Genomic DNA, 111,513 nt, shown 5'->3' with positions numbered 1-111,513 from the left:
GCTGCTGGTGGTTTCTGCCCTGCCCACTCTTCATTAATATGGCATTACCTCAGAGGCATTAGGAGCCACTAGCCTTTTTATGTGCACACTGCTCCAGATTTATATTTTATTAATGCTCGTACATCAAGAAGAGGAAAGAGCACCAGTGACACATTTTCTTGAATGGTGAAATGGCTGACGTGCCAGCTTCAATATGGACCAAAAATAAAAAAAGCAAAAACTGACAAATCCATTTCTCTTCAACAGAACAATCACTCCAGCTGCACATATTTCAAACCCATGATCCTAAAAGAATCAGAAAGGCATCACGTCAAACCTATGATGTTTTTTTTAAAGCCCTGTCCCTGAATTATCTCTCAAATTAAATCATATTTATTCCCTGCATTGTGTGTATGTGGTATTATGTGTATTCTCAGCTCAGGAGGTCCCTTTTCCCCTCCTCCAACAATGTGCTGTCTCAGTGGGACTGTCGGTATAGATGAGATATGGCCTGAGCATCGTGGAAATGAGAAATCTGCCTGTTATGGGGCTGTTATGGTTTACAGCACATTGGGATGCATGTCCCAAGGGTCTACTCTCCTCCTGGCCAAATAGTCTCCTCCATATCTCTGTCCATCCCCCTCCTCTAGCTTCACTCGTTATTCTCAAGCAATGGAATCCTTCAAACTCCTTCCTTTTTTCATCGAAAGGAAAAAATGACAATGATCAGTATAGAAGGGCACAGCAGAGCAAAAAAGAGAAGAGAAGTGCAAAAGGAAAGCAGCTTATTTGACAGAGATCTAAATTTGCCCTTGCATACAAAACTACACCAAAAACACATCAGTCAATCACACAAAAGCAATGTTTGCACATTCTCATTTACTCATTCATGCACAACTCACTGCCATAAATTCAGTTATGCCCATATAACACATTAGTCAATCAGATGAAAATACTGTTTTCAGATACACATTTACTCATTCATGCACATCTCTCAACCATAAATTCAGTAATACATTTTATCTGTGCACTACATGTATGCATGAGTACAAGCATCCATAAGAGCCTTGCCATAGTTATATGCGTTCTTTACCTCAACTGCATACAAGCACTGTATGGTCCCCATTTCAATAATTTAAGAAATCAATTCAAGGTCAGTTTAACAGCAGATGTGCTTTCAAGCAAAGTGTTTGGCCAGTGTGACACGTCTGAAACTGTGAGCTGGGAAAAAAAATAAGCTTGTGAGAAGAAAAGCTCCTGAGAAACTTTCAGTTTGTTTCATTTTGGCAGCCAGTGTGGCCAGAAATGTACAAATCTTCTTATCTCTTATCACTTCATTTCAACAGTGAAAAGTATCCTTCATTGTGAATATAACTGTTTGTTCAGTTAGAGGCACCATTTAGTCTATTCCTCATCCAGATAAAAACGCCTTACAGTGGCTTTGAGATGTGTAAAACTACAGTCCACCTGAGTTATCACCGGTGAAACCCATTTGAACTGGATGATGTTAATGCTTAAGGCCATTGCACAATGAGTCTGTTTTCTACATCCAAAATTGAGGCACGTAAAAAAAAAAAAAAAATGTCAGTTATGTTTGCATACTGATTACCGAACTCCTGGACGTCATTTTTTTTTCATCCAGCCCTGTGTGTGTGTGTGTGTGTGTGTGTGTGTGTGTGTGTGCGTGTGTGTGTGCGTGTGTGTGTGTGTGTGTGTGTGTGTGTGTGTGTGTGTGTGTGTGTGTGTGTGTGTGTGTGTGTGTGTGTGTGTGTGTGTGTGTCTTTAACGTCCCTACCATACTGCCAGATGCTGTTCAGGATCAGTAGGTTAGTGGTAATGCTGGTGGTAATTCTTATTAGTATGTGATGATTCCAGAGCAGTGCATTAAAACTGGACCACTGACATCCTGAAATACACCTGGAAGCGATCGGGAGGATTCTGCAGCTCCTAATCAAAAGGAAAAACTGTCATTTAGTGACAGGTGAAACTTTCCTCGCTCTTGTTTTTTTTTTCATGAGGACAGACCCCCCACAAAATCATCTTCATTTCTTGAGCACTCTGCATGAGGAGTACGAGACATTTTGTCTCACATTATATACAACACATGCATGGCTTTACGTCAAGCATGCTTCGTTTATAAGACAGACGGACTCTGAAAAAAGTCAGGTCTGCGTCAGCACATCAGAGAACACAGTTATTTTACGACTTTGAAGCTTATTTTGAGTCAATGTAGTCAGACACAGCCAGAGCACTCCATAATGAAGGCTGTCAATGTTGCATGCATGAACTGTACCGTGCCTAAGCACACCTCTTCGAAGCGTGCCAGGGCAAAGGAAGTGTGCCGTGCTTGAGCACGGATCAGAGCATTCACACTAGTCAAACAAACTAGACTTTATGGGTGAAGCGTGCTTGGGCACGGTATGGATTGCTAGTGTGAGTGCACCCTCAGTAAAAAATGAAAAGCATCGGGGGATAAAGGACTCAGTGTGCCTACAATTTTATTTTTCTGGGTTAAGGATCCAAAAAACGCATCTGAAAAAACATACTCAGTGTGCAAAAGCCTTGACTCTGTTAGGTTAGTTTGTTCATGTAAGCATTTTTACCACATTACTTTTAAGAAACTGTTAAATACCTTGAACAAACTATTTGTACAATTTATATTATGCATTTTCTTTTGTTCCCCTTCAGCTTTATTTCAACTGTTTATTACTTAATGTATCATAGCTACATATTTCAACAGTTTCTGCATTACTTTCTTCACTTATAACAGTGCTCTGCTAAGTTGCCAACTATTTTCTATGCTCACCCAATTTGGAAACATGTTTTAGTTTTCCATCACCAGAACCCAAACAAAATAATGTGCTCTCTTACCAAAGATTAAATAGAATGTGTCTGTATGCTAAAACTAGAGTGAATGCTTTTTAAAGACACATTGTACTTAATTTGTTCAATCAATGCATTCATTATAAATTACAACAAACGCAGCTTGTAGATGAGCATTACCTTTTAATCAGGGGCAGACAGGCTTTCTCACTTTTTTGCAGTCTTAATGCTCGGCCATGAAAAGTTGCAACTGTAGCTTCATATTGTCTGTAAAGACATGAGTATTTCATCAATCTTTTCATCTCACTGAGAGAATATGTGTATTTCTCTTCAGGCAGAACTAAGAAAATTGTCCTGATCCATACACAACATTTACCATCCAAACAGTCCAGAGAGCAGGAAACACAATGGGGCACATAAGCATCCAACCTAATAACCAATTTCAAACATATTAACACACCTTACGTAGATACACACATTCCCCCCTTATTACCAACACACAATTCCTGCACAAACCCTACCCCCCACCAGCAAACATACACACTCATATGCCCCTGTATCATTAAGCTGTAAGCTCCAGCTGTGGTCTACAAGGACAAATCATTAATCAGCTCGACAACAAAGGAGCACATACCTACACTATCCTTTCTTCTTTGTCTACAACCAGCTTGATCTCAGGCTTTGTCTTACAGTTAAACACACGATGAATCTCATTTTTAAATATTTTAAAACCAGATCTGTCCAATAACGTCATGTCTTTCAGTAGTAATACTTAATGTCAGCTATTAACACAGTCAAACAATAAATAGTTGACAGATCCTGTCACAAAACTCTATATCATAAACCTAAATTACACATAAAATGTAACTGGACATTCATCAATAAAATCTGACTGATTTTACAAAGTGCAATGCTTCCAATAAAATATAATTCTCCTTGAGTCTAAATTACTCATGCCAACTGTGTCTTTTCAGATTTTTTTTCCAAAGCATTGTCCCCTGTCCTAGAGCTCTGCTGTATCAGGAATGTCTTGGTAAAATGCCATTACTGAGAGACCATAACAAAGCAGCGAGAGGGCAGGGTTCTGAAAATATCAAGGGGGGTCTACTGCAGGTGTTCTCTTCATTCATGGTAATTGGAAAATAAATTCCATCTCATGTGGTTTGATTTCTGAGCTGCAGTTGGTTAGTATCACCCCCACCCATTTACACAGGATCAGTGGAGTGGTCCCTTGGTCGTGTAGGCTAGCTATAAACCCCTCGGGCACTGAGGGAAATGATGCATGTCATTGTGAACACACCAGATGGGGTCCTGAAGCAGGGGGCAAGGAGGTAGAATTGCAATGTTTTTATAATGAGATGTAAATGGTAACAACTCCAGGCTGTGGAAGGTTACAGGCAGGCTCATTTCAATAGAGGAAAGTGCAAAGTAATGTTAGTGACAGGTAGCAAACCTGCATGACAATGACAATGACATTACGTTTGTCAAATTATTAAAGACACTTTCCTTCTTACACTTGGGCCTATAATTAGAAGCAAATATCCAAGTGTCTAAAAGTAAATCAATACTTTTACAATTACAATAAATTAAATGAAGGTGGGTCGTTCATATTGACAAACGACAGATAACCACATGACTTAGTTGTCATTCAGACCTTTATAGTGTCTTCATTTGACTTCATTTAAACTCGTTTTGACTTTTCGACCACTTTACTGTATTCAATTGCACCTCAGCATCATCTGTGAAAGTAGTTGGCTGCAGATTTTAAAGAACACGCTTTTAAAACTTAGTACCGAGGAGGAAAACACAGTGGATGAAAGATTTATTTATTTAAGGGGTTTGTAAGAGGGCCATTTGCTGAAATCTTATGCCACTTTTGGCTCCACTATAGGTAATAAATCTGTGTTTAACTCCAACATGACATGCCAGTAAGGTACTTTCAGGTTAAGATTTTACAAAAAAAAAAAAAGAGATGAGCTCATAAAATCTGATGCATTTAGATTTAACTGCCATAGAATGAGATCACCATCTCAATCAGCAGTTCAGTTATATCAGCAGTTTTATAGATAATGGTGCTTTTGTTATTCTGAAAATACATTTATATTTTAAAAGTAGGATTTTTTGTTGCAATGTTGTTGCATTTTTTTTTTTTTTCCAGATGTGGTCAATTATTTGCAGACTCTGTTAAAATAAAGGTACATTGACACTTAATTTCAGTTAAGATTAAGTAATTATTGTCAGGAAAAAAAGGACTGAGCCTAACCTTTACACATTTATGAATGACAAAAAATAGATTTTGAATGGACTTAGATTTGAAAGATATCTTTTTTTTAATCAGCTTCAATATTTGCAAAAATGTTAAAGATCATATTGTAGAAATTTTAATTAATGCTCCATTATCATATTTGATTTGCTCTTTGTTTAAATCGCAAAAACTTAAAAAGTTTAAATGCCTTTCAGTTAATTGTAATTAGAAAAATTACAATATTTTATTTGTTGTAGACCAGTCCATTTTTTGTTCGTAACCGGCACACACTCAATCTGCAGCTGCGTGACAACAGTGCAACACAAATTTGTCTAACCACATCTCATTTTGAGACCTCAACACACATTGGTGCACACATTGGCACATTACACAGCAAATCTAGTGACAACTATAGGGACACAGTGTGCAGGGTGTAAGAAAAGGCTGATTGTCAAGATGTGTTTGGTCCACAGTTTATGGAGATTGAATAGTAAATACTTCAACATGGGCAACTAAGGCACACAGTTCTATACTGTTAGCTAACTGCTAATAGCCCAGCAACAGAACATCAGGAAAGAAGCAACATTATGACAATGTCACCCTGCAGTATTGTGCTGTTTAATGTAAACATTGTCATAAAAATCTATCTACATATTGTAAGCTTAAGTCTTTAATGACTACACAAAGAAAATGTTAGTCAAAAGTTATGATTTAAAGTACTTAAAAAATAAAAAATGCTTTCACACTGTCTAACTCACAAAAATACAGGTATTGGAAACGTTACTGAAAAACTCTGGACACGGCTCTCTCTTCACATTGTGAAAAGCCTGATTATTTATTAACTACATACTGGTTTACCAGTCAGCTTCCAAATAGGTGTTTTTAAATGCAGTTCAGACAACGCAGAGACCTATCATTCATGAGACTAACTTACAATGTATCCATCCCAGCAGTCACCTCACACACAACTGTGGCAGCAGATAGAGTTAATATGATAGATCTGTTAGGGAGACAGATTGCTTTCTGTTGTTCAACTGCTCTCTCGCATGATGCAGAGATCCCTGAGCAGAGAAAGGTAGAGGAGTTATGCGGTAAAGATACTCAAACTTCCTGATATTGTCACTTTGTGCTTGAACTCTTCAGTTTTTCACATCAAATAGTTTATATATGTATGTCAAACTGACAGCAGTGATTGGCACTGGTTTCAAAAGATTTGTCTGCAGTGTTGTTTTTTTTCAGGACTAACCATGAGTTTGTTAGAAATGCAAAGTCAGATTTGCTCCGCTCTCGGACCGGAGGAGGCCAGCCAGCCCCCACCTGAAATACTCCCAGATCTAGCCCTAACCCACAAACGGGCTCCCTGCTTGCCTTTAATGCGACTTTGAAAGAGATTAATGAAAACCTGAACCATCAAATTAATGAAGTGTTTGACCAAGTGTTGTGTAATGTGTATTTGTCATCTGAATAGCCTAAACATAAGAATTTAACACTGATATACAAGAAGGTCCTCACTCTGTCTTACAGTCCCCAGATTTCTTTATTTGTTATCATGTCACTTGTCGTCTGGCCTAAATGTGTCTGCTGCTAACACGTGACACATCAGCGTATTATTGATTATTTAAATCTCCGGACATACCGATTAGTTTAGATCTAATGTTGATGTTCTGTATTCTTAAATATTTCATATTTCAGAGGCTAAAAGTTGTATTTAGTTTCCTCGGGAGTTTTTCCTTGTCCTTTTGATGTAACTGTTTTTAGTTTTTCTGTTTTAATTTCTCTCAATATTTTCTGCAGTGATATTCCTGGGCGCATGAATGTTAAACATATAGGCCTTACAGAATGCAGCCTCTCTAATCTTTAAAGTAAATCGATTAAAAAACATTAATTCATCAAATATAACACACAATTTAAGAGATCACCTGACGGCTCGCGCTGCTCAACATTATTTAAAAAGCAATGTAGCCTACAGAGATGGTTTGAGATGGAGCGTGATATAAAATACATTTTAGATGCCATATCTTATCTAACAAGTAAATCTGTGAACCTCTATCTGCCTTTCTTAACAGACACTGTTATAGTATGATCTAATGACTCTCAGACAGATTCATTGCACAGCAAGTCCACACTCTTGAACACATGCGTACACGATCTGAGACCTGGCGTGGGATATGAGCGGTACCGATTACGTCTAAATTGATAATTACAGAACTTTGCGTGGAAATTACCGTACACCTATTTTTCTGACGTGCGTACGATTGATAAGTGAGGGCCAATGAGTGCACTGTATAGGGTATGATCATGCTCACTCAGAATTTGGACACCAAATTCACTACTACAGTGAGTCGTGTATGATTTCAGACTTCAGACTCTGTTATTCGTTCGTTACCTTTTAATTGATTCATTACAGTTATATTAAAGTATGTTACTTCAAGACTTTCTTTGAAAAGGCTTCTATGGTTCAAAAGTTACCGATATATACACTAAAGGAAGAACATAAAAGTTTAGAAGATTGATTTTTCACTTAAATTTCAGGATTTTAGGCTCTCATGCATGTATTAGGCGTGTGACAACCCATCCCACACACACAGTCCTTGTTTTGTACAGTTTCGAACATAGAAAATAAATATATGAAATGTTAATACGTTGGGCAGATTTGAGGTGCATGGTGACATTTATTTTTCACCTCAAACAAAGTCAGGTTAGCCTTTAACAATATTTGTGCTTTGCTAAGGTAACTAAGCTGCAGTTATATTATAAGAATCAATTAAAAAAGTTCAAGAGAGTCATTAACTCATTAGAAATACAGCTGCGGTCATACAAAACTATTGATCCATATCACTCGTATGTTGGAACAAATACCTAACTTGTAATTTTATTGTATAATCCTGCAATAATGAATTCATTTACCTCTATCTGTTTATATGTATCTGCCAGCTGGAACTGCAAGCATCTGAGAGAGGGACAGAGTGAAATGTGCAGCACGCTGAGGTTCTGACAGTGTTACAAGCATCCATACTGGTGCTCAAGGCTGCTGAGACTTACTTCAAAACACCCACATGCTGAAGCAGAGCGCCTCATTAGGTAGGATGATGAAGGGAAGCTGGGTGGGAGAGGAAGGGAGATGATGGGAGTATGTCTTTGCGCTCCATCTGGACAGAATCTTAAAAAAATTCTCCTGTGGTGATGTGACATGACACAGGCAGTTCAAAGTGTTTGTGACACAGAGGAAGTGTTGAGGATTGTAGGTCACCATGAAATCCTCTGAAGGGGCTTCTTTCTGAAGGTGAAGTGAGATCTAAGCCATCACACTTGAACTTGCCCTCAGCTCTTTAATGTATAATTGGTTATTTATAGCTGGCCTATAACACACTCATGGGTTGTGGGGACAAAATGTCAGGTACAGTTAGCAGCAGAGTGTTAAAGAGGCTGTTCTAAAAGTGATTTCAGCTAGTGTTGAGTTTTTTTTGATCCGTAATCCGGAAAAAACATTACACATATTTTTTTATTTTGTTGTCAGGGGTTGACATTAAGCTGTCGACATTAAGCTGTCAAGCCCTGATAGCTTAATGGAGCATTTTTTTTTTTTGCATAATTAGGGCAGTGTAACATTTATTATATAATCTGACACTACACAAAAAATAAAAACAAAAATCAATGTTGATGCCAATTTTTAGATAGATAATTTTTATATGGCAGTCTTAATTGGAGTATTTTTGGCGTTGTTAGGGCGAAAGGTGTGACACAAATCCTAGAGCTGTAGGAGGGTTAAAAGGCATAATTAAGTCATGTATAAATGATGAATAAGTTATTTTCTATGTTTTGGATTTTTTTATTTTATGACATCACTGCGTAATTAAAGTTTCAGTTTGGAGTCTGATATTGATGGAAGCTACACAGTTTGTTGACCTACCTGAGACCGTGCGTAAGATCTGTATTTTACTTTGAAGTTTTTACAGTAAACCATTTAAAACGAAGGAAAGTTTTACAGTAAAACTAAGTTTTATTCATTTTAGAAACATGTGCTTTCTTTGACTTTGTTGGTCAGAGAGAGTTCAGCTCAGTGAGGTCCACAACAATATTTTGGCCTAAAATGTAAGATTTACATTTCAATTTTATTACACAATTTTAGTGTAAAACAAACTAATTAACTAATGTAATGCATATCAGATTCATGTTGATTCTAAGGAATTTAAGTAGGCTAGATACATTCTGAAATTTGGATATTTACATCTACTACATGAAAATACTTAAAAATAAACCATGCCATAATTAAGTTATTTCTCAATAAGTTCTAGGATCTAATTTAATTTGAACTTGTTGAAGTGCATATGTGTATATAAATGATGGTACAGTCATCAACCTAATTATCACCTCTCTCTCCAGCCTGCTTTGCTCTGATCAGCTGACATAATTACACTGAGGAGTGTCACATTGAGTGTTTGCCTGTAACACCCTCACTCCAGTTATTTCTGTTCCCTCTCAGTTCAAGGCAGAATCAAGGCAGTATATGTGCTCAAATGGCTTAAAACAGTGCAGGAGGATCCAGGCTGACCATCTGGAAAAATGACCAAACTATTGCAGGGGTCTATAGTAAAAGATGCATTAATCAATGTAAATCATGAATCCAAACTGTGAAATGATGGTTAGGCAAAGCTTGAAAACATGAATCTCTCGTTGTCTTTTTTACGGCTGACATCCTCTGCATAATTTGGGGCTCTCTGGCCCATAGACTCATTGCTATCTCTTCAGGTTACCCAGTTATCAGGGGGACTTCACAGATATGGTTGATGTGGGAGTCATTAATCCAAATGTATGGAAACAATGGGCCAACGGTTTTTAACAGTTCTTAAATACTACTTACACATTTTTTAAGATTCTGGGATTCACCAATCTTTTCTTAAATTGGATTTGTTCTTAGGTAACAACTGATTTTACAAACACTCAAGACCACTCTTAAGCACATTTGAGTGCAGGGCCCTGCAATCAAAAGTCAAAGTCAAAGTCAACTTTATTGTCAATTTCAATATATGCCAGACATACAGTGGAATTGAAATTGCGTTTGTCTCCGTCCCACGGTGCAATGCAACCAAAATAAGGTAAAATAAGATAAGGTAAAATCGATAACGGGAGGGGGTTTCAACGTCCAGTGTTCGTAGGGGCAGAGGGGAGGGAAGGAAGAGAGGGGAGAGAGTTAAGCTTCCTGACAGCTTGGTGGAAGAAGCTGTTTCCCAGTCTGGTGGAACCGGCCCGCAGGCTGCGGTACCATCTCCCCGATGGCAGTAGGCTGAAGAGGCTGTGTGAGGGGTGGGTGGGGTCACACACAATGCTGGTTGCTTTGCGGGTGAGGCGGGTACCGTAGAGGTCCAGAAGAGAGGGGAGTGGGACACCGATAATCCATTCAGCAGCCTTCACTGTGCGCTGCAGAGTCTTGCGGTTGGCAGCTGTGCAGCTCCCAAACCACACAGTGATGCAGCTGGTCAGGATGCTCTCGATTGTGCCTCTGTAGAAGGAGCACATGATGGATGGGGGGGCTCGTGCTCTCTTCAGAGAGAAAGTACGAGAGGAAGTAGAGGCGCTGTTGGGACTTCTTGGCCAGTGATGTGGTGTTGGTTGTCCAGGAGAGATCCTCACTGATGTGAACCCCCATGAACTTGATGCTGCTCACTCTCTCCACAGCAGCACCGTCAATGGTCAGTGGGGGTTTAGGAGTGGGGACTCTCCGGAAGTCGACAACAACCTCCTTGGTCTTGTCGATGTTCAGGAAGAGGTTGTTGTCTCTGCACCACGTGGCCAATTGGCTGACCTCCATCCAGTAGTGCGTCTCATCGTTGTTGGAGATGAGACCAACCACTGTTGTGTCGTCCGCGAAACTTCACAATGTGGTTGCTGCTGAAGGATGGAGCGCAGTCGTGGGTCAGCAGCGTGAAGAGCAGGGGGCTGAGCACACAACCTTGGGGGGCCCCAGTGCTCATGACGATGGTTTTTGATGTGTTGCCGCCGACCCGCACTGCCTGAGGTCTCTCGCTGAGGAAGTCCAGCAGCCAGTTGCACAGGGAAGTGCTGAGCCCCAGCTGGTCCAGTTTGCCGATCAGCTGCTGAGGGATGATGGTGTTGAATGCTGAACTGAAGTCTATGAACAGCATTCTGACGTATGAGTTTTTGGTGTCCAGGTGGGTGAGGGCTGGGTGAAGAGCAGAACAGATGGCATCCTCGGTGGATCTGTTCCCTCGGGATGCAAACTGGTAAGGGTCCAGGGTGGCAGGGAGGGTGGATTTGATGTGGGCCATGACTAACCTTTCAAAGCACTTCATGACGATGGGGGTCAGTGCAACGGGTCGATAGTCATTGAAAGTGGATGGTGAGGGCTTCTTTGGAACGGGTATGATGGTAGTGGCTTTGACGCACGACGGAACAACAGCCTGACTCAGAGAAGTGTTGAAAATGTCTGTGAAGACATCTTTGAGCTCCTCTGCACAGTCCTTCAGCACACGGCCAGGAATGTTGTCTGGACCTGCAGCCTTGCGGGTGTTGATCTTAGAGAAGGTTCTCTTCACGCTGGTTGCAGTCAGGCACAGGGTCTGGTCGTGGGGAGGGGGGAGTGGTTTTCTGTGGGGGCGTGCTGTTGTGTGCTTCAAACCTGGCAAAGAAGCTGTTGAGGTCGTTTAGCAGAGAGGTGTTGCTGTCACAGGTCTGTGGCTTGGGTTTGTAGTCCGTGATGGTCTGGATACCATGCCACAGGCTCCGCGCGTCTCTGCTGTCCTTGAAGTGTCCGGTTTAGTTTAGTGTGTAGCTGCGTTTGGCTTTCCTGATGCCACGGGACAGGTTGGCCCTCGCAGTTCTCAGGCAGGCTGCGTCCCCAGCTCTGAAGGCAGTGTTCCTGGCCCTCAGTAGCCCGCGTACCTCTCCTGTCAGCCATGGCTTCTGGTTAGCCCGGGTGGGGATGGTTCTGGTGGTGGTAACATCAGCAATGCAGTTGCTAATGTAGGAGGTAACAGTGTCAGAATACTCCTCAATGTCTGTGTGGTTGTTGTAGGTGGCTACCTGCTTAAACATCTCCCAGTCTGTGGTATCAAAGCAGTCTTGTAGTGGAGCAGAGGCCCCCTCTGGCCACACACGTACCTGCTTCAGAACTGGTTTGGTGCCTTTAACCCTGGGTCTGTAAGCTGGCATTAGTATTACACTGATATGGTCAGAGTGGCCGATGTGGGGGAGGGGTGAAGCTTTGTAAGCCCCTTTAACTGATGTAGAAATCATATCCAGAATGTTACCTTCTCTTGTGGGAAAGGTCACGTGTTGGTGGAAGTGGGGTAAAACTGTCTTGAGATTTGCATGGTTAAAATCCCCAGCGATGATGAAAAATCTGTCTCGGTGGGCTGTCTGTTGCTCACTGATGGCGTTGTAAAGTTCCCAAAGTGCATCGATTCTATCAGCGTTTTTGGTGGTCGGGGGGAATATACACAGCGACCAGCAGGCTCTCTCATGCCCTTTTATAGGTAATAGTGGGCACTTACCAATGCTAATTAGGAACAATAGCATTCAACTTATGGACACAAGGAGATAAGAACAAGCTGGAAACAATTCAGTCATTTCAGAACACGTTGGTGAATCTGATTTAATTTATACTTTATTGATCCCGCGAGGGGAAATTTGATGGAGAGTCTTCTAAAGAACTTTAGAAAAATCTTAAGAAGATATTGGTGAATGAGGCCCATTGTCCATCCACTCAGGTGTTTAGACAGATTTTGACACCTGAGAGAATGTTACCATGGTTCTTGACAAAATCCGGATCAAGGATAGTGCCTAGATTTCTGGCTTGTGTACGACAGGAAGAAGCATAATGGATTTTTGTTTTGTCGTTGATGCAGAGAAGTTACTGAGCAATCAAATTAATAATGTGTGTGGATAATTTATACATTTAAAATGTGTCGCTATTAAAGGGTGTACGTTTTTGATTAAAATTCATTTTAAAAGTGTTTCTATATTTTGTGGCCTTAAGGTCACATGTGCAAAATGAACAGCTGCTGACCCAGTATTAACCCCTGAAGGCCTCCATTTTTAATGATGTCATAAGATTGACACATAAATGTTATAATATAGGCTATATCTATATGAGTTCCAAATTTATACATTTTAAAGCATTAATGCAATTACAGTAAGTAAAGCAAACATTATTGTGTGTGTGTGTGTGTGTGTGTGTGTGTGTGTGTGCATGTGAGACAGTAACATTCATGCAGCCTGTCATTTTCTTTTAAAGTGTCCTTTAGTTTTCTTTTGTTGTAAAAACAGGGAAACAGCTATTTGATTTATCTCTGAAGGCTAACCCTTTCCATGGTCTGCAGTTTTAAACAAATAAGAACAAATGCTGAGCGAGTGATCAGAGTGATTTGACACAGAAGAGAGAAGTGGAAGGTTTTGTGTTTTGTGTTCCTTCTGCAACTTTAACATTCTTTAAACCAATAGCTTATACCGTAAATAATATACCAGAATATAAATTGCACCGGTATATAAGACGCACCCTGTTTTGAAGGTCTCTTAAAGAGAAAAAAAAGTTTAAACTGTCTTCCTGCGTGACGATTTATATTGTGTTCAGCGATGTCTACAACGTGCAGTTTCTGTACAGCTGTGTCGTTCTTTTAGTTCCATCTTTTTTCACGTTCGGGAGTCTGCACTCCTACTATCTGCAGTACGGTAGTTGAGCGCTCAGCCTGCTGCAGGGAAAGTTGTGAGGCAGAGACTCCTAGCTTGCGAGTCGCGCTGCCCGACTCCACTGGTCACTTTTTAACTTTAATATAGGACTCTTGAAATCAAAAGAACAACACCACAAGGTTTATTTACGAAACAATATAGGCTACTACTGTTTTCTGTGAATGCATGATAATCACCTCGTGAGGGAGAAAAGATGTGGAAAAAGTTGCACAGCCAGCCTGGTCTGTGTCGCCGTCTTTTCCAGCACAACGTGCACTCAGCTTTCAATACACGGGGAATGGGGATGGGTTTTTAATTGCATCAGGTCGCAGTTAGCTGCTGCTGTAATGACGGTGTGTTTCAGTATTTTATATTGGTATACTGGTCTCACTGGTGTATAAAAATTGGTATTAAAAGTGCGTCTTATACACCGGAATTTACGGTAAATCCATTTTTATCCTTCATTTTAACATTTAATTGAGGCACCTTTTTAGATTGTATTTAAAGATCCCATATTATGCCCTTTTTGGGGTTCGTATATTTAATCGATGTACCTATTTTTGTACGTTCACAATAGTTCACAAAGTTCGAAAAAAAGTGTCTGTTTTCATGTACTGCTCCTCCGTGCACCTTCTACACTGAGTCCATCAGCTACACCCTGCTAGAACCGAGCATTACATGCATACAGCTAACAGGAGGATGTAGGAGAAGCCGCGTTTCCGCAGACTTTTAATTTTTGCACATAGATGTGCCTAAACATGCACAGGACACTTGGAAAACACACTAAAGAGCATATAAAACCAGAAAAAGCATAATATGGGACCTTTAAATTCAGTAGATGTTGAAGCATTGTTGTCAAGCTTATGTGGTAGCCTAGTTCAGTTTTACAAAATATTTTCCACCCCTACTTTCTGTCTTACTCCAGTTTTTTCAATTCATACTGATCTCACAATGGCCATGAAGATCATTTCTATTGGAAAGAAAGTACACTATAAAGTCTGTTCTTAGTTTCTACATTGAATTAACCTAATTCAACCTTTAGCTCCATAGCCCCTCTGTAATTCCTTGTGTCTGACTAGATCAGTGTTTAAACTAAGTCTTGATTCAAAAAATGGGTCACAGGCCAGTTTCAGCTATTTGTATGTTTTAATGAGCTCAGAGCCAGGGAGTGAGATGATTTTCTCATATGAATCCCAGGTTTCTTGAGTACTTTGCTTAGACGGAGGGTCTAATGATATGTTCCATGGCAGTTTGTTTTACATATTAAAAAGAGGATGCAAGGCAGATTCAGTGGAGTAGAAATACAAATGAAGTGGAACCAAGAAGCAATCAGAGGAACACAGACACACCAAGCTATTTAAAGAAGGTGCATCAGGAGAGGCCTGAAATATCTGTGCTTTTGCTCAAAATAGTTTTTCTTCTTAAAAATGTAATGCCAGCTGCCACTTGGTAGATAAAGGATCACATTTCTAAAAGATAGAAGGAAAAAACACAAGTTGAGATCCCTGAATTTCAGGGCAAAATGCTTGAAGTAACAGATTAGGTGGATTGGTTTTTTCTTTCAAGGTTGCAATGGGGTTCACCTATTTATTTATCGTATGAAAAGCAAGAGACATTTTCCTTCCATAGGAAACATGCGGTCTCGTCCTTTTTTGCTTAAGATAATTGTGTATCATTGTCCTTGTAATGAAGCATTGAGCTTTAAAAATCCAGCATTAGAAATGTGACAAAAATGCATTCATAATTTCTGGTGTTGAAGAATGGAATCTAAGATGCCATCCACATCCGCCGGCCCGGGCTCCTCGTCCTCACCGCCGCCAACAGGCAGGCCTTATGTCTCGGCTGCTGAGCTGGCAGCTGCCGGCGGCGGGCAGCAATATAGCCGCGAGACGGTTGCTGCCGACAGGCCAGTCTTGTGTTGCGGCGGCCCAGCGGCATAGGCACAAGACCAGCCTATCGGCAGCAGCCTTCTTGCCGCTATAGTCATATTTTTCCGCCATTATCAGCTTTCTCCATAGAGCCTGTTAGCATAGCTTCCGAGCAATATGGCGGACGTTAAGTTTCGATTCTGGGAGTGAGTTCCCACCCACTGATCTGTGATTGGTCTGTAGCTTCAGTGGTCGAAAATACAAGGAGCTAGTGTTGTAGTTTCAACCCGCTAATCGCAACAGCTTGACGCAAAAATCGTCATTTTGCGTCACTGGAAGCTCCATTTCAGACTTAGAAATACAATCTACAGAAATCTCAGGGGAAAATGAGGGCGGGATGCATGACCATTCAAAAATACTACCAGGTTTCTAATGATACAAAGCTTAATGCAAATGGGTGAAGTATCCCTTTAAGTGCATGTTTTTATTGGGGCTGTTAATATTAACACGGTAACTCATGTGGTTAATCTAGAGACCTTAACGCATTAATATAAAGCTTTGTACGCATATTTTCCTTAATTGATGATAACAAACCATAATGCTGACTCAGCTGAAAAAGGGAGACATGGGCTCATATAACCAAGCAACAGGTTCAGTTTATGAAACATCTATTTTTTCACCATGCTGCATTATACTTGAGGGTCAGACAGTGAACAGACTTCGAAACTGTCACTTTAGGAGATAGAGAACAACTAGGCCAGCAGGAAAAATGGCTGAGGGCCATTCATTGTCTTAAATATTCAGGCAGTAACGGTGAGCTATACATTTTGGCAGGGAATTATAAAACGTGTGGCTTCAATATTGCTAAGGACAAATGTAGCTGTCTGAGTGGTCCTGTGTTTGCATCTATAATGTTCAATTGGCTCTTCTACCTAGTACTGTATGCACAATGAGCCGGGTGGTCTCAGGTAATTTTGCATGATTTTATAGGGATTGATCCAGGGAATGACCTTTAGGCCCCACTTCAAGTCTCATTAGCCACCCAATCCTTAATCAGATGTTTGGGCCATGTAGCAATAGGCTGCTAGTAGCTTTCTTTGCATTTCAAATTGGAATATTTCCAGTGTTCTTTTGTGAAGCACTTTGGGCTGCATGTTTTTATGTATGAAACGTGCTATATAAATAAAGTTGAGTTGAGTGTTTTGAATTTGAAGTAAATGAAAGTATTTTAAAAGTGTAATTTAATAGTGGTTATTAATCACAGGCTCTCTTAATTGTTCAATCATTTGACAACACTAGGTTTGAACTGATATTGAAGTAAAGTAGAGAATGAATATATAGTTCTTGTTAAAATCACATGAATGTTATATACAGCATGCTCTATTAATCTCATTTAAATGTAATTAGCAGGATATATTGACCTTCACTAATTGTTAATCCTTATTCATGCAATATGAAACCATTGTACTTAAGGCAACTAAGGGAATTTCACTAATCCCTCCTATCCCATTTCTCACAGGAGAAACGAGATATACAAAGGGCAGAGGAGAAGAGGGGAAGCCTAACAGATATAGTCCTTATGAAACAGAAGAGTGTACTAAAGCTGAAATGTGGATTTAGCTCACAAGGCGCCATTTGTATGGTGCAGTTGTACAACATACAGACATGTTTCTTTACAATCAGATTTCTGTGTCCATTGTTTTTGCATGTGTGTTGCCTCCAGCATCCCATGTCCCATATTGAATCAACAGGAACTAAGCAGTGCTGCCAGAGAGGGGGAGGACGGAGAGACAATGATATATCATTTCATCATATATTTGTCACGTCTGTAAACTCCACTGCAAGCAGCATGTTCTTGCTCCAAACTGGTGCCAACATACCACGTCCTCCTGGATACTTTGTGGGTGGATCAGTTTGTGCTCATCTGGTGAAATCATATGTTTCCCACAGAGAATGAGGGGGATTCTTCTAAATGTTTGATCATAATATGTAGGCTGCAGCAGCTCTTTGATTTTTCTTTAATAGGAGAAAAATATCCCAAAGGGGTTACTGCAGGCTTGTAGCATTTTAGCTCAAAGGTTAGTTTTAATCAGCATAAAGCAAATTGAAGATGGATGATAAAAGGCTAGATGACTTTGAAAGCTCTATTTCCATACAAAGACCCCTTCATCCTGTAACACAAACAAGCTTTGGACTTTATAAACAGTAGTTTTTGTTGTGTACTATTTCTACATGTTGTGATCTTTGCAGGCAGTAAAGGTTAATGATTTAGGGGTTCAGTCACAAAATCAAGTTAATCACAAGATCTTATCTCCAGTTCTCTCTAATGAACTTGTTCTGCACGAGTAAAGCAAGGAAACATTCATGTGCTTTTGCGGAGTGAATATGACTCGGTCAGATCTCGGTTAAGTTCAAGCTTGATCTTACTGGTTTCCACAAAGTTGCCTGAAGACGAAGGCAACAAGAGGTCATAAAATCCAATACGCGTGTCAAAAACTATAGTTAAAAATCAATCAGGGAGGAACTCTTGTACTTAACACTTGTCATGCTGAAACGTTAAAAAGATGCAGAGCAAGCTAAACATGTTACTTGTATCAGCAAGTTGTTTTGGGGCTCATAAGCTCTACACTGAACATTATTTCTTGTTTAATATCAAAACATTGTAGTAACTATAGCTATTGACCCTATTTCATCAGTTGAGGGCCATAGATGAATACTTGGTCTGGTTTTTGTGTGAAAGCCAGCAACTAATAGAGCTGGTCGTCTACTATCTCAGAGGATCATGGCTCGATCCCCAGCTGCCGAGTCCATATGTTGAAGTGTCTTTGGGCAATAAACTGAACCCAAGATGGCTGCTGAAAGAAAGCCTTCAGTGGGTTGGTGTGTGAAAAGTACCACACCAACACACTGAATGTGTATGCTACTAAAGTGCTTTATGGGTTGGAGTGGAAGTGGAGTCCATTTCTGATTAGTAAGTCAGCCTAACCCTGAACTAAGGCCTTCACTGACTTTCACAGGACAGGAAATGCTGTAGCGTTCAATTTGCTTTTAAATAAGTGGTCATTTTCATTGCTGCTATTTACTGTATTGACTAACTTCATCATTGCAAAGAGTTTGCAACAAGTTTTTATGTCTGCCCCCATTTTGCAATCACTATTGTTTTTGTATGAATGATGTGTCATAAAGGTTGTGTTTTAAAATGATTTTGACCTGAGGGGAGAAGCAGTGTGTTTTTTTTTTATTTTTGTTTTTTTTTATCTAGAGAGAGGGAATGCTCTCACAGCTGTGTTTTTCAGCAATGCTGTGTATTTATTTCCAATTTAGGGATCAGTTTGTGTTTAATAGTGTGACAGTAGCATCAGGATGCCAACTTCTCTAAGCTGTATTTGTGCATTATGAAAGTCAGCTATTTCCAAAAAAGAAGGAGCAGTGGGGGCAAAAAGATTAAGAGGCTTGAATATGTGAGGATATGAGACTCTCACAGTCCTGAAGAGGTCAGCTATTTAGAGCCATCGTTATTTTAGGAGACTATTTTGAGAAGCAGAAGAAGTATGTACCCACATTCCCAAACAGTTAACCAGTTTGTGGAAATCATAAAGTCGTTTGTTAAAGACCAGTGAGGCTGCAGCTTTCTTGGTCATGCAGAGGTTTGAGTGTACGTGCAAGAAGACCTGCCAGTAGTCGCAGTGGTCTACAGAGTTCTACAATCCTGGAAATATACACGTCTGCCTCTCTCTGAATACGATAACTGTTTTCATAAAATACATTGCTTTATACAAGTACTTTATTCAACAATGCACATCTTTGAATCCCTCAGTTTTAAATGGATGAGTACATATTCATAATAAACTGCTTTACTTATTGGACCAAGCTTATTTTGCTATATGGTTGGCATGTCACTGCAGAGGAGGCTTGAGAATGAAATGCTTCTGTGGTGACAGTGAAATAATGGCCTGCCGCCTGAGGTGATGCTGAGTGAGGGAGACAACATTGTGAATCCAGCATTTCTTATATCACCACTACTGTAACACACTGCCATGGCATGTTAAGTGTGCAGGCTTTTTTGCCCCACACACACACACACACACACACACACACACACACACACACACACACACACACACACACACACACACACACGTGAGCAGCAGTTTTACAGCAACTGTCGCTGAAACAGCAGCTAATGTCAAATGGTGAGATTTTAGCCAGCATCGTGAAACATCGTCACACAACCTCTTACTGAACTAATATCCTTTGACACACATACACTCATATGGTACCATAAAAACACAAGCACAAGACAGGCGTATGAGTAATGCAAATATTTGTCCTCTGCATTCACAAATTTAACAGGACTATACACTGTTATATTCCAATGCCCTACATTTATTCTTTATTTCAATGCAGAACTGCAGTGACAACACTCATTAATGCGTTGTTCTAAAACCCTACATTTAAAGTCTTGGCCCATTTTTGTTTACGACCAGAAAAAAATGTGTGTTTAATGGCTAAATGTGTTGAGTGGTCATTTGATTTTATTTGATTTGATTATTAACAGGGCATTTGACATTATTCAAGAGATGAAAATGGACCGAAGCACAGCACTAGCAAGTTTTTAATGTTCTTACAGTCATTTTGAAATGTTGTTAAACATTTTAATTAAATTGTGTAGATCATGTTTCTTTGTGTATTTACATATTCACAGTTTTCTTCTTTCCATGCACTTTTCAAATTCTAACAAGGAATGTGCATCAGGTGGTTGCCGTTAGAGCTCGACACACTGAACTGTTGATGCTTTGTTTGCTAGCACATGATATTTACTGACTTGGCTGATAATGTTACACGGTCTCTGATAGCATGTATGCCGGAAAAAAAAAACTGTAAATGTTCCTTTTCTTCATAACTACAGGTATGACCTTTTCAAAAGACAGCTGCATTTTAAATCCATTTACTTATGTCATGATCTTTTTGTTTGATTTTCTATTTCTTAAATTCCTTTTCTAGAAGATGTTTGAAGCATGAATGTGAGTTTTGTTTCATCACAATGAAGTCGATGTTGCTGCTGGTTGGAGAAATAAGGGCTCAAAGGCAACTCTGCCCTTCAGGCAAAACAACAAAGAGTCAGCCTTTCTACATAGAGTGTGATTATCTTGAGTTTTCTTCACTGTTATCGCAATTATTTTGAAGCAGAGACAAAAATGATATCAGGCTGACCAATGTGAATGAATTAGAAAGCTACTTGAACAAGGCCCAGACAGCCCTCTATATACTTAAACATTATGCACTACTCTGTTCTATTCATAGCATCAGTACTATCAATAATTCATCACACCCATATTTACTCCCTCATTGGTAATATCCCAATGACCTGTATAAGATCTGTAGTTCTACAGACAAAGGAGATACATGCCAGTGTCAAATATGTTCGTATAAGGCTACAGCCAACAGCCAGTTAGCTTAGCTTAAAGTGTGGCGCTAAGACTAAAAACAGGCTAACAGCTAGCCTTGCTGCTTCATGACTTATAGCACTCATAGCTACTTGAACTAACACGAAACTTAGACATTTTTGCAAATTGTCTAAAATAACTTAAAAACAGCCAGAGGACTGCAAAAAAGGAAACGAAAAACATGTTTTATAACTTATTCCATACCCTCACACACATTCCTTTTAGGTCCTCCTTGGCTAACCCTTTTAAACTGTGAGTAATCAATAACATCACCAATCCCACGGCTGTTCCCCAGTTCATTGCTGACTGAAGTAGAACACACACGCTCCTTCTGTATTTTCTACTTCTAGCAAAACGAGAAAGATAGCATCAAAGTATCAAGAACACTTGAGCTTTGAGAAAGTGTGAATGTGCACATGGGAGCAATCACAGAGGAAGAAATGTGGTGTGCAACAACGAGCGACATCATCTTTCACCGATCTGTTGTGAGGAGAAAGGAGGGGCGGATTACTGAAGGATTTAAAGGGCAGCATTCAGACTGCAGGGAAGCCCGGGCGTCCCTTTCTTTGTAATTAACGGTCACTTGACAGAACAGCTCAGACAAACAAGCCAACAGAGCACACAGCAGCCATCTGCAGCAAGCCCTGTCTGCCGGGGATTTGATGCTGATTCGAGCCAATGATGACCCAAGTGCCACTGACATCAGGCTGCACACAGGCCTTTCATAGGAGCCGACACAGGCGATTGCCCACGATCTATGACGCAAAACGACAGCTCCACGCTGATAAACCCATCTGACAGAAAAAGAGGACGTTAAAGCTCGGAATGAAAACAGAATATTCACATGAAACAGGATGGAAATAAGTAGTACCTGCATGATGTGATATATAATGTATGAGCCACAAATGTTTGCAGAGACATCCAAACACACAACTTGTTAAGAGGGTGACATTATTTTTGATCAGAATTCACATGTCAATGCAAGGATGTGTTGTGTGTGAGCAGCAGGCTGTGTGTCTGCCACAGAGGAAGTCCCTGACACGGAGCACATTGATCTGAGTCAAAGCCCTCAGGTGCCAGCTGAGAGGAGGCTGCCAGTCCTGACTGTCACCCAGTTTTCCTCTATGACAGCTTGTCACTGTCTGACACCTTCGATCCACCGTGGACATGATATCAAAACTTTGCTTCCAACCCCGCCTCATTGCATAAAAACTGCTATGATCTTTTTTCATGATTGTGTGATGCGTGACTAAGTCAATGACTTTCATTCATCCTTTTCTGAGGGAAAACTTTGATTCTTTAGCGCTGACATTGTTCAACTTGCCTTTTTATTGCTTTCTTTTAAATGTCACAACTAACCCTCGGACATGCGAGGTGGCCCTTGATTACTTATTGAACCACCTTTGTCAATGTTTTTCTATGTTCAATACTAGGATATATTACCAAACCATTCAGGAACCCTCTCTGTCTCCACTAACCGTATGTCTTTTAACGACAAACATTGAAACAGCACACAGATGTTATCATTTTTTGAAATTTGAAAAGTAGCATTAAAGTTTAGCTGATCTGATCATTCTTCTTTCAATGAAAAATGAGTCAAATTATTTTTTGTCATAGGTTAGTTGTAGTGTTTTGTGAGCATATGGGAGATTTTGGTTTTGGTTTTGAAACCATAATTTAGAATATTGATTCACTCTCAAAGCTGAAATGAGAGTCATTTACAGCATGCACATGTTTCTGATCGTGTTATTAAAGCATTCTGATATATCTGCACAGAGCATATCGGGAACATTGAATTTACCATCATGGGCAGACAGAAATAATCATGTTCTGTCCATTCTAGATACATTTATGTTTACACTCCATGTTTGCCAAACGTACTTTATAAGAAGCTTTTATGGCAGTTTAGCGATTATGGCTTCTTAAGCTGCTACCCAGGGATAATTACTTCCAGCTTAACTTTCACACAGCACAGGTTTATCCCATTACTGTATGTTAATCATTGTGGGCTTTAGAATCAGTGTTAGTGTCTTAAGGTGCAGTGTCCTCAGTACATAAGATAGAGGCTAATTAGCAAAATAGCTACTTAGTGAAGATGGCTAGAATTGTATATGACATTTGCCAGTTGTTTCCTCTCACACTGCCACAACAACACCAACAAATGTGTTCATTAATGAGTGTTGAAGCAAAAAACATAAAGTAAAGTTACTTTCTCAAGTAACTATTTACTTTTATAATAAAGTAACTCAGTATTTGCACACCTTAAAAATCAATGCAATAAGTTAGAGTACTTGTTAGATAGTTGGTTTGAAGTCAATCTTAGAACACATTTGGTATCATCTTATGACAATATAGCCTCTTAAAGCTAGAGCCAATGTGGATTCAGGTGTAGACTCCTTTTCTGTGCATTGTCCTTGTTTACAGTAACCTATAACAAGAATAACATGACGTTGTAGTTCAAACATCTAAAATATTGTTGAAGGGTAAAAAACATCATTGTCAGATTTCTCTCCCTAAAAAACTTCAGTGATGTTTAAATATTTAAAGCTTCAAACCTGAGCGTTAACATCAGTCAAACAGACTAAAAAAAAAAAGAAAACATCTTCATAAAACTTCGTTGGGTATGATAGCTGCCATCTCATACGAAGAAGAGATCTCCCTCAGCCAGACTTTTCTCTCATCTGCTATTCTGTCCAAGCTGCTGTACAAGCTGTAAATCTTAATCCCAACAGGGAAAAGCATGTTTATTGAAACTGATTATAAACATTAATTTGAGATGCTTTAACTTGAGACCCTATATACACACATTTTAATGAACATTAGAAACATATAAACACAGAAAACTTAAATGCTAGTCACCTCATCAAACAACTGGAACGTTAGCCAAATGTAAACTATAAAAAACTGTTCGGCAAATTAGCATTCCAAGGACTTTTGCAAATGGCCTGAGAATTTATCCAAGCATAACTTCTAGAAGCAGATTAATACGGTGGCCGTCAGAGGTGCCACCGTAGTTAACACTATATTATACCCTGTGCCAGTTGTAACCTAGGAACTTGTCAATTAATAACATGATCCATGAAGACATAATACTCCTAGACATATTACAGAAATGTCACCTTCAGCAGAATGCACCATGGCAAAAAGGTTTACCTTACTGTTCTGTACATTCATACACTATAAACAAACAAAGGTTTTAAACAGTAACACATGCAGACTTCAATTTGAACAGCCTTTTTTGTTTATAGGTAAGGGAGATTACTCAACAAAAGGTTGTTTTTTTTAAGAATCAACAAAACTCATGTAATAAATAATAATAACTCAATTATTTAGTTAATGATTCCCAAAAGTGAGATTTGAGATAGTCGCTGACCATTAATTGTTTATTTTTCAATCTTTGGAAGCTGGACCGCAGTCGCTCAGTTCGTAGGGACTTGGGCTCAAGGATGCTCTTTCTTGGGCAGCCCCTCACTCTGACCTCTCTCCTTTATAGCGCACGTCCAGAGGATCCTGTTTGTGCATTCCTGCCTAGCATATTTGTGTGTAATATGTCTCAAAAACGGAGGGGAAATGATTTAAATCCCCTTGTGAATTAGTATTTCTTCTTCACAATCATATTTCTTGAGTCCGATTGTTAATGTCAACATCAAAAGCCGCCTGAGCATCAAGACTGAGCTAGAAATGCATTTCTACCTATCTGTGTTCTGCAGTCCTCATTCATTCATGTCCTTATGCTCTGTGTGCACTTTCAATATCAAGCCTCAGCAAAATTTTCACCTTTTCACACACTAGCTTCCTCTAGATGCTGTTTGAAAAGATCAAAACCAGTGGAGACAAGACGGTGAGGGAATTCTGCCAGTATAGCCATCGCATTTTTGATCTTGGTCCATTTTGACTGTGTCTTTTAATAGGATATTTTATTTGTCACCAAAATAGGAAATCGTTGATTGGTGACGGTAATCTCCTTTATTCAGAGATGATTGGTTTATATTATGAAGTTTGGGGAATATTGTCATTGTTTATGAGAATTACAATAATTTGCTGCTTATAACTTAACATGGACATTTGATGCACTGCCATAGCTTCACTCTTTTTTACATTAGCCCAAGTCAAGGCCTCTTCAATTTATTGACCCATTTACAGGTTGGTTGAATAAATGTAACCAAAAAAAGTTTGTTCATGTAAAACTCTTGCAAATAAGTAAAAATAAACCCCCCAAAATGTCAAATTAAAATGTCAACGGTGACGTTGACCTTAATGCTGTCTTGTTAAAAACAAAACACAGATATTTGTCACATAACTCTACCCCAATGTCTATTTCTCCTGTGTTGCTCATGTTCTTACACATAAATACTGTGTCTGCCTCCTGAATGGGTTCAGTTCTTATGTTACTGTGAATCATGTTGTTGTAAAAAGACTTCCTGTCTTTAGTCCATTGGGATTCCGACTGGGTCACGAACCTCAGTGGAATTCAGTCCACATCTGTTTCCTTGAAGTCTTCATCCACTGTTACTCAGCGCCTTAGTGTCATTAGGGTCTTTAGATATTGGGGTGTCTCACTGTGTCTGTGTCCGGAAGAAGTGATTCATATGGCCTCAAACTGCAAGCGTCATAAAAGCTTGTTTCCACAGGGCTGCCATGAGAATAACAGTATCTGTGAAACACTGGCTGCACCGCCATTCCACCCATTTCTCATGTCAATACACTGCAGTGACAAACTCACACACACGCGCACACATGCTATCATTTTCAAATTCAGTCCTTCCCAAGGCAGTGTGTTTGCTGCTGCTTTGTGTTGATGTGTTGATATGTATCGGCAGAGGCTGCTGTCATGAGGAGATTGCAGTTCCCTCAGGGTTGACAGTGACCTTGTGCTTCTCAATGAGTTTCTTTCTCATATTCATACAGAGCAACAATTCCCCAGCAGCAGAGTCACAACTCCTCATTATTCTTCCTTGGTATTTCCCAAAGACGCAGTACACCTCCCACATGTGGTCTTTATAAAGGGCCCCAACTAATTTCAAATCCCTTGCCCTAACAATACACTGTTCTTACATTTGAGCATATGCATCATCATCCTGACCTACACAAAAAAATATCAGCAGCTGTCATTATATAATTTGTATGTTTCCTGTGACTTCTTTTGTGCTATAATCTGTGAATAATTTTGCTTGGCTTTCAGTGTCAATATAACATAAGCTATTGTTCAACTGTCATTACTGTTTCAAATCCTCCTCCTACAGTTTATGTAACTCTGGTTCCTGCTGGATTATTCTCCCTTTTGATTTGGTATTTCTACCTTTTACATTTCCTGTTACAGTCATGTGAATGTCTATAAATTACATGTGGGAACGCTGAGACTCTCATTATAAAATCAAAAAACAGCTTAAGATGTTGCCAACCGTGGGAAAGTGGGCTAGTTCTAAAGAATGTAATATCTTGAGGTTGAGGTAGCACAATAAATGGGGTAATTTATGTTAATTTACAAAATGCCAGGAAACAACAACAAAGTGACTTGTAAAAACTAATAAGTTTTTTGTAAATGGGTGATATATTACAAAAGAATTCACTTAAAACCTCTATAATTTCAAGTCCTTGTTTGTAATATCTAAATATATGCAAAACATGCAGAATATTTGACCAATGGAAGACCAGACTTCTTATTCCCCCCTCTGAAACTTGTTTCTGTTTATTTTGCTATCTAAAAAGTTACCTAAAGTACATTATGTACATCGTTTCAAAATGTATTAGTTTAGTCAAATTAACTGGGAGAAGAAGGTTATGTGCAAGTGGCCCATGCAAACATCCAATATCTTGAATATAATTGCATTACAGCAGATAAACAACAACACATCATAGGCCGAAAAATATCCCAGCTTTCGCTCTTAAAAATCAAGCTATGTCATTTAAGTTTAAAAAAAGTTGACTTTAATGTGCAAAAGAGAAAGCGTTGCTTTATGGAATGGAGAATGCATAAAGTATCAATAATGCAAATTGACAAAATCACCTTAAATACCCAGTTTATCAAGTTTTAACATCTACTAACTGCTGTGAAACACACCTTTTCAACACGATTTTCCAAACAAAAAGCCACAAAATAAAAGTTCATTATATATTGCCTTATTCCAGTAAATATCCCTATTGAAGTATTAATAACAATGTCAATGTTTTTCTGTCTTTATCTTTTTTTAAATTGCAACATTTCCATGAGAAGCCTCATTTGTGTGAATGATCACCTTCCGCCATTTGAAATGTGCTGCATGTACAGAGGTAAGCGCTGGTGCCTCACAGCAAGAAGGTTCCTGGGTCAAATCCCTGTTGGACAGGGCCTTTCTGTGTAGAGTTTGCATATCCTCCCTGTGCATTCATCCCTCCAGATACTCCTTCCACTATCCAGATATGCTTGTTAGTTTAATTAATGACCCGTAGGTGTTAGTGTGAGCGTGGCTGGTTGTCCGTCTCTATATGTCAGCCCTGTGTTTGACTGACAGCCAGTCCAGGGTAAACCCCGCCTCTTGCCCAATGACAGCTGGGATCAGCTTCAGCCCCTCGCGACCCTGAACGGGAAAAGCTGTATAGATAATGGATGGATGTACAAAGGTCCTACAGGGCATGCTTTCTGTCCCCTGGTAGATTATTTGTGCACGGCATGGTTGCATTCATCAGGGTTTTTTTTTTTCTTTTATGAAACAAAATTGAGATCTGAAGTTCACTCTTTCAAGCTCTGCATTTGCACCTCCTCATCAGGCAGTGTGCGGGGGTCTGATGCAGATATTCTTATCTCTGCTGAAGTAACAAACAGTCATTAACGGTGAATTATCACACATCTCAAAGGGGATATAAGCCTGGCAACTTCAAAGAGACGGCCTTTGCAGGGTAAGGCTTTGATGTAAGGTGCGCAGGAAGTCTTTCACAGCATTACCAACCTAAGGAGCATTACTTTTATATAAAGCCTTTGTGAATATTCCAAGTCTATGCAGAAAGTCAAATTGAATAGATAATATCGTGCTTAAGGAATTGCTTAGTTACAGTTCACAGTGGGATCAGCATGTAATATGATGATCTCACATTTAATGCACACCTAAATCTAATTTACATTTTCATATTCTTTAAAAGGTTTTCCTCTAAAATAATTATATTTAATCTTTACATCACAATCAAAGTAACTCACCGCCCACAGCAGGATTTCAACAGCTGGAGCTAAATTACATTTACAGAATGGACTGCATGACAAAGTTCAGAGTGTGAGTTAAATGTGTGAGGAATGTGAAACAAATCTATCTACATCTTCACACTGTGGGCTCCATGCTCCCTCCCACTCCACCTGTCAAAGCTGTAGCTGTGTCAACCTCGTCTTAGCAAAGGCTTGGATATTTGATCCGTGAGTCAGGGTGTGCGCTGATCGATCCTGTCTTTGTAGTACAGTTTATCACTCCTCCTCCTCCTCCTCCTCTCTGTTAAAGTGAGAGAGTCTTATTCCATGGATCGATAGTCCTTTGATTTGCCTCTTTGTGCTCTGAGAGGCTGAATGCTGATAAAAGTCTGAGCCTCTTTTCCTTAATTGAACTCGGTCATGTCATGGTTTACTCTTGTTTAGTTAGTTTCTTCCTTGTTTTGTTACTTAGTTAATTGTTTATCCTAGTGTTGATTGTTTACTATTTAGCGTTTCCTGTCATTTCTGATCCTTTGGTGCATTCAAATTGTTTTTTTTTTGCTTAGGAATGTTCCTCACTGAGTGAAATGACCTGGAAGCATGTAAGTGGCGGCCATGATAAGTGCTGTTCGAATGCTCTAAAAGTTAAGGAAAGGTGCGTCAATGCTTCCTTTATAACCTCCTTTGGCATAGGGTGCGACTCGCGCATCGGACTGTTCACAAAAACTAACGATGACCAAAAAGAGATTTAACATATTTTGTCACATTACACATGCCTGTGTCAGTCAGAGCAACTTCAAAGCCCAATAAAGTCTACATGTCACAGTGTTTACTGATTTGTGTGGTGGTTCTTAAGCTATAATGCAAATGCTGCGAACATTATGTACAGCTTTCATAAATGTAACAATTAATTTCATACAATCATAGCCTACTTATTTTGGATTCATGTCGATTTATGAGTGGACAGGAAGGTGAGCATGAGCAACCATTCTCAATGTGACAACCATTTGGTTTCACTTTTGTTACTCGTATATTCCTTTTAATGTCAATGTCCTCTTTAAAACACCCAACGATGCTACAGTATATGCCTTTCTGTTTCCTTATTTGAGGTCCACACATCTCCTACACTTGTAGTTTAATATAACCGGAGACAGACATGTCTACAGCAGATATCGTTTCAGCAGTGTATGAAGCCCTCGTGTACGTTTTAACATGATGATGTCATGATTGTAAGTAAAAGGATTACCAAATTGACAACATATTATCCATAAAGAGATGTAAATATCAAAACCAAATTTCTTTTTTCAATAAAACTTTTCAATAATTTTCTTGACATTTCAATAAAACCCACAAATGTGCATCTTATGGCAACACAGAAAAATTCAAGGGATCAACAAACTCACAGGGAAGTATAAATCCCTGTACAGAATCGGCAATTCATTATATTTGTTAGGGGATGTTTGAGTCTAGACGGCAGTGGTTAACTGGCCTTCTTTCTGAGCAACAGATCAACATTACTTTCCCTTTCCCTAAAGCCTTGGATTACGCGTCTTTAAAAAACCCCATCAGCAATGATCTCAGAGTTTTAGGAACAGCGGGTTCAAGTTAGAACCCGCTTTGTTGAAAAAAGACCAAATGCCTGGAAAAAAAGTAAATGACTAGATTTCTATCTTTCTGTAAACATGAAGGTGTAAAGAATATTGCGATGTATTTTATAGAACAAGTTTTCATATTTGACAGAAGTGCTATTACCAATGACTCTGATACAATGATATACAGTATATAAGCGTAGGAGAGCACCAGTGACATGTGAAACATTGAAGTTTTCACAGCATCATGGTACTTGGTTAGGTTTTTGTAAAAAAATATATACTGGCCCTTTCTGAAAAGCCACAGTATGCAGTGCAGACTTTCCAGTATGGAGTTTCAGTAGACTGAACCCTCATGGTCATTCAGTATGCATTTTTTTGGGTCCGCCTCTGTAGACTGAACATTTCAGCATGGATACTAACTTCCGGGTTTTGTGCAGTATGGTTTGTATGCATCCGTTCAGGAAATGAATTGTATTTTACCACCCACAATGCTGTGCGAAAATAAACGTAAAACCTCACTTCATGTGCTCCTCCAAATCAAAACAAACGAGGATGAAAAAAAACAAAAACAAAAACAAAAACAAGGACGGTTCGGCTAAAGTGCCTTTAAAATGTTATGTTGTTAAATTGTTAACATGCAATGTGAAGTTTTGTATTATTTACTGAGCCATCGAGCGTATCACATCTGAGTAGGAGTGTCAATAACACGAGACGGGCTAATGACGCCCACTTCCACTCTATACAGCACGGATAGAAGGGACTGTCTACTGTCAGATTGTGTCGGCACTTTGCAATTCGGAAGCACCCACTGTCTGTCTTTCCCTCTACCCCACTTTCTCGGCACAGCCAGTCATGGCAGATAAGGTTTCTTGAGGTGTCTGTTTAAAGATAGATTTGTGATACTGTCGCAACGTGCTAGCTCATTGGTGGATCAGGATATGGAGTGTAGTGAGATAACTTTGGCTCCTATTTGGTGCTTTAAATACAACATGTATTGATCTTTTGAGTGATTTAGTTCAAATAAATAGTTGTCAGTAACTCTTAAAACAACATCTATGATTTCAGGTGTGTTGGCTTATTAGACTTCTTCATTTACATTAATACAAATCAAATACATGGATTAGGATAACACTGTGGTTGACTCAAAATAGGTATGTCAGTTACGCAAGTCAGGTTACAAACTCATACCTCATAATTCATGTTATATAAGAGATAATTATACAAGTTTTTATTTTCTTTCATAACATTACGTCAACTTCTCGTGAAAGTTAAAATGAGTTGATGATAATTGCATACACAGGGGAAATTAATTCTGGTGTGAAGAGAGAAAGGTTTGTGTTTGATCCATCCCTCCTTCCCGCCTGTTCTATTTTTATTCACTAGATCATCTGACACTCCACTTACCCTTTGCAACCATATAATACGTTTTTTGGGGGTCTGATTGTATGCAGTTCTGTAGCTCTGCGTTGAGCTATTCATATTGTATTTGATTCCAAGATTGATGAAAACTAAATATGACATGTCCTACTTTATCATGGGATTAATGTGTTCTGTTTGATTTGTTTAAAGGCTGAGCTGAATCTTTTTATTTCCTGTCCTTTTTCCCTTTTACTGTCCACTCCAGTCTGCCTTAAAACAACATGAACTCTAACCTCGTGTCAAAAATAATCTTACAGCACCAACATTTTCTCATGTCACTTCAGCCAAATGGTCTCATGAGATCCGCACTGCCTCAAGTGAGCGTGCAAAGAACGTTTTCCAGTTAACTTTCTGGCCAATAATCACTGGTCTGTGAAATGAAAGGTTGGAGGGTCTGAGTGGATCCTTCTTGACCTCTTTTGAAAGCAAAATCTGCCCAAATACAAGCGACCCACTTAGCTAGGGAAATGACGGAGGCCTGCAGTGGACCTCAGCATGGCCACAGCTTGCATTAACAGTACAGATAAAGTATCAGCATGCATACAATGTGCTGCGTCACTGAACTATTTCTCTCGGCATTCCTGCACTCCGCCAGCTGTATCTCCCCACTTTAATCTGTCGGTCACGTCCCCTAAAAATACCCTCCCTCTCTCCTTCTCTCTCGCTCTGTCTCTCAGTCCTCTGCTCTCATACAGAAGAATTCCTTGTCTTTAGGGACCATGACTACAGAGGGGTGTTACCAAAGAATTATATTAGAAATAGGGTGTAACCCACCACCATAAGTATAGTGTTCTTGGGTGAAGTTCTGTCTGTTGTTAGAAGAAGTAAAAAGGAAAAACAGCATCTGCAGCTGTAAAAGTTCAAAGAACCTTCTTTTGGAATAACAAAGTGTATTGTGAGACAATCAACAGGGGGCTCTTTAAGCGTGAGTGGTGAGTAGAATCCTTGAAAATGTATAATATTGTCACAATGTTTGTGTATTCAACTACAGAAATGACTTTCAAGCAATGCAAATCCCTCACTAACTGAATGTGTCTAAAGGCAGTGTAAACAGAATTGTCTCTTTCAATACTTGTAACTTTTGTGTGATAGCTGCAGGCAGTACTAAGCCAGCAGGCAACTCAGAGTTGCGATTGAGAAGAGAGAAATTTATGCAGCACGGACTTTCAAACGAGATTTGCGACAATCCAGTTCGGGTATGAGATTTTCTTTCCTAGTGGTGTAACTGTATTAGTGCACTTTAAAAGTCACCAGCACCATGGGAGTGGTTATCCCTTGTCCTCTCTTCAATGACACACTGGAACAATTAAGAAAGAAAATACCCATTTGCCCCCAAAAGTATGAGTTTCTTTTTTCTTCCTCTGAATTTTCTTTTTCTTGCTAGTAGAGGTGTCAACAGAAGGAAGAGAAGAAGAGGCTTCAGGAGGAGTAAGGGGAGGATTGGCTGAGCACGGCCCAGAACAAGGTGATTTAAGCTACACTGTTTTGAGCTTCTCAATGATATAAATCCTCCACATTTGGTATTTAAAACAGTGTAAACAAAAAGTTTTCTTTTTGGAAAACACACTCGTTCACTTCTGTACCAAGAGATGAATCAGAAATGTATAGATCTCTAGAAGGAGGGAATAATTAGTCTTTAAGTAAAAGAGCGGCATACCAAGCACCTGACTAAAGCTCTCTGATTAACCCATTCACTTTTTAACCCTGCAAAAAAAACAATGAGGCATAAAAATGAAAAAATGTTTATTCTGTTTTCAAACATCTTAGAAAGAACAATACTTTCTAATAGTGACGCTGCTCTTTCCAAACATGTTCAGTCTTTATGCTAAGAAAAGCTAAGCTAAAGGGGCGACTGGGGTTTATTTGGTAGTTAGTTGTCTCTCAGTCCGAAGGTTGGGGGTTCAATGTCCAGCTCCTGCAGCCACATGTCCGAAGTGTTCTTGGGCATGCATGACATTTAATCCCAAACTGCTGCCAATGCTTTGTCGGCGGCGTATGAATATATATGAATGGGATTAGTTAATACTGATGGTCACATAGCAGCCTCTTTCTCAAGGTGTAAAAAGGCTTTGAGTAGTCAGAAGGCTAGAAAAGCGCTAAACACGCTCAAGTCCATTTACCATCTAAACAGCATGGTGTCCTCATGTTAAAGCACAGAGTGGTATCAATCCTCTCGTCTTTAAAGCACATCAGAAAATAGCAATTGTGGGGTTTGAATCGACCCATGTTGTTTACATTGTGTTTCCTCATTTCCAGCAGCTTTATTTTGAAAACCGAACAGTTGCGTGTTCCAACCTCATGTAATGTAATGCAATGTCTCATGACTGCTGCCAAGCTGTGTTCGGGGAGGGGTCTCTCTGATTTAGTTTTGCTGATTTACTCCCAGCAACATAAGATGAGGAACCATGGATGTAATACATACGACTACAGGTGTAGAAGTGTTGAAAAGTGTTCGGTGTAAAGTGGGAGAAATTGCAAGGGAAAGTGTTAATGACAAACAGGAGAAAAGGATGTTGAAATGGGTCGGGGATTCATTGCGCTAAGCCGTCATGCATCACATTAACTACCCCAATGCTTCCTGCAGGACATGCTTTTAAAAAATAATCAACAACATAACAACCTACATTATCTATGTAGCCCACTGCTGCTTCATGCATACTGTAACAACCTCCCACACAAACAGAGTGCAACACATATCTGCTTTCTCCAACAACCCGTTGCCTCGGGGCGGGTGCACTGCTGGCGGCAGGGACACATCATCAACCACTGCAGCTGAATAAGTTCAGCCTAAAGATATAACACTGCCTCTTTTTCGTGGCAGCTAAATGTTGGGCAGAATTTGTCACTTACTCAAACTCGAGCCCAAGGGGAATGTCAGTATTCCAAGCATATTTGCTTCAACCACTATTTGTTTTTTTCCTTGTCCCACCTGCCACAGATGTGTGTTGAATTTATCTACAGTCTGGGTTCACATACAATCTCGATTGTCAGGTTGTTACTCCCGCTGACACCACGGCCTCGTCTGAGTGACAGATTGTTTCTGTACTCAAAGAGCTGCATGGCTTTGCCTTTAGGCTCTTTATTGTCATTATCAGACAACAGCAGTCAGCTTGCCTACTAAACACAGGAACAGTGATTGTCCAACAATTGCTTGGAAGCCATTAGAAGAAGTAGGTGAATGCCTTTGCTGTGACATAGGTAACTTCAGCATTAACCCTTGGCTTTTAGCACAATGCATGGTTCCCTTTGTTTTTCTTTGGGGAGGGGAGTACACCACCAAGGTAACTTATAATGCAAACCTTGCCTGCTTTGAATAATTAAATGTTCGAGATAGGAGAACAACCACTATAGAAGCCCAGCCTATATAGTGACCAATCCCTTTTCTTCACTGGTATTGTGAGAGGGGAGAAGGCTTTGGCTCTACCTGAGTATAGAGTAGAAGCATAGCATTACCTCCAATTCCAGGAGTAAGTAGGTTATGGGGTGATGATAGGGTGATGTAAAAGTTGCCCTGTTCACTCCCACTGTGTAGTATTTCCCCACAAAGATGATTGTCCTTAATCTTATTAGTGTTAAAGCTAACATTTCCTTGTCTGCACTTCTCTTTACTGGATTCAGGGGAATTCACGTTCCCTGACACAGCTTCACTCAGGCCACGTTTACACGCGACAAGCTTTTGGAAACAGTCATTTTTCATATTCATTTATAAAAATGTTCTGCGTTCAGACGACAACATTTTGATAATAGCCGACATGTAAACGGCTCAGCTAAAACAACAGAAGCCTTGTAGTATACCAGGACAGTAGTTGGGAGTGTGACTTTTTAACTCTTCCTTCCACATCAGGGTAAGGTGTAATACAGAAATGTTTGAAGCAAAAATGTTTGTGTGGACAGAACATGAGGTGGGGTTGTTACTCCAAGTGACCCTAAGCTCCAAAGAGAGTACATTTCCAGAAAATGTTGACAGGGAGTGAGAAGCACAAACAAAACTCTGGAGTTCACCATTATTGTTGTAGTCCAACTCATGCATGACTATTGACTGAAACCTTAATGCGAATGTGCGTAAGGTCAGTTTTACCGGTTTACATCACAATGGAGATGGTACCATTTCCAAAAGTTTGCACTCTGGGACTCGTTTTCAAAGCCTTCCGTTTTCAGACACCCAAACGACCTGTGTTAACCAACAGTAAAGTAACAAAAGGTTGCTGTTTTTGGATGAAATCGGCCTCAGATAGTGGTAATGGTAGTCAGAAGTGGTAAAATAAATGTGATTGCTCATGTCGGCCTTTTTGAATAATAACTGTCCAGTCTTACGCTTTTCTATATTTATTTCAGATAACAGTAGAACTGGCTTGTACTAAAATAGGGGTTAAAGGGCATTTTATTGTTGATATCACATAAACATAGACATCACATTTACATGTATCTCATGCCTGATCATCTTTTTCTTTCTTGTTTTTTTCTTGATTGAACTCGTGGGGATTTTTTTAGAAGATATTCTTATACAGACAAAGGTCTAGATGGGGCTCAGAGAAACAACATCACTGAGACTTTCCTTCAACAGCTTTAATCATTGACTACTGCCAATAGAAAAAAAGACATCCACACAGCTTTGTGTGCAAAATATAAAGAGACTATCTAGATTCAGTCACAAATGTATACCATCAAAGTGTTTGTTTGATACATTCCTGATGTGGTTGGCACTGAAAAATTCATGGTTTTAAGTTACGCTCTGTAGGCACACAGCTGAAAATATCCAAGGTTCACATGTCTATTTCTCAAGATGCAAATATTTGCCATGAAGCCATGAAGGAGGGATTACAGTATTTTTGTCACAGATACACTCTGAAATTGGCCATGACCAGTTTGGCTAGAAGGCAGCCATGTGACAGTAGATGTGATGGATTCTAGCCAAGGACACAAACACACATCCGAGTCAAAGTGTCGAGTTCTTCTAGGCTACTGCTATGAATCATGTTTAAGAATCCTAATGTTCATCTTTGGTGTTCATTAGGGCTGTCAGCATTAACTAGTTAATCGTGGTTAATTAAGGTCTCTAATTAATGCATGAATTTTTTTTATTGAGATTAATCGCATGCTCTCATTGTCTCTCTGGGCACCCTGGGCACCCTGGGGGTAAGCCTCTTCAGTGTCTCCCTGAAGTCACAGTGATGGAAAAGAACGACATTGCTGCATCTCTCAATGGCTCAGTTCACTTTAAAACATCTCCAAGACAGCTCAGTTGACAAGTGAAAAGTCATATCCACCGTATGACATCAAATATTTCACTTTTTATCATTTCGTTTAGCTGATTTCAATTAATTTTTAATCTGTAAGGAGTTCCTTTATTATTATTTCAAAATAAAAGCAGGTTGAATTCAAACAGCAAGTACTCACACCTTTAGACAGAACAAAGCCTAACAATTTTTATTTTTAAATGCAAGTTAATTGAATTTAATATATTAAAACTGCCCTTGTGCTGATATCTACAGTATGTCTGTGTAATGTGTGTGTAAGGGAACAACCAAAAAGTCAAAACACACCTGATGCCAGAAAAAAGGAGCAACCATCACAAGAACAAAATAAGCAGTGTGTCAGCTGCCCAACCACAGACAATCGAAGCCAACAGGCGAGAAATTCCTAGAAAACCACACAAAGAGACAAAACAGACAGAAGAATATAGCCACTTCACTCTGCATTGCAATTTGATCCTGCAGGATCCAGGTTTTCTTGCAAAGTGATGCTTGAATATTTCAAGACAGAAATAAAAAGCTCCAAGATATTTTAGGATTTGAGATGTGGGGAATGCAGCGGGTGAGTAAACACAAGCAACATGTCACCCTTTAGCTGAACTGCTCCTCAAAGCCTGGAACTTTAAAGTCTTGACTAATTCGGTAGTGAATATGAAATAGGGGTCAGAGCAAACCATGTTAGTCACGTTGGCCTCTGGCCACATGCCAGCGTTAAACAAATAAGTTCTACAGCACACAGAAACTAGCTTAGGAGCCTTTTAAACTGGGTTATGAGTGCTTTGGAATGATGTATCATGGATTAAAACATTTAGGACAGTCCTGCCGGTGATTTAGCTCTGCATGAGTAAATCTCATCTAAACCTTTCCCCTGAATCTATTGAGTAATGATACAGATTTCCTGTTTGTTTTTATGAATTTAAAAAAACTGACAGTTTTGATGTTTTGTCCAGGGTTTAACCTTACTCTTAAGCTTAACCAGGTTTTTTGTAGAAGTACAATAAAAGAGTGCAATTATCATATATTAGAGGATATAGTTTGTAGGCCTCTGCTCATGTAGGTATCCATGGCATGAGGCATGTTTCACAATATCTTTCCCATTCTTCTAATTATTTTTTTATGGATTTGGATTATTTCAATGGTGATAGGACTTTTATGAATTTCAGTGTAAAATACAAGATGTAACACGTTAATTTACTGTACATCTGCAGTCCCCAGGCAGGATGAAAAGATGGAAACATTAAAATGACAACATACAAATACAAAACTATATGAGGCACCACATTCGCCTCTTGTGATGGCCCTCGTATGAAAACCATGCTTTAAATGTTTTGATTAATGAATTCAAAGGAACTTTAAAACTACTGTAGTAAAGTAAAGCCTTAGAATACAATAAGCAAATTTAAAGAAAATATTGAAACTCATAAACAATATCATTAAACAGTGTTACAAAACTGAAATTAGTGATTTGTATCTAAAACTTGTATAAAAGAGAGCAATGCTGTTCATTTCTTGTATGGGACCAGGTTTAAACACAATGCTGTGTGTGAGAAAATCAGGAATGCTGAACTATGCCCAAAACAAGTGTCTGATTTGCTTAAATACTGTAAATACATTTGTCTTATTCTAAAAAGGCACAATTTGCTTATCCTGTGAAAAGACAGTCAGTGAACCTCAATTTAGTAGGGTGCAGAGACGCAGCCTTGATTTTATGTGCAGTCAGTACTTCAGTACCAACTTCTCTGCCACTGTAGATTTCACAGGACATGTGATGTTTGGTAGGTAGTTAGCCATGTCTTATTTGACCCCAGACTTAAAAATCAGGGTAGATTACAAATGTCAAAGCAGATGAACCAACTTTTTGTTTAAATGAGCATTAGCCATATATAGGATTAGACACAGAGTTCTATTTTATTATTTCAGTAAATTGGTGTCAAGCCCATGTGCCTTAGCTTTAGAGTTTTTAGTGCATTCATAGGATTCACGCCTAAAATAGAGACATTTTTCACAAATGTATAACAGAATAAAGCTTTTTGTTTGCACTTAATGAGGTTGTTTCCTCCTTTCTAGAGCCTTGCTTGTGCTGGACTTACTCTCTGATGTAAGTCGCTTTGGATAAAAGTGTCTTCTAAGTGAATTGTAGAGAATCTTAACGTAGAAATTCCTGTGGAAAAATTGTGGGGCAATTTTTCTTATGTTTACCACTTACAATGTCTCCCAAACAAATGAAGAAGTAAATGTGGTGGAAACACTGACTTAGACTGAAAGAAGAGGTCAATATGTGGCAAAGGGTCAAAGTTCAAGGTCATTGTGACTTTGAGTCAATCACATTCTTGTGAATTTGATATCTCATTTTTAACATTTGTTTTTCCTGCTGAAGAGAATGATGATCCCTTCCACGATGAATACACTCTCTCATTGTTCTACCCAACTTATTGGTTCTGCTGTAATTGTGATATCACCTGCTCTGCCTAGAAACTGAGGATACATACAGTACATTCTTTGGTGGTGCTTGTTTCCTAGAAAATAATTTTTTTAGCCCGCCCCTGTTGACCCCTGTTGGCTGTTTCATGTCGTTGTATTGTTTTTAAGGGTAATGTTGTCTTTTAATTTTAAAATAAATATAAGTATCCCCCACCCTTCAAAGCCACAGTTACTATAGTTTTCCGAAGGAAAGACTGATGGATATAAACCGCAACATGACTGGCTGGTGAAGAATTTCAACCGTGTGGCTGTACATTTTTATTACATTAAGCAAATGCATCATAGCATGTGAACTTTAAACTGCACGAAATGCTTGGCTTACTATACACCCCTGATTTAGATCGCTGGCAAGCGACAGCAGGACTGAAATGGCTGTCAGGCCAAATAACCGCAGCCTGTTTTAACTTGATGGGGCTCAGCTCGGTTCAACACCTCTCTGATGAGGACCACTGAAATATTTATGGCGGGGTACAGGTTTGTGAGGGCCCCAGAAAGAGAGAAGACTCTGTGTCTGTTATAAGTGTCTGAAAATGGAGAGCACTTAGAAATGTCTCCTTTCTTCCCCACAGGCTGGCACTGACAAGAAGATCCTGCAGGTAAGAAGTCAGCCGAGCTGTAATCGTCATCAGCTTACCATCCGCAGCTTTCTCTCCCTGTCACCCTCAATACTATATCTGCCTGGACTTTATTCTCTCATGACAGATGAAAATTTAGCATAACTAAGTCTGTGCATGGACAAAAGTCATTTTAATCAGGGTGACAGCTAAGAAACAACTTGGACAGTTCTGTTCTGCCTGCATGTGACTGTTCTGCTGAAACACCATTATCCACTATTATCAACACCTTTGTTTAGAAAATGAAGCGGAAGCTTTTTACAGACATATCTATTGATGTCTGTGGATGTGTGTAGCAGAGCAAATGTTATTACAAGATACTCATTCCCCTCATTTTTACATTTCCACACATCCTGTTATGAACCGTGAGTGATTTTGGACATCCTTTTTTTTTTTTTATTCCATTGCTCAGAAGATAAGCCATGTTTATATTCTGACCAAAAATTCACACCTCTTGAAGAATAATTATGTAGTGGTCTCTGTTGTTAACTTAATTTTCTTTTCTTTTTTAATGTTTTTTTTTTTTTTTTAATAATTGCACATGTAAAAAAAACGGTTAAGGTGTGCCGTATATACTTAAATCAAAGCTGAACTTCATTTTCATCATAGCTTGACTTGAAAACCTATTTTACAACAATCTAATTAATTAATTTTCTTTTTCAGTGAATAGCAACGCTGAGGATCACTTCTCTAATGGCAGAAAGGATGTTTCATGAAAGTGGGCAAGATGGCCGATCAGGTGAGAGATGGGAGGAGGCTTTATTGTAACTTATCATGAATTTATATTATCAGTATTTAGTGTGGTTCCTTTGGTGATTACTAAAGCTAGCTAAAACTGAGAATATTGAGGTCATGAATGAAGAATTTGGTATTTAAATTGATAGTCTCCTACTGATTAGCCAAATGCTGACACTATGAGCTCTAAAGGCCCTTTCTGACTAAAGCCCTCGATGTAGCAGTTCTGAAACTGAGGCTAAATGGATAACCCATATTAATGAATAATATAAAGCCGGAACTAAGGCTGCAGAATAGCATCTATTTTCCTCTTGCAAATGATGACCCCTTCATTTAATGTGGCTCTGCCCCCGGGTTGTGATTTAACAAAGGGACTGAAAAGCACTACTAAAGAACAATGTTATATTTATAGCTCCACTTAATTATTCCTGTTTGTTAATGTTTTATTGAGCTGAGGGCTGTGTGAAGTGAAAAGATGCTGTGTTTGACTTATTGTGTTTCTTTATACTGTCCAGTTTGGCAGCTCACAAGTTCATAAAGCTTTGACCTGGCATTAACCTTTTTATCTCTCAACTTTTATGAACACCCAGACTTTAGAGAAATGTTTGGACAGTTTATTTAAATGACGCAAGAACTTGTCCTGAAGTGAGAGTTTTCAAATTTACATATTTTTCTGTAACTGCGCCTTGAGAGTTGTCTTTCTTCTTGCATTTTAAATTCTCAGTCCTATCAGGCATGTAAATGTAGAAATCAAGTAGAATTTTTAATCACAAATATTTATAGGTATTTTTTCTAGTTTGAGACAAGTAAAAGAAAACATACTTATATACATACAGTATATACTGAGGGAGATTTAAATCTGTCTGCTGTGGACTTCATGTCGCTACATGATGTTTATCTGTATTTGTCTAAAAATAATATTAAATATTGTTTTAAAACTCTTAAAACTCTTAAAATAAACCATATCTGCATCCTTCATTGTAATAGAGAAGCCAGTGTAGGCCCAATAAACAGAAAAAAAATTGTTTCATGGAAGTATAACTCCATGGGAGCAGACAGATGTGTTTTAGTCACAGAAATACATTTACACAAAAGTACTTTTTAAAACTCAATACAAGTATTTTCATTGTTCAAGTTATTTTTTAGGCGCCTGTGCATGACATTTTAAATGTAGGTTGTTTAGGCTGTCCAAAAGTAAAGAGCCATACCAATATAACAAAACTAATGGAAGTGAGTTAAACATGTTTGGGACACCAAGCATGAAAGAGGTCATTTAAATTCCATTCTGTCCTCTCATATTTCAGTCCTGGGAACACTAGCTGTGCAGGTGGAGAGAGACCCTAAGACAGGTGCTACTGTCGTCAGGTCAGTGACCCCTGTGTCCACACCAGCTGGTCCTCCCACGGCCAATACTGTCTTTGACGATGGCAGGAAGAGTATCCACGCTGTGGGAGGGGTGGGAGGTCAACCCTCAACTGAGGAGCTCGGGCAGATCTTGAGCATGATCGATGGGGTTGGCATGAAAGTGTTGTTGGACGAGGTTGAAGTCATGCCAAACAAGACAGGGACAAAGACAGAGAATGAAGATGCCATGAGGACAGCTCCGGAGGGGAAAGTCCTGTCTTTTTCTGCCTGTCATGCCATATCAGAGGAGGAAAATACACAGTTTGACAGTTCTAGAAGCTACGATGTGAAAGCTGAATTGGGGACAGACAACTATGCTGTAAGCATGGAAAATAAGGAGGATAAAAATGAGGACAGAAGCATCACAGCGGTTGGTGACATTGCAGGAGAGGCAGATAATGTGTTCGATGAAAAGCTGGTGGAAGGCCCAGTCACTCTTCTGTTCCTGGGATACGCTGATGATACAGCTGACCAGTGTCAGGATCCAGGCGACCACCAAGGCATGCTCACCGTGGAACGGGTGATGATCACTGAGGAAGGAGAAGAACATGTCTTAGATCCCGAACCATCAACTCTGGAAGGGAAAGAATTCCCTCAAGAAGTGTTTCAGGAAGTTCTTCTGGAAGGAAACGGGGCAGGAGCTAAAGTCCAGGGAGAGGAAGGTGAAAAGGTTCGACATGATTCATCTTCATCTGCTAAAGCAGAGGGAGAGACCACGTCCAAACGCAAGACCTGTCAGTGCTGCTCTGTCATGTAAGAAAAATGATGGAGAGACTCACTCATCAGTCTTTACTTTCTCCTTTGTTATTTTGAGTATGCATTGATGCCTTATTGACTCATATGACAGAATAAACCTTCCCTTGGTTTGTTCTTACAATGGCTGAGATCATCCAGCACTTCCAAATGTATTATTTTTTTAGATCTTGTATAGCAGATGTTGACTGTCAGTCACTCCAAGGGACTACTAAAATCCACTTCCTCCCTCTGGTGGACAAAGCTGAGAATTTCAACATCATGCACTGCTGCAGGAATGCAGATGTCTCAATACCTTAAAATCCCATCCTGTGCCTATAATCAGCCATAAATATTTCATATGTTTAGAATTGTATGCTCTACGAATGAAAAAAACAGAAAAAAATATTTTACAGAATTTTGCCTTTAACAACTATAATTGTGGTAATATTCATTAAGTGTGTGCTTACTTTTTTTTTTACAGAAATGATTGACAGCTGAGCTTTTATACATTAAATACTGTGCTAAACATGACTCAGGGCTGTAGCTACAAGTTAGCACACTAACAATGTTCCTGAATGTTGGGTGTTTTAATCTACTGATAAGGATTTAGGGATGTCACTCCTTGAGTTTCTTCCACAGATGTATTTTAGTTCAAAAATTCTCAAAACAATAGTATGACATTTTAGAAATACACTTATTAGGTTTTATGTTTAGGATTGGACAAGATGAAAGATATATCTCTAATTCTACAGCAAGCAGCTGTTTAGCTTCAGCTCAGCAAAAAGAAAAGACTAGTAGTAAAAGCTCCTTGACAATGCAACATGTTTTGTTTCTAATGAGTGAAATAAACAGGATTAATTAATTAGCAATGTTAGCTGCTTGTCTTGTTTTTGTGCTTTGCTGGTAAACAGTACCTTTTCATTCTTAATATCCCTCATTATTTCATGCTTGTAATGGAATTTTTGTATTTCTTCACATCTTATTCTATTGTTGCAGCTTTGAGACTGCATGTAAGAAATGTGAAATGTTGCACACACAAACATTTTTAATTTAGCACTTTAATCACTAAAGAAACTGTAACGGTATACTAAACATTTTTTTAGGGTTTTATTATTTGTATCACTTTTATTTGCAACTCGTTCATTGCACTGCATGTTCACTAAAAATGTAATGACGATATAACAAAACGGATTCAGTTATGTTATTAACTCATATCTATCATTAGAATTGAACTATAAACACAGAGGCATTCTAAAAAATTAAATGTGTGTTCATACACTTCAATACAGCCAGGGTCCACTGGATCTGTGCATCAAACAAACAACACAGAGTTATTGTTGCACACGTGGTACAGTGGACAGGAGGTTACAGGTGCTAAGTAGATCAGCTGGATCCTCAGCTGGATGATTCATTTTTCCATTGTGGTTGGCTACTACTGCATCACACCTTGGGAGAATTCCAACCCTTACAGGCAGGTAGGTCTCTTCTTTTGAAATATTTGCTTTTTTGTCTACCTGTTTGATATTTAGTAACTACTCTCTCCCTGAGGGCCAGATACTATAAGTACAGTTTTATATGGTTATAGCAAGAAACATCAGTGAAACTGTGAATGATTATGTTAAAATAAACGTTTTCTTTCTTATATATTAAAATAAATATACAATTGAAAGAAAATGAACTACTAGAACAGCAGTCATTTCCATACCATAAGTACTGGAAACCTGAAGCAGCATTTGTGGTATTATTTTAGTTTTTTTGTGAAAGAATATTAATATTTTTAAATATTGTTTAAAACTATTTAAAACTTCACCATAATATCTGTGTAGAGAATATTCTTTGAGGGAGGATGGAATAGACAGGTAAAGCTCTTTAAGGAAGATTAATATGTCCCGTTGCTGAAGCTTTACATATGTTATGTTAATCCTGGTAATCCTGAAATGGAGTTGGCATTAATCCCCTGATTGAAGATGTAAATATAGACTCATAGATATAAAGCTATGTCTCAGGGAATCTGATAATGAAGGACAATGCTGTCAAAGAGAAGACATTTATTTAAATGCACTGCATAGAGCATGCATGTTCTCTAGCAAGCATCAGAGTAAATTTAAAGTCAAAGGCTGGTCACAGAGCACTTTCAGTGAGTCACTGTGGCTCAGTGACAACATCCACTAGCCTGATGAGTAAAGGTCTGTTATACACAACAGAATGGTGTTAAAGCATCTTTCTCAACAGGCAAAATGGTGAGATGATGAGAGCCTTTGTGGCTAGCAAATACTGTACATGGTGCGCATGCCAAAATAGAAAAGGCAAAGCCGATTAAGCTTCCCTTTTGTCAGCAGAATTGGCTTTGCTAGGTCACAGCAGGGGAGAAGAGTCACCAAAACAACACATGCCGAGCTGTAAAAGAATAAGGGATGTAGCTCCTCCTTAATTTGTGCTTTTTAAAACAACGTCCTAAATAGTTGTGGTCAGGTAAGGTAAATGAAAGGCATTAAATCTAATTAACATGTTTTAAAACAGTGAAGCCAAAACAAGGAGCCTTATATTTCATTTTATAAGGTATTAAGGAAAGGCAAGGCAAGGTAAGTTTATTTATATTACACATTTCAGCAACTATTTCACATTTCAGGTAATTCAAAGTGCTTAATATGAACATTAGCAAAAATAAGACGTTAAAGTACAAAATCAATAATAACCTTAAATATGGAGTGCAGTGATGTTATCTGCTCTGCACGCCTTTCAGTGTAATAGTCTTATCATCCCGACAGACACAGATTCTCCTACTGGTCTTGCCAAATCGAAATGGGTTCTGTTTTACTAGAAACATAAGTTACCTCAATGGCAAAGCATATAAATGACTGTAATACGGAATATGCAACTGGGAATGCTTGGGTTGGAACATACCAAATTAAGGCACAACTGACATGGTTAAGTCCTTAAAGATGACTTATTTTGTGAAAGATTAGAAAAAATCTTTATATATTTATAATATTTTACCCAGCATATATACAGTACAGTTCTTCCACAACAAAATGTTAGAATGTATTTGTAATCCAAAGATGTTTGCTCATACTACTTTTTCTTTTCTTAGCACTTAATTTTCGTTTTCAACCTCCTTACACTTTTTTCTGTCTCTTAAAGGGGAATAGATAAGAAACCTTAAAGTGCTCCAAGTCTTGTAACCATGGAAAAAAGTGATCCAAGCCCTAAGCCACAAGGTTCTGTGTCCCAGGATGACGGTGGTTTGTGGATGAAGATGGACTCCAACCATGGAACAGAACACACAGAAAGCCTGCCAGAAACCTGTGGTGAGAGAACCCAGGATGAAACTACTGTCAATCCGTCTGCCCAGGCAGTGGATACCAGTTTCTACAGAGGGATGGATAATGTGGATACAGATGATGATGTTTTAAGCCAGCTACCTACTCCTCCTTCTCCACCCTTCATGGTTCCTCTGCCTCCAGCAGAGGGCAGCACGGATGGAACAGTAAATAATTCCAAGTTGACCTTTGCTAATGGGGCAGCTGACGCCACAAAAGCTGAGGCTAATCCTGATGGCTTAGACTGGCACCATAGTGAGAAGCAGTTAATGGTAGCACACAACGAGCTGGATGAGTTGATGGGAAGTAGAGAGAAGACTTCTAAGGAGTCTGTGGATACAGCGTCTCTATCGGAAAACAAGGAATCCGCTCCATCAAAAAGCCAAGACCAAGACCCATCCTCAATGGAGAGTGTAGGTAATCTGATGGGAATATGTTATGATCCACATGGAGGAAACCATCAGGATAACACAGCAAGGAACATCGATTTAACTGAGGAACCTGAGGACATTGACATTTTGAGTGAAAGACCAGAAAATTGGAGAGAAGTTGAGGTGGAGAGCAAGACATATCCAAAACAGGTACCCCAAAGAATTGAAGAAATTTCAGAAAAAGAGACTTACGTTCACAAAGACAGAAAAAAAACTAAAACAGATGGCATTTCTGTACTGGCTGAGACAAAGTCAAAACTAACAGCAGAAAAGGAAAATTGTGGAGTTAAGAAACATTTCCCCACACGGTCAAGTCTTAGAGTCAAAGATGATGATTTAAAATCCTCGGGGCCACCAGAGCTCTGCAAGCACAAACAAAACAGTGTGGACGAAGCCATGAATCAACCACATGTATCAGAGATTGTAACAGAGGTGATGGACATCGGTGATGACGAGCATGTTGACACCAGATCTTTGAACTACAAGCTTGCAAAATATGACTGGGTCAGGAGAGAGAGCGGGGTTAGTGAAACACTATTACCTGGACTCCCCATCTCTGAGGGCTCTGTGGAGACCATTTCAAAGGCGGAGCAGGGACCAGGAAGCAAGAGAATAGCTTCTAATGTCCAACAAGGCGAGCAGCTGCTTCAACGCCTGCAACTGGTGCAGCTACGACAGGATGTACATGTTCCAGAGAACCCTAATACTTCCCAGCTGACGGATGAAAAACAAGGTGTGATTGCGACCGAAGAAGATTATATAAAAGCAAGAAAGGCTGATCTAAAAGGCATAAATGAGAATCAATTTCACACTATTGAGGATGTTGCAGCAAAAGCAAACATAATGGAAGAGGAAAATGATGAAAGTCAACGTTGTGAAACAAAGGCATGGTCTTCTCTGCCAACAATGTCGGTAAAGCCAGAGCATTGCCCAATTGCTAGACCAGAGTTGGGTGACTCTGATGATGATAAAAGTGAAATCTGGGGAACAGCAGATTGGTCTTCTATCGATGAAACGTCTTCCACCCAAAACCCCCTTTTATCCAACCGCCCAAGACTCTCAGTTGCTGAGACCTTCCTTGAGAAGCAGATCCATGAGGCAGCTCAGAAAAAGCAGAACCTTCAGAGAGCTGGTGGTGTCTTCAATCTAGCAGATGATTTTGATGTGATCGAGATCCCCTTCAAGACCAATTTCCTGCTTGAGCCTCTTCCCACTAAAGTTGGCCAAGGTGAGCACATCACTTGGCAATTCTCTGAGCAGAAGATGCAGAACGAAATTAGTCAGGAACTTCAGAGAGAACTGGTGATGGTTAACCAGGGGAAGATCCCAGGGACTTACAGCAAAGGAGAAGTCCGCCAGTTAAAAGAAACAAAACTTCTCTTTGAGGCTTTCCAGCAGGAAAACATGGAGGGTCCTACAAGTCATCAGAAACTCCCTGCCTCATTGTTGAAAGGTCATGTTTGCCCATCAGTGCTAGAGCGCACTCGAAGCCTAGAAATGTTTTCCCTCAAGAGTCTCGCTCTTTCAAGAACACATTCCTTCTGGATGAATGAATTTCCTCAGATGAAGAAAGGTTCTGAAGAATTTAGAGCAAAAAGCCCAAATGGAGGTTCAAGAGACAAAACACGCTCATCGCCCTACCAAAAACAAGATAAACACGCACGCCAGTACAGAAGCATGGACCTAATAAGCACTGATGATTTAACTATGGAGTCCAGAAGTGCAGCTACAGAGGGGAACTTGTCAGATGAATCCCCTACTCTCAAACATAACCCATTCTTTAAGTTGCGTCGAGCCCTGGTTCTGCAGCCAGAAGTTGAGAAGGACATCCGGGAGGCAAAAGAAAGAGAGGAGGAGCTGCGCAAACAGAGAAGCACCTTGTATGGAGAGAATAAGTGGAAAAGTAAAGACAAAGACATGTCTCGATTCACACCAGCACTCTCTACAGGTTAGTCATCAGTATCTCCTTGATATATTTAACATGAGTATATGAGTAACAACAGATTTAGACCTAACATAATGAACCATATGATCAACTTATAATATAAGAAGTATTAGACAAAAAAACTAATTTGCTGTATACAAATATGCAGTGTCTAACCCCAATGTACAAAAGGGTATTTTACAGAATTTAATGCAAAAGTATCAAACAATTAATGAGTTGCAATTTTTTCTATAGATAGATATGAACTCTTTTTTAAGGTAACTTGTGAAAGCATGAGAGTTTTTAATTACAGACCAAGTTTTTAATTACAGTCAATCAGTGTTGATGGAAAACAGCCCCTGCATGCTTTATTAACCAAGACAGCTCAGCTTTCTGCCTGCAGGACCTGGCCTGCAACTGTCTACACAGTCCAGTATGTATTGTATAGTAGCAGCCACAGCCCGGACCTCTGAATTCTTTGGCCCGTAAAATCAGCCTGAATAAATAATTCTTCATTATAGCAGTCATCTCAAACAAAGTTAAGTGTATCCTCCTACTCCCCTGAATTTATAGTCTGGGGTGCAATTGTCCCTGTTCAAAGATTGCTAACTATTTTTACAATTAAAGTAAATTCAGAAACTACTACTCCTACATTTTTTTCTGGACACCAATCATGTCACCATACACATACAAATAATTTATACTTTATTAATCCCGTGAGGGGCAAATTCTCAAGTTTTACACTTACACTTTTTAATGAACATGAACACACACATGCACAAACAGGATCCTATGGACATGCATTAATGGAGAGGTGTCAGAGTGAGGGGGCTCCAGAGCAGTTTTTGGGGTACGGTGCCTTGCTCAAGGGAACCTCAGCAGTGGACTGGCACCTCTCCAGCTACCAGGCCAATTTCCGAACTTGGTCCGTGCCGGGACTAGAGCCGGCGACCCTCCGGTTCCCAACCCAAGTCCCTACAGACTGAGCTACTGCCGCCCCAAAGAGAAGACCAATAGGTTTCTGCAGCTCCACCAAGCTGCGCCCTGCGTTATGTGTGCAAATGGATACACCATAGAGAGCATTTTTAATAAATGATCGTTGGTAAGCCTACCAACAAACATTTTATTGAAACCTTTAATCATTTAAATGAACATTCGGACAATGTTAAGAAAAGGGTAAGTGTGAAATATAAAAGTTAGATGAATACCAGAACAGGATGTGTAATAGAAGTAGATCTTCATTCATTTCATATCCCTTCCTTCCTTCTGAGGACTTTAATGACTGCCTCTCTACATTAACATCACATAGTGTTATCTAAGAAGTGTTATTGACTCAGTGTCAACTCTGTCAAAGAGGGTTAAGCGCATATCCATCTAAAAGCAGCCTGACCTGAGCTAGCGGCTGCCATCGGGTTGAATGACAACATGAAGGCTTCTATCTGCACTTTAGCATGACCTGGGGGTGGTGCTGGTTTGGTTTTAGCATGTTGTAAATATTAATGGCTTCAGACAGTGGGAAAAAAAATGCAGCACCTGTGTATTTTTGTTGTAAGTGTGTGTGTCCCTTCCAAGATCTGCTGTTGTCTACACACACTGACGGGATAAAACAGCCAGGTATTGTGACTTTTTGTAGCACCATTTTAGTTTTTCAGATACAGCAGCTGAACAATGAGGAAATGTTTGACTGAAGGTCATGAAAGTGATGCAACATGTGACAGCTTTATAATATGTCTGGGCTGGGATACAAAGAAGGAAATGACTCATTCTTAAGGTCAAACTTGCTGTAGAGTGTTTTTCCTCAACAGCCATGACACAATACTGCAAGAGAACGTAAACTCTTTGGGATTTACTCACAGAGGACATGTAGTACGTTCCAAAATTATAAGTCCTTGCTTAAATGAGCAGTTGACTAAGGCCAATGTCTTCTGTTGACCTTAAAATCTGCATCTGTCACTCACAGATTCCTCAGCTAAACAATATTATCACACCAGATAAATAACCTTCAGCTACGCCTGAAGCCAAAAAACCAAATAGCCAACAGACAAAAGGTGCTGTGGCTTCAAATGAATAAAAGGATTCCAAAATAGTAAAAGATCACATCAAGTAGATTCAATTCTTATCAGATATTACGATGTTCTGTTGAAAACTTTTTGAGTTGATTTGGAAAAAAGATGATAAAGATAATGAAATTACATATCAGGTTTTCTGACAGGATTTGTTTGTCATTATAACATATAATTATTTTTTGTGGGAAAATGAGAGCTCTTACAAATGGTTCATCTGTTTAAATTGAACTAAACGTGGAAGGCTGTACTTCCTTTGTTTAATTGTGCCATTCCATGTTCTTTAATTTCAAACCCGTAGACCCCATGCTGGATAATCTTCTTCTTGTTCTTTAGAATTATACTAAACCATATTATGATAAGAAGTCACATTTAGAGCTGTTGTAAACAATATCTTGTCATCTTGAAAAGTAATTGGATGGAATTTGTATGTGGATCATGGTTAGCCAATGCAATGTTATTCAGAACACAATGAGATGAAAGATCACATTTCTAAATCATCGCTGAACTGACTTGAACAGGAAATAGCAATCCAACAAATTGGGTTGCATCAAACTTTTCTTAAAGAATATATATTATAGGGTATTGTGGTTAATTTATTGGACAGCTTGAAAGAGACAGGAAAAGTGGGGCGAGAGAGGGCATGACGTGCACAAAATAACTTCAGGACCGGGAATCCATCTTGCAACCAGTTTCATAAGGCACTGTTGCTTCTGTACAAGGGCCATCTGTAGTGTCAGTCTAGCAACTGAGCTATACCATCATGCCTCACTGGATACAAATGTAATTACAAGGTTTTTCAAAAGAAACAAAAGGTCCTGAAATAGGATTTGATCATAGGAAAGTAGTTGTCTCAGTATGCAAATGTTTGCTGCTTACATTTGATCCAATGGTCAAAAGAAATCTACAGTTAAAACTATGCAATCATTCCATTTAAATGAATGACTGTTACCTAAAATGAAGTTCCTTCATATTACTCTGCTCCTTCCTTCTCCCTGTTCTTTAGATGGCACCGGTCAATCCAGGGGGAAACTGGAGAGGTTTTGGCCCCCGCCCAAGAAAGACCAGAAACCTGAGCAAACACAGGTGAGGATTCAGGTCTTATGAATATAAATATATCTTGGTTTCTACTTCTTTCTGTAGGTCTTCCAGTGGTGAGTCTGTCATATCAGGAAAAAATAGGTGGAAATAAATGTAAACTATATGTTACTTTGATTCATAGAACAGGGCATTGGAGTTGGTTTGCAAACACCATTTTACAGTTCCTCAGCTTAGTAGCCTAAAAGTAGCTCAGATATTGATCTCTTATTCAGAGGCTTAAAAAAAAGAGAGCTAATCCCTGAATGCTCTTTTCTCTTTCTTATCTCACAGCAGGAGGCAAAAGTACGGAGAACAGGAGGTCAGAAGGCAGCGCTATGGCAACGCTGGGAATCTGGCCAGATCAACGGGCAGCCGTCACAGGAAAAGAACTGACATTGGGCATGCTGATGTCACTAACAGAAAATAATATCTAATATTTTCTCTAATAGAGCTAAAGTCCAAGATCAATCAGTGTCCCTTAACAAGCTGGAAAGGTAGCTACAGCTTTAATGCTTTTGGCCAAACTCTAGTGTTATCCATCACATGAATATAGAAAATCTCTTAATTTGGCTAAAGGCATAACATGCATCATTCTGAATTTAAATATTGCAGGATTCAAATATGTAATACATAAATATATTGTGGGGTAATCACTTCCTTAAAAGAGAGTCTGTCTTCAGTCTGGAAAAGCTGTTGGTTAAGCTTAAGTTGTATTCTTGTGATGACACTCCAATACCATGCCTCTAGAAACAGCTTCCCTGAGTGGGCAGGGTCTTCCCTCTTACGCCTTCTTGTGGCAGGCATGGCTAACAGTTGGAGAGGGATGCATTTACTCAAAAAGAGAACATGTTCGAGTCCCTGAGTGAAATATAAACAAGCGCAGTCCTGTCCATGTGAGCACAGAGCAGAAAACAACAAATCCAAATGGAGTGACTCGACTCTCTTCAAGGAGTCATTACTCCACAATATATTTACATAGAGGTATATTTGATTTAAGCTTCATCAGAATGTGCCATTGAATGCCTTAGTTAATAAATACAGTCAAAAAAGTTTATTTGTATAAAGCAGTATGTATTATGTTTGTACAATGTAGACAGCTATTGTTACATCTAGAAAACTAAGGCTGTGTACTTCTCACAGTAGAGATATTAAAGGTGCAGTTCGTTGACTACATTTTATTACACCCATGTTGGTTGTTGTGGGAGTTTTCTGATGTCTGATAAAATAACCCTGATGTACGGAAGAGGATTAGGGTCACTGAAAAAAAACTTTTTAGTGCTGAATTTTTCTCAGAATTCTGAAAATAGGTCAGACCTAAAAGAAAAATCATTTAGCTGCCCTTATTCTTTTCTAGACTGGAACCTCTTTGTTTACTGGATATCTTGAGTTTGAGAGATATCCGTTTTTACAGGAAAAAGCCACTGTCTTGTTGCATCGTGGAGCGTTTAGACAGTATGATCCATATACAGTAAGGCAATAAAAATTGAGTAATATCTATGGCTCTTCTTTTTCAATTTTGACAATTTTTACTAAAACTGTGTCTTGTTAGTCCTTGACATTTTCAGGTTTCCGAGAATAGGTGCACTGGTTCTTTGCAAATTATATTAAAGAAGGTTCAGATAAGCCACTTTTAGAAAAAGTGTGCTGCCTTCTGTTTGTCGCCCTAGATGGTAAACAGTCGGGATACAACGGTATAATCCACCAAACAACTGCCAATGGCTTCTGGGAATAAACCGTTGTTACAAGGCCACCATACGGCTTTAATTAATGTCTATAAACAGATATCTGCATGCAAGTTCAGTTAACCATTGCCTGTTGTTTCTCAACACCAACTCCTTTCTCACTTCAAAGTTGCAAGATGGATTGTAAAGAATGGCACCTCACAGAAAACAAGAATTGGTCCAATGTCCTTTATAGCGACCACTTGGTACACCAGAAGCACTGAGAAGTTTTCCATCAGTCTAAAAGGCTTTTTCCTCAGATATCGTTGATGGATTTCGAGACTGTGTGATTGATAAGAAGAATTTCAGGAAAAAAAAACAGAAACAGGTTACATAAAGAACACAGAACCATATAGGTCCAGTGTTCCAGGACTGGTCTTGGATCCCAGGGTATGGGACAATGTTTATTGTTAATTTCTAAATATTAATAAATGAAAATGAAAAAAATGTTTGACAGTGATAGCTATTTGTGCAATCACTGAATTGGGGAAAGAACCATATGTCGAAAAATAACTACAATTTTGAAAGGCTTAATGTTTATTTTTTCTACTTTCAAACTTTAACAGTTGAATATGTGTATGTATAATGAGTTTTTAATCCATGGCACTAGCATTGCATAGGTTGATTAGTTTATTGGTTTTATAACATTTTCTTCAAGATATCAACAGCGGATCCAACCTCCTCCAATCAGGATAATCCTATTTATCATTTTTAATTAAATGTCCAATCTAAATCAAATGTTTTGACAACAGAGACTGAAGGTATTAGCCCAATCAAAACCAAAAAAAGGAACATTCGATCCACTCCTATAGCAAGAATTGAATCAGATTGCATTGAACATCTAGGCACTGATGCCTAAGGACAAGATTGTGTCGTGCCTTAATTAAAAAAAGAAGTCCTTGGTAAATAACCCCATCAAGAAACCCTCAGGGAAACTCAGATGACCCCTGATCTTATTTACTAGAGAGAGTTCGCTTTCTAATCCCACAGACTAAAGCACGCTGCTCAGCCTGTCTAAGTACCTTCTGTCAGTTCTGATAGCTTTGCCAAGAGGAGGAGAACTTTCATCATGCCCTTCCTGGCTTGGACACCACAATGTTAAATGTTCACACTTCTTTAAGCCAACCCTCAAACATCCTTCATTCAAGCTCAAAAGGTTGGAGTTTGCCTAAAGTTAAAAAAAAAGAAGAAGCTTTTATGAAATTCTTATGAAAGACCACAAACATAAAGTTCTTCCACACTTTAATGTTGCTGAATCTATACATAACATGATCAGAGGGGGGAATGCAGATGGTGCAAAATGAGACTGAGCAATCAGTGCCAGGCTCTTTTTCTCTTTTGCATTAAAACTAATGCATCGGCATAAAGCCTTATTATAGTGAGCAGCACAATCAGGCTTTCCATAACCAGAAGCACTTTGGTAAGGTTCTACCTAGAGTCAAAGTGAACTATTGCCCTAGGCACATGGCTACAAAAATAGTCAGTGGCCACCAAATTTGACATAAAGACAACCTTGTGTGTATGTCCCATCGAAATAAAAAATGAGCCAATTATTTTCCTTTATTGAAATTAAGGAAGGACGTGATAAGTTCTATTAAACTAACTTTTCTGTATTGTTTTTACCAAAGTTTATATTTGTGGAACAAAAATTGGACCATATCCCTGAGAGTTTTTAAGATACCTCTGTACGTCAGATACCTTTAGGATACCTTCTACTGCAAATCCTTTTAATATATCTACATCATTCATACAGAATTAGAATATAAGCTTATCATACACATTCCTAAAGATTAAAGCTGTTGCTAGGAAACTTTTGGCATGACCTTGTTTAAAAGCAGTGAAGTTGGGTCACATGTCATGTTCCAGATATTTTGACTTGTTTGCAAATTAAGAGATTGTCTTTCAAAATTCCTCCTTTATGCTTTATGGGATACATTGGAGTGTTTTGGAGTAAAGATGGTGAAGTCTGTTTGTTTGAGGATAAGGTAGGCCTATAGAAAAAATTATACAAGTCATATCTATTATTATGTAATAGCTAATGTTAAACGTGTAATCTAAATGTCTGTCTTTTATGTCTCTTTTATTGCATTGTGTACTTTGTTATTGGTGAACCACCCAAATAGAAACATCGTTTCTGTACACTACTGTAACAAAGTGTTTATGGGGGTGAAAAAACCTAAATGAAAATAAAAAATGTAATCTAAATCTTAAATCACACAAAAAAGGTCAGACTACATTTTGTCGAGTCACTGTGAATGTGACTGTTTGAGACTCTCCCCTCTGGTAAGAGGCTGCGGTCCATCAAGACCAAAACCTCTCGCCACAAGAACAGTTTCTTCCCCTCTGCTGTCAGCCTCATGAACAATGTCCCTGCCCTCCTCCCACATAACCCAGACTCTCCTCAGCCCCACAGTCAGTAAAACATCAAGTAATGTGAATGCTGAACTGTTCTTTATGCATTACATTAACGCCTTCTGGACTTTAAAATTGCATCTTCCTTACATGCACTCTGTGAGTAGTTACACACAGTAAGATTTTCTCATAGTCCACTGCACAGCTCCTACATTACACCTTCTGTGTTTTTAATTTAAATGTTTTATATTTTACATTTTTAAATTCTATTTTATATATTGTAATAGCTTCTTATACTGTATTGTTTAAGTTGTTGCTAGTTCTGCTTTATTTCCCTGTTAATTGTTTAGCACCAATACACCATGTCAAATTCCTTGTATGTGTAAATGTACTTGGCAATAAAACCCGATTCTGATAATGATAATGATAGAGTACTAAATGACAGCTTTGGGTGGTTTTGCAAAGATAATAAGTTAAAATTAAAATCTTATCCTTTCTACTTATTCTAATGAAATGGATATTGAAGCTTTTAAATTTCCCTTCTTATGAAACATTCCTTTTTACTAAACATAATACAGGTAAGTAAAACATTATGTCCTTTTTCACCCAGTGTGCACATTTATATTTTCTATAAATCACCAGAAGAGGGCAGCATAGCCTGAATAATCACGAGGAGAAAGTATTTCAAAACAACATCAGGACAACATGTCTTGTAACATCTTGGTTAGTCTTGGTTAGTGTTAGTGTCTGAGTGTCCCTACCACTAAGTAAACAGTTGAATAGTATTTACATTGACATTTAAAAGAAAATTACATAAGTTAATGTAACAACTAATGTAACTTTACCAAGACAGGAAAACCCAGTTCCTTTGAGCCAAACCTGCAAATCAACTTCGCTTTACCCACACACATTAACAAACAGGTCGGTCCAAATTCATGACATGGATTGTTATTACAACACCACAAAGTAGGCTCTTAGGAATAGGAGTAAACATATGCTGAGAAAGTAATGTAGTTACATAATCAATGAAGTTCAGCGATGAGTCACTTACTTCACAGAGCCGGAGCCACCACTTACATGATTTATCTGTTTTCTGTACTCTAGCAGAAGAAGAAGAAAAAAAGTTGCTTAAAAGCACATCTGCGTCATTTTCAGCAGCAGCATGTGGGTGGTCATTTTATTAGATGTTTTGCTCATACTGCGTCATTTATGAGGGCTGCCATGTACAGAGAGCATTCAGGCTGTGTTCTATTAAAGGCAAACAAACTACGCTGAAGTGCAAACACAAACAAGACCACGGTTATATGAATCACAGAGGAAGGTTGTCTCTTCCAAAATGCACTTGGACAACCAATATAAGGGACCAGATATACACAACAACGCAGAGCAGGTTTTAAAAATGTTTGGCTTCAAGAAAAACGTACTGATTCAGGGATATGTAATGTTCCATCTGGATTTCCATCCTTTCGTCAGTGAAATGTGCAGCCTGACAAAGAAAAGAAAAAATAGCTTTTAACATTAGGTTTGAGGAAAAAATGTGCAAACATGAGCTAACATAAAGCTAACAATCAATGTCTGGGGGCTAAATAAAGACGCTTCACTCAGTGCTATTATTGTACTCCGCCCTGCCCTGGGTGCAAATACCAAGAGCTTTGTGGGTGGGTGCTGATGAGACTAGAACAGTGACAGCTCTGACATCACCGTTCCTTCAGCACAGTGAGACGGGGTTCAACTCGGCTCTGCACCAGTAGCAGCAAACCTAACGCAATGGACAGATGATGGGTGACTCACTCTTTCCACCCACATCACTTCCCATCCTCAGGATTCCATCATCCAGGAACTCTCACTGGCTCCAAAATTAAACCCATCCGCATATTTTATGCATTGCTCAAGTCTCACTCATAGAAGAGGCTAAACATGGACTTTTGATGCTATAAGAATATAGCAGGGTTCGTTACCCAGGAGACAACTTGGCTCTTATTTCAAACCCAAGGCTGCCACTGAACACAAACCATGTGTTGTGACTGAGAGTACAAGTAAGGGAGTGAGGGTAAAAAAAGATTTTAAAAGGAATAAAGAATTGTCTTGTAATGGATAAATCGTCAAAATAATTAACGGGTGACATGTGAAATAGTTAATCAATGCAAGGGTTTGCTTATAAAACTACTTTAAATTTGAGAAAGCTAGTTTAATGCTTTGAACCATTATATTGCAGTTGCTGAATAATAGGTTGATAGTCTGACAAAAGTACGTTCTGTCCATGCGTGAGAGGAAACAACTCTCCATGCCAACAGGCGGCGGCAGTCCATTGTTATGATACGAGCCCTTGATCTTCTAGTGGAAAACTAAAGTAGACATATAGACATCATAGACATCATGCATATGTTGACAGACAGAGGGCAAAGATTTTGTGAGAAGCAAAACAATTGTGTTGAATCTTACCTAATTTTGATTCAATATAGTGGCAAGCGTTGTAAGCAGCCCATTTTTAGAGTAGATGTATACAGCTTTTGCCATGATGTCTATAGTTGGTGGCTAAATGGCTGCATTGAAGAGGCTAACTTCTTACATGCTAGTTTAGATGTAAGGCTTATGTCTTATAAAGTTAAAGTTAACTTGAAGCTTGGCAAGGACAGAGACAACTTTTAGACGTCAAATTAATGTATTTATTTATTTGTTTGTATTCAAGCCTGAGACATAACTTGGGTTAGTTTCTGCACCTGGTAAAGCTGGTCACTCTTTCCTTTTTCTCTTCTAGCTTAATCCGTTACCATCCTCTTTCATATCTTATCCGTAGCCATTGTATCAAACTGTAGAGAGAACGTGTCGGTATGAGTATGTGGATATCATAAATATATCACCATCACTTTTGGAAATAATCCTGTGGGTCATAGGAAAAACATAGAAGTAATGTGATCATATAAGTCAGAGGCCTAAAGCCACTAATGGAATACTGGAGTGTATTTGGGGATAAATCAGGTGAAAAAAGTGCAAGTTACGGCATGTATAGAACTACACAGCCATAAGTGTGTTTGTAGAGAGTGTGCACGTTTCACAATATTTACTTAAACACACAAAGACATGCTCTCAGTGTTTATCCAGCCCATGCTTCTTGTTGAATCACTGATGGGAAATGAATGAATAAACATGCCGAGGTAGAATGAGGTAAAGACAGAATAAACAGACCTCAGATAGCCCTGCTTAGTCGAGCTGTTGTCCTCAACAAACCCTCTATTCCCCTTTACCCCCCCCCCCTCCTCCCTCCCCCTCTCCACTCCCGCTCTGTTTTTGTTGCACAATAAAAACTCAGTTGTCCAATTCCATGATGTGTTTTTGTTGCACAATAAAAACTCAATTGTCTAATTCTATGATCCCACATTACAACAGTTGACAATAATATAAAGGAGCTGTGCATGATGAGATGACAACTGGGTTTCAAGGGTTTCAATGCTTCTTTGTCTCCTTGTCTAGAGGTTATTCTCAGTTTCTGGGTTCAACTTATGTCATCACTTGCTTCCTAAGCAGAGAGATTCTCTGGAAATCCTTTTTGAGGAACTTAAGTAAATGACCCAATGCATTTTGAATTGAATACCATGAAACGTCAAAGTGTATAAAGGCTTAAGAGTTCATGGCATCAATAACATTGTTGCTTGACTGGACTCTGCTTTAGTACGTGTTCTATTTAACCCCTCAGAGAGATTTGGATTTGACTGTATGTTTCTTGGCTTTTATCTAAGCGAGGCTAACCAGCTACAGGCTCAAGCTTTATAATTATAGGCCAGAAATAAAAGTGGTATAGATCTTCTAACTCTTGGCAGCAAAGAAATAAAGTCTAATTCCCAAAAATGTTGAACCGTCCCTTATGTGTGGAACCAGTACATAGTCAAAAAAATCTCCTCTGTCTTAGCCGACGTCAAATATTTGATATAAATACTGTACGGTAAGTTGAATGAAACCAATTTTTTGCTTGTACGTTTTCAATAGGTAGGACTAGTACGCTGACCAGTCAAAACATGTAAAATACATATAATATTACACACTCATAGCAGAGGATCCTGGGTAAAGTTCCTAACTGCCCATCACTATACTCACATACAAGCACACTCGTGTGCTTTTAGAAGCAACTGGGAGGTTCAGCGTGTTGCCCAGAGACACTTTTAAATGCAATCTACAAGAGTTGGGAAACAAACCTCCAATCTTTCAGTTGAGAGACAACCCACCCTACCACTGTGTTACAGCCAGCCCTGTGTGTCAATCAACCAATCAATCAATCTATCAATCTATCAATCTATCAATCTTTATTTGTAGAGCACCAATTCATAACAACCGTTCTCCCGAGACCAGTTTTGTAACACGTTACAAAAGAGCAGGTAAAAGACCTTACTCATCGTTATATTATTTAGAATCTATAAATAAATCAAGTCCTCAACCAGTCTCTCTCGAGTTCAGTTTAAAGGGGCCATATGTAACTTTCAAAAATACTGCGTTTGTAGCGACACCGCATGGCCGTTTGGCGAACTGCACCAGTAACCTGTTGCTCGCTCTCCCTCGCGTGCTCGTCACACATGCTCGTACGTACACAAACGAGCATCATCATCGGCTGCTTATTAATGGGCGATAAAAAACGATTTATACATGTAAAAAGTTACATATAGCCCCTTTAAATGAGTTTCTCTTCTAAAGTAAACTTCTGTTGAAAGAGGAAAATAGAGTCACTTTCTTGCTCATTCCAAAATGATCTTAAACCATATTTTGTTTTGATGTGAGAATGAAAGATCTTTTTTTTAAAGCACTCAATTATTGGAAAAGTATTACCTTTAATTCCTTAATTTGCATTCCTTCTTTGATATTGGATTGGAAGGCTGTAAGGTAGACATGGGTCATTTCAAAAAAAGGAAGGAATGTCAATTCATTTTCCAAAGGGTGCTTATGTTATCCTTCAACAATGCTGTTTGATGTAGTGTGGCAGGTTAATGTTTAAATGGGAAGTCCAACATTGCAGAGAATTCAGCAGTCGCTCCAGGACTGAGTACGATTCTGAAAATCTAAACTTCTTCAAGCTCTTGGCTTCTGGCCAGGGCTTCGGTGGGGGGGAGCAGTTTACTTTGGGTTAAGCCCTTTCAGCCAACTTTTTAAGGCCCTTTTTTGCATGGCTTGCCTTTCGTGGCTGCTGCTGAACTCCCTTCGATTCTATTTCAGGATTTAAAGGAAACGCAGTATTCTTGCTCAACTCTCAAGAAAATCCTTTCAATCCCGTGTATGGAACACCGCTGGGATTAGGATGCAGACTGCATTACACAAAAGTGAAGCTCACGTCCTCGGTGAATGCTGAACCAAAAAAGGAAACCTCTCACGAGAATGGCAATAACCACTCTCACAGCTTTCAGTGTGATGGGGGCAGTGTTGGGAATTAGGTCTAGAACTGAAATGTCTGACATCCTAGTTGCTTGCATCAGCTGAGTCTTCGTCAGAGCTATAAAACAATACAAAAGCCAATAAAGACCCTGCTCTTTTGTTGTCAAGCAGACCCAATTACTTTTGTTTGTGCTTTGTAAATCTCAAATAAGATGTAAGATAACGTATTAAATCGGATAGAAGTGTTTAGCATCAGAGTATATAGAAAGTTACATAAGTATTATAATAGGCACCCAGCCCGGTTTCGTGTTCCAGGATTAAGTTAAGACCCATTAATGAATATTAAAAATGCAAGGTCAGAAAAAGTTCACTTCCTAGTATACAATGGTCCCAGTTACGGAGACTTACATATATGGGCACATTTGTTAGCATATGGAGCTGTTACAAAATGAAAATGTTTATTGGTCGTAAAGTTTGATTATAAGAAACTGCTTTAACAATCCCGCCCAGCATTTCTGCACAATACGTTGTGCCGTGCTGTGTTCATTCAATAATGTTTTCAATTAAAATTATGAAAAAAGACACAAAGTAAGCTTTAAAAAAGGGGATTTCCAGAACTCTGAAACCAGTCGGTCATAGTATCATTAGACCAATGCAACAAAATCCACTTCATGTTGTGAAATATAAAGCTTGGCTTACATTATAACATCTGTCTCTTTCTTAAACATGGCACCCTGCTTTTGTAGTAAGTTTCATTGATTTAAAGGAGCATAGACCTTTTTAAAAGTGAAAGTCCCTTGTCATACACATGCAACTTTACCAGCTGCCGACACTAGTTATGATCATATATAAGCTATGAATGCAGTGGTCATGATACAGCCTGAACTGAAACCCCACAGCTGAAAAATGTAAACATTGTTGACACCTTGTCAACAGTGTCAATGTCAATGTATCAATGTCAATGTATCAATGTCAATGTATCAATGTCAATGTATCAATGTCAATGTCAGTGTGTCAATGTCCACCCTTGGCACAAGGACAAGGAGCATCGGATGTAAACAGCTGAATATCAGCGTGTGAATTTTCCCACATGAATGGAAATATTACTGCTGTACATTAAAATACATTTCTAACCATTTGGAAACAACTTGTTATTTACACATACCAGGTAAGGCATATTTAGAGGGCTGTTTTGTATTTGGGTCTCCAGAGGCTACATTTCCTTATCATGTCAGGAGCAAACATCATTTAGTAGGCATAACATTTACAAAGTGCTTTTTCTGTTGATCATTCGACTGTATGTTAACGCATGTTCTAGGTGACAGGGCTGCAGGGCGATGAAGCCCTTGACAAGAATTTTATGGAAAACATACAAAATAAAAAACGAACATAAAGTTGAAATAAAAAAGTCACCACATTTTAAAACACTGCTGTAGATAACACCGAAACTCTAAAAGGAAATCTGTGTATCTGTGACTTGTAGTAAGAGAGCTTAGAAAACCTGTTTAAAAAGATGTCACTGTGTTTTTAATGTTGCAAGTCTACTTTGGTATGTAATCTCTGCGGCATGGCTGCCCAGGAGTTTGGGCACTGTGTATACGGCAGCGTGTCATGGCAAAGGGTTTTCAAAGTGAGGAGAGATTACCAAACAAATAGTTCTAAGTCACGCCAAAAACAACTTCAACATCTGTTAATGGACACGCAGTAAAATCACATGCAGCATTTAATGCCTTTTTTTAATCCAAAATGTCTATTGGGCAGTGTTTCAATGGCTGACGTCCAAACATATGAACCTCTGCCAGGTCAGCCCCATGTGAACCCAAGCACTCAGGACACTGTGCCACTGTCATGCCAAAATGAACAAGGTGGAAACTGGGCCATCTATATCTGTACTACCCTCTGATTATGAACGGATTACGCAACCACACAGCATGCTTTACATAACCAGCTCGGGCCATGCACCCATTCTCTATAGACCCTTTGTTCCCATATTGAATAATTCGAATGCCTCGACCCCCTTTCGATCCCAGTAGTCTGCCCACTTGACACTGGATCAAATGTGTTATTTACCTCCAACACCTACACCACCATTCCTCATGCTTTAAATATGTGCTTGTTATGACATGTAGCAAAGTATGACCGGGATTTACATCATTCCTCAATGAGAATTGTAGACGGTGTGTTTATTACACATCAGTAAATCAGTAGTATCTGTGAAGACTGGAACCGTTAACAGTCAATTTTCAGTTACGTGGACAATAAGACCTTCTGTCTGAGGGAGCATGTGACTTCGCAAATCTTCTTTCAAATCTTTGTTGATAAAATCCACTTTCATAAATTTGCTTATTTTACTTTTGCTACACTCTGTTAACATTTGGCAACACTTGGCTTTTCTTAGATACTGAACAGAAATTATTAGGGAAATATGTATTTCTGAATGTATTTATTTTGACCAAAGTAGTTCATGAGAACATTCTCATCTCTGAAGTTATAGGTCACACAACTTGCTTTTGACTGATAGTCAAGAATCATGTGTTCATCATGTTGACAGTCATAGATTTGATTTCATATGTATTCAGCTACAAGTAATTCAAACCTTTTCTTAATAATATCGCAGGTCTCAAGTCCTCAGTAGCTCCGGAGCTGTCTGTTCTCTGTTCAGTCATTCTGTGGCTGTGATCACTGTTTACTTTGCAGCTCTATAGCCCAATATTGAAAGTTTCCCTAATTTGCAATGATGTCAAGATACAAAAGTTCAACAGACATATTTAATGCTGTTTGAAGCTGTTTGTCTAAACCTATTGTAAAATAACATATTTCTTGTTTTAGATTAAGGATTTTGCAAACAAAATCACATTGTATTTAATTATATAGCAGGCCTAAAGAAAGAGCTACAGCCTGTTTGTTGTTGCTGCTTTGAGGTCAACAGAGGAAAATAAAAAAATCATCCTTATGTCACACGACTCCTCCTCTAAACCACTTCATCGTCTGAACCCTGTCCCGATGTCAGTTATTATGACCGATCTGAAAAGACATTTGGTCGCACAAGCAAAAGTCTGCAGTAGCTTTACATTTGATAACAATTAAAAACAATTATTTTAAATCAGTTTCTGACACTGTCTACAGTTATGTGCATGTTGTGCAGATTTTCCATTAATACCTTCACATTCCCTCGAGACACGTCCACTTCGGTGTATATATAATTCATTTTATGAGTATTTCATAAGCCACCCAGCCCCCACCCCAAAACGATCAAAAGTGGTTGCTTTGGTAACAGTGTGACGTATTTCAGAGCCCAAGAATAGAAGCATGAGGAGGAAAGGGGGTCTGAGGCTCCTGTCTTCTGCGTCACAGTCCGTGGCTTTCCACATTTTTTATTCTTTTATTTGTATCAGGAGCCAACGCTCAAAAGAGGCTCAGATGTGTCTGATTACGGAGCAGTCAGCTGGGTCTGAGCGAGCGTTGAAGAGGTCACCTGCCTGTGGCTTCTCATGAAGAAAACATCACAACAAGTTATCAATAAACATATACGCGCATGCGCACAGACACAAACGCACACACTGCTTGTTATGAAACAGCCCCCCCAAGTCAAAATATCTGAGTCATAGCCTATTTATAGCTCTGCAATACATCTCTCATGTGTATGAGACTCCGATACAGGCTCTGTTTCTGTGGTATAGACAAGCTGTTACATAAGTGTTTCTGCATCCATGTCTCTGGGGAGCTGTGATTCATACCATGAGTATAGCATTAGTTTTAAACTGCATTTTTCTTAGTCACCAGCCGGGCAAAAAATGCTTTTCAAGTCGGCTAATTCTGGTTGAATGCAGAATACTTTTAACACAGTTACTGAAATGAACATTTTGACAGAATATAATTATTCACAGGGAATTAAGGAAATATACTTCAATCTGTACAGCAGACAGTTAGTTTTGCTCGTAATGAATACTAGAAACTGAACAGCTTAAAACAAAACCATAATAATCAGTCATAGATATATTATTTTTGGGGCCCCATGTACGGAGGCTACAGTCCATATTCCAGCTGCCGTGGGTTCAAATCTCGCCCTTTGCTGCATGTCATCCCAAACTGTCCTATCCAGTAAAAGAAAAAAAAGGCTAAAAATAATAATGATAATATTTATTTTACAAGTGAACGCACAAAGCAACCCACATGTAAAAACAAATCTTATGGTAGAAGGGGTAAATATTTTCATTGTGTGGAAACAAACAGAGAACATTTTTTAATTCATTTCAAGCCACTATAAGTTTTGTTTTCTTTTTGTGTGGTACTTGTTCTTGCCTCATGTAAAGCTAGATCGATAAATCCAAGCTAGTTTTTGCTATTATAAACAATAATGTCTTCCCCGCTTCAGTCCTCCAAAAGCCTATTTCCGAGACTCCTCAAGTTCTACTGTAAGGCCAAATTCAACTGGCTACAGCCTGGTTTGAGGATGCTAACAAGTTCACATGCTGAAAAGTGTTACTTTTAGAAAAGAAAAGTCTTAATAATGTTTAGGGAAAAAAATGTCCCATGTATACGTTACCCATAGGGCCACCTTGCTTGAAAAAGAACAACAATGAGCAGCATTCCATGGAGATGAAGTTGTTGTCAATAACTGAAAAGTTTAAAAACTATTTCTATGTGTGGGCAATGCTAAAAAGGCCATCACCTGTTAGACTTCAATCTGAAAAGAGACAGTTTGTGGCACGAGCAGTCTGTAAATAGTGCAATGTGTCTGTGTATCTGCATGGAGCAGGGCCAAGATGAAAGAGAGGGCAAGGGGCACTTTCTATGATGCGTTTAATATGGCGGGGCATAGAAAAAGATGTTTCAGTCATAATCTGGGTTTGTATTTGTTAACATGACAGGCCAGGCAGCAGATCCTCTCATCTTTAACAAAGCTGGCTGACTCCCAGCTCTGAGTGTTATCACATTAGGTAACGTTACACAGCAGGTGAAAGCAGGCCAATCTGGCATGTACATGGATAATAGTGTTGGTGCAGCATACTTCCACTGCACAGTATCACTGAGGAGGGATTTTCCACAGAGGCATAATGAAGCAAACTTGAACAAAGGATTTCTCCTGAACAACATGGGAATGCAATGAAAGCACAGAGGCAGCAAAGGACCATTCAAATGGATTGGGAAAGGAGAGGGACATTCAAAACGATATGATAAGATAAAAGAGTAGCAGGAGAAAGAGATGCTGATCTGACGGGCGACACTTAGCTGAAGGTGAACACTTTCTCCACATGTGACCTTCTTCCTGCAGGATCTAACTGTGTCAGCAGAGTGACAGCCTCCTCCTCTTCAGACTTCCCCTGTGGCCTAGTTCAGAGTGTATTTTAAGCTCATCTCAGCCACCTCCTTTGGCACTTTCGTAACATCCCTCTGCCCGTCAGCTTTGGATAACACCTCCCAGCTCATCTGTCTGACTCCCCATGAATGTTCTCTTAAAGCCAGTGAGTGGATGTAAACAGTCCTGCTTTTGACTCTTACAGGTGCGACTCACTTTGGCAAGAACAGGGCACAAATAATTATATCCACCCTTGTGCGCACCACTGCTGCATATAGTATCCACCCCAGTGAGGATGAATCTTTAAAAATAGAATGAAAAAATGGTACAGTCTGTTGATGTGGTAAATCAGAATTCTGTCAAAAATGGTCCTGCTGTGTCATCACTGTTGAGGGAATGGGGCAAGTGAATGATCAGATGGGAGATCTGCCTGTAGTGGCTGGCAGCTAAGGACTATTTTATACAACACAGAGAAAATTGTTAATATGAAGCTTGACTGATGACGAGGAAGGTCTATTTATCCAATTTAAAGCTGTAAACACATTCATCAATATTATTCATGCACTCTTGTGAACTGTGCACTATAAATAGTGGCACATGAACAAACTAAGAAAACTACTAAGAGCTTCTTTTTGCTTTTGTAAAAATAAAATATATGTGCTTATACAGTTAAAAACAACAAAACTAACTAATAACAAAACCTTCTGTCCATGCCTAGATCCAGGAAAAAAAGTGGGGGCCTTTCCTATTGCTGGACCAAATTTGTGGAACTCACTACCTCCTAACGTCCATCTATCTCTCACTATTGTTTTTTTTTTCAAGACTCACCTTTAAACGTATTTCTACTCTACTTGCCATTAATTTTCAACAATTAATGGCTGTGGTGGCCATTAGAATCTGTGGTTATGAAGCTCCATATGCCCTTACAGCATACTTGTAAATACCAACACATTCATTCATTCAATGGCTTCTAATAATTATATTGTTGTTGTTCTTGTTTGTTACTTTCTTATGCTTAATTTATTTTCTATCTTTGCTATATACTGTAAATAAAGTTGAGTTCTGTTGAGTTGACACATCCCACTGCTGTATCTGTATTTTCTGTACGACCTTATTATAACCCAATATGCAGTGTTTTCATTGATGAATGAATGTGTTGGTATTTATAAGTATGCTGTAAGGGCATATGGAGCTTCATAACCACAGATTCTAAAATAACAAAGAGTGTCTTGGCCTACCAGCTCTTTTTTTTTTTCTTCTATTTGTTCTGAATAAATAACTTTGCCTTGAAATAAAATATGTTATGAATTGGTGCTAAAAGAAAATCGGCTAAAGATCATCACACTCGTTAATCAGATTAATCTGCACGAGATAAAAGGCAGATAAATTCATGTTTATTTCAACTGCCCCCGGCAATTACCTGTGACAGTTACTGCCAGAAATCCCACTTTTCATGCAGTGATTCTGATCACATTTTAAGCGTTTAAATTGTTTTTTGGTCTCAAGCTCTATGCTGAGCTTACTCTGAACTTCACTTTTTATCCACAAGCAAACTTTACTTTTTCTTGTAAATTTGAGTGTACTGTTCAGTGTAGAGGTATTAAGAAGTAAATGTAAGTATATCAGTAAATATTTGCACAGTCCACTGAGACTTGAGATGTTTTTCAGTTTAGAAAACCTGCCTTGTTTACACAGTTATCTACCCTCCATGCCCTGAAGGTCAAAGCTACAAGGTTAGCTGTTCCATAAGAGGCTTCGCGAGAATGTCAAGAATTCAGGTCGAACTTGTTGAACTCATGTGGTTCCTGCTTTCTTTACATTGTTTTTCTAAGAAGTCACTTGACTGCAGCACAGCCCTGACTGACTTGCTCAGGCTTACATTGTGTAATAAGGACATGTGAGAAAAACAAAACTGTCAATGCAACGAAGCTGTTCACACTCCCAGTCTACATAAAAGAATCCAGTAGAGCAGAATCGGCTTTAAATCTCAATTCTTTAAAAAACATCAGACCTGTTATTCAACGCAAAAGTTACATGCAATGTCTTTTGGTCACTGTGTTGGGCTAAGATCCTCTTTATCATGAACTTTTAGTTCCTTTCCAAAGAAACCCAAGACAATGCCACTTTCTCAAGTAGCGGTGTAACAAACGCTTATTTCAAAATCTGAACCAGATGTATGGAGTAACTCACTTCCTCATGCATAACCAAAGAAACATTTTGATTTAGTAGGAAACTGTCTTGAACAAAATTACTTCATACATATTGGTTCAACACAAAAACAAATGTATTTCACTCTCCCAACATCATTTTATATTTTGTTGTAGCTAAAAAGCGAGTTCTATTTCCAAGTTAGTTTGTTGCCAAATGACCTAATACTGATTTATTTTTTACTTTGTCATATTGACAATGGTATTGATCTAGTCAAAAATATTACCTAAATACATACCTTTATTTTCATCAACATCTTGAAATAATAAAATGAAGTGTTCACTTTAATAGACATTATAACACATTACATATTTTTGCACTGTGTTGAACTGTACAGGTCAACGGTGGCAAAATAGAAAAGGGGCAAGGGGCCGGGTGTATCACATTGTCAACATGAGCATGCTTGCACATTCAGTTTACACTTGTAATATGATACAGTACATGCGGTTCGTTGTCTCCTGTGTGCATACAAAAGCCACAGCACAAACAAGGGTCCACTGTAAAAACAGAGGTCAACTGAGGCTTATGCCCGTAGCCCTTGTGGTTCTTTCACAATGGCACACAAAGCCACGTGTTGCATGCTGCCCAACATATGCATGTTGGCGCTGACAGCCTATCAGCAAACACACACACACACACACACACACACACTCACAGTATGTTCTTATCTTTCTAGAGGCAACACAGACTTCATTACATACACTCACAATCTGCCCTCACTTTATCGTTATGTGTACTTTAAAGCACTGTGGATCCTGTAGTTACATAATCTACTGTAAACTCTTGAAAACATTCCTTGTTGTATCATTTTATAGAGGCAAAAAGAGACAGCGTTGAAATGACATGCTCTCCTTCTTAACTCCTCTAAAACCTCTTAACACATGCAGTGATTCTTACCAGAGTTAGGGGGCCTCTGGCCAGAAAAAAATCCATCGTTGTTTAATTTACGTTCTACACTGAATGAGCATCTGGTTTTAACAATATAGTAACACAATACATCTCCTCGTGTCCTTTTTACTGAGGGGTCTCTTAGTGTTCAAGACAAACAAAGTTTGCTGTCATTGCAAAAACCTGGTGAAAATGATCCTGCGAACCTGAGGGCTTTGATCAACAAGGAAGAGATCACTGCCCGTTCAGAACTCACTTATTCAAGTGTTTATTTTTCTGCACTGTTTTGATTATTAACCACACAGATGTCATCCACACATCCCACTGCTGTGTCTGTATTTTCTGTACGACCTTATTATAACCCAATATGCAGTGTTTTCATAGAACTAGCTATTGTTTTTGTGAGTTAATGGATATGGAGGCACAAATATATTTTCATTTTGTTTGAGATCAAGTCACCCAATAACAGAGGGAGAAACTTCATGTTGTGTTGCATAATGTTAAAGGCAGATTTCTCCAATTTAACCCCAGACAGATCTGACTTCCAATGTCGTTATGGATGTTATGGAAGAGAATCAAACATATGGGTAAGAAAGTTACCCCAAATAGAGTTCTCTGCAAACGGAATAAATCAGAAAACACTGATGAATGAATGTGTTGGTATTTATAAGTATGCTGTAAGGGCATATGGAGCTTCATAACCACAGATTCTAAAATAACAAAGAGTATCTTGGCCTACCAGCTCTTTTTTTTCTTCTTCTACTTGTTCTGAATAAATAACTTTGCCTTGAAATAAAATATGTTATGAATTGGTGCTAAAAGAAAATCGGCTAAAGATCATCACACTTGTATAAACCTGCATGTTTATGTCGGGAAAGCTGTCGAGGCGTAACATTACCTATGTGTTATGTCCGGATTATCTTCTCGCAGTGGGCGGGGCGATGTAGGTCAGATGATGACGATCATTATGATGCCCAAACTCCTATGTTATGTGGAAGCCGATAGGAGCTTTCCTTCGGACGGCGGAGGGAGGGAGGGGGGAGAGGGAGAGGGAGAGGGAGGGGGGGGGCGGTCTCAGAAACACACACACACACACACACACACACACACACACACACACACAAAAAGGGCTTCGCTGGTTCATGCGAGGATAGCGACCGTCCTGAGCTGAACTCAATGTTACAAATAGGAGCTGCGTTATTCCAAGTGGAGCAGAGTGGATGTGCGCCACACACTTGATAATATTGAGTAACAGCGAGGAGTGGATCTGCAGAGTAAACCCAGAGAGGCAGGCAGAGACAAGAAGCACTTCTTCCTGAACGGGACACACAGACTTCAGCAGAGGAAACCGAGAAGCGTTCATCCTTCTTCAGAGGTAAACTATTTTCCTCTTTCTATTAAGAACAAGAGTTTTTAATTGAACGATTTTAAATGTCAAATAGTTGTTTTTCATTTGCGCTCAACATTTTGCGTAACGTATGGCTACGTCCCCCCTCATCGGTCTACCTATTTTCCGTAGTTATTAAAAAAAAAAAAGAGAATAAGTGTTGAATTATATTGTGCTGTTATTGCTCTTGTGGCTGATGTTTTGTGTGTAGAGTATGCTTACTTTTTTTTTACTACACACAAAAAAGTGAGTTTCTTCGTTGTAGTCTAAAGAAATGTCATAGCCTCAGTAATTCAAGACACAAGTTCAAATGTGGGCATTAAAAAAAAAAAAAAAGTTTTAATTGCTTTTAAGTCTGAATTGGACTCTTAGATACCAGTGATGTTGCTCAGTGTACAAGAACAGAGAAGAGTCAGGTCATATAACCGACCGGAGATCAGCATGTCCTCTTCAGACATGTGGGTCAGTGCTGATGAAGTAACTGTCTCACCGTAAACCGGCTGGGAGGGACTTCATTTGTCATTTAAACAAAAAAAAACAAAAAAAGATAAATGATGAAATATGTAATATGGAGGAATAGAAAAAGATGCATAAATATGCGGTGTTGAATGTAAATATAGATTATAGTTTTAACATGTTCATTTTGTTAACTAAATGCATTTCATCTTCGTTTCATAAGCTGTGTGCTTATGGTGATTCCAAAAGCCGGCTGATTGGCTGATTTGTGTCTGCATCACATATTGCCCCATATTGAATATATAATGACGCTTACAAGGTTATGGTACAAGTTGCTGCCGTTTTTATTGGAGAGATGTAATGGGGTTACATAATATTGTGTTGTAATGGCTCTTGCGTAACCACTAAATCCTTCTCCCTGATCCTCCCGCAGCTTTCATCACTAGGTGGCACTGTTGCTGCATCCTGACAGACGAGCGGTTCTCTTCAGTCTGGTCATAGAAGAAAGAGTGACTTCAACCGTGACTGGCATGATGTTTGAAGAGGAGTCCCAGATGAGGGGACAGCAGGATGTGGCAGTGCTCCAGTCGCTGGACTCACCTGAAGCAGTGATTCCAGGTGGGGGCGGAGGGTCGGGACCCCTGTCCTTCACAGATGAAGCTGTATCCATCTTGACCTCCAGCAGCATGCTGGCCCGCTCCCTGCTGGGACGCAGCTCTGCAGTCAAACGGAAAGAAAGCCCCTCTTCCAGCATCCGCCGCAAGCGCGAGTTCATCCCTGTTGACAAAAAGGACGAGGGCTACTGGGACAAGAGAAAGAAAAACAATGAGGCAGCTAAGCGCTCCCGGGAGAAGCGGCGTGTTAATGATATCGTCCTGGAGAGCCGCGTTCTGGCTCTGCTCGAGGAAAATGCTCGTCTTAGAGCTGAATTGCTGGCCCTGAAGTTCCGCTTTGGCCTGGTCAAAGACCCCTCCAACTCCCCTATTCTGCCTCTCACTGCAGCTCCTCAACACAACTCTCAAACTGTGACTCCTCACTATTACCTCCAGAGAGGAGAGGGAGGCCTCCCTAGCCCGTCAGTCTCACATCTCAACAACCAGACAGGCCAGCTGAGCAGCAGGAGCTCCAGGGATGCTGGGAACATGTCGGAGGACTCTGGGTTCTCCACACCAGGCGGGTCCAGTGTGGGCAGCCCCAGTGTGGGCAGCCCCATCTTCTTCGAAGACCGTCTGAGTGATCATGGCAAATTATCACCGCACAGAGCAGATGAGGTAGGCTACGACCTCAACCACTCCCCGGTCGATGTCCATCACACTACAGGGGTTACAGGAGGGAAGCTGGACTACGCCGAAACCATGAAAAACCTCCCTCACAAGCTACGCTTCAAGATGCCCGGCAGTGGGGACACAGGCGATGCTACAGGCGACAGGCGCAGCCCAACAATGTCTACAGCAGGGCGGGAAGGTCAGAGAGAGGTCACTAGAGGACTCAGTGGAGGTGAAACGGGACCAGGGCACTTCACCGGCTCCTGGCTACAGCAGCTGGAAGGGGAGGAGGCCAGGAGGGGGAGACTTTCTCCTCAATACAATGCCTCAGCTTCCAGCTACAGCCCACAGACTTCTCCCACACGAGGGCCCACTGAGGTCCAGTATAAGCACGAGAACACTCACCTGAAGTCCCAGCTCAACTCTCTGAGCGAGGAGGTGGCTCAGCTGAAGAAACTTTTCACAGAGCAGCTAATGGCCAAAGTCAACTGAGGAGGCGGAGCTGTAAGTCAGAGTCTTCCAACGTCAGGACTTTAAGGACAAAGAAAGTGAACTCAGAAAACAGGAGTGATGAGAACTGATAAAACTTGACTTTTGAGTCTAACAAACTTTTAACAACGTGTTTTTTTTTTGTTTTTGTGTTCAAATACTGTATTATATTGTAACAAACATTCATCTCATTACCCACTGTTTAAAATCGCCTAAATCTCAGCTCCAATCCGTGTTGCTCAGACAGGGAGTCTTATCTGTAATTGTGTCAAGTGTTTATTAGTGTCTCTTTTTCATACACTGTGATAACTGAAAACACTGTTTACATGACATCGTTAAAATACAAACCCAACATCATCACCTCACTTGACTTACACACAACAAGTTCAGGGGTTCTAAAGCCAGCAGGTTACAAAAACATGAAGTAGGAGGGCGAGTTGAATATTTGTAGTTAGAGTGATGATGCACTGCACACCGCATTGCAACACTGAGACAAAAAAAGTAAATGCGCAGGGACAAAACAACTATATTCAATCTTCTATTTGTTCTGAATAAATAACTTTGCCTTGAGTGGTACAATTTTACACACATAACATGTTTTCTGCTTGTTCATCATCACCTGTTTTGTGTCGTGTTAAGGACCTCCGCACTGTTACGTGTTTTCTGTTTCACATCTCACCTCGGCCTCTGACCCTACCTGGTTTGCAAGCATTTTATTACTGCCATGTTATCTATACTGAGGGCCACGAGGAGAATTTAAAGTCTGCTGTCTTTCTGTGTAATTTAATATTGAAAAAATAAATACATTTGACAGATTTAACATCATTGTTGGGATGAGTTATTACTGCTTTCTTCAGGCCTTCTTTATAAAGAGAAATAACTGCCATGATGTCATGACTACATCATCACGGGTGAGTGGGCTTAAGGATTCAGTTAAACCACTGCTAAGAATTGAGTTCCTGAGTTTAAAAGAAGTGATCATGTAGTGGGGGATAGGGGTCTAATGGAAGTAGCCACTAAGTGGCATTATGGGCAATGAAGTGCATTAGAATTTGACACAAACTAGATTAGAACAATTATTTTTTTAACATGTCTTTTGATTTGAAAAGTTTTTAAAGGTGATAAAGTCAATAAGTCTTATCTAAAACAAAGCAATACATATGTGATACATAAGTATCAAACTACAATAAAACATAAAGTCTAAAGTGAATACACAACACGGCATATGACTTACATGAGATTTAATATCATTCTCTAATAACAGATAATGACAGAATATGTCAAAGCGAACAAACAGAGTGGCTCAGCCGACAAGTGCTGACAAATGCAGGCGAGGAGGAGAGGCATTCAACACTCGACAGGTTTCTCTCCCACAGTCCCTGCAGGCTGCAAAACAGACTGACAGACGGAGACAGAGACAGAGACAGAGACAGAGACAGAGGGTGTGTCGGCTCTTACTCAACCAACAATCAGTCACCTCCCAAACGTAAGAGTTGCAATTGCATCATCAGGGAAGGGGGGGGCTGCCTGCAAGAATGGATTATTGTCAGATACAGTCTAGATGATATTTGTTACAGATATTTAGAGATTTTTCTGTTGTCATTACACATATAAAGTCAACAGATCAACTGTACTGCTTTTCTTCCAGTAACATTTTGCGGGTAAAATAAGAAAAAAGGTAGATTGGAGGCAGCAGGGGGCAGCAAAGACAACAACGTTTGCGTCACTATGGCGCTCCAGAGTTCATGTTTGACCATGTACCAGAGGATATAAATCATGCTATGGATCAGAGCATGTTTTTGTTCCTTCAGTTTTATTCGATTAGTTGCCATTGTGATGAGAGACGGTTAAAATTGGGAGCTTTGCAAGTGTATATGTGTTTGTTAATACAGACACAACTGCTGTTCTTGTCCTCACATAAATCTGAAGTATTATTTCTAAATTTTCACGAAAAATAAACACCTTTTTGTCACCCACCTGAAGCGTATGAATATGAAAAATCATTTTGCTAGAATTCTGTCTGAAAAACTAATTCATAAAAATCCATATTTTGTTTCAGAAATACACTCTGAGTAAGTAAACTCTAGGAACCTGTGCTGAAATGAAAAGGTACAGGGGAGGCAGACTGCAGGTGAGGAACAGAGAAGATGAGCGTCTGATTAATGGATTCACTGCAACATTCTGTTTTTTACACTATCCTCCTCATCCATAAAAAAAAAAAGCAACACTCCACAACCACAGCCCCCATCCCCCAATTCTGATCCCCCTCTTTTTTTTCCTCGGAAAGGATAAAGCCTGTTGCTAGGCAGGCAGTGCGACAGTTACCATGGGTACGCTTGCAGACGTAGCTGAAAGGGGGGAAAATGTTGGGTAGGGTGGGGATAAGTAAGGGGTGCAAAAAGAGATGGGAGTGATGCAGAGACAGTGTGTGTGTGCGTGTGTGTGTGTGTGTGTGTGTGTGTGTGTGTTGCGTGTTCTATGGGGGAGGGGGACCCAAGTTCATGGCCAATGCCTCTGCTCCATCAGTGCTTTTTTGTCTCCTCCAGCTACAGAAGGAAACAAAGAGGTGCAAAGGAATGGGGATCCATATTTAGTTCAAACCACATTTAGGGTTACCCCCTGATGATGCAGTGTGGGTGTAAATTGGTGTGAAGTGATTGAATGGCTGTAGATGAAAAAATTGCTGTAGCAATTTAATGAATTTTCACTAAATTGAAAGAAGAATGGCCAATTGGCATTACTGAGACAGCCAGTTAATTCTATTTCTAAAGAGAGAGCACAAGAACAAATAATCTGTGTAGTGTCAAAGTCTTTAACAACCTCCAAGGACACAAAGCGAATTATACAGAATTATTGCTGCAATTAATGCAATTGTATGCGCAAATGCTTCTGGTAGGCTATACGTTGATATATGGAACATCTTTGTTGTTAATAATTGTGCTAAAACCAAAGGTACAAGTTTTCTGAACACACATAATAGCACTTAGGCGAAGGAAAGTTCAGCCTTCAACATAAAACGAGATAATGAACACAAATCCGCAGCAGACGTCAGCCTTCAAGGCTTTTTTCCAACAGTTAAATTCACTGTGTAGATAATGCTCCATGCTGCATGCTCACTGAGACACTAAGCAGACCTTGTGCCTGGGGCAGCGTGGAGAAAGATGCTTTCTGACACGTGGAGTTACTTCAAAGACAGCACAAACTGCACAGTGGCTATTGTCTACATTGGACATTGTTTTTTTTTTATGCACGTGCAACGATCATACTGCTTTGTTCCTACCGCTTAATGGGGACTGTCAAATATATTTCCAAAGCAACAGTAAGTAGTATACTCATTTTCTGACACAGCCCCCAGCAGGCTGCTTTGATATCAAGCCACTGAACAGCTTAAGCCTGTCCAACAGCTCTCTCTACAATAACACAAAGGACAGTGTTTGGACACAAACATGCAAGCATGACACACATTCCTGCTTGTGATCAAGATGTATCAGAACACATGCTCTTCAATATGACTGGATTAATGGCCAGAGCAGCTTATTCGACTCACTGGTTCATCCTGCATGTTGAAAAATACTATAAAGGAAAATGCGAGTGCCAGGCCAGGTTCTATAACTCTTCTATAACATCTGAAGGCCCAAAGAACAGACGTCACGAATCCCTCTGCCCCAGCTGTCTGAGGCACTTGCCGCTGTGAATACCTCTGAATCTAATCTAATCTTAAAAGTTCCACTTCTGTTAATGCTATAAAAAGGCAACCAAGTGTCAATGTCACAACACTGTAAAACTCAATACATCTGATGGCAAACATCACTGACTCAAGGCTTGACTACACGAGTTTGGTTTCAGTTTTAAAGAGTTGTAGGACATGAATCCACATTGTTTTCAGAGTATTTCCACATGTGAGAGGTTTGAGATATCTATAGCTTCAGAATTTCTGTTTCATGTTTATTTTTACTATTTTGTTGAATGTTATTACTACATGATACAATTAGCCTCTAATAACAGGAGGCATTGTTCAGATAAAAAAAATAAACTTGTTGTCATTGAGTTGTTTTAGTCTTTTGTTGAGTCTCTTTTTTTTAGAAAATTAAAAAACGGAAAGTAGTGAGAGCACACAACCTCTTTAAAATGCAAAAAAAAATCTTTAAAGAGTAATCTAATAAATAATTCTACAACTGCAAACAGACTTATTTATTCTAATTTTAAAATTGACACATTTTAGAACATTTTGTGTCGCCTTCATTTAATGTAAAAAAAATAATTCTTTCAAAACATTTTTACAAAATATTATCAGCATGTACTTTTAAGAGTCAAAACCAATACTTAAGCTTAAAAAAGGCCCTCTGATCTTTGTTGTTTAACTCTTATTGGACAAGCAACAAAATACAGAGCTCACAATTTTACCAATATGAGTCTTTTGAAAGGCCTATTGTCAAACTGTGAGACTTTATAACAGTTCTCATGCTCTTGGCAGCTCTAACAGTAGCCACTTTTCTAGGAAGCACTTTCGATTCTGTAGCATCACCGAGGGAATATGATCCCATTCATCCAAAAGAGCATTAGTGTGAAGTCTGGCACTTTTGTTTGTTATAAGCCATGGCATAACAATCAGCGTTTCAATTTCTTACAAAATGTGTTCAGCTGGGTAAAGGTCAGTCTATTTGAGTTCTTTTTCTGGCATCTGGCAAACCCAGATTTGTCCATTAGACTACTGTAAAGTGAACTCAAAGATACACGTTTCAACGACCCAGTGATCGATCCTGGTTTGAGAATACTCAACTCCAGCCGAGGCCTGGCGTTGCGCTCAGTGAGGTGAGGCTTCTGTGCAGGTGGTGTTACATGAAGCTCCTTATGCAGAGTTTAGATGCTGAAGTTGCTTGCAGAGACGGTTTGTAACTCTGCTGTAAGAGATGCAACAGATCGTATAGGTAATTTTTATGCAGTGGGGCCACAGTTATTTGGAGTTTGCATGGTTTTCACTTCATGGCTGACTTTTTGTGGCCAAAGTACTCAGACTTTATAATAAAAGTCAGGATAGCTTTAGTAGGGTTGACCTGTGACTTGATTTGTATTAAGAGGCACTGAAGTACTTACCATTCATAATTTCTATATTCTAATTTGTCTTTCTATTGGCTAAATCTTTTATTTTACATATTTATAGCACTGGGTTTGGATAAAACACCTAACACAATAATTGGTAGAAGAAATCATATATGACATTTAACAAGTGCTGAGACGTTTTTTTACAAAATGTATTCAGTCACTTTTCACGACGTATACAGCATTGACTGTACAGGGAAAAGATTGATAAATGGCAAGCCATTTTAATATTGAAAGCAAACACACCTAAATCACTAATATTATCTTAGATATCCTTAATAGCATTTCTCCCAGTCAGAACTAAAATCTGCTTATTTAGAATTATTATTTCAGATGTGCACATATACCAAACATATCCATTTCCTTTCAGATATGTGCTACAATCCAATCCTTGCTAGTTATACTTTAAAATTAGGATATGTTTAATTACATTATGGATATCTGGAATATTTTTTTCAGTTTGAATAATTGAATTAAAATTAAGACTACAATTTGAATTGTAGTTTTTTTTTTTAATGGACATTTGTCCTGTTAAAGAATTTATTTCAGATATTCTGAATGTTAAGAATGACATTGTGGATATTTGTCAAGAAAATTGTTGATAGGAAGAAATAATTGTGGACATCTAAAATGTTTAATTTGTCTAAGAAGAATTTAATTACATATATCTCTCATGATTAACCAGTCTATCTATTAAACACTAAATCTGCTGGCCGTACCTTTGAGTCTTCTCGCTTTTCTATTAAGAGAGAATGAAGTGAATATATATAGACTTTAATCTCGTATAGCTACCCAAAAGAGGAAATAATGTGAAATAAAAGTGGGTTTGTGAGAAAAAGTGTGTGTTGTACACTTTTCATAGACTGAGAATCTTGTTTTCCCAGAGCAGGAGCAGGGGGTAAATCAGGATACTGAACACATTGCTTCTTTCTATGTGGTTTTCCACTGTGCTGTTTTTTGTAATGTCTAGTAACCTTATTATGGGTATCACAGGCCATCATCTGACTGTGTCTAGCTTGGAGCCTAGCCCCCCCCCTCCAGGTCTGGCTCCTCCCCCTGCGCGACCCATGCATCTCCGCTCCTTCAACAGGATTTGAGGGCGAGGCGAGAGGGAGGGTGCCGAACGAGAGAGAAACAAAAAACGTGACTAGGCACCCAAAGCGTCCTGTTATGCAACAACTGACCTACTAACATACATTTAGAGACTCAGAGAGAGAAGCTGAGAGAGGGAGAGAGAGAGAGAGAGAGAGAGAGAGAGAGAGAGAAGAGGACATAGAGAAAGAGAGAGAGGGGGGGAATTGGGGCAAACATAACATGAGGAGCGCATTCAAAACAAGCGGCACTGTGTCCACACTCACTCATATACCTGCGCTAATGGGAGAGCTGGTGTTTGGAAAGTGACGGACTTTGTGTTACCTTACATTATATTCAGTCGTGTGTGGAAGAAAGCAGCAGCTGATGCCAAAAGAGGATTGTTGGAACTGAATTGTTAGACGAAAACGGTAAGTTCTTATTATTTATTATTTATTATTTATTATTTATTATTTATTAGTATTAATTATAGCATAAAATATTAAGTTCATATGATGGATTTAGTAACTGCTTTTTTGACTATTATTACTTTTTAACATTTCTGGCTACTTCAGATGTATTTGTTTTGATACTTGCTCGCATTTTCTCAATGTCAAGGCGAGGAAAAGGGTCTGTGTGTGAGAATGGGGGAGTGTGTGAGGGGGGTGGGAGGGTTGGTGGGCAGCCAGAGGTTATGACTCTTTAGTCTTTATTCAAGTTATTGATTGTAATTCAACAATTGTTAGTGCTATTAATATATTTAGCCTACAATTATTATAATTACCATCATTATTATTAGGCTATTGTGAGGAGAACGTCATTATTATTGGTCTAATGTGACAGTAAGAGTAAGTGAATATTTTGCAGAGCGTCTCTCTTTTAGTACGCGCCCTGTTTTGGGTTAGTAGGCTAGTCAGACAACTGGAAAAACTCCCATGCAGGATCCGAGGACACACTTCTCTCCGTCACGTGTAGCAGCTCTTTGTAAAGGTTAAAGCGGCTGTGCAGCCCTCTGGGTTAACCCTTTAGTGGCCGATCAGTCTGAAGGAGCACAACACAATCCAGAGCACAGCGACAGACAGGCATGATCATCCGTTCCTGGATACATGTGGACATTTTTTTTTTCCGATTACCTTCTTTGGCTTTGTTTAAATTTCGGGCAGCCAGACATAGAGAGGATGAAGAATGCTGAAGTTCGCGAGCTCTGCTGAGTGCACGCGCTGCCAGGTGAGATGGGGATCAGAACATCTGGATCAAATGTGGGTCATGTGTTTGTGGTGTTGAAGCCGCTTTGTTCGGGGCTAATGTGGAAGAATTCATTCTTAATAGCATGGTTAATGAAGATGTGTGGCTTATTTGTTGAGACGCGCCAGTTTGGCGTGTTTTTATCGCATCGTTGGATTCATGCAGTCGCCTTGGGTGACTGCTGATTCGATTAAATATGCATGAGGACGATTTGTCAGACAGTGCAACAAAGGCGGCATGCGGGGTAACACATTTCTCACATTGTGCTGCTATGTGATGGATTACTTGCTTTGCGCTCAACCTATGAAGGCGACATTAAACAATACCTTCGCATTTGTTGAGACTTGAGCTGCGTACTCCGTTTGGCCGCAGTCCTGCACACACTGTTGTTCTGGAACATAATGTGAGAACTTGTTGGCACAAAGATAACAACACAATTAATTTTATGAAGCATATGTATAGGCTTTTTATTTATTTTTTTACATTTTGTTCTTAATGAGAAACTCCATCTTGGCCTCATTTCCTCGCTGGCTTTGTGGTTTATTCACCGCACGTGGGCATGGTCTTCGCGGTCATTTCCTCCGGGTTAAAGAATCACATGCAATATTAGCTCATATTTAAATAAGTCAAATCTAATAACGGTGCGTACAAACGACATCCAGATTTATTTGAATGATTTCAAGTAGGCCTCTTATTTCCAAAGTGTCAGCAGCATGTCTCTTCTCAGTGTGATGAGGTGTCACTGGAAGCATTTTCCACGTTGTCATTGCAAAAGGGCCACATCTGGATATGTACGAAACACTGTAGGTTATGCATGTTGCATAAGAAATTAATTAAATAATTAAAGTGGATAAAAGAAGGGGCAGATTACGCAACTGGCGGAACCCCGTAGACTGTGGCTATGCTGGGCTGCACTTTGCTGTGGAGCAGCCTCTGCCAATTGGTTGGCAAACACTAGGTCTCTATGCCAGCCGTGAATGTAGGTCACAATGGGCCTTTGGGGGTGGGGGGGGGGGGGGGAGCTGAAGCGCTCAACCGCCTCTGACTGGTAAGGCTGATTCGAAACCAAACCAAAATAAATTCCCTCCCAGCCATAACAAAGAAACGAAAAAGACAAGCGGAAATAGAAGACTTAAAAGCTGATGGCTGGCAACTTAAATATTATTTCATTTATCAAAAAAATAAAAAACGAACCATTCAAGAAAAAATATCTGTTTCAAGTATTTAAACAACATACAGTGCAGAGACAACTGTAGTTCTTAAGGTCCAAGACAGGTTAACAACATCAAACTGTGGGAGTTGAGTTCATGGAGCAGTTTACATCCTGTCCCACTTTATGGCCTCTTAACTTTCTCGGAGTTTCCTGGCACATGAAAGATGATAAAAGATGAGGGCTGTGCTTTGTTATTGCACTGTGGTTTGGAGCCAGCACAGAGGCGAATTACAGCATTTAGTAGGCCACATGAGCGCATGTGACTAGTGCAACACATGGACTGAGTCACTCAGCCTTTTTTTCTTTTCCAGAGAGGGGTTATATGGCCCTGTGTGTTCTTGGAACAAGCATCCGGCTCGGATCGGACTCTGCCTTCCTGGCACGCTGCCCGATTCTTAGCCAACCCCCTCTCTGCTCTCTTTCCTTCTGCCCCCAGACTTGGAATTCAGGCAGGCCCCACCCATGACCCCCAACTCTCCACCACGTGCCATACATTGCAATTTCCAGGTTAAAGGGAGGCAACAGTTTCATCATTCTCGTTTTTTCCTTCTCTCTAGAATACCCGCCCCACCTTTTTATTTTAGACCTGCTCCCATTTCCTGAAACGCTCCACAGAAACACGTGCACAGGGCTTTGAACTCATACCTCTGTTTCCAAAGCTCATTGCCACAATTAGACTCTTGCAGGGCCCGTCCTGTGGTTGTGTGAACGACTGCAACTTGGATTCTATTCCTGTGCTATCATTCCACAAGTGCCACAGAGACCCAGTGATGACACGTGAAGACTTTATGATAAATTGGAACAAGTAATCTAGGTCAAGGGAATGTGTGCAGAGGAGCGGGGTTGTGTTGCACTGTATTTGTGCTTACATCAGTTGGATTTATTTGCAAACTTGAGCTGCTAAATGCCGTCAAGTAAAATGGCTGCATTTTGTCCCTTGCCTTTGTAGTAGGGATTCATTCATTTCTGCTTCTGTGGCCACAGGAGTAAAATGAATGTGTTGTCTTTGAATGACAGGATAGGGTGAATGAAATGGATTACAGAATGAGCTGTGAAAGCGAGACCAAAAAAACACCTTAGTATGATTCAAGCTTATTCAAATCGTTGTTGAATATTCAGGAGATTCAGAAAAACACAAACAATAAAACCCAAGAGCCACCAGTGTGAGCTATTTAAGCAGCAGAGTTCATTCATGAGTTTTCCAGCTCAATGTGACTGTAGGGGTGATATGTTATATATACGCACTCAGTGACGTCAACCGCTGTCCTTTTGTTACTGAAAGTAAATTCTAACCATTTTGCTTTTGGCCATGTCAAACCACTTGTTAGAGGAAGGGGGAGAAGGTCCAACATGATTGGCTGCCCCTTTATGTTGCTATGGGTGACTCATTCCTTCTGTTGATGTAATAACAATATTATCACAACTGCCTTTGGTTACCCCCCCCCCCCCCCCAGTCTAGTTACAGTATAAAGTTATCACATCAACATCCCTCTCTCTGTTTGAAATCTCCCTAATGGATCCCTTATTCATGTCTTGAACTTGGACACTACAAAGCTTTAATTTTCTCGTCCTCCTTGCACTTTTTGGTCTTTCCGTCTGTCTTTGTCTGGTTTTCTGATCTCTGGCGGCTTCGTCTCTCTGCAGCTCAGCTGACCTATATTCGCAGTGAGCCGTACAGTGAGGCTTGTGTTTACAGAGCACGGCCGGTCCCCAGTTTCTGGGTCAGTGGGACACGCTGAGAAAAAGTCTCTCCGCTCATTCTTTCTCTCTTGTGCCAACCTGCCACATGTCAGATGCTCACGTGGATGACCTGAAACATATCAGCAAAGCAGATGTACAAAAAAAAAAAAAAAACCCAGACACACAAAAAAATAAATGATGAAAAGTAGCTTCCTGGATTAAATGTGCGCCTCTGAAGGGACTTTGACTGACTTTCATTTACATCGTTCAGTGAATCCAGACAAATATTAAAAATCATGGTGATGGTTCACCTGTAGTTACGTAATGGTGTCGGATCCCAGGGGAAGAGACAGTAAAACCAGTACAAACGCCTCACAAGATTATCAATCTGGAGATTATGAGATTAAAGATTTAGTCAGTGTAATAGTCATTATACAGTTAAACCTAACTCATTCTGCAGGTTCCGAGTAGTTTGAGTGAAGAAAGACTGCTTTGTTTGTTGTTGCTTGACATTTCCCAAAAAGTTCAAGTCATGTGGAAACGTGCACGTGTGACCTAATTATTTTCCAGGAAGTGTCTGTGTGTTAGTAATGCCATGAAACAGGTTAAACAGGTCTTAAAAAGAAGGAAGAGTTCTTGAATTATTTGTTATTCCCTCATTGTATCTCGGCTGTGGTTTTGTCAGGTAATAAACCTGTGCAGCTCTTTACAGCTGACTCCCTTCTTTGTTGAAGCACCTGCATTGTACTGACACTTCTCATCTGCTTTAGTGTTTTCACTGACTGATAACAAGCCATGTTATTCCTGCCCCCATTTGCCTCCCATGAGCCCTTGACCTATATTTATCGATGCCCCACCTCCGCGTTGCCCCCACACCTCTGGATCTCCTAGTCTCAGCCTATTTATCCTCCACTTGCACTGGCTGCTGCCTTTGTCTGCCTTATCTGCTCACTATGCATCATTGATTTTAGCGTTGAGTTGTTTTGGCGAGGAATGCTGCCACATTCCTCTGCGGATGAACACATTGGGGAGTAGCAGTGCTCAAGCAGTGTTTGTGGATAATGTTTCTTAGAGTGGCGGGCTTTCACCCATGGAGGATATTTATAATGAAATATTCTTAAATGGATCCAAGAAACACCTACCTGCGTGTGAGTCACTCTGCTCTGTCTAGCCCAAATACTCAAAAAAAGAGCTTATCCTACAACAGTCTATTTTTGGGGGGCTCTCAGCACATGTTAGGCTGATGCAATTTCTGTGCTGAATCAGTAATCTTTTTATGTGTATTGGCAGATGCCATGTATATCTATAAAAATATGAGCATAGGTATTTTAACATTTAACCGTTATAAGGGCAGCGTTTAGCTACTGAGCAATAAGATGAGACAAGATCATCAGCCTGGCAATGAAGTCATTGCTCTCATTACATCACAAAAGTCAACATCAACATGTCAGGCTAAGGGTCAGGGGTCATAGGCCACAAGCAGAGCAGATCAATAGCGAGGCCAAAAGGTCAGACTGTGAGGTCTAGTGACCATTTACTGGTTGCCATGGGAGAAACTGTCACTTAAAGCCAGACATGCAGAAACAGCAAAGAAAAGCTGTTTGGATGTGTCTTTGGTCAGGGTTAGGGTTAGAAACTTAGGTCAGAGAAAGGACCGGAGAAATTCCTGAAAATAAATTGTTTTAAGTCTGATGTTATATATGATTAATGTTATTCTTTCTTTCTTTTTTGTCTCTGCAGCCTTTCATCTTGCAGCCAACCCCCAAGGGAACCAAGACAGACAGAGAAAACCAAAATCCCAAAGTGATTGACATGCTGAGGAAAACGGGTTGCCCTTCATCCTGCTGGTTGTGAGGAGATCAAGGAGATCAATCATTTGTGCTTTTCAAGACAGATCTGCGACAACTACAGTCTGTGAAAAGTCTGGACACTTCCCTAGTACCTTGATGAACATTTCAAACTGGCTGCCACAAGACAAGAATGGAAAATCTGACATCAGCTCTCAAGACATTAAATAAAACCTCAGGGAATGACCTAAACTGCCTTGAGAACTTCAGTGGCTATGAAGACTCTTCTTCTGTGCAAGGCAGTCCAACTCGCTTAGGGCGTCTCATCAAGCCTAAAAACAATATGAGCTGCAGGCGAAAGCGCGAATTCATCTCTGATGAGAAGAAGGACGCCTCTTATTGGGAGAAACGACGTAAAAACAATGAAGCAGCCAAACGCTCCCGGGAAAAGCGTCGTATCAATGATATGGTTTTGGAAAACCGTGTCCTTGCATTGAATGATGAGAATGTGAGGCTCAAGACGGAGCTGCTCCAGCTGAAGCTGCGCTTTGGCCTCATAAGCACTGCGTCTTACATTGAAAAGAGTCAACAGATTAGTGGAGGCAACAACGGGGGAAATGGAAGCTCATCCTCTTCTTCGACCCAGTATTACTCCAGCGGTTACTCTAGTGGTTCTCAGGTGATGATGAACTCGGATTCCTCAGAAACAGAGCAGTCAGGACATGGTGAGAGCCACAGGCAGTTGGGGAAATACTCCCCACGTGGCTCCCTCTCTGACATGTCTGATGGGTCCTCCAGGGACAGCCCTGAGCCAATCCCTTTTGAGATAAAACAGGAAGGTGACAGGCTAGAGATGGACATTGCTAATGGCACCACCACCCAGATCATGTTTAACATCCACCGTGGTCTTGCCTCTGTGCCCACTCACCACCAAATCCAGCAGCATTCTCAGGAGCTCAAGGCTGCATATCACGACCATCAACAGCAGCATCCCCTTCACCAACAGCAACCCCATGAGGAGTCTGTTACCACAATCAACACTGTCGGCCAGCCTGCCCCTCACCCACCTGCTGCCCAGCGGAGTGTTATTCTATATGGCTCCAGCAGTGCCTCCTATCCAGTTGAAAGCCTGACAAGGCCCCAGGACACCAACCTGCAAGCGGGCCAGATGCACAGCAGCCAGACAAGTGTTAGTCAACTGCAGCAGTCCATCACCGAGGGCTCCACTAAGGCATTGGCTGAGTTGAAAAAACAGCTAGAAAGGAAGTTATTACCACCATCTCCATACCAGCACTCAGTCGACAGTCGTAATGAGGCTGAGGAAGGAAACATGTACAAAGTTTCCCAGCAGCACCTGCAGCAGGAGCACCAGCCACACCAGCAAGAGGGCGATTCATCTGCAGGGCTCCTTCACAGACAAATAGAGGGAGTCAACCAATCCCCCCTGTACCACCATCTCCAGCAGCCTAACCATTCATACCTCAGTGCCCAAGATGAGGAGCCACCCGTGCTTACCTATGAGGGTGGGTCCAGGAGGGAGGCGTTCTACCAAGGTCAACCTAGAATCAATTGCAATTTGACCTCGTCCAGTGATGGAGATCACCGCAGCTCTGACAAAGAGACCTCCACGGATGATGACGACTTTCCCTCCTCGTCCTGCTCAGATATGGGTAGCTACAGCAACCAACACCTGTCTGGCCTCCACCAGCCTGCCTCACCTCCGCCCTCCTCTCAGGGCTGCCCACAGGCCCACGGCCGGGATGCACAGGGGGAGGTGAAGGGCACGGCGTTGCCACACAAACTCAGACTTAAACACAGGGCCATGAGCTCTGGATGCAGTGGTGGCCACTCCTCTGGTCAGGAGTCCCCAACAACCCCTCCCTCTTCAACACCCCCTCCCCTACCCCAGCACCCCTACTTGTCCCTCATGCCCCAGCAGAACATTACCAGGGAGAGCCAAGGTGAAGACTGTACACAAGGGGCCTCAGGGGAGGGGGTAAGGAAGGAAAGTGGGAAAAAAGACACAGGTGGACGACGAAACAAGAGGCGAGATTAAGTGACTTTTAAAGAAAAAGTCACAACTTGGACATAAGACATTTCTCGTCTAAGAACTACCCTGCCATCATGCCTTTGCCCTATAATTGAATCCCCTCCTTAAGCCCTTGGGACAGGAAGCTGGGCTTTTCTAATCCCCTACTCCCTGAATATCACCAAAAAAGATGGACAACTTGTAGGGCTGTAATATATTTGTATATATTGTACATATTTATCATTTTTACATCCTCTCCATACTTACAGAAGCACTTTTGTTTATGTGATAAGAGGAGGAATGGAACTGCCTGATTTTCTAACTTTTTCATCCAACAACATCCAGCAGAGTACATCAGCAACCATCAATATTTTGACCACTAACAAAAAAGAATGTAGGAAAAGTTTTGAGCTTTATTAGTACTATAAATTTGGTACATATCTGACTGTAGACAAACATACAATTGTATGCCTTAATTAAAATCAAATGCAAACGTACACTGGGAACATTCCCTTGACCAAAGAATCACCAACACTGCAAATATTAAGTTCCATGCCTCTTCCCAGACCCTACCTCTACCGCCCCATACTTTTCCCAGTCATCTTCATTATTACACAAAAGATCACCATTACCTTTATTTTTAAGCACTTGGTTTGTATATTACTGTGATATATGAATATATGTATCTATTATAAATATATATTTTACAAAGAAATTTGAATACAAGTTCAACAAAAAAGTGACAAACCTGCAACGGTTAAAGAGGGTCTTGAAAGTGACCATCTTATTTTAAAAAAAATCACTGTACAGCCACATTTCCGCTACAGGACCCATTTGAATTAAAAGGCCTCACTTTTGATTGTCAAGCTTTAGCATTAATAATTTGTTAATGCCCTGTTTACACAGAAATGGCCATCCAGTTTGGAGCGCCTACAGCACTGAATGGAGAAGATGTTGTTTCCTGAGGCAAGGGCCTCAATAAAATGTTTGAATTTCTTTACCTTTAACCAGCCTTTAAATATTTGGTGGATTCACCAGCTGCAGGCTATAAGCCTTTAGTTTATTTGAGCTTTATCAATCATACCTTGTTGTTGTTGTCACCATTAACTGGCCCAATGTATTTATTTCCCTCTTCTCCACACGCCTATCACTGTAGAAAAGCCCACAGGAACATGGACAGAGAATGTGTACAGACCTTTTAGGATACATATTGCAGCCTCGAGTTTAAACTGTAATGTAAGCGTGGGAGGCAAGAGTAAAAATCAGGAACTCAAATTCATGCAATCACACAAGAGTGAATTGAGTTTCAAGTTAAGGTCAAGTTAAGGTGTGAAGACATAAGTAAAGAGTCCTCTACACTGGACATTCACATAAATTAATAGAGGTTCCATGGTGTGAACAAGCAGGGCTTGTGGCTTAGCTTTGATTCCAGATAATTTAGTTATTGTGAAATTAATCTTTATCCAGATTCCTGCATATGAATGCTGAATCTGTAGGTGAGATAGAACATGAAAAATGACATTTCTTGAACCCTCCAAGTTCTAATGTTGAAAATGTACAAACACAAATTTGAGCTTATATGAATGAAATCGAAGTTTGTCTCTTGTTTCCCATGTGCCTCCACTTCTCATTTAAGGGGGAAAGTCATTCTTTTCTCATGGCAGTTCTGCATCTGGGCAGCGAGGAATCTGCACCGGATCCTTTTTAACAAGAGTCTATGTACCATGTTTGGCTTTTGGTGCTTGTGTATAAATGTAAAGCACTGTAATGTTTATTTCATTGGTTTTTATATCCTTTTTTTTAATTCGTAAAGGTGTTGTTCTGTTTTCATTTTTACTGTGTCTTTTCTCCTATTGACAGTGATAACATGTATTTGCCTCATTTCTCTTTCCCTCTCCCCACTTCTCAGTGTGTATTAATCAGTAATGTTTGTGGTTTTATGAAAAAGATGAGAGGGAAAAAACAGGCAAAGATAGTGTGGTGTTTAAAGTTGGGTGGTGGTTGGACTGGTTGGTCATTACCATCCCTTCCTTTTGACATGAATATGTATGTACAGACACTAATGTTCATTGTGGAAGATGGGAGCATTTCAAGACCGAAAAGTGAAATAAAAAGAATGTTGACCTTATCAACATATCATGAAAAATACCTGTTTTTCTCTGTCATTCAATCACTGTTAGGTGGTACACACATTCAAACAGAGTCTTATTACAAACCATAATCATCCCACAACACAAGGTTAACACCTATCGAATCAGCCATCTGGCCATAGCAGCACATAAAAGCAAGCAGCCAGACTGGTCATTATTTTACATTGGATGAAGATTAACTTTATGGCAGTCCAAACAGTTCGGTATTATGTTACTGACTGATTGGCATAATACATGAATCACAATCAGGAAGCAAGCTGATAAAATTTGGGCAATTATAATACCATTTTTATATTTACTATTCATGAAATTTCCTTAAGGAGAGCTATTTTTACACAATTTTATTTAAATACACACCTGTAATGTATTCTAGGTCTGGTGCTTCAGATCATGTCTCAAACTTGATCTTGAAGTTTGACATGGCATGCCCTGTTTTCTGTGCGCGAAGATACAGTAGTCTTGTATAAAGACTACTAATTCCTCACGGGCAAAACCCTGTTTTTGGCATCCAAGGCTAAACTGTAATGAGAGAAGGTTCACATTGACACACTTCGCCTATTGGGGCCAGAAAACTCCCGCAAACGCTGACCTACTTCTGCTTACAGACATGATGCATAAAAATACAATCAAAAGTTGTTCTCACATATGCCAACACAATTCCTCTGAATAAAGCCTCTGCTCTTAAAAGTCATATTTAAATCTCTTTGATCAAACACTCCACATATATTACTTTAAAATACATCTCTGCTCTAACATAATCTCATGGTCACTTTTTGGTATAACACCTTTGATGGGTGTTTCCCCCCTGACATTCAGAATATCGCAGAGTTGTGAGAAAAAAAGACAAAAAAAAAAAAAAAAAAAAAAGCAACAGGCTCAAATGTGAAATGAGAGTCGACTCTGTGTGATGATCAGGACAAAGCCAGGGCAGAGACAGTCTGAGCCTCTGACTGCTGCTGCCAGCTCAACTGTCCCGCCAACCTCCTGGCTGAGTCCCACCACATTCTTTGTCCTGACACAGAAAAGGCAGCTGTGTTATCACAGTCCAGACTCATCGGCTATATGACACCATGTTTTAAACTTTGAGTATACAGCTCGCATATAACCCTTCACCATATCAACGTATTCTTAATAAAGTATACATTTATTAAATAAATGCAAAATTAAGAAATAATGATATCAAACTGCATATCAATGCAAACTGATCAAATGTTTATTGCCCCCTAAAATAGGTTCCTTTACCAGAGATTCACAAATCATACCATATGTTTCACTGTCCCCTTCAAAACCAAAAGAGTATGTTTTTAAAAATCATAAAGGGCAAAGGGAGGAGTATGAAGGGGGAAGGAAGAGGAGGGGGGAGGATATGGGGGAGTAACCCAGTGCACTAACTTGATCTAAACCTGCAAACAAAGCACCTCTTTGAGGCTGACACATCAATGCCCTTCACAATGCTGCCTGTCAAACACATAAGCAATTACATTCATGCAAACACACGCACACACACACACACGCACGCACACACACACGCACATACACACGCACACACACACACACACACACAAACACATACCTTTGCTCAGTCCCAGCGCACACACACACACACACAGAAAAAGGAGAAAACCCTAACAGACTGCCGTCCCTGTAAGATTATGGATTTAAGGGGGGGTGTTCATTAAATTTCTTACAGTGGCCACTCAACACATGCAGCACCCATGGGATTGTATCAAGGTGACACTCCCTGCAGGATTTTGCTGCGTTCCCCGATTTGAATGGCTGCTGCACTGGAGCTAGCATAAACAGGTCAGGAGGAAAGTAGGTCAATGGCGCAGGAAGGGAGAGGAGAGAAAAAAGGAGAAGTGGATAGAGGGTAGAGAGAGCACGCTGGTGGTCGGATCGATGAAGGTTACGGTCTCGATCTGTGTCACTTGATTTGACTTTATAGCAGAAGAGATGCTCCCGCCCCCCGACTCTCAGAAACAGGGCTCTAGTGTAACCTGGCTCCCCTCCACACCCTGGGCAAAGTTAAGGTTAGTAGAGCACAGAAGGAGGGAGGGATGTGAGGGAGGGATGTGAGGGAGGGATGTGAGGGAGGGTGACAGCGGACTCCAGCTTGGCAGAAAGCTGGTTTGTTTCCAAGATGACACATTTCTAGGGCAGCGTTCAGGATGCCTCTAAAGTCAGGTCGGATTCAGCTAACATGGTTGAAAAGTTCTTAAGCTTGCATACTGCAAAGTACAGTCCCCTTTGATATATATGCCATACCTGTCATACATATGCTGACATACATACAGTGCTCTTCACTCTATGCAAATCAGGAGAGAACTCAGGTAGAAGACTTATAGTTTAAGCATTTAACTTCACGACCCCATTTCTGACCTTAAACTGTCATCTTTCTACTATATAGCTTCTGAGCAAACACACCTGTGCATACAAATGTGCCCTGCAAGTGCACATGCAAACATACAGAGTACACGTGAAGAATGCACAGTGATGATTTGCACAGTTTCACTACTCTGCTGTTTACATGAACCGACTTGTCTTTAATCACAACCTTTACGGCATGAATTCAAAACTTTCTAAGACTGAAGACTCCCCTAATCCAACATCATTAAATTAAACATCGCAACATTAGCTGAGCCCTGTGGCTTCTTCTTCTCTGGCTGTGCCTTCTTGGAAAAGTGCTCAGTGTCATCTGACAGTCAAAAGATCAAGCAAACGAAAGAGTCGTGATCCAAATCAGTTTCTTCTAAACATTACAAAGCTTGCAGCCCGAGGCTCAGTATACATCTCATCTCTTGTTATAAAAAGGTTACAAGTAGATCGAGTGTAGTCTAATGAAACAATAACTGTGAGGGGAGATTGATGAGTCGTAAGAGGAAGTTACATTTCTCTAAAGATACACATTAAGTGTTAAAAGCAAAAAATAAAAAACCTATTTCATTTTTTAAATGAGGCGTTTCAGCTAAAGATACACTCTTACACTAAAAAGGAAAATATCTTTTATATTAGCAGAAGACGAGAGAGACGAGATAGATGACTCATTTTATCCTCCCGCTGTTGTTCACCTACATTCAAACTGGTCTGAAGCGGCTGGCTGATTGAAAGAGCTGAGGCAGGGAGTGGCCTTGCCCCGATTTAGCTTTGGGCACACTGTAGCCCTCCCTCCCAGCCTTTTCTGCCTCCATCATACTCACTAGGTCATGCAAACACACATAAATCAACAGAAGCCCTTGCAAAAGTGAATGCTCAATTGCACTGCAAAGAGCTAGGTGACTTGAAAAGTGATGCAAAAATGACTAAAAATATATAACATAAAAATGTAACTGATTTCTTAGAGATGCATTTGTTTGTGTTCAGGTGAGTAAAACCATGTGATGAGAAATTGGAGCAGCCCTATATTTGATTCAAAACAAGTTAGTTAATCCTTAACTTACTTAACACTATTTTCATGTGACCCATATGTTAACAACATTTCCAGTACTGAAATTTGGTGGGAAAAAATAAGTCATATGGAGTCTGAATCACCTCTCTACACTTGGGAGCATGGGATCCCCCACTCCCACACTATTCCTCCTGCTGAACAAAGCAGAATGCAAATGCAGCAGCAGACCTGCTGATGACCAGCACACAGCAGTCGACTCGAGCAAAGGGCTGCCGCTGACCTTCAGCTTCTGCCAGATCATATCAGAGTGTAGAAGAGACAAAGGAAAAAAGGGGAGAAAGAGGGAAGATGAGATGGAAAAATAAAAAACAGCAAATGTGCACACATCACGTAATCAATATGACAGATAAAAGATTAAAGTAGTAGAACATTCTTCACTAAAGACAAAGACAAAATTGGCAAGAAATGTACTTATAGTGTAAAAGTAAGAATTACTCCTCTAAAAGGTATTTGTACTGGCTGTGTCATATGCGTTCTTAACCTTATATCATACTGGGGAACCACAACACAATCAACCTTTAAAATAAAAAATGTATTGCCTTTTTGGTTGAAAATACTTGCATGTTTACATCATGTGACATCTATGTAACATGCACTGATGGGCACACCAAAAAAATATATTTTCAGTTTTTTTTGTCCGATCCAACTGATGTCAATATGGTTGTATGTTGATTTTTAGGAAGATGGAGGGCAATGATGTAAGGTAGGAGTACTAAGCATGTTATGTTAAGGAGCATTGAGTGTATAAAACATGGCATTATCCTCAGAGATGTCACGCATTGTTTTCTGAAGAATCTTAATGAAGCCAAGGATTCACCATAATGAAAGTGCTGACACCAACTGAAGTATGGCTAAATGATAAGCAGGCAGATATGTGGAGTGAAGGCAGGCCGAAAAAATATCATGGTTGCTGAAACAAACCGATCTAGCTTATAGCCAGTATATTCCATAAAATAAAAACTACACAAACATTTTGGCTATATATATTATAGCTACCATCCAAAGGCCTCTTAGGGCGCGGTCACACTGGCCATCCGTACCGTGCCCAAGCAAGCGTCAACCCTAAAGTCCAGTTCGTTTGGCCAGTGTGACCGCTTCGTGCTGTGCTCAGGCACGATACACTTCCTTGGCCTTGGCACACTTCGGAGAGCTGTGCTCCGGCGCGGTACACTTCATGCACGAGTACAAGTGCCTCGAGTCCGCCTGTTTGTCAACTGAGCACGCTTCATAATAACATAAAGCATGCATGCGTTGTATTACAACGTTATGTACAAGAGGTAATCATGCTTCAGCACGTATAGTCCTGTGCAGTGTGACCGCCAGCGTGGGTATGGCGCAGCGGGGGGGCCAATCATGCTTGAGTACGGCACGGTAAAGATGGCCTGTGTGACCGCGCCCTTAGTCAACTCAGCCACACCCCTTATTATGCATAATTATTCATAACATAACATAATATAATCATAATGGGTGAGTTATAAACCCCTGCACAGCAAATACACTACAGAGACCAGGCTGTATGTTTATCCACTATTAAAATCATCATTTTAATATGGGCTCTAATGGGGTTGTCTTGCTTTTAGACACTTGAGGCACTGCAGTTAGATTGGAATTTCACATAGTATAGGTACAGACATTAGGGTAAAAGTCAGAAGCAGTTAAAATATTCTCAAGTAATTTCCAGATACCTTAAAACTCTATTTGAATAAAGTAAGTACAGTATGTTCAAGTATTTGGCTCTGCTACTTCACACCTAACCCTAACCCTGAAGACAGGTAAAAGGCGAGTTTGAATCTGCCATCAGTGAGAAACAGACATAAAAAGAGTGAGCAAGTTGGCAGATCATAAATGTTGATGGAGGCCCGTCAGGCCAAAGAGCAGTTGACACGCCTTTTCATGGTGTAAGACCAAGAGCTTTCGTTGTCATTTTCCCCCCCTGGGCTTTCTTCATGTAGGCCCACAAGGCCACTGACTAACTGCAGCCAGAGCTAGAAGAAAGAAAGAAAACAGAAAATTGCTCAGCGTATGTGACCACTGCAGCCCCACCCAAAAACAACGGTTTCAACTACACCTCCCTGACAAACAGGGGGCTAGCTGATTCAGTTGTGCATTCATTGCATCTCTGGCAAAGCAAACTGTAGCTCCTTTACTACCCCCTCCTCCCAGAACCACCCAAAATCTCACTGCAAGCTCATCTGTTGACCAGGAGTTTATGACATTTTGGATATTTTTTAAAAGGGGTTTATTGATCTCTGCGGTACAAGCTTAGAGCTGTCATTTCAAAGGCAAAGGCAATTATGGGATAAAACACTCTGACATGAGTCAAGCAATACTGTTAATATTACACAACTGCTAATAGACATATTTTCTTTTTGGAATTTTGACACAGCAGACGTATTCTTTATTACATCATGCTTAGGGTTTGAAGCTAAAATACTTTTATTAAAAGGAAATGTTGTACTGCTCAATTCCAGATTTGTAAGATGTATGAACAAATGTATTCAGACAATCATTATCATTTCACAGATTTGACAATGTAGGAACTCTCAACCCTGAAAACAGGATTTACATTCCTTCATATTTCAAGGTAAAACATCATATTTCATGACCCATTAGTCTTCTATAAAACTTACTAACATAGGCTTTCAACTAGTGATTCCCAAAGTAGAGCCCGAGTAATGACGGGGGTGTCGGCAAGGCTCAACAAAAACAAACACAATGGCAGTCATTTTCACTATTAGCAAATCATGGCAAACTTTGTGAGAGGACTTTGAGGTAAATGTAAGGCTGACAATGAATCCACACCAGATGTCACAAATGTGGAAGTTTCTTGTTACAGTATCACCTTTGCACAAAATGCACGTATGTGTTCTGGTTTTCATTAGTAGTATAATTAGTTTCATCCACTACGGTAGCGTATGGCTATACATAGGAAAAGATTCTGTGTGCAGAGTGAAAGGGGCAGGTAGCAATCGGCCGTAATGGAACCTAACAATGATTTAGTTTTAACTGAAGTCGTTACACAGACACATGCATGATGGTGCATGCTAACAGTCTCGGCTGTTAGATGACAAGTCTCAAAACCAACTCCATTCTCGCTCCTCAAGTTGCTATAGTTAGACAGTAAATAAAGAAATACACAGAGAAATAAGTCACTTATTAAGGCACATAAGTCAATAAGTTCATCACTATCACCAGTGGCAACACCCTACACCAAAAATCACTAATGGTTCCAAGATTGTTTCTGTACATTTGTTATTTTAACCTAATTAATGACCTTAAGTCCCTCCTGTTGTTCCATCTCTGCTGTCTTATTAGTAGCTAAATAATTAAGAGGCTGCACAATACACTACAAAGAAGCTGGAACACAGCAGTGTGACATTGCAACAGCATTTGAGCTACTTAGCCAGAGAGTTGCGTCAAAGGAAAACGGCAGCAGATGATTATAGAAAATAACAATTTCACATTGTAAATATGAGTGAATATATATATATATGTCAGTGGAGATAAATCACGCTGCTCTAATTGCTGAACCTGATAGGACATTTGAGGCAAGTATCGTATTCCCTTGATCATGGATGAATGGTTTACTGTATGTAACTAAGAGCAGTTAGCAACTGAAAAGGGCTGTGTGTACTTACAAAAACCCAGGATCAAGCCTTTAAACAATTATTGCACAATTTAGCAAAACACTGGCATTGGTAACACTGGGCCTGAGATAAATGTGTACTACTGCTGCTGCAAGAGGAGAGTGGGTTTTAAAAACAGAAACTGCAATAATCTTGTATAAATATTGACTTGATGGCTATCAGAGGTTTTATGACGCACATCATAAAGGCTCTTTTACCGTAATGTGTAAAGAGTACATCATAGATGTGCCAGGAGCTACATGAAAACAGATAAGGTGTTTTCAAGAGAGAAAAAGTCACATGTGACACTTTTGAAAAACAACACATTCGTATTTTTTTCCGATCACATTCTTATATGTTTAGTGTTTTGACTAATAAGGGAGCACTTCATGTTCTTCACACTTCATTGTTTATGTGTGCACGTCTACAGCCATCAGATTTGTGCTGTACATAGAAATTGGTTGAAAAGCACTGAGGACGATGTTACACAATATTAGGCAACCTGCTGCATGTAGTTACACTTGAGTAACATACAGCTTGCCTGTGTTACTGTGGGATCAGGGGCCGGGAGAGTGAGGAATGTTTGTTTTGGTTTGAGAGGGCTCAGGCAGGGGGCCCCAGGACACTGCAGTGTGTGTGTATGTGCATGGGGGTTCCTGTATGTGTGTGTGTGTGTGTGTGTGTGTGTGTGTGTGTGTGGGTGTGTGTGTGTGTGCGTCTGTGCGAGAAGGGCGGGTTAACTCACGGCAAATTACCCTCACTTGCCTTCCCTCTGTTTTTGTTTTCAATTCCACATCCATGGCAAAAATTAGGTCAGCAGTCACATGTGATGTGTTTCAGCCAGAGCAGCGGTGGAAGGTGGAAAAAAAAAAGAAAACACGAGACTTTCTGAACCTTTTTAACAGACTTCAATGACAGTCCACCCTTAACTGTACAATCAAAAGCTTCATCAGCTCTCAGTAGACTTATTTAAGGGATTTCTTCATCACCCTGACACATATATTGCCTTTGTGTGTGTTTTTTTACTAAGGCCAGATGGAAACAGCAGTTGGCTGTGTTATTTGCTTATTGTTGACTTTGGAAAGGCTCCAGCCTCAGTGACCTTGTGCAAAGACACAATCACAGGTGTTATTGGTGTGTGATATGAGTGTTTGCAGGCATGAATGAGGAAACAAAGAGCAAAGTGTCACCATGAAATACTTAATGTCAGAGTGTTGTTTTGACATCCTTTAATGATACAGTAAGTGCAAACAGACATGTTCTTCCTGAAAGGAACTAGATGAACAAAAGAATTAAAAAAAAAAAAAAAAAAAAAAACACGCCTTATGCATTGCTCATAACTATTTACTAACAATAACAGATTCTGTTTAACTTGTTTTTCTGTCTGTGGGGGCTGGCATGGGGACGTGTAGAACACAAAAAGGGGAAAAAAGGAACAAGTGATAGAAGTGGTGACCCCAATGAAACAATTATCAAGCCTGCAGTCGTGTTCTGACTTAAACGAAGACACAATTAAGAATTCATTATTTTACTTCATTTACACTTATTTATAACAGGTATTATGTAAAATATTAAAAGGTAGTATCTGGACTCTGATCTTGTCACCCAATATGAAGATTAAAAACAAGCCCTGCAGGGCATAGGAAGTAACAATATATCTAGTCGCACTTATCAATACCAGTAATATTCTGAAGTAAGTTTCATTTAAAGTGATTAATCTCAGATATCTGCTTGTGAATAAACATTCTGTTTTCATGAGACTGGATTTATTTGGGTGACAGGACTCTAGTTTGTGTTTGTGGTTTGAGCAGTTTGATAGATATTTACATATAAGTACAGACAAATATCTAGTCTTTGATGTCATCATAAAGTGTTGGTGGAATTTCCAGGATTACTTATCGAAAACATCAATGTCTACAGCAGCAGATGATAACCCAAATGTTCTGAGATGGATGATGATGTAATGCATGAATAAATGCAGGATGTATCATGAGTCGTATCATGTTGCTCTTTGAACTTAAAAGTTACAAAGTTTAAATTTGCAGTCATTTCTCACATATTATGTTAGCTGCGTGTCAGTGACATAAAAAGTTATACACATAACTCTGTATTTGTTTATTCATATTTATTTTTTGCACTAATAAACAGCTGTTCCAATGCACATACCAATTTCAGAAAGCCTCCAAGTCTGCCTAAAGTAGATTCAAGTATTACCTTCCTGACTGCTGAGAGCAACTGTTCTGAAGCAGCAAAGAGGCTGAATGCCTCATGTAGCATAAAGGGAATGTTCACTGTAATTCATATTTTAATGAAATGAAAGTAATTGTTTTTTTTCCGCTTTCCAGTAACACTTTAAGGACAGCATCCATTAATTTACTAATAAGTGAGGCTCGGGAGGGGGGGGGGGAACTTTGTTGTCCAGGCTTTTTGTCATAACCTAAATTAACTTTTTTAACTTCTTTAACTTTTTCTGTAATTTTCAAACTAAAACAATTGTGACTTTTTTTTCTAGGTCACGTCTGTTAAATGCTTGTTTTTTATAATCTATTGACAATTTCATGAAACAACAAAATCTTTCATCTTTACATGATATCTCGAGTTAATTTCTACCTTACATCTTATGATGCACGACAGTCATAGTTTGAACCATAAATAGGTATTAGTCAATCATACTGTGGTAGGAAACCACACATTGAAGAAGCGTGCATGTTGCAAGCAGCTGGCAAAATGTAGGTCAGCTCCTCCTTCTTTCCTCACTGGGTCCCGTCGTATTCTTCGCTTCCGCCCAATAAGTTGTGCGGCGAAACCTCAAATGAACCCGAGCTCCATGGCGAAGCAACGGAGGCCTGTCAGGCTGTGAGATAATAGAGGGGTAAAGGGTTTGAGAGCAGGTGGCCAGAGCAAACAGAAGCTCCAGGAAAGGGGGACATACATGACATTCAGATTTTGCCCTCCTAACATGGCTGTGTCTTTGCGAACCCCCTCCTCCCTTTTTTCCTCCCCTGGCTTCTGAGAAAATCTCCCCTCTGCTCCTGGAATCATGACCATATACAGCAGCCAGTAGGATCACAAACTAGCAGACTAAACTATACTCACGTGTCTCAGCTGGCTATGATTTGGCCACAACCGCTGACTGCAGGAATGTCGTGTTTCTGCTGCAACCCCTCTTAGGAGTGGTCGTTATTTATCAGCGAGTCCAGAAAGCCAGTAATTCCCCGCAGTTTGAATGTCATGCTGCTTTTGGCTTCGGAGCAGAACCAAGGTTTCCATTTAAGGAGACATCAACAAAGATGGTATTTCATGTCCTGTACAGAGATTGAAGGAGAGAATGATGGGGGGGATTTTTTTTCATCTCCTCAAACTGGAATGTGAGCACAGACGCTGTTTGGGGCCCCCCGACAGCAGATGACTGTGCCAGAGCTCTGAGTCTGTTGCTCAGGGCAGTGTGTCACGGAACACATTCTCACGATCACACCACTAAAGCAGACTGTGCCATAGCAGCCCAGATGCAAACCACAGGAAGTTATATCATAGGACAGACATCAACAATAGCAGAATGGAAATACTAAGGTGGAGGAAAAAGTTGCTGAGTTCACCGAGATAAGTAATTGCCTATTGGACGAATACTTTAAAGCCAATGTGAGTTGTGAATTAAAGAGAATGAAAGTGTACCTAAATCTAGTTTCCAATCCAAATCATTTTGAGCCCTTGATCACTGAGAAGAGGACTATTCCACTTCAGTGTTTCCTAAAGCGTATGAAAATGTTTTGAAAGTAAATCCAAATCCAAGAGAACCCTTTAGTTTAATTAAAATGTCAACATTCGGTCATATGCATATGCAACGGCTAATGGAAGTAACATGTTATTTCCCAATGAATGCTTCTCAAACCAATGTTTGCTGTAGATATTTTTTCAAATTTTGTGTCAACCAAACCCAGGGCCGCAGTAATAACACCTGCTAAAAGGCAGCTAACTTTAGCTACGTACAATCAATAAAACATTAAATCATAAAACATTAAGATGTGTTGTTACAGTATTTAGATTTGCTTGTTAATTACATTAAAGCAGGACATCACTGTTGTCGCAGTTCACAGTGGAAAGGGGATATAGTGGAAGCAGAGAGATAATACATCTCCAAGAAGGGTGTCCCAGTAAAATAATCACAGTATGATCTGAAAGCAGAGAAGTTTAACATGCATGTTACACAACTTGGCACAAAAAGAACCCTTTGTATTGGACTGACAGATGAGAACAGGGCTGTACGATCCTGGCTGGCCTTTGAAATAAGACAGAGAAGCTTCAAACAATGTTGTTTACCACTGAGTGTACAGCGTATATAGTTATAAACTGCTGGAGCGCTTCATGTTGTGTGAGGCGTCTTATTTAATTCCCATGAATGTAAAAACCCTGTGACCTCCGTCCTCTGCGATGCACCTACATGTTTTGCTCACGTGGTCTGTAGCCTTCTCTCACATTGTACTTAATCACACGCATGCATGCTTACAGCTCCAAAGTGTGTCACAGTGTAAATGATGCCTCTTCCCACACACAAAGACACTGGACCTATAGTTTCTCATCCAGTTCCATCCAGTTTGTCACAAAACAGCGAACAGCAGCCCTCAGGTGAGTGCGACTTCAGTGGATCGTGAGCGGACATACCAGAGAGCTTTGTGTAGGATTATTTTTGGGCTCAGGTAACAGGGGGAAAAAAAGACCATTTCCTAAGAGGGTTAGAGGTCAAAGCCACACTACACAAACATCATTTGAGCCGCACTTGTGAGACACGGTTGACAAATTGTTGCCCAAAAGAACAGACACTTACAGAACTGTATAACAAGACGATTACACATAAAAACAACAAGTGAAATGTTAGAAATCAGGAGGAATGTGTTATTATGATCATACAGGTCAGATACTATGTTCTTGTTGTTTCAGAGGCAAAGCAGTAGATTCTTTCTGAAGGTCATTGTCTTCCTGACCTTCACTCTCAAGTTCATAATCCACCTAAAAGCAAATCTAAAACTCTTCCTTTAATGTTTAATCTTATTTCTTCAATGTATTCAAGCTATCTCACACGTGTGCCCAAGCTTCTCAACCTTGACGCCGTAAATAGTTAAACATCCTATCATTGTGTCACAAGTGGATAAAATCCTTCAAAAACACATTATTAGGGACCCTCTGAAACCCCTCAAGGTCCTCACTTTAAGAAACACTGGCTGTACTGAGGCCGCATAACAGCTTTTCACCTGTTTCAGTCACATGCAACTAGAAGTCATTATATTGTCAAACATAACTAATTAGACAATGATGCAATTATCAATAAGTCAAGTTTATTTAATAAAATACATTCCAGTATTTTTACACATTCAGTAGAGACTATAACCACATGGGCAGAAATAAGTACATTGATTTTTTTTATCTGTTCAACACCTTCATATCCTGATGAGTCAAATGCTAATATGTCAAATGTTGTCATGCTCACATTAAAATTGGTTCTAACTGAAAAGTTAAAGGATGACCTAAATGAATTAGGCACATCTTTGAGGCACCAGGGCTACTTGTACAACATTGTATTGCCAAACCACCCAATATTTGATTAGGTGTTTCAGCTGCATGGGAGCAAAGTACAGATCCAGCTGCCAACAGGTCTACTGACATTATAGAGCCATGCTGCTGCCATTGCCTCATATTTTGTAAAGATTTCATTAAAAGTTAAAGCAAACTCACACGGATTATTCTCACAATCTATTAATCTTCATATGAAAAGATGAACATGATAAAGATTCACTAATAAAAGTCTGTTTTGTGATTATGTAAACTTAAAATACGTTTATGTTAAGGTTACTTCAGTGTCCTCCCCCCCCCCTTCCCTACACACACAACACACACACAGTATCATTGGCTTCCAGACACAGACAAAGACCTGGCCATGAGCCTGGATTCCTCATGATACCTCCATGCGGATCTGGATTATTGCAAGGCACTTGCTATCAGACAATGCTGACCTTGTATCTTAGTCTATATGTCTCTGAAGCTCACCATCACTCTCTATCTTGTGTCTTCTTTTTCTACCCGTCCCTCTCAATCCCTTAGGCCCTATATAAGTCCATGTCAGTAGACAAGGTCCAAAAAGAAACATGCTGTAATAACTGATTACTGTTCACATACACACAAACCTTGGGGCAGAGACATGAGTCACAGTTTTGAAGACACTTCAACATATAAATGATAATGAGAGGATGAAAGGACTCATTTAAATGAACAAAATATCTGTTCCACTGTTTATTCTTTACGTCTGTGATGCATGTCCTATACAGCTGATGTCCTCATTTGAGGATACCTAATTAATCATACCTTTTTTTGTTTGACTAATACCTTGAACATTTCAAATTCAAAGATACTACAAAGGAGTATTAGAGCCACATGAAGGGGGAAATAATCTGAGATCTACGAGCATTAAGTTGTTATTTTAGTCTTTTATCAGAAGAGCAGCAGCCACCTGTATGGAAATGAGGAACGTGGAGCATCTTGTGAAGCTATACTTTAGAATAGGTTTCACAAATACGGAAATACTTCCTTGTGTAGTCTGTAACACAGATTGACTGAGTATCAACTCTCTGGGGAATGATCTGCTTCAAACAACAGTTTGGCAAGGTCTCAAAATATCCCATTAGGTGTGTTGGGGCTTTACTTCTGCAGATATGAAACTACACACTCTTTTGGCACATCAGCACCACATTGTCACAAGTATCAGGACCCTAAAAAAGATACTGCAAGAAACTGGGGCTTTTCCGAAGAAAGAATCACATTTACATCAACTTAAATTTACTGCTCTATACTTGTAAATTTACGACTTTAATCTCGTAAATGTACGACTTCAATTTAGAAATTTTAGAATGTATTTTTCTTCAACGTTGCCTTTATACTCCGTCGTGCATTAGACATATTGTTTTATGACCTTACTTGATTCAAATGTAATGACTCAAACATATTTTGAACTATAGCTAACTATATCAGATGATATACGATGGGCACAAATAGGGTCTTTTAAATGAACATAAAGCAGCAATCCAATGCGCAGGACCTGTTAAACATGAAACACCTGCTTTTTAAAAATGACATTTTGAGGTCATTTTTAATGAGATGTGTGCCAGATCTCTGTTAGTCCACTCAAATTCATATTTAATGTCCATTCAGCCTGTCATCTGTTGAACAATGCACACATTTACTTTTACTGCCATGAACAAATTGGCTAGAAGTCATCAGCAGTATGTGTTGGGGGGAATAATTATTATTTTTTCAAGAAAGAAGTCCTCAACATGAACCTGTCCAATTCTTGGTTAATGTCCATTTTTTGCAGAATTAATTAGTGAACATGTAAGCATGTTCACTAATTAATTCATCCCCCTCTGTGAACAGGTAAGCAACCAATGTAAGCAATGAACTGTAAGGGTTGGACTCAATGCCAGACTGCACTTATTTATTTCATTTATTGATGGTTTATAGGGACAGATACAGTTTACATAGACAAACTGAAAACAGACATCCAATGCAAGTCACATAGTGTTAACAGCGGACGCTAATTATGTTGCCCCTTTACATATATTTTTGGAACAATTCATCGGCTCGACTTCTCATTTTGTCAGAGGATTGTTGAAGGCCCAAGAGAGTGCAGTGTTTAATTTGGTGCAAAGGGGGACTCTGCACCATATACGACTTTTTATTGGGTTCAGGTTCTTATCATCATACTGAAAGCAGAAGTAGCAGTGTGAGTGTCTTACATATCTGCCCACAAACACGACTGTATGCTTCCCTAATCTTCTGAAAAGGAAACGCCAAATATGTGTGAGCTTGCTTTAATGCCACGTGAACTGTTGGTTAAGTAGGTCAGTCACTAAGTCAGGAGTGGCAGGGAAGGAGTGCACAAACACAGGCTAACTCCATTACCTCATGCAGTCGATTAGTGTCAACAGGCCCATCCATCTGTCTAAAGCAGTCCTGGTTCAAGTGACTGTAAGAAGAGCAGCAGGTACTCATGTCCCTCCTGATCACCCCACCACCAACAACAACAACAACAACAACAAAACCACAAACATATGTGCAAGCAATGCTCACCAACCTCCCAGTGTGTACCAACATGTACATGACTGCATGCACACACACACACACACACACTGAATGTGTGGTCTACAGCACACTATGTCAGGCCTGTAAGGTTACACCTGTAGCCCTCATTGCTGAAGTAGCAGGCAGACAAAAGGATTACTTCCTGTTTCTTGTTCAGAGTGTCAGAGGACGGACTAAACTAAGACACAACAACAAAAGACAAGGAGGGGCCTTCCTGTGCAATAACCTCATAAACAACCCTTCAAGAGTGTGCTGACTTATTACAAAACACAGATACAACACAATACGCTCATTTTGTCCGTAGGTTTTGTCATGTGTGGGGTTTGTTGTTATATTCTGGCCTGAAGAGTTCACCACTAACTAAAAAAAACAGTTAAATTATTTGATGTTGTCATTTATTTTATATAGCTCATATTATTTTTAGATATCTAAGTTTTTTGGGTTTTTTTTAAAGCATTGTGTTGAGAGTGTTTAAGTTGGATAAACGTATGTGATGCAGATGTAAAATCAATGAATAAATGTTGAATGATCCTGATCTCATTATCAGTCAAAATAACCTTGATTATGATTGTTGCCATAATCCAGCAGCCCTATGTCCTAATTCATAATCGTTTTTTGTCAATTGAAGCTTTGAGCCAATACCGTCACTGAGCCTTGAGCCTCTTTGCAGAAGCTGTAATAAAGGGGGTTATCACTGTTTATAGATCATTAACTCTTTATCAGTTATACACCTAACAGGGAAAATGTATGTCACCTGCTTCTGACCAAAGTCCATTTATTACTACCTTACAACTTATAAAGAATGTATTCAGCGATGAATCGACTGCCCGATAAATTAATAAGTCATAAAACAAAAAAATTATTTCAAACAATCTGAATTATTTATTATCTGTTCAGGTAAAAGTAGGTCATTTCTAGATTCAGTTGTCATCTGTTGAATCGATTCTTATCTCTGGCTTTAAAAATGAAAGATGGTGAGAAAGAACATTACATTAAACCAGGAGTAATCATTCAAATCAATTGTAAAATAAATTGCAGCCCTGTTTGTAAATGTACTATAAATAATTATACCTGAATTATGATTTATTATTTAAAGAATGAAGGTGTTTTTTTACACACTTTGTTCTAAATGATTTCTTATAACTGATCTGAAAGGCTTAACTAAGCTATTGTTATGTTTAAACCAACAGTGAAGCCATTAAATTCTCATATTTGAATAAACATTATCAAGAATTTATGTCTTTGTCTCTGATACAATGCTTAACTCTATAATGTTCTCCTAGAGTCACCTGGTTCATGTATTCAACATCCTTAATACACAGTATTAGCTATTAGATGATAGAAAAAGAAAAAATCAATGAAGAGAGCCAAAACAGAAAAAAAGTCTGAGCAGTAAAGCAATAACTGCACATAAAAGTCAGAAAGCCTTTAGCCAAACGGAAAAAGAGAGGTAAGTTAGGAGGCAGAAGTGGGCTGTGAGCGTACACAGCGACATTAGAGCAGTCAGTTTACATTATGGGCCTCCTGGCTCCTCCCCTCTCAATCCTTCCTCCACTAATCCAAACACCTGGAGGGGGGGGAAGGAGGGTGAACGGCAGGCCCCATGTGAGTGGTTGCTCACATGCAGTGAGTGCGCAACGTGTTACTGTAACACCTTTACTGGGTCCAAGGCAAGCGGTTACGTAAAGCAAAGATACACACAAGCTGGCTGGGTCAAGGGCATGGGGTTTGGAGCGGTCGGGTTCACAGGAGGGTATTTCAGCAAACGGGAACGGCAAGGATTTATAGTATCAGCTGTTGTTTGTATTTTCGGTTTCATCACTTTGCATGCTGCATTTAAAGTGTGCCACCATAATCTCCACCATTATTAACACACCAAAGCAGACGCCAAAGCTTATAATGTGGGAGTGTTTACATTTAACAGGTTTACAGGAAGAGAGACGGCTGCGGAGGATGTGACAAATCCCAAATTGTTATAAGAATTCAACACAATAGAACAAGTTAAGACTCTTTTTCGTCCCACTTTTTTTTTTTTTTTGCAGGGTTTCAGGTTTGAGTTCAAGTGTCTTAGCATTGACATAACAGAGTAAACAGAGGAGACACTATGGCTGCATTTCCAGGAGGTTGAGCGGAGATTTGAACCACAGTATGTGGGTCACTGTTCCTGTAACTCAGGTTTACAGACCCTGTCGTGATGCTGCTGATGACAGATAACAGTCCAGCCATGTTCATACATATCACTGCTGAGTGACCTTAAGCATTAGCCATGAGCAAATGAAAGTTATGATCCCTGTCTTTGTGACAGCTAAGTTCCTCCTGCTGTTGTATATTAATGAAGAATATGATATTTATTCAACTGAGAAAGTCGTGACTAATGTCATGTACGTGAGCAGGGTGAAGCGCTTCCTAGACTTGATTTGACGTTAAACTCTGTCCTCATTTTACCCAGTTTTCTAAGCAGCCCTCCCCTCCCTTCTATCAACCCCCACTGGAACTCGTGGCAAATGTTTTTCCAGCTCTTAAGCAACTCCTTCACCGGCCGCTCCTTATTAATAGCAGCTACAGCCGGAGCAGTTGGGACATGTTTAAATTTAGCTTGAGCAAATGAGATACAGACATGCGCTCCAGCAAAGGGCCATGAAAACTCTTCAACAGCAGGACGAATATCATCCGGGAAAAAAAGCAGTTCAATATATAACCTGCATTAAAAATGTGTTTGAAAGCAGATTTTTTGAGAAACGTGAAATGAAAAAAACTCTTTCTTTCACAGTTCGTTGTTTTGAAGAAAAACTGGGTTATCAACTGGTGCTTGAATGAGATAATAATAAGAGTAAGTGAAAAGGGTGGGTTCTTGGAAAAGAAAAAGGGGGAAAAAATCCAGGCAGAAAGGAAGAGGGGGAGAGAGGGAGAGAGGGAGAGGAAGGCTGAAGGACAGGACGTGATGGCAGGGAGTGTGTTGTCTGAGAGCCATGTGCAGGGGCCGGGCGTGTGACTGACTGAAGCAGTTTTACGTCACTGGATGACTCACTCTAGAGGAGGCAGGGGCACCACACATCTTCATTCACTTGCACACACATAAATCCTTCCATAAATACGTTATTTGTTCAATGAGAGAAATGTCTAAAAATAGACACACAGGCATGCACAGTTAGGCTGGCAAAAACACTCAACAAACCAAACATGCACACTGACGAGAAAAAGAAGGGAAAGTAAGGGTAAAACATCGACCTTTCTGCGTTGAGTCTTCAAGGCGTCTCTTCTGATGTGGAAAGTCATGGAAGACGCGCCTCTTCTTCTCTTCTTTACAATATAAAAAAGTGTTATGCAAATAAAGTGTCAAACACCCAACACATTTCATATTCAAATAATTATTAGTTATTTTACATTACATTCATTAAGTGATATATCTTAACATTATGTAATGTCAATCAAAATACAGTATTTGACTGTAAAATATATAATAATGTAGTATATAAGTAACTAGTAGCTCAGAGCACGCCGAGCAACCAAACAGTGTTGAACCTGCTATATTCATATTTAAATACAAAGTATACAGCCTTTAAAAACCAACAGCACACACTGGTAAACAATGTAGTGACAAATGTAACTTGTGATTCATCTGGTTTCTTCAGCCTTCCTGCTCCTTGAGCGGCAACCATTCTGTGATTACAGTGCATATTGATGTTTTAAAATAGCTCGTGTTCATATTTGAGCCCAGGGTCTGAAATTCACTTTTTTGAACAATCTTGTTTGGGAACATGGTCTTTAATATTAAACAAATGGGTGTCCGTCAAGCGCCAAAAAGGCATCTTATTTCTGAATATCTACTCGAAAACCAAACTGAGAGGACATCTCTCAGATGAATTCAATTATCTGCATTCAGAAAGCTGTAACAGTCTGAAAGTCTAAACATGGAGTCTACTGAGGAAACGACATAGCAAACAAACCGTGAAAGCGATGCCCCTTGTTTCAGACCACATAGAGTTTGAAAACACACCCTGGTTTATAGTTACATATAGTACATGCAGCTTTGGCTTGACATGATCGTTAAGCAGTCAAAGATGATACATTCCTACAGAGAGAATCAAAAGAACTTCAACCTCGTTATATAGTGATAAATATAAAGCTTGATTAGAATATTCTCAAAATGAAGCTGATGCCAGCTCTGTGTTTAAGCTTCCAGTATGAGACAAGACTAGTCAGGGCAGGGAAAAGGTTAACAATCCTGATCGACATCCATTTGAAGGTGATGGATCTGAAGGTATAACTCACATCGGCGGCAAAACATCTGTGAATGAGTTTAAATCTGCCCGCAAACGCACTGAAGTCTGCATTTGTGTGAGTTCTCGTTTTATCTCTTGATTATTCTGTATGTGTGAGCATGTGCACATATATGGCACTACCAATCTGCACCCTGCCAAGAATATCTGGGGGGGGTGCATGAGTGCAAACAGGCACGGCTGTCACTCATGGTGATTCAATGTTTGTATATATGGTGTGAATTCTCTTCTGTGTATGTGTATGGGGGTCAGTATGTGAGCTATTTTCAACACCCTCCACCCCCCCACTTCCTCTTCTTAGAATGAGGAACAAAGTTTATCATCAGTATGCACAGCCACAAATGTGTTTCATCTATGTTGAAAAGACAACAGTAACTCTCTCTCTTTCTCTTTCTCTCTCTCTCTCAAACACACACACACACACACACACACACACACACACACACAAATCGCCATCACATGCCTCCTCTCCTCTGGCTCCGAGCTATAAACACAGCTCAATGCATTTCTCTTCCGCAGGGGGAGAGCCACCCAGGTGAAACAAGGTTAGCAGCTGTCTGTCATCAGCTTTACAAGCTCGGCCTGAGCACAGATCAGAGGAAACGGTTGCCTAACATTTTCATACCTTACACACCCTCGCATGAGCCTACAATTGCTATGGTTATGAAACAGATCAAACAAAAACAGGGTTTCGAAAGTGCACTTGTTTTGTTGTCACATGCTTAACTTAATCCTGAGTAAAAAATGAAGCTAATACACCCTAAGATTAAAGCATCATCGCATGATCTGGTGTAAGCATTATGCAAATAATGCAGAAGCTTTGAAAGAGAACTTTATATGTAGACAAGTCGATGCATGATGCATTTTATGACCATATATTGAAACTACATTTATGAGGGGAAAATGTATCAATACACAAGAGTGCAAATTGTTCCTTAGTCTGTAACATGTTACACTCCAAGAATGCAAGCAGCCTCAGACGGAAACATCTCTGACTTCCTCAAACACTCTTGGGTCAACAGAGGTGAAGATCATCGCTTTTATTGACAACTAAACCCCATGTCTCATCAATCCCCATCAGAGACTTGCTATGCAGATTTCCTGGACAAATCCAGATAAGACCTTGAAATCCTCATCTGGCCTGCTGTTCCAAGAGGCAGATAAATTGCAGTTTGGATCTGTCAGGTGCTAAGAGGTAAGTATTGATACATTGTGTGCCTCCGTGAAGACATGCAACACACACGAACACAAACTCAAGCCAAGCTCACGGCTGGACATCATCACAAGGCATGCATAATACATGAGAAAGTGAGGGGCAGTGTCCGCTTTCTCCTACAGAACTGCTGACTGGTACATCCCCTCTCGCATACGCATTCCCCATGTGTGAGAGAAATCATTTAATGAATGCAAAACGAGTGTGTTTCTGCTGAGTGTGCGTCTTCTGCAGCCAAATGCACCGAGTGTGTCTGGCCTGATAGAAAACCCTGCACTGTATCAGATGATACATTCAGAGCAAACTTCACATTCAGGTCTGGTGGACAAAAAGACAGCGTGTCCCAGGGATTTCAAGTTTTGCACTTTCAAAAAAAATCTACCCACAAAAAAAAAAAAGCCTGCGTTTCCAGTCACGTTTAACTACGTAAGATGCTACTGCCTCCTAGTGGCGTCTCGATGCCAATACAGTTGTAGGCGTATGTGTCCGCCAGAGCGTGTCATTTCAGCTCTATTGCGCCATCTTGTGGCGGTGTTTCGTCTGCTTTCGGGCACGCAAACTTGAGATGAACCGTTTCATGGCACTTCTTTTAACTTCACCAGTGAGCAAGGTGGCGTAGCTCTGCAAGCCGGAACTTTGTCTACCTCGAGGATATTAGAAAGTCTTCACTCGTCGCAGGTAGGCTATAACGAGTTCTTCTCTAATGTTGGCGCAGTTGTAGTAGCCTTTATTTTTTTTAACAGTTTGAAACCTTTACAGAAAACGCTGAGTTCGTGAGGTAGGTCGGTAGGTAGGTCGGTAACATTTGGGAGGCAACTGCGCAAGACGAACTGTAGAGGTCAGTGACGTCACGCGAAACAGGAAACAAAAAAAACAAAAAAAGAACATTTTGCAACATAAAACCTCTATTTAATGTGTTGTTAATATATGAAACGGAACAATATGCTACTTAAAAACTCTCCGTCACTCCACCAACCCAAAAGCCTTCAATATGCCTTACAATATTCAAAAAATACAATTGTCTAAACTGCTGATCCTTTTTATTACAAATTCAGCTTAGTATTTATTGACAACGACTGCAATAAAGTTCAATAGATTATACAGCCTATGGTAAAGATGTTTCATTTAATGAAGCACATCACACGTGAGTTATTTTGCTTGGTTTTCCAGAGTAAATACTTCTGAAAAGGGAAAACCTCCTGGTATTAAAATTAGGAAATTGAAGTCTGATGAGTAAATGAATGAACACAAAGTGGTTATTCACTATAATAATAATAAGAAGAAGAAGAAGAAGAAGAAATAAATAAATAAGGGCAAGCCTCTTCAGAAAAACATACCTTAAAGTTCTATAGATGTGTAGATGGGAAAACAGTTTGGTTCACTTCCTACAAATACGGGAACTGGTTAAGAAAGTTGCAGACCTTGAATTTCATTAGGCTGCTAGCTATAGTAAAGCCCACGATGCAATATCTTACAACAAAAAGAAAACATTAAATGGACTTGAGCTTGTGGAGCACTTTTCTAGTGGCTACTTGCGACTAGTCAAAGTGCTTTTACACCACAGGTCACACTTACCCATTCACACACTGATGGTAGAGGTTGCTAAGTAACCATCAGAAATAACTCATCCCATTCCTTCACATGCTCACACCACCGACGAAGCAGCGGGAGCTATTCAGGGGTTATGTGTCTTATCCAAGGACACATCGGTCATGTTGCTGCAGGATCTGGGGATCGAACCCCTGGCCCTCCGGTTGAGAGACTGATGACTCTACCAACTGAGCAACAGCTCTGCCCCAGTATGTACATATTTTGAAGGGTTATGACCGTTTTTGTCAATAAACTTTGTTCTAAAGTATTTAACTTGTTAATGATGT

At 39.8% G+C, this 111,513-nt stretch overlaps 4 protein-coding genes across 9 annotated transcripts; all 4 read left to right on the top strand.

Moving 5' to 3' along the window:
* The first annotated feature begins 31,873 nt into the window (after positions 1-31,873).
* Positions 31,874-43,301, top strand: LOC109996398 (uncharacterized). Of its 4 annotated transcripts, none has more exons than XM_020650507.3 (5): positions 31,874-32,136; positions 32,599-32,676; positions 39,514-39,540; positions 40,222-40,297; positions 41,598-43,301. In XM_020650507.3, exons 4-5 carry the CDS (start codon positions 40,252-40,254, stop codon positions 42,452-42,454), a joined length of 903 nt encoding a protein of 300 aa, XP_020506163.1. In that variant the 5' UTR covers positions 31,874-32,136; positions 32,599-32,676; positions 39,514-39,540; positions 40,222-40,251; the 3' UTR covers positions 42,455-43,301. The 4 variants fall into 4 exon arrangements, with proteins under 4 accessions (XP_020506163.1, XP_020506161.1, XP_020506160.1 ...); XM_020650505.3 differs by having other exon boundaries at positions 31,874-32,143; XM_020650504.3 differs by having other exon boundaries at positions 31,874-32,143; positions 32,596-32,676.
* Positions 43,302-45,432: 2,131 nt separating this feature from the next.
* LOC114921119 (uncharacterized) lies at positions 45,433-52,743 on the top strand. Of its 2 annotated transcripts, none has more exons than XM_065965151.1 (3): positions 45,433-48,131; positions 51,177-51,256; positions 51,545-52,743. In XM_065965151.1, the coding sequence occupies exons 1-3, from the start codon at positions 45,617-45,619 to the stop codon at positions 51,641-51,643; spliced, it is 2,694 nt and encodes an 897-aa protein (XP_065821223.1). In that variant the 5' UTR covers positions 45,433-45,616; the 3' UTR covers positions 51,644-52,743. The 2 variants fall into 2 exon arrangements, with proteins under 2 accessions (XP_065821223.1, XP_065821222.1); XM_065965150.1 differs by having other exon boundaries at positions 45,439-48,131; positions 51,542-52,743.
* A 17,444-nt stretch (positions 52,744-70,187) lies between these two features.
* nfil3-6 (nuclear factor, interleukin 3 regulated, member 6) lies at positions 70,188-73,490 on the top strand. The gene is made up of 2 exons (XM_020650516.2): positions 70,188-70,448; positions 71,350-73,490. Exon 2 carries the CDS (start codon positions 71,447-71,449, stop codon positions 72,671-72,673), a length of 1,227 nt encoding a protein of 408 aa, XP_020506172.1. The 5' UTR covers positions 70,188-70,448; positions 71,350-71,446; the 3' UTR covers positions 72,674-73,490.
* Positions 73,491-78,989: 5,499 nt separating this feature from the next.
* nfil3-2 (nuclear factor, interleukin 3 regulated, member 2) lies at positions 78,990-88,943 on the top strand. Of its 2 annotated transcripts, none has more exons than XM_020650496.3 (2): positions 78,990-79,272; positions 84,720-88,943. In XM_020650496.3, the coding sequence occupies exon 2, from the start codon at positions 84,960-84,962 to the stop codon at positions 86,820-86,822; it is 1,863 nt and encodes a 620-aa protein (XP_020506152.2). In that variant the 5' UTR covers positions 78,990-79,272; positions 84,720-84,959; the 3' UTR covers positions 86,823-88,943. The 2 variants fall into 2 exon arrangements, with proteins under 2 accessions (XP_020506152.2, XP_020506153.2); XM_020650497.3 differs by lacking the exon at positions 78,990-79,272 and adding an exon at positions 79,796-80,068.
* The last annotated feature ends 22,570 nt before the right edge of the window (positions 88,944-111,513 follow it).

Source organism: Labrus bergylta, chromosome 16, assembly GCF_963930695.1.
Source record: "Labrus bergylta chromosome 16, fLabBer1.1, whole genome shotgun sequence".
NCBI classification, from domain to species: domain Eukaryota; kingdom Metazoa; phylum Chordata; class Actinopteri; order Labriformes; family Labridae; genus Labrus; species Labrus bergylta.
The sequence above is the reverse complement of the archived record's forward strand: the minus strand, read 5'-3'. Positions and strand labels throughout refer to the sequence as shown.

Excerpts from the sequence above, each read along its gene's own strand:
- LOC109996398 (XM_020650507.3), top strand. The coding sequence starts at position 40,252 with ATGGCAGAAAGGATGTTTCATGAAAGTGGGCAAGATGGCCGATCAG. Across the intron at positions 40,298-41,597 it reads TGGGCAAGATGGCCGATCAG|TCCTGGGAACACTAGCTGTG; the intron begins GTGAGAGATGGG and ends CTCATATTTCAG.
- LOC114921119 (XM_065965150.1), top strand. The coding sequence starts at position 45,617 with ATGGAAAAAAGTGATCCAAGCCCTAAGCCACAAGGTTCTGTGTCCCAG. Across the intron at positions 48,132-51,176 it reads CACACCAGCACTCTCTACAG|ATGGCACCGGTCAATCCAGG; the intron begins GTTAGTCATCAG and ends CCTGTTCTTTAG. Across the intron at positions 51,257-51,541 it reads AGAAACCTGAGCAAACACAG|CAGGAGGCAAAAGTACGGAG; the intron begins GTGAGGATTCAG and ends CTTATCTCACAG.
- nfil3-6 (XM_020650516.2), top strand. The coding sequence starts at position 71,447 with ATGATGTTTGAAGAGGAGTCCCAGATGAGGGGACAGCAGGATGTGGCA.
- nfil3-2 (XM_020650496.3), top strand. The coding sequence starts at position 84,960 with ATGGAAAATCTGACATCAGCTCTCAAGACATTAAATAAAACCTCAGGG.